This window comes from Xenopus laevis, chromosome 5L (genome assembly GCF_017654675.1).
Source record: "Xenopus laevis strain J_2021 chromosome 5L, Xenopus_laevis_v10.1, whole genome shotgun sequence".
NCBI lineage: Eukaryota > Metazoa > Chordata > Amphibia > Anura > Pipidae > Xenopus > Xenopus laevis.
Window position 1 is genome coordinate 80,581,445 of NC_054379.1, and position 124,980 is coordinate 80,706,424.

The 124,980-nt window shown below is 38.5% G+C and overlaps 1 protein-coding gene across 2 annotated transcripts; it reads left to right on the plus strand.

Annotated features, from left to right (window-relative positions):
* Nucleotides 1-30,900: 30,900 nt before the first annotated feature.
* On the plus strand, nt 30,901-121,640 carry cdk19.L (cyclin-dependent kinase 19 L homeolog). 2 transcript variants are annotated; one of them, XM_018261675.2, is made up of 13 exons: nt 30,901-31,435; nt 46,589-46,664; nt 63,480-63,590; nt 68,194-68,334; nt 82,007-82,064; nt 83,799-83,930; nt 88,318-88,461; nt 95,859-95,928; nt 96,304-96,376; nt 111,467-111,564; nt 112,290-112,368; nt 116,963-117,196; nt 120,819-121,640. In XM_018261675.2, exons 1-13 carry the CDS (start codon nt 31,308-31,310, stop codon nt 120,936-120,938), a joined length of 1,464 nt encoding a protein of 487 aa, XP_018117164.1. In that variant the 5' UTR covers nt 30,901-31,307; the 3' UTR covers nt 120,939-121,640. The 2 variants fall into 2 exon arrangements, with proteins under 2 accessions (XP_018117164.1, NP_001080723.1); NM_001087254.1 differs by having other exon boundaries at nt 31,181-31,435; nt 116,966-117,196; nt 120,819-121,421.
* Nucleotides 121,641-124,980: the final 3,340 nt, after the last annotated feature.

The following is a 124,980-nucleotide window of genomic DNA, read 5'->3' on the forward strand; positions in this document are numbered from 1 at the left end:
ACTAATGATATCTACAGAGACTAGAAATTAAAAAAATTATAGATGAGGAAGAGTACATATTTTAGTCCCAGATAATTCTTATTATTGCCTTGTCTGAGCAATGTGTAATATGTTAGATAACCTCATTAGGAATAGTGTGAAGACGAATCATGTCCCTGAAACAGTCTCAGCCATGGTAGCAGCTGAAGGAAGAGGTGCATAGGGGAGCTTGAAGCCCTTGCACCTGTTCCTGCATTTGAGAATAGCTTCCTTGTAGTCTCATTACAAAAGTAGGAGTCACCATTTGCTTTGTCAAGGCAGTCATGGGTGAAACATTCTTGGCTTGATCCCTTCCTGTCCTCTCTGTCTTTATGGCTTGGTTATACTGTCAAGGACATGTTCAGGAATCAAGTTGAAAAAGGCCTACAAGAAACTGGGCCTACTTGGCATTGGAACAGGTAACCAGTGAAATAGATTGAGGATGAAGAGGCCAAATTGAATGTAAAATCGGAAACAGATGGAATAATTAAGTGAGGGTTAGCTATCGTTAAACAGGCAGATGTCAGTTCAGGCAGCAGTCAAGCAACTGTTAAATTGAGGCAGGGTCACAACAGAAGATCAGCCAGAGATAAGTAGGATTGTTAAAGTAGGGAACGTGATATTCATGCAGAAAAAAAATAGGCAGCAGCTTTAAATATGCCCAGGAGGAGAAAGGTGTATGGACAGCGTCAGAAGAGACGCAGTGCGTATTGCATCAAATCAGTTCAGGATAGACGTGCCAATGATTGTCTACACGCGTCAACGTCAACACAAGTGCAAACTGCCACACTAAATCTGACAGGAGCATACTCACTGGTAAGATTCCTTGGAATACAGGTAGTTAATTTTATGATTAAAGTGGATCTGTCACTCACACATAAAAAGCAGTATAATAAAAGTCCTTTGCAATTTAAACATGAAAGCCAAATTTTATTTTTATTAAAACATCCATACCTGTTATAAATGGATTTAAAAATCTGACCTGGCAATCATATATTGCCTGCCCTGCCCTCTAAGCCTGAGGCATAGAGATGCGGCAGTCAATTACTTTCACTTTCCTTTCAGCACTTCCTACAGTACATATCATTGCCCTCCTCACATTCTCCCTCCCTTTTTAATTGTGTGTCCTGTGCATGGGCATAAGGTCCCCCCCTTCTGGCACTTACACAGGATTTTGGGGTGATATTAACAGTGTCCAAAATATTGCACCTGCCTATTCCAAGACTGAAGCAAACAAAATCTAACTCAGTAAGATGATATACATTCCATAGAACATGGATTCAAGCTACAAGCTACTGTATACTATTCTGGCATTCTACATAAGGGGAAACTACTAATATAATAAAAAAAACCTAAATTTTGCTTGATGAAATAAAATATAATTGTAAATGTAAAATGTAATTCTAAGTAACTTATATATACAATTTACATTAAGTCAACATATTAAATAGTGTAAAAGGTATATGTAATTATTCTTGCTATTTTTATTTGTCTGGATATTTCTGTTCTCTACAGGAAATGTTCTTACTGTTGAATCAATGTAGCAAAACTTAGCTATTCACCAGCCAAGACTCTGGATAAACTAGTGTGGTTGTAGATTTAGCTTTCACTAAAGGAAAGGAAATATTTTGTGTACATATATAACAGGTGCTACACAGAGGAGATTTATGATGAAGTGAAATATAAATAGGATTACAGTGGATATCTCAAGAATGTACACCTGTTTCGCTACTATAGTAAATCTGTGCATATATAGTAACTGTCTTTGTAACATAAACAGGTAAATGTAATTCATGGATTTCAAGCTGTACTGAACTACAACTCCCAGCAACCTAGGGCAGCAACCTTTCTGGGGCCCCATTATTAATATTAAAGGGGTTGTTTTCCTCTGACTTAAGTTTTAGTATGATGTAGACTCAGAGTGATATTCTGAGACAATTTGCAATCGGTTTTATTTATTTTTTTTGTGGTTTTTGAGTTGTTTAGGTTTTTTTATCTAGCAGCTCTCCAGTTTGCAATTTTACAAATCTGGTTGCTAGGCTTCAAATTACCCTAGCAGCTATGCATTTATTTAAATAATAGACTGAAATATGAAAGGAGGGGGTCTTATTAGACAGATGAGTGATAAAAAGTACCAGTAACAATACATTTGTAGTCTTAGATAGCATTTGTTTTTAGATGGGGTCAGTGACCCCCCATGAAAGCTGGAAATAGTCAGAAGAAAAAGACAAATAATCAAATAACTATTAAAAAAATAAATTAAAAAGTTGCTTAGAAATGGCCATTCTATAATATACTAAGGGGCAGATTTATCAAGGGCCGAATTTTGAGGGTTAAAAAACCCTCAAATTCAACCCTCTAAGTAAAATCGATATTCAGATTCGAAGGATTTTAACGCAAAAGCTTCGAACGAACGATTCAAACGATTTATTCGACCCAAAAAAACTTAAAAAAGTGCTAGGGAAGGTCCCCATAGGCTAACATTGGACTTTGGTAGGTTTAAAGTGGCAAAGAAGGAAGTTGAAGTTTTTTTTAAAGAGACAGTACTTCGATTATCGAATGGTTGAACGATTTTTACTTCGAATCGTTTGAATCATTCGAATCGATCAAAATCGATCGAATTTGACCAATTCGATGGTCGAAGTACCCAAAAAATTACTTTGAAATTCGAAAACAGACCCTAAACTGCAGGTGAAACAATCAGATTGATATAGCTTTTGTGCATCTGATGTACCTGCCAGCGATCATGACTGCACTTTTCATTTAAGGAATCTGTCTTGTTTCAGTGATGCATTGAATCATATAAGGCTACACTCCTGGACTGGACTGGACAGGGACCGTGTGCTATTTTCTTGGTCTCTGCTTCTTGACTGCAAGTGGGTCTGTGACAGGCAGGCAGTAAACAGTCCCAGGCCAGCAGCAGCATGTCTGTCACTCACACACAGAATTTGTGAAGCTACTTTTATCTACTCTATCGCTATTATGTTTTTTTCAGGGCACATACTATCAGAAGGAGATATGTCTGGTTGGTTTACTAAAATCCAAATTTATCAAATTTTTTTATTAAACCAAGCTCAACCAAACTCCCATGCATGATTTTACCTTATTTATCAATAAAATAACTCAAAAAAGTCGAGCGAAAACTCAAATCTTACAAATTTTCCAGACTTTACTCCAGAATCGCTCTATGTTTTCAGGTTATCTCTTGAAAAACCTGAATTTTTCGGATTATCGAGCTAAACCCAGCGCAGACCACGATATCTTTAAATTGGGATAGGGACATCTCCCATTGACTTTACATTACCTCTACAAGTTTGAGATGCCGGGTTTTCAGATTGTGGCTTTTTGCATCATCAGGTATAATAATCGTGAAATATTTGAGGTTTTTTTCCCCACGAAAATTTTGAGTTTTTGCCCAAAAAGCCCGACTAGAAAAATTTGAATTTTAGTAAAGTAAGCAACTTTTCATGTGGCCTTGATTGTTGACTTATTTGCAATCTTCTTCAGGGCGACTGACCCGATCTGAAAAACAAAAGCTCTGCAAGGCTACAAATGTATTGGTATTGCTACTTTTTATTCAGGCCCTCTCCTATTCATATTCCAGTCTCTTATTTCAATGAATGCATTTTCATACACAATTGGTTGCTAGGGTAATTTGGACCATAGAAACCAGATTGCTAAACTTGCAAACTGGATAGCCACTGAATAAAAAGCTAAATAACTTAAAAACTACAAATAATAAAAAATGAAAACCCGATTGCAAATTTTCTATACATCATTCCTAAAGTTATTGTAAAGGTGAACACAACCCCTTTAACATCAATAGGAGGAGGAAACCAAAAAAGAGCCCTGTTTGATTTGGGAATAAAAAGAATCTGGCTGGCTGCCCATTTTTGACTGTTAATGTGTTGCAAATGGATTCACCATATTTGAGTCCAGGTTGGGGGTGGAGTGGAATGGAACAGAAAGGCAGTGTTCAGATACACTTACTTGGCTGATAGGAAATCCAGCCACTCTTAATTCTTGGAAGTGTTGGAGCATGACTCCTGTACTATGATACATTGGGTTTAGATGGATGCAGCAAAATGTCAAGACAAACATTCCCACCTTGGTTGCCTGTGCACTAGATAGGTCCCAAAATGAGTAAGTTTCTCTCCAACTGCTTTTTATTGCAAGCACCTGCTTAATAGTACAACTGTATTTTACTAAACTGAGGGCTTCAGCACGGCCACAATGCATTTATATTGATTTATCTCCCAGACATGCTGGGGCTAGAAATGCCACCTGCTATTTTTGTCTGATTCTGACAGAATATTTTTTATACATAAAACATACATACTGTATATGTGTGCCTCCACATTTTGTTACTCAAAAAGTGTATAAGTGATAAATATTTCCTTTTGGAGATTCTGATCATACAGGGAGTAACATGGAGCTTTACAGAGCAGCGGCCACCTGTTACTGCTTGCTTTTGCCATAGGCTGAACAGTTCCCATGGTTTTCTATGGGTAGCAGTGACAGATGATTCCACAAATAAACACACTAATAGGCGGAGTGTCTGTCTCATAAACACACAACTTTTTTCTAATGTCTTTGATGCAGCAGCAGTCAAAACATTTGACTGCTTCTTACCACCTGCTTCTGCTGTAGGTAAAGTAGTTCCCATAGTTATATATTGGCAAAAGGGACGAGTTCTTCACTATAGCATTGTGGTGACAAAAGCCATGCCATTGGATTAAGAGACAATCCACATTGTGATTAAGGGACTGGTTCTTCACTATAACATTGTGGTGACAAAAGCCATGCCATTGCCATTGTGATTAAGAGACAATCCACATGTGGGTCATGCGACCATAGACATGCAGACCCAAGAAGGTATTCAACTGATCGGCCCTGGTGTTTACTCAATGCTATATCCTAGTTTTGTACTGAATAGGCATTGTTCATTAAATGCAGAGGCAGGGCAGAGGGCAGTTTCATTCACAGAGTTTGCTGCTGTTCTAGAGCTCTTAAAGTTACAGATGAAAACTATGTTTTTTGGCTTTCATTCATGCTTTTATTTTCATCCCCATCAGTAATGCCCTGTTCAGGTAAGACTCAAATTGATAATATTACACAGTATATTCATATAGTTCCAGGCCCGGATTTGTGACAAGGCCACAAAAGCCCGGCGTAGGGCATCAAGATCAACAGGATCAATCAGAACAGGAACAGTTTATTTGTAAGAGATAAATGATCCACAGGGTTACATACAGTCCAAAAGTCATATGCAGAATTGGTAATCAGAAGGCTAGGATAGTAAATCAGACAGCTGAATGTGGTCCTTGTGGATGTAGTCAAAGCAGTACAGCCTACCTCCAGGCAGAAATACCTCAAAAGTGGTCCGGATCCCACACAGTGGAGTAGTGAGGGAATACAATCTAAACCTGACACCCTATTCACTGCAGTCCCTTCACTGTAGGCAATCTTATAGCCTATGCAAGCTACTCCCTGCTGCAATCCTTGATGGACAAAGTTGCTCTTGATTTTTACCCTCACTATATTACTCTCATAGAGAGTACTATGAAAGGTTTTTATCCTGTCTCTAGCTGGCCTCATTCACAGGGTCGCTGCTCCCCGACTTATCACTATAGGTACAGGTTCCTCTAGGGCAGAATGGCTTTACTGGGCCTTGGTGTATTTCTGGAAGTTTACAGCGTACAAGAGAAGATAACAGTAGAAAGCATAAAAGGTAAATGTGAAGATATTATTCATATGTATATTTATAATTTATTACACTATAGGATTGTTGACTTGTGTCCTTTGTGTAATCTTAACTTAGCAATGCACTTGTATGTATGTTACACTTGTATGTTAGCATTTTTGCTGCTACCATCTTGTGTTGCTATACAAGCTGTAAACAGGAGGCTTTTTACTACTGTCTTGCTAAAAGAGAATCCTATACATACTGTAAATAGTGGTGGTGTCATTTTTTTATTAACACTGTAATCTTTTTTCCAGTGAAATTGTTATTAAATGTGTTTTTTACCAGCTTGGGTAAATATTTGAGTAAATACCAGCCAGGTGTTAGCCCTCCATTGATACTGCAACAATGCACTAATTTGACAAATACTTTTTATATACGGTACTGTATGCCCAGTGTTGCCTATATTAACAAAGTGACATTAAGATCTTTCTACATTGCCTCTCTTATAATCAACTCAACTATGCCTCATACTCCCAAAGTTTGTGTGGCCAAATTTTAAAATGCTGTATTTTGTGTGAAAGTTCCTCCTTCTTACCCAACTCTGAATGTTGGCTAGTCTAGTTATACACGTTGAAACATCTAGTCTGTACATGCCCTTATTCACTATGACATTATATCTGTGTCAGTAGCACTCTACTACACATGTTTGCTAAGCACAATTATAAATGATCAAAGAATGTTATTGTTTACATTATACAGCAAATCATTCACATAATTAACAATATTATGGTATCACTACAGAAATTTGCTGGCCCCTGCATTGTTTAAACCTCAAATTCAGACTGTAATCCCCTGTAATGTTCCCACATGTAATTGTTGATTTGAATCGTCATAATAATATAATCCCTGTGGGTAGTTACATATGCCTTCTTTATTAGATATTTCCTTTGCCTGGTGAGCGGGTTGTCTGGAATCTATATATGCTGTAATTGTTAATATATTAACTCAGGAACCTGCATTTGTTATAGGAGATATGTTGCACATATGAAAATGAATTCAGTGTGCGAGGGTAGGGTAAGAGAGAAGTAATTCCATTTATTGCAGGGAGCTGAACTTCATAGAACTGGATTGGGTAGTCACTTGGCACTCACTTGTTTTTGCTGATTTGCTTACAGGTGCTTCCTTCTGCTTTTGTTCCCTCTCCAACTCAATATTTGCTGCTTCATTCATTTTCTCTATCAGTAGTTCATCAGAAATGGAAGGATTGTTCAAGTATGGCTTTAAGTGAAACTTAATATTGTTACTGATCAGTCCAGTACTTACAGACTTTAGAAACTTTTTCTGTATTAGCTCAGTGCCAAATTGTTCTTCTGCCCCCGCCCCTTGGGATGCAAACAGTAGCCTATCCTTTAACTCAATAGCTCTGAACAGAAAGTCTTGAGGTGATTCTTTGCACTCCTGTGCAATATTCACCAACTGGTGATACAAATTAGAAGCACTCTCCTCCTTGTAGTGACTCTTTAAGATGATTTTCAGTTGTCCAAGGGTTAATTCGCTTTTCATTTCAAGCATGCCTCTCAGACTTAGGCCTGGACTTATGGCTTTAACTACAGCCTCTACAATTTCAGATTCAGTATAGCCTCTTTGCAGTCCAATGTCAATCTGATGTACGAGGTTGGTATAGGAAAGTTTCTCCTTCTGCCCTCTTTCATCTATCTGGCCACAAATCTTAAAGTCTTTTCTTATAGCGACTTCTGGTAACTTACTGTAAAGAGAAATTCTGGGAGCTGGATCCTGTTCTCTGTGCTCCTGGTTGCTCCCTGTACACTTTACCTTTTTGCTTAGTGCTCTTATCTCCTCTTCAATTAATCTGGTTGCTTCCTGAAAATCATTTTGCTCTTTAAATTTTCAAGCTGCTGTTTTCTGCTTGAAGATCACTATTTCTTTCACTGTGAGCTTCAGCTGGCAACTCTTTCTCTAAATCCATAATGAATTGCTTGGTTTGCTTTAGGAAGGACATTGCACTATCCTCTTCCTCTGTATCAACCACAGCATCTAGTACATTGTTAATCAGTCCCATGAAATGGCGGCAAGACTTCCCCTTTGCCATGCTCTCTTCTGTTACTTTAACAAACTGGCATGTCCTAATCAGGTTCTCTACTGCCATCCCAATTAACAATCGACTGATTTCATTTTGCAATCTTTCTAACTCCATTTTGGATTTAATTGCTGAAAGCAGCTGATGTCTCTCTTGTTGCTTAGTTTCCCTTGCAATACACACACTCTCTTGACTGTGGAATTTTACTTCTAGACTGAGTCATCTCTCTATGATGCAGCTTATTTTTCACCCAGTCCCTGTTCGGGCACCATTTTTGTTGCACATATGAAATGAATTCAGAGTGTGAGGGTAGGGTAAGAGAGAAGTAATTCCATTTATTGCAGGGAGCTGAAAGACAACAGGAACATTTTCTTAGTCCTGCACATGGGAACTGGAGCATCATGTAAAAGTTTCTAAACTAAATAAACATATATACTTCTATACAAGTAATTCAGTATACAGGTACTATAACAATACTGTTCTGGAAATACATACATCATAGCAATCCTATAAATATCATAGTGTGGCTTTTATAAAACAGTACACATTCTATCAGGCAACATAAAAGATCTATAATCAGTATAAACTACTGTGCAACATGTGCACTGATTCTGTCTGTCTGCTGTAGCTCACTGCAGGCTGTATGTGCTGGAGACAGTATAAAACTACCTTGCAGTGGTATATAAACAGTTTTCAATAGGTTTGTATAACATTAGACAAAGGATTACTACCTGAAAGACAACAGAAACATTTTCTTAGTCCTGCACATGGGAACTGGTGCATCATGTAAAAGTTCCTACCTTGGCTTTGCACAATAATTCCCTCTACAGTAGCAGAGCAGGAAGTGTTCCTGGCAAATACAGTCTTACAGGAAACAAATATGAATGTGTTATATTACACAAATTTTATTAGGTGGTGCTTAACTTTGTACCTTTTACAGATACACAGGGATCTGTATAGAATAATATATTGGGGCTTGTGATATGTTCCTCTTTATGCATTGTACTTAACAGGTGTGTCCTATGTGCTTGCTTCTATTTAAACTTTGTGTGATATATGCTCATTATTATCTTGCTTGACGAAGAGGTGGGAGATTCAAAACTTTGCATTCTATGTTTAGCATACTAAACTTACTTTTTTCTGCATCATACAGTCTAGACCTTTTTGTTTATCATATAATATATATATATTTAACCCCACACCTGGCCACAATGTATTTTATTTCACTCGGGTGAAATTATTTGAATACTGGGGTTTATATGATACGCTATGATTGAAACACTTTGTTGTATAATGTATACTGACGTTGTCAATGTTAAGAAGCTCAGACCATGCCCACCAAGTATGTCACTCAGCCCATGGCGCCATTTTGGAGAGGGTTTAAATAGGTATGTTTGTTAGGCACATCAGCTTATGCATGCTTTGTACAAACTGTAACTATAAGTGTCTTTTTTAAGAAAGTTAAAGTTCAGTTGTGCAAGATTATTTTTTTCAGGGGGTTATATATTGAGAGTGCTGGGGCTACCTTGTTTAGTATGTAAATTAAGCCTTGCCCATGTGCATCCAATAAGAAAGGTAAGGAGCGGCATTTCAGCTTGTTTCGTTTTAAAAAACTTTATATTTTGGGGAGATGTCTCTCTCCTTAAAGTGATACTGACACTAAAAAATTAATTTTAGCATATGAATATACAATTAAATGTTACCTATAGGTCATGTTGATTATTTGTTGCTGAGAGGTTTGTTTTTGTATATAATTGTTAGTTGAAGTTCCTAAGCCTGACTCTCTGACACTCTGACTTTGCCAACCTGACTGTCCCATCTCAGCCTGTTAGTTACAGTTTCTAATGCTAACGGACTCCTGCTGCACAAACATGGCAGCCCCCTCATACAGGAACATGGGGGATCAGACAGGTAATGTAAAAGCATCATGCAAATACTTTATGGCAAAGTTAGAAGTAGCTGGCAAAGCCAATATTATAACAGATGTACAAAAAAAGTTTAATTTCAGGTGTCAGTATCTCTTTAAATGCTCGCTCTCCCAACCCCCGCCCAATGGTGTCTTAGGAAGAGATCATGCTAAATAAAGAGAAAAGCAGGTATGGTCTTTCTCCCTCCAAAGATAACACTTTATTTTTTCACTTAGGATAGGACTGACGCTTGGACACTGCCTTGACAGGGTGTGTCAGTTTATGCATGCTTTGTACAAACTTTGTAACTAAAAGTATCTTTTTTTAAGAAAGGTACAGTTCAGGGGATTATATATTGAGAGTGCTGGGGCTACCTTGTTTAGTATATGTATGTATATATATATATATATATATATATATATATATATATATATATATATATATATATATATATATATATATATATACACACTGTATAAATACACAACACAATTCACCTTAATTCACCTACAATTCAGAATTAATGCCTATTTGTAATGCTGTATATGAAATTAATTTTATATGACAGGGTTTACTGCATTATCTACATTGTCCCTCCCCAATTAACTATTATTAATTATTTTAATGGCTCCAGTAGCATGGTGTAAACCTAATGCTCATCAATACTGTTTCTCAAGTTGCTGATATTTAAGAACTCTTCCAGTTCAGACCAACCCTAGGAAAGTAGAGAAATGCAGAACAGTAGAGCTGTATTTGGCCACATGCACTTATTAACATTTTCTTTTGTGTTGCAGCAGTTTTATGGTACCAGGATTAGCAAAATGGAAAATTGTTCTGAAGTGAGTATACTACGAAATCCCTGTGATCATTGCTCATGAAATATCTGGGTAAAAGCAACAGAATTATTGATTAACAGCATTCAGTTATAATTGGAGCGCTGAATGACTCACCTGCCTCAGGCTATTACACCCTAGTTACATCAGTCACTGCAGTACAGTTTATGTCTGTCTGATTCGGTGTTGTGAAGGGTTATACACAATGAATATTTATATCTACTTTGAATGTTGCACAACTTAAGTTAATCATTTTCTTTTATATATACAGACGCTTGCCACAGAATGTAATTTTAACATCAGTTTTTTCATGCAGAGATTCCATAATCCCATCAGAGCATTTTGTTTCACTAGTCCCATGGTGTTCATTCAGGCCCCAAGGGGCTAACATGTCCAGTCTATATATCTACTTGGTTTCCAATCTCAAGAGTTCAAAATTTCTTTCGCCACCCCTCCTCATTGTAGTTACATAGTCAATTATCATGTGCCAAAATTGTGGTTGAGTATAGTATGTTTGACTTTTAGAAAGTGTTTTGCAATAGGTTGATCTGCCTTCCCAGTTGCCAGAGCAGATCTGACAGCACACCCGTATATATTCATCCACTCCTGGTAAGTTGTTGAAGCTTTACCACATACGCCATACCACAGGGGCACCAAGCCATGTACACCATAAAAGAGCTTAAACATGACAGTCTATATCTAATCTTGTAATGATGAACCATGTGGGTGACAGACTACAGACCCCTGCGTCATCCTGCAACAAGTGAGACAACCAGTACATCTATAGCAGCTAAGGTTGCTCAATGCACCTAAGTGGGGGGGGGGGTTCTGGTTTGAGGTCCTTCACCATAAATAATTGACAAAGGTTATCTCATAAAGTTAGCTCATATTTGGTTTAGAAATCTCTGTGAATGGTAGCATAGTCTTATCTAACACATTCCCATGTGTTCATCAGGGCAGTCCTCATTTCTTTACTGTCTGTAGAAAAGGTGTTTTTGAAAATTAAAGGAGTATTTTTGAACTTTCAGTAAGTGTTTTTGTGTATGTCAGATGGGGCTTTTATTTATGCAGCACAATCAGGATCATAACCTTGTTCAATAAACTATTCCACCATTTCAGTCAGCTGCAACAATGCTCTGTCCTGGTTGGAGTTGTTTCTAAGAACCCAGAGGAACAGCGAACACAAGACCCCCTGAAGGTAGAAGTGGGGTGGTGTGAATATGCATGCAAAATGGTGTTCCTATCAGTAGCTTTCAGTAGCTTTGCAAAATGGGGTAATGGCTAGTCTCTTTCCCTCCTTGTATGTTTCCAAATCTAGAAAATGTAAAGAGGACTCATTGAATGCCAATGTAAACCTAACTGGAGTAGTTAGCTGGTTAAAGGGATTCTGTCATGATTTGTATGATGTCTAAAGAAAAACAAAATTATATAAAATAAAATTGTCATTGTCCTTATTTGATGTTTTGTTAACAATTGAATTGTTGCACACTATTTATTTTCTTATTTTGTAATTGACAAATATTATTACTTTGTTGCTCTTTGTTCTTTTTGTTTATTCGAAAAATGTCAATAAAAACAATTGAAAAGAAAAAGATCTCAGGTCATTTTGCGTGGCCATGTGCTTTCAGAAAGAGCCAGCACTTCACAATGGAAATACTATCAGATAAGCTATTGTTCCTCCTATTCAATGTAAGTTGCAGTGGGCCTTGGATTTTTATTATTATAATTATATCTACCAGTTATCGTATTATATTTTAATGCAAATAAAAATGTTCACTCTTGTATGAATTTCCTTTATTTTCCCTGTTAGGCTTTTGTTAGTATATGGTGGGCCTTGAGATCAGGTACTCTGGTGGGCCCCAGGTGTCTTAGTCTGACACTTCTATCAGCCAATTGGTTTAATAGTTTGGTACAATAGTACTCCCTGCTGAGGAGCACAAAAGCAATAAACTGCCCACATCAATTAAGCTTTAAACTTTTGAGTTAAACCAGGTCCATGTTACACAGCAAAGTTTTTCCAAAATTTGTCAATTGAAACCTGGCAGATCATGAACAAATATTTTTTTACAAGCCAGCTATGAATATCAACATTAATCTATTTTATAATAATTCATATTTACATGATGGTAAGGGATGTGCTGGGACTTTCTCCCAGCTAGACCCCTAAATTGTCTTCTGCATAACCCATAACCACTTCTCTCTTTAAACCATTAGTGACTTGTCACAAGGCATCACACCCATCCTACTTCTAAAGCCTTCTAAGACTTGTCTATAAGAACAACCTCTATCCGTACCTTTCCTTAAAGAAGTCAATTGGTTATATCATAGAAACAAACTATCTGTATTAAAGTCTTCTGGGATTTGTCTGCCAAGATACCTCTCTCATAGGCTTCCCCACCAAACCTCAAACTTAACAATTGTTACATACAGTACTTGCAATATGTTGTTAGTGTGAAAACAACTTGTTCTGATGCCAGCAATGTTTAGGGCTATCATGCAGTTACAACCGCACATAATAAAAACAGACTGAATATAGCACACCCAGTTTATCATTTGGCAGTTACACTAATTAGGAAGGATAAGATCAATACTATCACCTCTTTTAGTGTTTATGTGCAAGGGAATTTATTACATTACATGATTTATTGCTTTACGCAGACATCCTTCTGAAATGATAAGATTAGGCATAGTTCAGCCGGTAGTGAGTTCATAAACATACTTCTGTGCTTTAAAATACCTCAGGCAAGGTGCTAGCCACAGCCTAGACAAGTATACTGATGTAGGGCCCTATAGGGATACAGGCCCTATAGAGTTAATCTTTTCACCATTTCCTTGGGTTATTGGGTAGAATCCCTGTTACAAAATAACCTTTACAGTGATAGGCTGAGAGATTTGATGACACTTCTCTGACACACTCCTATATAGTGTGTGCAGGGAGTGGCCTCTTCCTCTTTTGCCTCTGGATGTGATTCCAGCTGGATGTGCTCAGGGGGACTGAGTGCAATAGGCCCAGAAGAAGGCATGTGTCCAAGTCGGGGACCAGGTAACCCCGTGAATGAGGAACAGATATACTAGGGCAGACTTGTCATAGTCTCTCTAGGAGAGAAAGGCAGATAGGATAGAGAGAAAGAGCAGCTGAGCTCCAACAAGGATTTGCAGTAAGGGAGTAGCTTCCCAGAGGCTCTGTGTGTTGCCTCCAGTCAGGGACCTCAGTGAAGAGGGACTGTAGGGTAGAAGCTGCTTTCCTGACAACTTCCAGGAGGGAAAGGTTGAACTGCATCTGCCTGTGTACTCTCTGTGTGAGCCTGCCTTGTTCTGTGTGAACTCTCAATATGCTGTTTTCCTCAAGCTCCCGCGTGAGTATTAAACCTGTGGTCACTTGCCTCGTGCATAGTAAATAAACCGTTCCTGATTGTTAAGAATCTCCTGGCGCCCAAGTTGTTTTTGTGTGCACAGTAGCCTGGGGGGGATGTAGTTGCACTACACCATAGAGGGAACACTTCCACTTAGCGAAGGCCCTACACTGGGTGTAAGTCGCGTGTAACCCATGCTCTAGTGTTCTAGCTGGTGAATTAACCCTGAGTGGCCCAAATAGGTGTTACACTGATGTTAAATAAAGACTGATTAAAAACTTGCTGATAAGATTTGGAATGAATGCTATATTTACTGATCTTGATACTCCTGTATCACTAAAGCACAAGTTTGTTTAGAGTTAAGAATCTAAAAAGTTATAAAAAATCTGATCTATCTGTTTGCAACAAGAGACACTGGGCCTCAGTTACAAATGACTTGGATGCATGTGCAAAATCACTTAAGGGTGCTGGTGGGAAGGCAGCTCTGACCTTATTGCCTGCCATAGGACTAGACAAAGGAAAAATGGAGCTGACCTTGACTGATGCATTAGACCTAATTGTCAATCAAAATCTGAATCTGACTCCTGTATTGAAAGACTTTTTAAAGTTTCTTATTTCCATGAGATGATGCTCATATCAAATTTCAATTTTAGCAATCATTACCCTTTAAATTTCATGCATATCACCATAATTCTTCCCACAATTAAGAATTTTCCTCAGAATACCTGCGTCATAGCGGCTGCTTGCCAAATACTGTCTGGTAGAATTCATATGAAAATTAGGGTCCATTTTGCAAATCAGATAGACCACAAGTACTTCCAAAAGAAGAAGTGCTTGCAAAATATGTAGTGAAGACACATTAAAATATTTTACACTGAACACATTGGAGGTGGGAAAATTGTGGGAAATGTTGCTGTTTCTGTTCCTTACTGTTATAGTTTGTTTTATTATGATTGTTTGTTTTTCTATATAACTTCTCAACTTAATGAAAATTACAATATCTAGGGTAGGTGTTGTGGAAACTGCAAAATAGATTGTGAAGCTAAATTGTTATTGCTAATGTAGTTCTTGCTTATCTCTATCTGTACAATTACCTCTCAAACAGAAGCCTGTTTAATGTTGTGATGGAAGCAACACTAGCACTGTAAATGACAAAATGTAGCTTTAGTTTTCAAAAACTATATGAAATGAAGACACCGTTGAACATGGGTGTGCAAGGCCCTGGGTTAGTACTCCAAGGGCCCCCACACCCCCCCTCAGGGGCCCTAAAACATGGGCTCAACCATATGTGACTCATTTTAGATTGATGGTAAAAGCAACCTGACGTCTATCACTTTTGCACTTCCCACTCTACATCACAAGGCAAATTTTACCTGCCATGTTGGTGCATCTCTTGTGCAACAGAAAAATCTGTATAAAACTGGGCATCTATCTGAATTCTGTGCCGGTGGGTACGAAACGCATAAGGTGGATCGTGTGGGGTCAGTATGTATCAAAACTTTTTAATGCAACTTTAAATAAATATATATTTTTACTAATGAAAAGCCTGGGGACACATATCTTTGGATATAACTTTGTTTATGTTGATTGCCTGTGAACAAGTCCCTTTGGTTTGATGGAGGATACACAGAAATCAGGCATGGATTCCCAACCAAATACTGACTTACCGCAAACCTAAACAGCATTGTTTACTTTAAGGGACACATTTACTTAGCTCGAGTGAAGGAATAGAATAAAAAATACTTCGAATTTCGAAGTATTTTTTTGGCTACTTCGACCATCGAATTCGACCTTCGACTACAACTTCAAATCGAACAATTCAAACTAAAAATCGTTCGACTATTCGACCATTCGATAGTCGAAGTACTGTCGCTTTAAAAAAAACTTTGACCTCCTACTTCGCCACCTAAAACCTACGGAGCATCAATGTTAGCCTATGGGGAAGGTCTCCATAGGCTTTCTAGACAATTTCTGATCAAAGGCAAACCATTCGATCGATGGATTAAAATCCTTCGAATCATTCAATTAGAAGGGTTTACTTGTTCGATCGAACGAATAGCGCTAAATCCTTCGACTTCGATATTCGAAGTCGAAGGATTTAACTTCGACGGTCGAATATCGAGGGGTTAATTAACCCTTGATATTCGACCCTAAGTAAATGTGCCCCCTAATGTACTGTGAATGTTTCTAGAGTATAAAAATAAATTGGATTCAAAAAATTGGATTCTGCTGTGTGCTCGACCAATGACTACATAAAAATGAAAAGTGGCATATGTTATATTAGTCAATAAAAACAACCTTTGTAGGGTGCAGTAAAGAGAACACCCACAGAGCTTGCAAGCAAAAGGAATGACATACATTGTGTTGATGCATGATTCACACATAGATAAACAATCCACAGCCATACTGACAGACACACCTTGTTTGTAAGTGACGCGTCTGATTTCAAGGCTTCTTGGTTTACTGACTGCAATTAAGATGCTGCGGTTTGTCGTGCAGAGGGAAGATTGTGGTGCTTCACTTCTGTGCTACAAGACAGCAGGTGCCTGGGTATCTTCATTACTACACCTTGCACCTCATCTAGAATTGCTGATTAGCTGGGAAACTCTATCTCCATGGATTATCTTTCCTGAGATCTTCTGTATTGTCCTTGTTTATTCTAACAAACATATTCTTTAAAGGAGAACTAAACCCTAAAAATGAATAGGGCTAAAAGTGCCATGTTTTATATACTGAACTTATTGCACCAGCCTAACGTTTCAGCTTCTCAATAGCAACAATGATCCTGGACTTCAAATTTGTCACAGGGGGTCACCATCTTGGAAAGTGTTTGCGACACTCACATGCTCAGTGAGCTCTGAGCAGCTGTTGAGAAGCTAAGATTAGCGATTGTCTCAAATTATCAAGCAGAAAATGAGCTTGTCCTGTCATATAAGCTGATACTACAGGGCTGATTATTAAATGCTGATGCTAGTTGCACTGATTTCTGTGCTGCTATGTAGTAATTAACCATATTAATTACTATTCATCCTTATACTGTGACATTTATATTCAATGTATACTGTATATTTTGAGTTGGTCCCTAAGCTCAGTAAGTGACAGGAGCACAGAGCATGTGCAGTGAATCAGCAGAAAAGAAGATGGGGAGCTACTGGGGCATCTTTGGAGGCACAGATCTTCCCTGCTAAAGGGTGTTGGTTGTCTGGGGCTGGTACAGAAGCCCAAAACATAATGTACAACATTTATAGACTACTTATTTAGTTTTAATGTCCTTGTCCTTTAAGTAAAGTAGAAAAATAAATAAATGGTAAGTTAAAATATTGATTTCCATAAAAAGATATTGTTTTGCCCAAACGTGCAGGTGCATTCAAATGTTTCTAAAATTAGACATAAAGGATAATAACTAAGCTTAGAGAATTTTTTTGCTTCATAAGGAAGGAATAGGCAGCTTTCACCGCAGCTCAGAAGGTAAACAACTACAATTCCCTCTATCAGCCATTTGCTATTGAAGATAACTTGCTTTACTGACTTCTCCATCCTCCACAGCACTGAACCCACTGTTATAGAGCACTATGCATTCCTTTTGGCCTGCCCCCATAGGGCTCAAAAGACTATAGCAAACACTCATAGATCCACAACCAGGCATTTGGATAAATGAAAAGTATTCATTCACAATGCCCACACAGTGTGCAAAGTTGGCCATGTTTTTGTGTTTGCCCACTGCGCAGGACATCGTACATATAGTTGGTGGGTGCTTAGGAAATTGGCATTTTGGGACATGCTCTTGGACCTCCTTAGTGCTCTTGTACCCCCAGGGGCCATGAGTGAGTCCTAAGGTGTACAAACATATTTTATGCACATATGCACTTTTGCTTTTTTTAACAATTGCTGATTGGTTGCTATTTTACACAGCATGATAAATAGTCCCATTACTCTCCCACTTGAGTAGTACTTCATAAACTCTTCAGATGTCCCACCAAAGGATTCCTTTGAGCAGTGGTGTTTGGGTGGGTACACCAATGACATTGCTTAAGATGACTACAAGTAAGCTAACCTGTTGATATAGTTTCTAACTGACTTGTATGTGGAGACCTCTAATGAGAATTTTCGCAATAAAGTTCTGATTCATTGACCAGATCTGTTATGAAACTGTAAAAAGGAGGACAGTCAAATTGGAATGTTATTGTTTGTTCATTTTAATATTCACAAAAAACACAGTTAAGACTCTTGATGGCAATACCATTTTTATAAAGGGTTGTATGCATTATACAATCGATAATCCATTATAAGTGTATATATGATCCTCTTTCCAACCAAAATATAATTACTTAATTTTTAATTAATGCAATGTTTAATTTTCATGGGAAAATGTCTTTTTCCACAATAAATGCAGTGGCATTTGTTCTCTTTAAGCAAAAATATGAGATAAGACAAATTCCAGCAAGGAAACAAATAACATGCCTGTCTCCTAAGATTACTCTCCTAGACACAATACAGCCTGAATAACCTTGATGTGTTAAATTCGACCTCCTTGATTATAAATTACTGTTATTCTGAGAGTTATAGCTTTTAATTCTTCTGAGACATATATCATATAAGTTCCAGATGCTCATCGTCCACCCACAAAGTTGCCGCTTTATCCCTTTTAAAAAATAAATGTATAAATTGTGCATGCTGCAGTAAGGCCAGTTGAGATTTGGGTTCATACTAAAAAGTCACAAAAGCATCAGTAATTAGAGCAATCATTAGGGATTGCTTGGCATTGGAGGCAGATGTTAATTTCAGAGCTCTCTTGCATCCTTGTGCTGTCTACATTGTACCTTGCACCTTACTCAGCAGTCGAGTCAACTAGCAATTTGGTGCAAGATGCAAATAAAGAGGAGCATTTATTGGCTGATTGGGTTGACACCTGTCTATATTAACTTGGACAGCCTTTACAAAAAAACTGGGCTCTCTGGGTCCAAACTGCCTGTCTGGTTTCCAAATTAGGCACTCTGCAGTCAATGAAGTGATGATCAGCCAATCACTGACATCACAGGCCCACCCACTAAATGGTACTGCTGGTCCCCTGGCATCACCTGTACTCTACCAACATTACTCACCCCCTGCCTAGACTTCCTTTCCTAATCAGACTTGGTTTTGTGTGAAGGTCAAAAAGGCCTAGGTTGGCAAGTTATTCATAGAATGAATAAGGGAGCCAACCTGTAGAATGAAACAACTGTCAAATCTGCTACCACTGCCCAGCACAGCCATCACTGCAGTTCCCTTCTTTCGTAAGTAGGGGGTGGCGGGGAAGGTTGTGTGTGAGTGGGGGGGATGCGGATGAGGGCCTGTCCTAGGTTCCCTCAGAATCTAATTCCAAACCTATGTATAGCATTTTGATGGAAGCAAATGTAAACGAATGCCCTGCTCATTGCCATAGGTGTTTCAGTATAAAAGGGGTTGTAACTAAAAAATAATAAAATGTACTGTTTTGTCCTAGTAAAGTCAAGCAAGTGTCTTACCATGTTCAATAAATGTATCCACTTAGTACCTCAGCAGATAGTGGATGTATAGGAGGGACTAGGGTGGATATGTCTTAACGATCTTTGTGTTTGGGGTTTGCAACTGCTTACCTCATATGCCATTAGCTTGTACACTTTGACATGATTTATGGAATATATAGCCAGCCAAGTGTCTATTATAAACAAGTCATTTGTTCAGTCCAGTGCATTTTTTTTTTTTTTTAAAGTTTTTCTTTATTGATTTTTATTATAACATAGATAGTAGAGATAGTTAGAATAAGGAAGAAAGAGAAGAGGTGGAGAAAGAAGAAGGGGGTGGGTTACTTACATCCTGTGATATACCAGGTTCCAATAGTACATTCAGTCCAAAATATCTACAGATCTGCTGTCTGTCTGTGGATCAATCAACCACCTGCCTCAAATTTTCCCAAACTTGGCTGGGCAGCCGCGTGCCATGTAGGTAAGTTTTTGTTTCGGAAGCGTCTCATCTATCAACTTAATCCAGGGGGGTTCAGGGGCCTTCTATGTCAAAAGAATGGCTTTCCTTGCAAAGTGAAGTAGTTGCTGCAGGCAAAGTCTGTCTCCAACTGATAAGCTGAGGTCCTCCACGTGCCCCAAAAGGCAATATTCAAGAGTTCGATTTTGGGGCAGACCTAATGAGGATCCCATGAATTGAAGAACGGCTGCCCAGAAACTCTGGATTTTAGGACACTCCCAAAATACATGCATATAATTACCTTGTTCAAAGTTGCATTTCACACAAACATCAGGATGTCCCTGATAGATCTGTGCCAGCCTATGGGGTGTTAGGTAGACTCTGTTTAAAAACTTTATATGTATATTTCTGTCTCTAGTTGAAATGTGAACATCTGGTACCTGTTCCAAGATGTCCTTCCAGGATCCCTCCTCCAAGTGGGGGAGATCCTGAGCCCATTTACGGCTAATGTGTGCAATGGGATCATGATCTTCCCTTAATAGGATGATGTAGAACCAACTAAGAGGCCTAGAAAGATACGGTCGACGCAGGTACCTTTCTAGAGTAAGCTCTTGAACTATGAGGGCTTCCCCCGAAAACTGGGCTACGTATGCATGCCTTAGTTGAAGGTATCGAAACAGAATTTGGTTGCTCAGCCCTAGTTCCTGCTTCATCTGATTGAACTGCTTAAGTTCTCCCTGCTTCACTATATCATTCAAGTATTTTACCCCTGCAGTTGCCATACGCTTACATCTGGGATAGCGTAAAAGTGTGTAAGAGTGCTGTTTCCCCACAAGGGAGTCCATTTTGACCAGCTATTTGATTTTTTGTACGCTACTGTCACAGTTCTATTGAACACCTGTGTCACTGTCTTCATAGGAGGCGTTAGGGGGTAAATTGATGGCAAACCCCTATGTAGTTGGTTAGCTAAGGCTTCAAAGGAAGAGACCAATGCTGCCTCCAGAACAGTGGCCTGATTATTTGGATTCGGATTAAGCCACCACCAGGCATACACCAGTTGACTGGCATAGAAATATAGTGTCAGATTGGGAAGGGCTAATCCCCCCTTGTTGGTTGAGGCTTGAAGCATTCGCATGGCAATTCGGGGGAGTTCCCCTGCTCAGACAAAATTTCTAATACATGTGTCCACTTCTTTGAACCATTGCTTGGTAGGCAGAATGGGTGAATTATGGAACGCATAAAGAAATCTTTAGAATATTAATGCGTCCCGGCAATGAAAGCAGAAGATTGAGCCATTGTTGGGTTTTTGTCCTCAATGACCAATGACTATTGGGGCTAAGTTTAATTCTATGTATTTACTAGGATCTTTATGGATTACCATGCCCAGGTAAGTGAAGGAGGACACCCATTGCAGCTGTGCAGAGTGCAGTTCTGGCCTATTACCCTTGTCGTCTATAGGGAATACCACTGATTTTGCCCAGTTGACCCTAAGGCCTGAGTAATTCCCAAAGTTCTTGACTTCCTTCAGAAGTTCTGTGAGTGCTTCCCTTGGGTTGGCCAGATAAATCAACATGTCATCAGCGTATAACGAAATTTTCTCCTCAAGTCTTTGTTTCTTAAGCCCTGCAATGCTCTGATTGTTACGAATTAACACCGCTAGAGGTTCAATGGCAAGGGCAAATAGTAATGGGAATAGTGGACATCCCTGCCTGGTGCCCCGCGCCAATGGGAACTCTTGTGAAAGCTCTGCATTTACCAGTATGCGGGCTTTCGGGGCGTCATATATGGCTTTTACCCAATTTATAAAAGGATTACCTAGCCCATATCGTTCTAGGAGTGCCCAGAGATAGGGCCATTCCACTGTGTCGAACGCTTTTTCGGAGTCAAGGGACACCACTACTCTTTCTCCTGAAACATCATGAGTGGTCCAGATATTATTGTAAAGTCTCCTGATATTTATATCTGTGGCCTTGGTAGGCATAAAGCTGGTCTGCTCTGGGTGTATTAAATGTTCTATCACTTGTTTAAACCTATTGGCCAAAATTTTTGCCAGTATCTTAACATCTGAGTTTAAGAGTGAAATTGGCCTGTATGATTCACACTTCTCTGGGGCTTTTCCTGCTTTGAGAATTAAGGTGATAGTAGCTAACTTTAGGCTATCTGGCAAGCCCTTCCCTTGTTGTATGGCATTAAATAGGGAACATAGCCTGGGTGCGATTATCTCTTTGTGTGCCTTGTACCATTCGATAGGGAACACATCGGGCCCGGGTGATTTCCCGTTAGGGAACCCAGCAATAGCCTCTGTTATTTCTTCCGAGGTGATTTGCTGGTTAAGGGTTTACCAATCCTAGCCAGGGAAGAGGAATGGTGTCCAGATACTGACTAAGGGTTTCGGGGGAGTTCTGTGTTTTAGGACTATATACAGTAGATTAGAGTAAAATTCCACAAATTGGGAAAGGATCTGCTTCTGATCTTGGATTTCTTGGCCCTCAGAGGTAATTAATCTTGGTATAGAAGTAAATTGTGTTGGTTCACTGGATAGGATTGCCAAAAGTTTGCCAGATTTATCTCCTTTATCATACCAAGATGCTATCCTACGTAGTTCAGTGGATTTTTCATAGGTATAAAGAAATATTCCCTGTAAGGTGGTTTTCCCGCAATATTGGGTAGTCACTCAATATGTATTGCCAATATTTATTTTAAAATTACTCATGCAGTGTTAATTTTACAGTGGGTTGTTTTACCTTCATTATACACTATAGTTTTCACTATATTTGATCTTATGTTCTTCTAACATAAATAGATGGCTCCAGGAGGTAAAACCTATGTTATGACAATGATGTATAAGGGTTTTTTTGTACTTCAGATACTGCAGCTAAGCAAAGTTAATTGTGTTGCATGGCTGCATAATGCAGATATGTGTCATATGGGATTAATATCGGGAATGCTTGTGACTTGGCATTTTCCAGTAATATAGAATATTCCATTATATGGTGCTCTGTGTGTCAAGGCACCTAATTAAATAACAAAAATAACAAACAGCATTGTTTTGCCATAAATATGGATTTGTGTTAGCTTTGTTAAAATCAGGTCCAAGTTTACAGTCTTAGTACAGAAAAACAGCCACAAAAAGTTAATCTGAAAACAACTGAACTAAAAAATGTGTTGGAAGGTGAACAACGCCTTTACAAAGCAAAATGCAGTATGCTGAAAAAAACATTTTTCCTGGGGGATAAAGTAAAATTCACGAATAATGTAGGTTCCACAAAATGTCCAGCATCAGCAAGAATTAGTCACTTCACAGTGATGAGCACACCAGTTTGTCAGGTTTGTAGGCAATAAACAGGATTGTAAATTACACAGCAGTATTGTTCAGGATGTTAAGATGATATTTTCCACAAAAGGTAAATGTACAATCATCTGCATATAAGAAGTGCTTTGCAGCAAGTATGTAGGAGACCTAAGGGCTTATTTACAAAAGTGATTGCAAAAAAGTGTGCAAAGAGGAGGATACCTAAACACTGTTCACAATGGTACTTGAGTCAGTTCTGTGTCTTTAATCCCCTTATGATTGCACTTTGTTGAATAAGGTGCAAAGTATAGTGTACATGGTCCCAAGGGAGCCCGAAAGTAACCTTAAAGTAGGTTAGATGTTTACTTTGCATGTTGTGACTACATAGCAATTGACTTGCACATAGTGAATTAAAGGAGAATTCAACCTGTAATAAAAAAAACCTCACCCACTGCCCTGGGTAGACCCCCCTCCCTCCTCCCCCCCAGCCTACCTCCCCCCCCCAGGCAAATGCCCCTCATTTTTTACTCACCCCTCCGTGAAGATTCTGGCCACGGGACTTCAAGGATGCCATCTTCTTTCTCTGGTCTTTTTTGGAAGTTTCGGCACATGCGCAGTTGCAATAAATATCCGGTCCCAAACCATTGCGCATGCGCAAAAAGTCACAAAAATTTCTGAACATTTTTCGGTAATTTCAGTGCACTTTCAGTGCATGTACACTGAACGAACACAAAATATACTCCAACTGCGCATGTGCCGAAAATGCAGTCAATACATGAAGATTACCAGAGAAGAAGAAGATGGCTGCTGTGAACTCCAAGGCCAGAATCTGCATGGAGGGGTGAGTAAAAAATTAGGGGCAGTTGCCCTGGGGAGGGGGCAGGTAGTCTGGGGGGGAGGGTTTTTTTTATTACGGGTTGAATACTCCTTTAGATGTTAATGCTGTGCCCAATGCAGAAAGCATTTCCACACTAGAAATTATGTAATTTGCATACACATAGATACCAGAAAACAACAAATGCAACTTGTGTACAGGTTACCAATGTGGATGCGAATTTGATTTGGTAAATTAAGTGCCAGTTTCTGCACACAATGCATTGTAATAAGGCTATGGGTACAAAGGCTGTTGTCAATGGTTGTTGTCAGCCTGTGTGTTTTTGTAGGCTGAGAGAAGCAGATCTGCTCAATGCCCCTATTCCATTGATTTGCTTCAGCTCCGCTGTGTGTGAAAGCAAAAATCAATAGAGATGGGGCACAGGCTGAAAAAAGTCTCTAACAACAGCCTGTGTGCCCATAGCCTTAATGTATGTAAAAGAGCAGGAAGCAAAGATTTAGCCACAAGTAGATAGCAGACTTCAAGTTAAAGACAGTTAAAGAGGCAAAGCTATTTCAGTGGTGCAGTAGTGATAAAGGTCACATATGGACAAGATAATAGACTGCAAGACTTCAGTTATACTGGAGACAAAACAGAAGCCAATGTTTGGCATGGGAGACATGGGAGAGAGACAGCATTGTTATGTTTTATTAATCAAAATCTCATAGCCGTGACATTTCCTAAAAAAAGTGATAGACAATGCATATATTGGCGTTGTTAAAACGCTATTTTTATAACAAATTACTGTATCTCCTTTATCTCTTAGCCCATGTGGCAATTTCCCACTGTACTATGCAGAAGGAGCAAGACCACTATGTAATCTTCTTCCGCTTCTTCATTCTTCAATGTTGCTCACTCAGAATTACCCTGCTTTATCAGGTAATTATAATCACTAAGAAGGGTGCCGAACATTTGGCACCCCCAGTGATTTAACTTTTACTTCTCTGCTGGCAGAGCTGAGGGGGTAACCTGTCTCTTCTGTGATCAGTGTATGCACACTACATCTGGACCATCGGCGCATGCATCAGGCCCAGGGATTCAAAATAAGCCTTGGCATTTCTAATACACAGAGGCCCAAACAGCCCTCCACAAGCCCACTAAATAGTGACTGTCCATTGCATCTTGCAACAGCCCCTCTGGCATTTGACAGGCCAGGTTTTGCTTGTATCGATTGTCAAGGGAAGCAAGCAGTCTAAGGCCTATGGCACAACTAGTTACTAGTTACAGTGTTCAGTTCAGGTTTGAGTCATGCTATATAAAAATCAAGGATCTCCTGTAACTCCTTTACTAATAAATCCAAAGGTGTTTTTCAGTAAATCCTACACAAGAACACCTGTATTCAAAATATAGGGTACTGTTGTGCTGCACTGGTAAAATTGGTGTGTTTGCTTCAGAAACTCTACTATATTTTATATAAACAAGCTGCTGTGTAGCCATGGGGGCAGCCATTCAAAGCGGAAAAAGGAGAAAAGACACAGGATACTCAGCAGACAACAGATAAGCTCTGTAGTATACAATGGGATTCTTCAGAAGTTATCTGTTATCTACTGTGTATCCTGTGACTGAATGAGTGCCCCATGGGTTGTTCATATAAACTGCAGCACAACAGTACATCATGGGGCACATTTACTTAGCTCGAGTGAAGGAATAGAATAAAAAAATACTTCGAATTTCTAAGTATTTTTTTGGCTACTTCGACCATTGAATTGGCCACTTCGACCTTTGACTACGACTTTGAATCAAACTAAAAATCTTTCGACCATTCGATAGTCGAAGTACTGTCTCTTTAAAAAAAACTTTGACCACCTACTTCGCCACCTAAAACCTACCGAGCATCAACATTAGCCTATGGGGAAGGTCCCCATAGGCTTTCCTAGCTTTTTTTGATCAAAGGAAAATCGTTCGATCGATGGATTAAAATCCTTCGAATTGTTCGTTTCGAGGGATTTAATCGTTTTTTTCCTTCGATCATATGAACGAAGGAAATTCGGTAAATCCTTCGACTTCGATATTCGAAGTCGAAGGATTTTTTCAACGGTCGAATATCGAGGGTTAATTAACCCTCGGTATTCGACCCTAAGTAAATGTGCCCCTGTATGTTCATTACTTTTAAACAATTTAATTCTTTTGGTGTTACTGTTCCTTTAATAACTGGAGCAGCTAGAGAGATAACAGCAAGGAGTAAAACACAGACTATTCTCAACATGAAATATAGTCGATAACTTTTCAAACTGAAAATAAAAATATAAATCAAAATGTTTTAGCTGACTTAAGCTGGCCATAGACTCAAAGATTTGCTCGTTTGGTGACATAGCCAAACGAGTGATTCTTTCCCTGATATGCCACTAATGGCAAGTCGGTACTTGCCGTTACGCCCGATACGCCAAGGTGCTCAGACGGGTTGGTCGGTTAAAAATCAAACCTTCCCGATCGGTATCGTGGCCAGATATCGATCAGTAAGACCCGTCGGAAGCCCCCATACACGGGCAGATAAACTGTCAAATTGGTCCAAACGACCGATATCGGCAGCTTTCTCTGCCCGTGTATGGCCACCTATACACAAAGTTTCTTTGTTTACAAAGATAGGAAACAAGAACAAACAAACAGAAAAGTAGAATGTTAAGTCTATTACTAACGATTTTAAATTAGGTTATCAGACTTTAATAATTACTTATGCAGTACTTTTGCAATTATTATCAGTGGTTATGACTGATTAATTATACAGACAAGTGCTTATGCATGTGGGGCGTGTCCAGTTTTGCAATATGTTGCCAAGTTAATAAACAAGAAAAATACAATCCCATTTAAATGGTAAGTTATTGTAGTCCATAAAATAATCACTCTTTTACAAACAGCTACTTTTTTTCATTGTGCTTGGAAATAATATTGCTGTGTTTGCATTCATGCTGGGATAGATCATATTTTCTGCTGCACCAAAACTCTCTCAGCAAATCAAATGTCAAGTGTCAGCTAGAGACCAATCTGGCCTCTTGAAAGCATGGTATCTTGGCCAAATAAACCCAGAGATCCTAGAGTTAATAGATATACTTTACATAAACATACTGCACACAGGGCTAGGAATAACAAGTATATTGAAATAATGTTTATCTGTCCAGCTATACCAATCTACATTCTACAATGGCACCAAATTTAGAGCTGGGTAAATATACAAGAATTTTCAAATTTCCTCCAGGCAATATGAAGATGTTTTTTTTTTGGGGGGAATAAATCCGACCTGCACGCACAAACACAGCCATAAATTGTTTACCAACTTTATTTAACTGATACTTTGTGCCTTACTTTCTGCAAATCCACACGCATGCTTAATACTACTCCAAAACTCAAAATTCCACCCAGGTAAGAAAGTATGCTAACTAACATGGTAGTTAGATGGAAGCTTAAGGTTGATCCACTGCTTTGAGTGACAGATATCATGCTCTAGAAGTTGGAAAATATAGATACCAACAGAGCATATATTTTCTCAACCTATTAAATAAGAGGCTGACATGCCATTTTTGACTTTTTTTTTAAATATAATTCTTTAAGTTATTGTTGGTCTAAGAAGTGTCTACACTTGGTTTGCAAGAACCAACTCAGCCTGAAAAATGTTAAGAAGAATGCATTTAGAAAATATAAGAGAGAAGGCATTCAGTGTCAATTGCAGTATAATTTGGGGTTGACTTAATAAAAAAGAAAGGGGGTCCAGGTGCTCGAGCCCCAGACCCTCAGCTCAGGGAGGCAAATAATGCAAATCAATAGATGAAGGGCTGGCACATACCGCACCACACTCCATAGATAGATGTAGTAAAAAAGTATTTATTTAAAAAACATCACAGCAAAGCCTTATTCCTTTCGTGCCTTAGGGGCACTTAATCATAGGCTGAACAAACATTAGAACATGTAGTCATATTTAAATGAAAAGGGACCAATCACAAACGTGTATTTGACTGCCAATCGAAAATGGGGGCAGTACCTGGAAATGGACCAATCAGAAACATTCTTCTAAAGGCCAATTCACAACATTGTTACAGATTAGGTTTATCCATCAATAAATTTATACAAAGACTTTCAAGTACAAAAGTTATAAAATAGAGATATATTTGCCAAAGAAGCAGTTAAATAGCATAAACATAATTTAATTTAAACTGGGTGACAAAGTTCATATATTAAATTAGTATTTAGAATAAATATGTATTTCTCATTATAATAAGAATGCATTTACCTTTAAAAAAACTATTTTAACACCAATTGAAAGTGATTATATAATATCTCTGATTTTAAGACATCACACAGAAAGAACTGCGGAGGCATAATAACAGCCTACAGTTGTATGTTAAGGTCTTCTGTATTGGTCCATGGTGTTTTTACCTCTGGAGGCATATAAGACAGACAAGGTAATGTAATGCTCATATGCTGTTGTATCAAAATGTTTTTGTGTCTGTATGAATATGTTTCAAATATAGAAAATTGAAGAGTAATTTTTCAACCCACTAGTTTATGGTGTTAAGCTGGCCAAAGATGTTCATTTTTTACTCCTAGAACGACAAACATTTGGCCTTTGTTCGTTCGTCACAATGCAAAGATCTAATACTAACCATTCAGATTGAAACTGTAGGAATTAATAACAAATCAGGCAATGTTTCAGCTATTAATTGACAGATAGCAATACTAAAGTTATGTCAGGGACATACAGTAGTAGTGACAGTCACCCATGGATAATATTGCCACCTTTTCTAAACAAAAAGGGGCGGGTTGTGACTTAAAAGGGGGCGGAGCAACACACACGATGGACAGAAAACTGAAGAAAAGGTAAGTACTGAGCGAATTGAGGGTGGGCCAAGGGCTTTTTCTTAAGGGTATTACAAATTACCGGCAACTACATTGCCGGTAAATTTGTAAGCCCGGGCCCGGCCTTGCCAGGTGTTTTACCGGGTGGCAACCCTACCCATGGATATTGTCAGATAGGTAATACATGCAAAGATATTATTGTTAGCCTTCAGAAATTTTCTAACCTGTCTGATCAACTAAGCAAGTCCAAACACAGTCCGAAAATTGTACAAAATGTTGTTTTGTATGACTAAATCGCTGCGTCTATGGCCAGCTGTAGGCTGATGTTTGAGTTTGCTGACGGGGAGTAGTCTATTTTGCATTTTGTACTAGGTCAGCAACACCCAGAGTAGTGAAACAGGGCTGGGCACTGTGGAGAAATGGCAGATGTGTTGCAGAAGAGCTTTATGACTGAATATATAGCCTTTAATATGAGAAGAATAATTGGCAAGCAATCCATATGAAGAAAGGCAAGTCCCATTCAAGGTTAAGTAAATAAAATAATCATAATGTGTGCAGAGGTCAAAAGTTTCCTCTTTTTAGGAAAGATCGTACTAGTAACGTCTATGGCCACCTTCCCTGAAGCAGGGAATGATGAACAATATTGGTATAAATGCAGGCACCGTTAAGACTTTAGCTGTAGGTACACACATACTTTGCTAAGTACAGCTGTTTCCAGCACCAAGTATTTATATTACAATGTGCTTTGTAGGCTTAGTAAAAGGTGGGCATTAACTACTTGTAGAAGGCATTTTTTACGACACACGTGCCGTTATATTGATATATATGATTTCTTGCTTTTGCATTACTGATTTAAAGACAGTTATGTCTAAATTGATGGAATATGTCCGTGTTCCCCAACCTGTTGCTCACCAACCCTTTGGATTTTGCTCCCAGTGGTCTCAAAGCAGGTGCTTATTTTTGAATTCCTGGCTTAGAGGCAAGTTTTGGTTGCATACAAAATAGGTGTACTGCCAAATAGAGCCTCCTGTAGGCTACCAGCAGGCCCAGACTGGCAATCTGTGGGTTCTGGCAACGCCCGAGGGGCTGCTGTAAGTTGCCATAGACAGTCATTATATATTGGGCTGGTGGGGGGCTGTTTGGCCTGCTGTGTTGCCTTTTGGGTCTCTGTGTACCTGAAATGCCAGGGCCTATTGAATCTCAGCCCAGACCTGGCTACCAGTCCATATAGACAGGGCTGTATTCAGGGGCGATCCTGGCCCCTCTGCCACCTGAGGCAGCAGCAGTTGCTGCCACCCCCCGTGCGCTTACCTTTTTGCGCTTGAGGGGGTCCACGAGGGCGGCAGAGAGGGCCAGAACGCTAGCACGGAGAGCCTAACTGCGCTCTCTGCACAAGAAGAGCCGAATTCCCGGTGTGAAAACTGGAAATCCAGCTCTTAAAGTACCTGGAGCAGGGGCGTAACTACAGAGGAAGCAGACCCTGCGGCTGCAGGGGGGTCCAGGAGGTACAGGGGGCCCCATGAGGCTCTCATTGATGAGCAATTTGAACATATATTGGTAAAACAGGACAAACATTGGATATGTTGGGGGCCCTAAAATTAATTTGCTGTGGGGCCCAGCAACATCTAGTTACGCCACTGGTCCTGGAGCAACATTTTTGCTGCCCCTGGTACCTGGTGAGGCGCTGCCGCCTGAGGTGAAAGCCTCAACTCGCCTCATTGGACAAAGCACCCCTGCCTGTATTTAGGTTCAATGCCACCCTAGGCATCGGACCTAAACATGCCCCTACGTTGTGCGCGACGTCACTTCTGTAGTTTTCCTCTGACCCCCCACCCCTCACCTCCGTCCGTTGCGGAGGGTGGGGAGGGTTTTAAAAAAAAAATTTAAAAAAAAATAGACACCTGAGGGCTGCCCCCAAACCCGTGCCCTAGGCACAGACCCTCAGGGGCCTATATATAAATACGGCCCTGCATATAGGGGCTACCAAACAGCCAATCACAGCTCTTATTTGACATCCCCATGGACTTTTTCATCTTTGTGTTGCTCTCTAACTCTTTTTTACATTTAAATGTGGCTTATGAGTAAAAAAAAAGGTTGGGGAACCCTGGATTATATGATTTTGGCGCGCACAGATTGACATGCATTTATTGCATCAGCAGCCACGAATCAGACGTCCTGGGATAGACTAGTCTGTGGCTCTTCCGGCTGCACCAAGAAGCCCCGCTCGGAGCCCAAACCCGGTAAGGATTGACGCCTCTCAGGCGGGCAGCTTCCACAGTTTGGCACCAGCACGGCAGAGCGGGCAGCTGCTGGAAGTGAAATTGAAAGTAAAGATAGAGGGCGCTGTTCCCGCTAAAGTACATGGCATGCGTCTATGTGCAAAGAAGAAGAAAAACAAGGAAATGGTGGAGGGAGAGCCTGGCACTTATTCTATGTAACGACCGGCAGCAAAGAGTGGGGGCGATAACCGAGCCTTGATGGGTTAAATACGCTCTCGCTGCAGCCAAAGAGGAGGAGGATGGATTACGAATTTAAGAGCAAGCTGTCCGCCGAGCGGGAGAAAGTGGAGGATCTGTTTGAATATGAAGGTTGCAAAGTGGGTCGAGGCACCTACGGGCATGTTTACAAAGCTAAGAGGAAAGATGGGTAAGAGGCAATAGAGGGAGGGGCGTGTGCGAGGGAGGTGTGTGTTAGGTCACTGTGTATACCTGTGTGTGGACCACCTAGAGCAGTGTGTGTGTGTTTGAGTGAGAGCAATAAATGCGCCCTTGTAGCTGTACACATACCTGCGCGACTCTATAATAGAATGCATGTGTCTGCTATTGTGTCTATGAGCTAATGATTGGGAGCACTGCTGTCTGTTCTAACACAACTGCATACACACGTCAGCCCCTCACATAACGAGGAAAGCCGGGCATGCTGCTTTTCTTGTCAGCTTAGCGAGTTATTGATGGGGATATTGTGCTGCTACTTATGTGCTGTTACTGGGTATTTGCAGCTCCCTCCTCCTCTGCACACGCCCGGGATGCTCAACTTGTGCTGGGGGAGGAGGGGGAGGAAATCTGAGCTACAAATGTTTATGTTGGTGTAATCCAGCCTTGTGGTCCCACCCACTCCTCTGTTCCTCCTTTTCAGTGTTTGCCATAGCAGCACCGTGTCTCAATATGTTCTCCCTCGTCTTGCAGATTACCCATTTCTTTCCCTCAGTGCTCATCTGTAATGTAAGGATACCAACCTTTACTGACGAGACAGTTACCCGCTTGGATTCCGCAGAGGGCAGCAGTAGGGCCACAAGTTGAACATCACTGGAGCCTGAGCTTTGTGTGTATGGCAAGGGCAATTACAAATAAAATGAAGTGACTGCTCAAACTTTGAGGCTTCAGTAAGAAATAAATGAATGTATTATTCCATAAACACAGAATAGCAAGACTTTTATTTAATAAAGCTCAAATAATGATTATTGATTGTTGGTACATATGTGACTTTTCTGAGATATTTGATTAATAAACGTGTTCTGTAAAACAATGGCATGGTTGTATATGTGCAACATTAGTTGGAAATCACCACCGTTTTCTGGGTTTTAGTTGCCGTCTTTTCATAATGGCAATGAAAGTTGAATTATTTATTATCAGACAAACAACACTTGGCCCATCCTGCGTGAGGATTTCTTTTTCAATCTTAGGAATAACATGAAAAAACTCAGGTTTTAGATGAAAACCCTTGTCTGACACTTTCTGCACTCCTAGTTCTGGCCCTTGAAACAATGTAGGATGTCAGTAATCCATGTGAGGCGCAGCATCTCGCAGTGCCTTGGCCACATCTTCACTGGTCTGTTGTCTGATGACTTTGATATTATTTCAATAGTCAGAACTACCAGCGGAGAGAATAGCAAGGGACAGATACTGCTTTCAGATATGAGCACAATCCTGATCAGTTTGTGATCATTAGGGCAGAGACATGTGGAGATTCAGGGAGATTTAGTTAGCCGGTGACAAATCGCCTCTTCTTTGGGCAACTTATCTCCCCAAACTGCCTTCCTGCCAGTTAGAATGTAAATCCCCGGAGGGATCTCAATCGGAACTCTTCGTTTTCCGCCTCATGAGGCAACTTTGGAAAACGAAGCTCTCTGAGTGCCATCCCACCGGCGACTTCGATTCTAGCCAGCGGGAAGGCAGTTCAGGGAGGTTAGTCGCCGAAGAAGAGGACAATTTGTCGTCGGGCGACTAATCTCCCCAAATCTCCATGTATGTCTCTGCCCTTAGAGTTTCAACTTTTGTGAGCCAATATAATTATCTAACAAAGCAGTGCCACAGTAAACAAAATTACAGTAATGACAGTAAATTCTTAGATTTAAAAAAAAAAAAAAAGTTATAAAATTCATCCAAATTCTTAATCTTATCATTAGTTCAAACAAATTAGATATCTCAGCACCATCTACCCTATAACAAACAAAGAGGAACTGGGTGTGCAAGTAATTACAAAATACAAATATTACAAAAAAAATGCCAGCTTGAGTCAAGTAACGTCTTCTGGTAAAGATTTGTATAAAACTGTATCTCCCCCAGGCAGAGGGGCTGCTATAAGATGCCATATAGAGTCATTATTTATTGGGTCTATTGGGACCTTTGTGAACTAGAAATGCTAGGCCTATATTGACTCTCAGTCCAGGTCTAAATTAGAAAAGATAATGCGGATTGGGACTTGGAAGGTTAAAATATAACTTTTATTAAATCAAGGTAAAAATAACATTCATTCTGTAGAGATTACATTGTAAATATCGCAGTCTGTTCCTTTTCCTGTCTGTGCCTGTGCACCCATCATATTGTTTCTGGAACATTATGTACAAGTCCACACTCCATTGTTTAATATACATCCTGCATTCTAGATTTCCAGCCCATGCATAAATGTCTTTGTATAATGAGTAGGCATAGATGTTTTTATGTAATTACCATTATTTTTACTGGTTATTATGCATCATCATTTGGCCCCTTGTAAATGGTCAAAGACTATAATTGGCCACACCCTACTGTCTTTCCTTTTCTCATTCCCACAAGTGATGGGTTGGAGGGGAGGATAGAGGTATCTACACCATGGACAACTGTTTGATCCCCCATTTATCAAGGCTGTAGTTAAAAAAACAAGTTTGGTGACTCTGCTATGTTCTTGTATATTTCTTGCTGGTTCTTACCTTTGCTAGTACAGGTATGGGACCTTTTATCCAGAATGCAGGAGACCTGGGGTTTTCCGGATAATGAATCTTTCTGTAAATTGGATCTTAATTCCATAAAGGAAATTTATACTCCCAAAATGAACACTTAAGCAACAGATAGTTTACATCATATTAAGTGGCATATTAAAGAATCTTACCAAACTGGTCTATATATTTAAGTAAATATTGCCCTTTTACATCTCTTGCCTTGAGCTACCATTTTGTGATGGTCTGTGTGTTGCCTCAGAGATCACCTGACCAGAAATACTACAACTCAAACTGTAACAGGAAGAAGTGTTGAAGCAAAAGACATAACTCTGTCTGTTAATTGGCTCATGTGACCTAACAAGTATGGTTTGTTGGTATGTTTGTGAGCACAGTGAATCGTACGATCCCAGGGGGCGGCCCTTATTTCTTAAAATGGCAATTTTCTATTTATGATTACCCAATGGCACATACTACTAGAAAAGTATATTATTATGAAAATGGTTTATTTACATGCAGCAGGGTTTTACATATGAGCTGTTTTATGCAATATATTTTTATAGAGACCTACATTGTTTTGGGGTATAGTTTTGCTTTAAGTCTACTAGAAAATCTTGTAAACATTTAATAAACCCAATAGGCTGGTTTTGTTTCCTGTAAAGATTAATTATATCTTATTCTGGATCATGTACAAGCCAGGTACTGTGTTATTATTACATACATTATTATTTTATTTTTATTATTAAAGAGACAAAGGAAATAATTTTAAAAAATGTGGATTATTTGGATGAAATGAGTCTATGGGAGATGGCCTTTCCATAATTCGGAGCTTTCTGGATAACTGTTTTCTGATAATGGATTTATTTTATCACCTGTTATTAGTTAAACCATTGTACTGTGTATTATGAAAATGTGTTTGGTGGCTTATCGTTTTCTGGTTACGGTATTTGTGAGTAGCACTTCCTTCCATTTGAGGATGTTTTGAAAGATTTTAGGGGCAATTGAGCCTTTCTATTTCCTTCACAGTAGGTATATGTGCTATTATTAATAAAGGGTCAACAGGGGACATTGTCCGAAGCTGCACATATGCTTTATAAGAGAAACCGAAGGAAGAATTCTCAATTTGGAGTGCTACTTCTTTGTGCTGATCTTAACTTCATGGGGATGCTGGGGTTTTCTGCTGCAATGCTATGCTTTACATTATACACCTACACACAATAGTTCTATTGCCCTTTATAATTTTATACCACACTACAAAGACACTAAATAATCAGGTATTTACTTTTTAGGCTAGGGTCATGTGTCTCACTTTTTCACCAGTAACTGGCTGTGATCATTTACCTCACACTGGTTTGGCAAGTGGTTAACCAAAAAGCATACAGGCACAGTATCAGATGATAGCTATGATATCTGTCTTCCATTAAAGGGCAACTAAAGTCTAAAATAGAATAATGTTAGAAATGCTGTATTATGTATACTAAATATAAACATGAACTTACTGCACCAGCAGCCTAATAAGACAAATGATTTATGCTTTCAAAGTTGGCGCAGGGGGCTGTCATTTTGTAACTTTGTTAGACATTTCTGCAATATCAAGACTCGCACATGCTCAGTGTGGTCTGGGCTTCAGTTGGGAGGTTAAGCTTAGGGATCGTCATAAATTATCAAAACAGCACAAGTCAAATAATATCTGCCATAGAAGCCAATACAGCAAGGCTGATTAATAATCATAATATAGAGACTGCACTGCGTCTCTGGATACAAATCTCTACAGGGAATCCAACAATGCTGCTCGAGTTCTGGGAAGTAAGGTGGGGGGGCTCCCCCTGCCATTTGAAAGTATGATTGTTTACCTGCACAGCAGTTGGGGACCATCTGACAATTCCTATCCACAGCAGTAAAAGAAGGGGGAATTGCACTGCATACAGTCAGGTTTATGATAAAAACTGTAGACATCTTTTAATTAAAGTATATTGGAGATAGATTTCTTTTTCATTAAAGAAAGTAAAAATGGGATTTTATATTTTTGCCTTTACATGCCCTTTAACTACAGTAGAACAGAACAGTTCTGGAACACCCATATAATAACCTCCCATTATGGATATGAAGATACTGCTTAAATAGGTATCAAAAGCATTTTTGATTGTCTGACAAAACACCTGCATCTGTCATTTGCATTTTTGATTGAATCTTATTCAGTGCACCACAATATTTCTGAAGATGCTTTCAGTGTTCCCTATACTGTGCACCTGAGCATGTGTTGTGTCAAAAAAAATCTGCTTTTATTCATTGTCAATCATGTGTGATAATATTTATGACATAACTTTTATAATGAGATTCAAACAGTATATTTGAACAATACAATTTGAAAAAAACTATAGTCATTGATCTCTAATATGTCTTAAGCTGGCCATAGATGCAAAGATCCGATCGTACGAATCGTGGATTCGTACGATTTTCGGACCATGTGTGGAGAGTCCCGACATTTTTCGTCCGTCGGAGATCGTTCGTTTGGTCGATCGGACAGGTTAGAAAATTTCTGTTGCCTGCCGATAATATCTCTGCGTGTATTGCCGATCGTACGATTTTCAGTGGGAGACTGTCACTAGTGTTGTCAGACATAAGTATCGTACGATTGCTGTCAGGGGCAGAACATTGGGTGATCTGTTCTTATTTGATCGGAATGGTAAAGACTTTGATCTGAGTGGTTAGTGGAGGGTCGGGAGATGGGAAAGTCCGATCGTACGTTGATTCGTACGATCAGATCTTTGCGTCTATGGCCAGCTTTAGTATGTATTTATTTATTGTAGTTTATTTGAAGAAGCAAGTGGCATTGCTCAAAAGATAGAACCCAAGGCATATACTTGAGTTTTATTTAGGTTGCAGTCATATGGGTCTATCAAAGTATATTATCAGCCACCAACTTGTTTTTCTTTTTTTTTAATCAGTATTGGCACTAACTTAATTATGTTCACAGAGAACTGCAATTCTGCTGTTTTTGAAATACAGAAACAGGGCCTGACCCAGAGGCATAATTAGAGAACTATAAGCCCTGGTGCAAATTAGAAAATGTATCTTCCCACTGTGCTACTGTAATTTATAGGCCTTCCATCATGGACCAGACCCTGTCCCTTACACAGTTACACCCCCATATACCCCAATATTTATGCCATTGTGCAGGCCAAGGCATTCTAAGCAGTGTTTTTTTGGGTTTTGATTAATGCATTTTGAAATAATTTGCTAAGCAACTTATGTAGGTCAAGTGTTAAACCCAGGTCTTGTCCTTGTTCAGCCACTGCCTGCTGCATATACTTAGTAAGATACCACATTTTGCATGATCACTTCTGGAGTTTTGTATCTAGAAATAAATCACCCCGAAACATCCTGTGATGTCATGCTACACATTTTGGCTATTGAGGTGAATTATCTGTATATGTGCAAACAGATACTTGATCCTGAAGTGTGGGGATAGTTCTGTTAGTTTTGGGCAGAATGGTCACCTCTTTTTACCCTGTTATATATCTTCATAATTTTTGTAAAGCTTTGTTTTCGTGTGAATGGTTTATATGTTTATACAAGGTAATTTAATCTTTCCTGGTTATGTCTGTTCTCATGATAAGAGCCGTATATATTTTCTTGTTTGTTTATCTGTTTCTGTATAGGTAACATAGTATCTTCTTTTGTAAGACTGAGGGCACATGGAGCATTGACTCTGCTGCTCTCAACCTGTTTTTTTTTTTCGAGCCAACACTCTGTGTGCCCTTAGCCTAAATTTACCAAAACTGATTTGTATATTATAAATTATTGTGTGAACTTGAACCTATAGGCAATATTTGCCCCAGGAATCCAGTATAATTGTGCCAGATACAAGTGTTATAAAGATTTGCAATTGCTACTTGATTGTGCCTTACTTGTTTACTGTATTTTTTTATTCCTTTTATTTGTTTGGTTGTTGAGCTTTGTTTTAAGAGGACAAAGTGAGACAATTATTTCCTGTATTTGCCTTTGGAATATTCATTTTAAAAGTTAAAAAATATGCTATCATCATTTATTACTCTACTTTTTAACCCCATCTATAACCTCCAACCTCCCTTACCACCCTTGGCTGTCACAATGCCTTCCTCCTCAAAGATAGTCCTTAGTCCCTCTCCAAACATTTTATAAAAACTTTAGGATGAGTAATATGTGCTTGAATAAGTCTGAGCTAATACTGCTAGTTTTTTCCTGGTATCCCGTCGTCCCAGTCCGACCCTGGACAAGCCAGAGGTGTTTTGGAAAAAAACACCTTGTCAACTGTTAAACATGAGGGTGGATTAATTATTTTGTGTGACAGTTGGTGGCATTGGAAACATTGTATGTGCAGAGGAAAGTATATATTTAACTTAATATAAAAAAACAAACAACAAGATGATACCTACAACAAGACGATGATGCTAAACATACCTCAAAAGTCATCATGAGCAACTTGGAAAAAAACAAGCTGAAGGTTTTGGAATGGCCCTCACAGAGGCTGTGGGTAGATATTTATAACTGTCACATTCTATTTTTAACAGAAAGAAGGAGAAACAAGTTATGTCTCGTTTGCTACTTTTAGGGGGTTATTTACTAAACTCTGAATGCAAAAATCTGACTTTTTTTTAAAAAAAAATCACAAATTTTTTAGAAATATATTAAACCCAGAGGATGGAAAAGTCAGAATATGAAAATCTGGCATCTCAGACCTGTCCAGGTTGCATATAAGTCAATGGGAGAAGTCCCAATGATTTGTTGATGTGCGCTGGGTTTTTGGCAATACCGAAAAAAATTTTTTCCTGCAAACAAAATTTTCGGGAAAGTGTATTAATAAATAAGCTTAAAAAACTTTTTTTTTTTAAAGAAAATATTGAGATAAATTCGGACTTTGATAAATAAACCCCTTAAAGTAGGTGAATATATTTAAAGGACACGGAAACCTAAAATCACTGGGGGATGCCCAGTTTTGTTAGTCGCAACATGAGAAAAAAGAAAACTAATATTTTGTCAGGGCCCAATATTCCTCTTTACCAACAAAAAATTAATGGACTAACAGTGCTATTCTGCATTTTTCTTCAGCTCCCTTGAATTACTTTTATAGACTTAGAGTTGTCTCATATGTAATATTATCTGACATATGAGAATTGTTATTATGCACATGTTCCCACCTCAAGGCCATTCTAGGAAAATTTTGAAGGTGAAGAAAAATAGTGATGCCGTCTGCTTTTTTTCAGGCATTCTTCATCTTAGTGTGGGCACAGACAGCATACATACTATTTATTTGGTGGTGTCTGTGTTTGTTGCAGATTGTGCAAATCATGTCTTGAGAATTAATGTATCTGTGCTTACTGCTTACCACTGTCTCTTGGTTGATATTAGGAACAGGAGCCCTTTTGTTAGACCATACCTTTCTGTGTTGTTATGGTTTATACTTAATTCCAAAAGCTACAGTTGCATGCATGTAGAGCGCATATATATTTTCATGCAATACAGTGCAGTATTGAACTACTAAAGGGTAGTGGTTCTCTACACTATACTGTATTTCACACCAGGCAAGGCAGCTATGTAACTAGACCATAATATTCTAGTCCAAGTACAAGCAAAATTGACATAGAGGCTATTGAAATTATACCTGATTTCATTTAGCCATAGTGCTGTTTTCAGATATCAGTACATGCTTTTAAGCAGGCCCGGACTGGCAATCTGAGGGGCTGTTATAAGGTGCCATAGAAAGTCTGTATTTAATGGGCTGGTGGGGCTTATTGGGCCTCTTTTTACCTGACTGCCAGGGCTTATTTTCACTCTCAGTCCAGACCTGCTTTTAAGTATACGGCTAATAAATTTTTATCCCAAAACCATAACTGATCCACAACTGCAGTTTATAGCAGATTCTATTGACTTTACAGCAGCCAAGTTGCTGAAAGAGCTTTGGGTGTGTTTCACTATACTGCTTCCATATGCATTATTCATTGATTTTAAGTTTGCTGTTGCAATGACCTCCACATGTGTTAGTTGCACACACCTAATTATTTTATATATATATATATATACATATATATATATATATATATATATATATATATATATATATATACATATATATATATATATATATATATATATATATATATATATATATATATATATATATATATATATATATATATATACATATATATATATATATATATATATATATATATATATATATATATATATATATATATATATATAAACAAAAGTAATTTCAATGTTGCAAGGAAGTGGGCAATATGAGGATGCACAAATCAATTTTTTTCTTGAGATATTGGAGATCATATTGAGGATGAATTATTTCACCTTTCAGGATGTTACGTTGAACCGAGATGAGATCGAACTTCGCCCCGTCATATGCCAATACCTCTGGATGACCTTTACCAGGAGCACTGTTGTGCATGGTGGAGTTACATCGATGATGTCTTTGTGTTATGACTTATATTCCTTTTCGTGGTTCCACGAACAACTCAATAGACTTCATTTGTCGATAACGTTTTCCCTGGTACATGATCAGAAAGAGATTTATTTTTCAGATGTAATGGTGTATAGGGAGGAGGGACTACAGACAAAACTATTCTCCAAGCCAACTGACCGTAATACAAATTTTACATTTTAGTAGTTTTCATCCCACTCACACGAAGGAGGCAATACCAATTAGCCAATTAACAAGAGTTCAGAGATTAGTCAGTGACCCACAGGTTAGGGACACCCAAGTACAACAAATAAATACATTTAACACAAAGGGGTTATCCCACATGGGTATTGGACAAGGCAGAAAAGAGTCTGTCCCAGAATAGAGAGAAAAAGTAAAGTCCAAGGATTACTTTTGTTACCCAATATGGCGAATCCAGCATAAAGGTCAATGACATTCTACAAAAACATTGGTATCTGCTACGTAAGGCATATCCCATGGTAGATGAGTTTGTATTGCCACCCCTTACATCTTACAGGAGAGGTAGAACTAGGACACAGACATATAAAGAAAGGATTGAGGAACACATGCCTCGGAGTCAGGAATTGTGGCATGTATTCATGTCTTAATTGTAGACAATGTTGTTTTGTGATAAAGGGGAAGTCCTTCGAACACCCAGGCACGGGGGAGGTATATCACATGAGGGGATACTACACTTGTATCCAGGGCCGCCATTAGAAATCACGGGGCCCCGTACAACAAAATTTTTGGGGCCCCCTGGGCCCCGCCCACACTGACGACCAAGCTCCGCCCCATATCCCGCCCACATCGCAGTTAAAAGACCACACAGACATCAGCGCTAAAAAAGTAACCCCCCCCCACACAAGTTGTAAAAAGCTATTGATGGTCAGGGCCCCCTTATAAAAAAAATTGGGGCCCCAAAAAAAAAAAAATTAAAATTTTTTTTTTTTAAAAAACATTGGTGGCAGGGGCCCCCTGTTAAAAAAAACTTGGGGCCCCAACAAAAAAAAATGTAAAAAAAACTAAAAAATAAACAAACATTGGTGGCAGGGGGCCCCCTTCTAAGTTAAAAACAAATTGGGGCCCCAAAAAAAAATTTGAAAAAAAATTAATTTTTTTTTGAAAAAAAAAAAAAACATTGGCGGCAGGGGCCCCCTTATAAGTTAAAAACAAATTGGGGCCCCAAAAAAAATTTGAAAAAAAATTAATTTTTTTTTGAAAAAAAAAAAAAACATTGGCGGCAGGGGCCCCCTTATAAGTTAAAAACAAATTGGGGCCCCAAAAAAAAAATTTGGAGAAAAAAAAATTTTTTTGAAAAAAAAAAAAATGGTGGCAGGGGCCCCCTTACAAGTTAAAAACAAATTGGGGCCCCAAAAAAAATTTTAAAAAAAAATAATTTTTTTTTGAAAAAAAAAAAAAACTGGTGGCAGGGGCCCCCTTACAAGTTAAAAAAATTTGGGGCCACCAAAAAGAAAATTAATTTTTTTTTAAAAAAAAAACCCCAAAAAAAAAACAATGGTGGCAAGGGGCCCCTTACGAGTTAAAAAAAAAATTGGGGCCCCAAAAACAAAAGTTTTAAAAAAAAGATTGGTGGCAGGGGCCTATAGAATATTAAAATAATACATTGGTGGCCAGGGGATTAAAAAAAAAAAAACACAAACTGGTGTTCAGTAGAATTGAACTCATGGCTTCAGTACTTCAACTTCGCCTCCTTTCGTGACTTCGGGTCTTTTCACCGCTTCAGGACTTCGGCTTCGGCTGTTTTCGTGACTTCGGGTCTTTGCGCTGCTTCAGGACTTCGGTTTCGGCTGTTTTCGTGACTTCGGGTCTTTTCGGCGCTTCGTGACTTCGGGACTTCGGCTTTTTCCGTGACTTCGGGTCTTTTCGTCGCATCGGCTTCGGCTTTTCGGCACTTCCGCATTCGGCACTGAAGAGGCAAGACGTACGGCTCGGGCGCTCGTAAGGGGGGCCCGGATCTTCAAAAAAATGCAGCGCTGCCGGGCCCCCCTTCATGCCCGGGCCCGGTACGCTTGTCCCCCCTGTCCCCCCCTGATGGCGGCCCTGCTTGTATCTCACAAAATGCGATATACGCTATAGTGTGCCCTTGTGGAAAGATCTATGTTGGGGAGACAATACAGAAGGTGAAGTCATATATCTCTTAACATAGATCTACCATTAATACAGTGAATGTGACACTACCAATCTCCAAACATTTTAAGGAGAAAGGGCATACAGCGGAACAGTTGAGATTCACGATACTGGAGACAGTGCCCCCACTAAAGAGAGGTGGGGATCGTGAGTTGAAACTTAAACAGAGAGAGGTGTGGTAAATTCACTACATCCGCATGGATTAAATAAAGATTATAACCTGTATTTATTTTTATAAAATATGAATATTTCATTGTGTCTATTGGAAAATATACGATTTGTTGTTATATACATGTTACAAATGTCTATTTATTTGTTCTATACAGCAAGTGTGGTGACGGCCCTGTACGAGGCATATGGAAAGAATCAGTAGGTCACTTCCTTTGATGGACTTTAAAACCTGTATAGACTAACTTGATTTTAGAAACCATTGTTCACATGGCTTGAGAAAGAGCCTAAACCGGCTCAAAACGTCGCTACAAAATGTGTGGTGATGTAAATGCTTTTTTTCACTATAATATAACCTTTTTTGCATACAATCGTGAGTGCTGTCCAATTTTGTATACTAAATAACGGGGCAGACCGGAAAACCTCACTGGGACCTGCACCACACATATAAAGAAAATATAGCGTGAGTGCTGTTACTGACGAATACAGGAATGTATATATATATATATATATATATATATATATATATATATATATATATATATATATATATATATATATATATATATATATGCCGCTCATCCCTTTTTATTGGTTGCACATGGGTCAGGCTTGATATACTACTACAGAAATTAACTCCAGCACTCCAGTATATAGCCCCCTGGGAAAACCTAAAAAAAGTATTTAAAAAAATATTGCCAGAAAATTATTTCCCAATGTGTCAGTGTGGCTGTGAGCCCATTAGCTAGCATGAACAAACAAACACCTTCAAATTAAGGGGATTGCTCACTTTCCAACACTTTTTTCAGTTCAGTTGTTTTCAGATAGTTTACCAGAAATAAAGACTTTTAAACATTACTTTTCTATTATTTTCTATTTCTAATATTGATGTTTAAAGTTTATATGTTTCTAAAGCAGCTCTGGGAGTGGTGGTGGGGGGGTTACCAACTCTGTGAACTGTTTAAATAATACAGATGATACATTTCTTGGGCCCTGTTGAGCAGAATCCCTGAGTTTAATTAAAGGGGTGGTCACCTTTAAATTAACTTGGTATGATGTAGAGAGTGATATTCTCAGACAATTTGCAATTGGTTTTCTTTTTTATTTGTGGCTTTTGAGTTTTTAGCTTTTTATTCAGCAGCTCTCCACTATGCAGTTTCAGCTATCTGGTTGCTAGGATCCATGTAATCTTAGCAACCATGCATTGTTTTAAATGAGAGACTGGAAAATGAAAAGGAGGGGGCTTGAATAGAAAGTTGAGTAATAAAAAGTAGCAGTAACAATATATTTGTAGCCTTTCAGAGCATTTGTTGTTTAAATGGGGTCAGTGACCCCCATATGAAAACTGGAAAGAGTCAGAAGAAAAAAAATTAAAAAAAACTATAAAAAATAAATAATTGAAAAGTTGCCTAGAATTGGCCATTCTATAACATACTAAGGGGGTAATGTAATAAAATGTGCTAAGTTTGCTCAAGAGCAGTAAACCATAGCAACCAATCAGCAGGTAGAATTTACTGGTCACCTGTTTAAAAGCAAACATCTTATTGGTTGCTATAGGTTACTGCTCCTGGGCAAACTTAGTACCTTTTATGGTATATGGGGGTAAATGTTAACATGAATGTGAACCACCCCATTAAAGGCAATTGTTATAATTGATACATTAGTTACTAATATTTCACAGATGCTCCTGAGAGATGTATCAACTAATGTAGCAAAATGTAACAGTTTAGAATCTGCCCCTGGATTACTGAGATGCCAGGCATTAACACCAGAGAGGAACATTCAATTTTAAACTTCACATTGTGGAAAACTAGTAATAATTATTCAAAAATTAACATTTTTATTGGCATCAACCTTATTGTAAATTGTACAGTGCCTCTTGTTAGGAGGCATCCATTTAACTGTTTCATAACTGTTTAGTTATAGTGTCCTATTGAAGACTTTAGTTGCCCTAGCAATTATGGTACTTTTCAACATTTCACTAATTTTGAATTTGTATGATAGTTTTATTCTTGCATTCCATTGTCACAATATGTAAAACTCAAAATTAATGGCAAGTATTTAGGAACGACAGCATGTAACAGTTTTCTGTTCAGTCATGGTTTGACAAAATATGTAGAACCTGACAACATATGACATGACTATATCTCCAGGCAGCAATTATTCAGAGCATAAATGTCAGCATCTATTTGAGAAGTGACTGCAAGTGCTTTTTTGACTCTGGGCAATGTTCTTTTTTTGTACTTAAAGGTTTCAAACGTATTGTACCTTTATGTACATGCTTTATTGTTCATGTCTGTCTTAGACATTGTTGCTTATGTGTTTACATTAAAGTAATGAATAGGAGAGGTTATTACTGTGGTTATTTTACAAATAAGTAAACAGATTTTCAGCTCAATACTCTCAAACATGTATGAACAAAGGAAAACCCTTGAGTAAATAAAGTATACAAGAGGTAATTAACTTTTGAATGAACTTTTTTATGTTATTTAATAGTTATTGAAACAATACTAGGAATAGATTTTACATTTAACTCTCTGTTGTTTGAATTTAAGACTGCTTAAACCCTTAGAAACAATATTATGCTTTACGTAAAAAAAAAAAAAAGGAGCGGCAACAAAGCCTTAGAGGCTTAGACGTATGATTTAAAAAGGAACTGAGGAATTTTTTCATAATGAAATATGTAATGTAATATACATATGTAATAAGGTCCACTAGAAGTCAATGGCAGAAGTCCTATTTGCAATTTGAAGATATTATTATTATTACATTTCCACCGGATCCTTGAAAAATTCTGATTTTTCATGCGACAATCCAAAAAAATTGTGTTTTTCCACAATTTCTTAGAGTTTTTTTATTGATAAATAAGGGCAAATTGTGCATTCTAGTTTGGTCTGACTTCATCCAGATTTTGATAAATAACCCCCAAAGTGTTTTTATAGCTATGATTTCAAATGCTTTGCTATAATTTAAGTCAAGCTAAATAATAACCTATATAATAATAAAACAGTACCTTGTACTTGATCCAAACTAAGATATACTGTAATTAATGATTTATTGGAAGCAAAGCCAGCCTGCCTATTGGGTTTATTTAATGCTGACATAATTTTCTTGTAGACAAAGTATGGAGACCCAAATTACAGAAAACAGAATTACAGAAAGATCCAGGGTTCAGAGCAGTTTTCAAATCTTGTTTTTATTCTTTTGGAATCCACAATTAAAGGATAGAGCAGCCTCCTTTTTATGAAAATCGTTGTCAAGGCAATCTTTGCATCATCCCAAAATGTATTTTTATGCACCAGAATGGGGAAACTGATGACCAAACCCATGCAAAGGCTACACCGTTATAGACAGTGAGGGGGACAGGGGCATGCGGGGAGTTCAGTTGCCTCTAGGAAGTTCATAAATAAAAGTGAAAGTAATTATTGTGCCTCAGGCATAGAGGCAGGGACAGCAAAATATGATTGACAGCTGAGATTGTAAAATGAGTTTATAACAGACATGTAAGTTTTAATAAAATAACAGAAATGTGGGTTTCATCTGAAAAGGCCTCTTTAGCAGACTACACAGCAAGGGAATATCACCACTTGCAAACTAAAAATACCTTAATGGATGTCTTATGAGGTGTGCATGTGCTTCAATTATATGTGAGTAGGAAAATGGCTTTATATTATTATTCCTATGATATAATATGCTACATGTAACTGTCATTTCTAAAACTGTAATATGATTAACAGACAGACAAGGGTCCTAGCATCTTCACAACAAGAAATATTAATACCTTATTTTTACTTTTTTTTTTATCCAGAAAGGACGAAAAAGAATATGCACTGAAGCAAATTGAAGGTACAGGAATATCCATGTCGGCTTGTAGAGAGATTGCAGTAAGTGGAACATTATTGTAATTTTTTAAAATTTAAGCATGATGTGAAAAAAGTTAAATTTATGTATATCTAATTGTGAGTAACTAGAGGTTTGTGGACTTGAGAGTTGTGGACTGTCTGAGCATAATTGCACACCTTGGGCATGGCTGTGATCAGTGACATCTTAAAAAGTGTGAACTCTCCCTGTGAAGTCACTAAATAGGCAGATCAAAACATTCCTTGGTAAACGTTTTATATGTAACACTACTTTCCAGAGTTCTCCACATAGTGTGCCAAATATACCAAATGCATAAAGGTTGCATAATAAATATATGTGAAAGAAGTCTGTTGAGCCTTGGCGCAGTCTTGGCTTCCTTGGTGGGCCATCACCCCCAGGGTCATTAATTGAACAATATTGCTCCTTCATTCTATAATTATTCAGTTCAAGACTGTGTCCGTACAGCACAGAAAACTATATCTAATTTTTACCTATATTCATTCTGGAACTTTATGGGATGATGTAGTTATCGTTTTATTACTTATTACTTGCCTCTGATACTAGCAGCTGACTAGAGCTAGTAACTGATCTAAGGTCTTTTTCATACTATTAAACATTCAAGGTCCTTGTAATCAATTTGTCATGGTATGTCAAAAAGAGAACTGGGCATGCTCAGTATCAGACAGCCAAGCCTGAGGGAGGGGCTGAGTGGGTTGAGGAGGAGGAAGAGAAGGAGAACAAATCCATAGTGATTAAGGGGATGCTGCAGCCTTTCTATTAAACTGATTACATTTTTGTGTGTGTGCGTGAGCTGGGGGTTACCTGACTGTCAACAGCACAACAGTAAAGCAGCTAGTGTCCTGTGAGTCATGGTGCAAAATATAGCAACAGGAGCTCCCTCATGTTATGTCTCACCATAGTTTCAATAACAGGTTTGATAAATACGCCCAAAAGACTAGCATTAAATTAGCAAATAAATAAACAAAGCCACAGAGCTAAGCCAAAAACGAAAATACAAGAAATGGAGTGGAAAAAAAGGCAGCAGGTACTTTGAACCATTTCAAATTTGCCAGTTTGTATGAATGCCCCCAGGCAGTTGTGAAACCTGCAAATCTGAAGATGCATTTCCATAAATGGAGATGCTGGTTTAGCCAAAATTGATGCTACACTCACTGCTGAAAAATACAGGCACATTCTTATCCATTATGCAATAGCATTTGAGAGAAAAGTAAGAAAGCCAAATTCTGCAGTGAAACTTTAGCAAGTTCTCCATGATGTTGGGACTTAAAGGAGAAGGAAAGCCCCAGGGCGCAAAACCCCTCCCCCCCTCCCGTGTATTGCCCCCCCTCCCTCCTCCCCCCTGGCCTACCCCTCCCGCTGGGCAAATGCCCCTAACTTTTTACTCACCCCTCTGCGCAGGTCCTGTCCACGGAGTTCGCAGTCGCCATCTTCTCCCACGCGCGTCTTCTTCCTGCTCTGATCGGCGTTTTCTGGCGCATGCGCAGTAGGAACAGGTACCGGTACGGCTCTACTGCGCATGCGCCGAATGTCACGAAGTGAAATCGGAAAACTTCGTGACATTCGGCGCATGCGCAGTAGAGCCGTACCGGTACCTGTTCCTACTGCGCATGCGCCAGAAAACGCCGATCAGAGCAGGAAGAAGACGCGCGTGGGAGAAGATGGCGACTGCGAACTCCGTGGACAGGACCTGCGCAGAGGGGTGAGTAAAAAGTTAGGGGCATTTGCCCAGCGGGAGGGGTAGGCCAGGGGGGAGGAGGGAGGGGGGAAATACACGGGAGGGGGGGAGGGGTTTTGCGCCCTGGGGCTTTCCTTCTCCTTTAAAAGGATTGTTCAAAAATAAAAACTGGGTAAATAGATAGGCTGTGCAAAATAAAAAATGTGTATAATATAGTTTGTTAGCCAAAAATTTAATGTATAAAGGCTGGAGTGAGTGGATGTGTAACATACTGTAACAGAACAGAACACTACCTCCTGCTTTGTAGCTCTCTTGGTTTCCACTGATTACCAGGCAGTACGTGGGGGGGGGCTAACTAACTGATGATATTTTTGGCTAACTAACTATTAGAAACATTTTTTATTTTGCACAGCCTATTTACCCAGTTTTTATGTTTACACTGAACTGTTTGTTCCTTTAAAGCTGGTCATACAGCATATGTAGGTTTCTTGAGGTGGGCACTATCAGGCTGTATCTTTTTGCCCTTGGGTTGTAGGCTGTCAAGAGGAGGATCACATCAACGTGCATAAACAGTCCTTGATATGATGTAAAAAAAAACAAACCTGACAATCAATATCTTCTCGATTTTTGGCCAAATATGCATTGGTCAGGCCCATTGGATGGCACCATACAAGGACTGTTAAGCTGTGAACTTGATATGGAAGGACTGCGTTGGCAGCATTTATCAGCCTGTGTATGGTCATGTAATTTTTTTTTCTGTTAACTACTTTTTATCAATTTTCTTGATAAATAAAAAACATTTACCCTTTACAGAATTTTCACAAAATTTTGCAGTCTTGTGTGTGTGTATATGTATCTATATATGTGTTTATAAGAATACAGACAATATAGAATCACTATAATTTTCAAATATACTTTTTTAATGAAACTGGATATCTTGTAGAAATATATACGTATTAAATGGGATATGGCACTATTTGTTAAAGGGCAAACTCAAGAATCTCTTGAGGGATAGGGCAGCTACAGTACTTGCAAATATATTTTGACTACACATAACAGCTTCATACACTGGAACAAGGTTTAGCCAGAGCAGATGGCTTTTAGGTTAGTCATAAGATGTTTGATGTTTTGGCCTGCTAGCTAAAGAATGTAGATTTTTGTGGCATTTTTATAGCAACAATAATTCCTTAGAATTTCTACTGAATTATAGTGCAAGCTTCAGGAGACAGGCAACTCTCTGTTTAACTGGCTCTGTTTACTTAACGTTATTGGAGCTGGCGTTTGCAAATGGCAGGGGTTCAACAATATTAGGACTTCTGGCAAGTGTCTCATTCATGTTCCTATATATGCCACTCACGGGTTCAGAGAGATTAGATATGCCCCATTTTACACTCAACATAACCCAGTGTGGACATTATTGAACACCTTCTCTAACATTGGTTCCTGTACTGTTTCCAACCTTACGTACGTTGGAAAATATTGTATGTGTCAGAGACAAATAACAGGAGTCTGTGTGTCTGTCCTGTGAATCAGAAGTTCACAATTAGTACAAGCCCTTGGTGGAATATTGTTTTTTTCATTATAGTATTTCAGGCTTCACCAAATAAACTGCTATAGTATGATTAAAATGATTACATTTATATGTGAATAGTCCACGTTATTTAACAAGTAATTGCTCAGCTTTTGTCATACAAGACTCCAAAATACACAATCATAGGAAAATGGCACATTGGATATTTTGACTGCTGTTGTTATCAGACTGAAAACGATGGTGGTAAAATTACAGTTTGTAAAAAGTCAGTTTACCATGATACCATCTCATAGTAATCAGTTTCTAAAAAACAAACATATACGGTAATACTTGTATTAAATAAACTCATGATGAATATACATTCTGCCTGTTACTTTAATTAAAACTGATATTGTCTTTATTTGAAATTATAAAACAGTGACAGCATTGTTTATCTTTCTGTGTAAGAACTGAATCCGCTGTGTCTAATAAGGGCACACTATGTAGATAACTGCTTTTCTCCACCCGCATTTTGTACACAGGCTGAGAAAAGCAGATCCGGTCCCATACACTCATTTGTTTAGTATCATCAACTAACTGTGGCCTGTGTGCAGTTACAATTAGTAGATTTTGGCCTGAAAATGCACATTTTTTTAGCTCAAAATCCACTCCGTTTTCACACAGGCCGACATTGCACCCATCATTGGGCTACATGAAGGAGCAGATCTGCTTTTCTCCACCTGTGCACAAAACACACAAAGAAAAGGAAATTATCCTCATAGTGTACTTTTAGCCTATAGGTAAGACAAGGTGACTAGTAAATGCAACCTGCTACAGGTGATAAGAACTGTAGCAAACTTTGCTCCTTATGTTACATAATCTCCATTATATTATATAATATCTTATGTGTAATGCACTGTGCCTTTTTTGCCCTAATCAGCTTGATTGGCTATCCCCATGGCTACACAGCTCCTTATTTATATATAATAAAAAATAATTGAATAAATAAAAAATAATAAAAAAATGTGTGTTTTTAAAGCAAACAAATTTTTTTCATCAATTCAGGGTAACAGTACATAACAGATATGGGAATGGGTGGGTGGGTCGAACAGGAGGCCCACGGAAAACCCAAAAAGCAGCTGGGGTTTTGGACACCACTTTAATCAAAAAGGGGAAAAAAGTAATTTGTGCTTCCTGTTCAATCCACACTAGGAGTGACATCACTTCTGGTTTATAGTGATTTACTAGAAAACACATAAGGCTAAGGGCACACTAGGCGATAGCGCCGCGATTTGACTCGCGGCGACTTTTCGCCGCGACTTTTAATCCGCAATCGCTGTGGAAACTTTTGCGCTGGCGTCTATGGGGAATCGCGAGCGTAAAAACACACGCGGCGATCTTTTTTCTATTGTCGCTCGAAATCGCCTCGCTAGGCGATTTCGAGCGACAATAGAAAAAAGATCGCCGCGTGTGTTTTTACGCTGGCGATTTGACGCGATTCCCCATAGACGCCAGCGCCAAAGTTTCCCCAGCGATTGCGGATTAAAATTCGCGGCGCTATCGCCTAGTGTGCCCTTAGCCTAAGTTCCTTTTATACAGGGGGTGGTCTGCTTCTATTTTTGTCCTTTGTTAATGAGTGACTGCTTTGTTCCTTTGTCAGCTTATGACAAGCACATGCCCTTTGTTTATATTGACAGCTGGTGAAAGGTGATTATTTCTGTCACTTCAGCAGCTGATGATGCCTGACTGTTCCGCATTTTGGCATTTAATGGATAATAGTGAATGGCCCTCTCTCTGATTTTGGCTGCTCATTCTGGTTTCACAGTGCAGTTTGTTAACATCTGCCATGTTAAGAGCTAGTTTTGAAAGAGTGCAACGTCAGCTGCTGTTTGTGACTAACTTTTCTGACATGTATCTGATCGATGATAGCTGTGATTTTTAGATAAAAGTTCTGGAAGATCTGTGGAGATAAAAAATGTTAATTTTAAAAATAATGTATTTAAAAAAGACCTTTATTTTATACAAATAATTGTATACTTATTTCCTGAGTGTAATGTCATTAGCTGAGAACGTGGGGACAGATGTCAATATGTACAAACGTAATAGTCCTCCAATTCAATAGAGAGGGTCAGCCCATGTGTCAACCTTGAAAATTCTGCAAATGCATTAAAATCCTGAATTGGTTGTAGTGACACATACACTAATGATTTCTTTATCCAGTTATTTGGGGAAATGTATTGCAGCTTTGATTTGTAGGCACTGGTACAATTTGTAGAAATGCCATTCTATAATGTGGAGCACCATGAGTTAAGTCTACTAAAAACAACCCTTTAAAAACCTAATAAGTTGATATTATAATTTATAGTTTTGCACAAAAAAAATGGCCATCACAATAACTATACCTTCTGCACCAGGAGGGTTCCCCTGTTGCACCCAACCATGTTGAATAATGGGCATGTGCATAATGAGCTCACCAGCTGACTTTTTATATGCATATGTTTTACATAGGGTCATTCAATGTACCCCCAACCCAACATCACTTATGTGCATGTATGTTCCCCAATATGGCCACCCAAACTGACAGTTCTATAGGCTGGCATTCCCTATTATCCAACACCACCAGTGGGGGCAACCAATGTTTCTATAATGAGTACTTTTTAGTTGGAGAGATATGTTGTTCTAGTGCACTAGATGTTAACATGTGGGGTGCTTCTGTCTGAGGCAAGTTCCTCAACTCGTCTATTTTTATATTGAGTATAGTATTGATGTGTGTGCCAGCCCGATACCCGCGGGTTTGGGCCGACCTCGCACCACCTCCAGCTCTCCCTGCCGGCCACCTTGCACTGCCGGCTTCTGACTTCTGGCTTCCTTTTTTTTATAGACTCGCCTTATCGCCCGCCCCTTTTTGTGCCGTCATCGGCGAGGTGGGTCGGCGCTGGTCTATATAAGGAACCCGGAAGGGAGGGTGTGTATAGTGAAAATGTAATTCTAAGAACCTTTCCAATATACATTAGTTACAATGTTCAGTTATTTAAAAAAATTTTGGAAATGTAATTGCTATTAAAACAGTATCTGTCTGGCTGTTTACATTTTTTGCACTCAAGCAAACTGATAATATCTGATTATCTGACTCATGTTAGATAAAACATCAGGCTATATCTTTGTATTGGTGTCAATGTGAATCACCAGTGGCAAAGTATTTGAGTCATTAAAGTGCATTATCTGACATTTTGTTGCCCTGCAAGTCCATGGGCAACAAAACAAAGTATGCCATTGCCCTTTAAAGTCTGACCCAGAAAATTGAAAGGGATAAATCAACAACTTTTGACTGCAATTATATTACATGTTAATTTAAAACAATTGAAAATGTAATATATATTGAAAAGTTGGGTGGAGGCAGGGGCCTGACTACAGAAGAAGCAGACACTTCGGCTGCAGGAGGACCAAAGAGGTATAAGGGGCCCCAAGTGGCCCTAATTATTGACCAATTTCAACATATATTGTAACAGGACACGTGCAAGCACTCAAATGTTTTGAACATATTGTGGTGTGCACAAAGAATTTTGTGTGAAAACAATGTGTACATGCGCATAAAATATTTTTTTTGCACACATAGCCAAGTAGGAATTAGAGGGAGCATTAGTTGGGGGCCCTAAAATTAATTTGCTGTTACAATAATTTTAAACAAAGCCAAATTAAACCTTTTTTCCTGTGTGCATTCTATGATTTGTGACAAACTGTTAGGTTGCTAGGTTAATTTGGTCCCTAGCAACCAAATTGCTGAAATTGCAAAAAGAGCTGCTGAATAAAAAGCTAAATAACTCAAAAACCACAAATAATAAAAAAATAATTGCCAATTGTCTCAGAATATCACTCTCTACATCATGCTTAAAGCCCTTTAACATTTCTTAATATCTGCTTCTCTTGTTAAAGTGCTAGTTTCAGTGTCCCTTTTAATATCTGTAAAAATCCCAGCTTCATGGGACATTTAGGAAGAGTGGTTTTATGCTTGACTCAGCTATTGCGGTGACCTGTATGAACAATAGAATGATCCAAGCTGAAAGAAAGGATTGAGAGAAAAGATGACAACATAGAGAGGGTTAGAAAGGTACAGAAACAAATTAAAATAAAAAAAAGTCTGGTATTATCATGTCCAAACTATTCTATTCGCATAATTGCATTATAATTGAGACAAAAACTTATTTGCTATATATTTTTATATTTCTTCTTTATTAAAAGCATTGGCATCAAACATCAGTTTTACTGGCCCAGTTGGTAAAATTCCAGCCAGGTGGCAATCCTCCCTGAAGCTGAACACCTCAATGCAGTAAAAGGAAAAATAATAACATATAAGCATTCACATCTCAGCCAAACTCGTTTATTAGGATTCCTAGGTAGGCCAGCCTCACAGTTTGGAAACATTCTTTAAATAAATTACAGCAATACCCATCAATCCAGAGAAGATGAATATCCCAAAGCAACCTGGACAAATGCAGACCAATAAAAGCTAAAAATAGACTGCAGGCTTGTTAATCTCCACAGCAAAACAAAGGAAGCAGGAATTCCTGGAAGCAGGATTGTGATGTTTTATGTTCTAAAAAATGCATATTCCTTTTATACTATATGGAGGTGAGTTTATATGTAGCAATTTTACTTTTCAAGAACATTATCTATGTTTATAATTGATAGATAGATAGATAGATAGAGATAGATAGATAGATAGATAGATAGATAGATAGATAGATAGATAGATAGATAGATAGATAGATGATAGATAGATAGATGATAGATAGATAGATAGATAGATAGATAGATAGATAGATAGATAGATAGATGATAGAGGATAGATAGATAGATAGATAGATAGATAGATAGATAGATAGATAGATAGAGGACCGAAATGCATAAATGAACGTGTGGGTTAATGATGTAATTGAAAGGAAATATCCTGGGGACTCAGGCTAAACCCTTTTCTTTTTAAAAGCTCAGTTACAGGCAGAAAAAAAACACAGAGGTGACTTACTGTGAAAAGCCATTTCTGTTGATAGGCAGTATACTTGAATTCTCTCATGTACATGGGATATTATTGGCTGAAATGATTGTTGCTGGAATTGCCTGAGATTGGAAGGGCAGGCTAGCAACAGCGAGAAGCAGCCTATTACCAGGCTTATGCTTAGGAAAATGTGTCAGTTAGATGACTTTCCATCTTAATACACATGCTGCGGATGTGGCTTGAATCCATAATGTAAAAAAGGGAAAACAGATACATTATCAGTTTAGTGATTTAATAAGTGAAGCAATAATCTGAATAATCTTAGCATGACATGGTGTATTTGCATTTCCTGAATGCATTTGCAATGGCATTATAGAGTAACACGTAGCATTGACAAAGGTTTAAAGGACAAGCAAACCCTTGTTCACCTAGGAGGGGTTTCAACAAGTTTTTTTTCCCTTGGGCCGGTGTTCTTTTTTGGGAAAAAAGAGGATTCTACAACAATGCCACACTGCCATCTTTTTTACATTTACCAAGCTTCCCTTGTAAGGCCTTTGACTTGCACCTGTTCATTAGTTAAATGTTCCAATTTTACTCTGATCTTACTAACTAACTGTGAATTTATTATCAATATAACAATGTGCTTTTCCTAAAGTGTGCAAAATGCCAGCAGTTAAACTGCAGAGTGGAAATGGCCATGGACTGATCGTTGCATTTATTTTGAGCTTATGACCAAACTGTATAAAAAATTGGTTTATTTAGTGGCTGCTAAAAAAAGTTTTTGAATCACCACTTTTGTGCCCAGAACACAATTGATTATTCTGAGTTGACATTTTGTGAACACAGTTATCAAGGCAAGCTTTAAATCATGCCAAAATGGGACAACTGATGCCCATGCACTGGCTTCATAATTAGATGTTGAAGACAGAGGGGGAATGTCAGGAGTGCAGTGATGTCTAGGAAGTGCAGAATGGAAAGTGAAAGTGATTGTCTGCCCCGACTCTATGCCTTAGGCATAGAGGCAAGGCGGACAATATATGATTGATAGCTGAGTGTTTTAAACAAGTTTATAACAGGTATGGGTGTTTTAATAAAAATAATTTGGGTTTCATGTTTAATTTGCAAAGGACTTTTATTGTACAGCTTTTTATGTAAGGGTGACAGGTCCCCTTTAAAGGAAAAGTAAAGCTTAACTAAAGAAGTAGGCTAGAAATGCTGTACATTATGTTTTTGGCTTTAGTACCAGCCCAAATCAGCCTTTAGCAGGGGAGGCCTGTGTCTCTGAAAATGCCCCAGTAGCTCCCCATCTTTTCTGCTGATTCACTGTCCATGCTCTGTGCTGTTACTGAGCTTAGTGGTTGACTCAAAATATACAGTACACATAGAATAAAAATGTCACAATATAAGGCTGCTTAGTAATTAATGCAGATAATTACTACATGGCAGCACAGAAACCAGTGCAACTAGCATGAGAATGTAATAATTAGCCCTGTAGCATATATTACAATAATAAATAAAAATAATGTTGGGAGATATTTCAGTGCTGATGTAAAGTAAGTAGGGTAAAGGTGGAAGATATGAATTTATATTGGTGGCAAAACAATACTTCTTAGTTTAATTTATGTCTTAAAGTACTGAGATCCAAATTACAGGTGGATCTCTTATCCAGAAAGCCCCAGGTCCCAAGCATTCCGGATAATAGATTCAATAACTGTATGATAACATTCTATCAATGCCCTATAATATAATGTCACCACTGTTAAAACTCACAATATAAGAAGTGATTGTTGCCTGTTGAGAGCTGTAAAGACTGACAAGCTGAAAGGTGCACTGCACCTGTGTTTCTCAGTGCATCAGTGCTATTGTTCATCATATTCTTTTGTGGAAAATTACAGCATGTTGATTAGTTGATCTCCCCACAACAACTTGCTAAATTGCTAAATGTAAACATGTATATATCACAAGCAGATACTTTGTTGTTAGAAAATAAATAATGTATCTTGTAAAAATATATTTCATAAATACTGTGGTGCTCATAAGTTTACATACCCTGACAGAATTTATGATTTCTTAACCATTTTTCAGAGAATATGAATGATAATACAAAAACTTTTCTTTTCACTTGTGGTTAGTGGTTGGCTGAAGCAATTTATTGTCAAACAACTGTGTTTCCTCCTTTTAAATCATAATCACTACACAAACTACCCAAATGACCCTGATCAAAAGTTTACATACCCCAGTTCTTAATACTGTGTATTGCCCCCTTTAACATCAATGACAGCTTGAAGTCTTTTGTGGTAGTTGTGGATGAGGCTCTTTATCTTCTCAGATGGTAAAGCTGCCCATTCTTCCTGGCAAAAAGACTCCAGTTCCCTTAAATTCTTGGGCTTTCTTGCATGAACTGCATGTTTGAGGTCTCCCCAGAGTGGCTCAATGATATTAAGGTCAGGAGACAGATGGCCACTCTAGAACCTTCACTTTATTTTGCTGTAGCCAATGACAGGTCGACTTGGCCTTATGTTTTGGATCATTGTCATGTTGGAATGTCCAAATACGTCCCATGCGCAGCTTCCGGGCTGATGAGTGCAAATTTTCCTCCAGTATTTTTTGTATTTCACCTGAAGTTATTTGTTGGTTTTTCCTTGTATCCCGAACAATTTTTCTGGCAGTTGTGGCTGAAATTTTAGTTGGTCTACCTGAACCCCTAATTTTCCACTTCTTAATTAGAGTTTGAACACTGCTGATTGGCATTCTCAATTCCTTTGATATTTTCTTAAATCCCTTAATGGGATTATGTAGGCCAGGTTTGTCCTATGCAAATCTTGCATACAATGGATTAAATAAAATGTTCTTACTGTACAGATTATAAAATAGTTAATGACCATTTTAGTATTCTGAAGACCTCTGTGTAAGGAACCCCAGAATGAAATCCAGAAATTTCACACTTCTTATAACCTGACTACAGTGATTGCTTATGACTGCATTTTTAGAAACATAGGCCAAAAATTTAATGTATAAAGGCTGGAGTGACTGGATGTCTAACAGAACAGAACACAACTTCCTGCTTTTCAGCTCTCTAAAGTCAGCGACTTTAAGGGGGGCCACATGGGACATAACTGTTCAGTGAGTTTGCAATTGATCCTTAGGGGCAAATTCACTAACCTCCAAAAATTCACCAGCGACGGCTTCGCTCACAGTGCAACACTTCGCCAGACGTAGATTCGCCAGGACAATGTTAATTCACTAAAATTCCAAGTTGCGTCCAGGGTGCGGAACGCTGGCAAAGTTGCGCTAGCGTTACTGCGACAAGCGAAGTTGTGCTAGCATTGGCTAATTTGCATACGGTGGGAAGTTAAAGTTCAATGGACGTATATGTTGCAGCAAATACATTACACTAGCCCGGGAAACCTTAATAAAATAAGAAAAAGTTGTAATATTGCCCTACACATGAGCCCAGTGTATAGATTATGTGCCATATGTTAGGAAATGTAGGGGGGGGGAGCCGGTTACCCTAAAAAATATTTACGCTATTTTTCAGCCTATCACCCTGAAAAAGGAAAAGACACTAGCGTTTTTTTGGACTAAATTTTCCACTATTTTTTGAGGAACTCCTATCTACTCTATTGCACTTCGCCTGGTCTGAGGTGGCAAAGGCAAGTCTGGCGCAAGAGGTAACGTTCAGTAAAATCCGCATCTTAGTTTCGCCAGGGCGCTAATTTACTTCATCCGAAATTGCGCTCAGGGAGGCGAAAAGTAGCGAAGTTGCACTAGCGTTAATTCGTCAAGCAAAGCGAAGTTACGCTACCGATGCCTAATTTGCGTACGGCGCCAAGTTAAAGTTGAATGGACGTATATGTAGCAACAAATACATTACACTACACAAGCCTGGGGAAAGCTTCATAAAATAAAATAGAGTTGTTAGGAAATGTAGGGGGGAAGGAGGGTGCCCCCAAAAAAATTTGCCTATCACCCTTAAAAAAGGAGTTTTTTGGGACTTAGAAAAAATGCCTGGTCTGAGGTGGCGAAGGCAAGTCTGGCGCAAGAGGAAACGTTCAGTAAAATGCGTAAGTTAGTGAATTAGCGTAGTTATGTCGTCCCTTCGCCATAGCGCAACTTCGCCTGGCGTAAGGGTATGAAGTAGCGCTAGAATAGGTCCACTTCGCTAGCGAATTTACGCCAGCGCCCGTTAGTAAATAGGCAAAGTAACGAAATTACGTCACGCTGGCAAATTTGCGCTAGCGTTAGCCGCTTCGTGCTTTAGTAAATTTGCCCCTAAGTGAGTTGCAAAGCAGGAAGTAGTGTTCTGCCTATTATGTTAGATATCCAGTCACTCCAGCCTTTATAGATGACATTTTTGACTAACTATATTGAAAAATTTTTTATTTTGCACAGCCTATCTATTTACCCAGTTTTATTTTTATACTGAACAATTCCTTTAAAGGAGAACCAACCCCTTTTTTATTAAAATCCAATACGCTACATAGACCCCCTCCCTGCTCCCCCCCAGCCTAGGTGTTACCTTGGGTAAATGCCCCTAACTCCTTACTTACCCCTCGTTGCAGATTCAGGGCATTGGAGTTCACGGACGCCATCTTCTTCTCTTCTGTAGTCTTCAGGGTCTTTTTCGTCGCATGCACAGTTGTTCGGGACCAGCAGATTGCGCCGAAGATTCCAGAGCAGAAGAAGATGGCGCCCGTTAACTCCAATGCCCTACATCTGCAACGAGGGGTAAGTAAAGAGTTAGGGGCATTTACCCAGGGTAACACCTGGGGGGGAGCACGGAAGGGGTCTATGTAGGGTAGGGGGGTAGGGAATTTTAATGAAAGGGTTGGTTCTCCTTTAAGGTCAAAAGCTGTGTTATCCTGTAAGAAACCAAAAAAAACTATTTATGGTGGCAGTTTATATATTTTATGGAATGAGTGGGATATTTTCATCGGTGTCATGCAGGAATCAAGTGCTTTTCAAAGATTTTGGTTTACATTCATATCTTGCTTTTAACAAGCACATGAAACTTGTATTGTGGGATATTAGTATGCATGTTAAAGGGGATCTATTGTGAAAATGAAAAGTTAAGCTTCATCTTGCTGAAACAAGAGACTTTCTAAATATAATCAATTAAAAATTCCGTACAAGTTATTCTTCACTCTCCCCATCTGAGCAACCTGTCCCTCTTCATTCTGTCTTCATGCAGTAGGTGGAGTCAGTTTTTGATTGAGAGTTAGGTCTAATACATCCTTTGGGGGGGGGTGCACACTTAACCCAGGTGCTCACTCTTTAAAAATAACTGGCTCTGATCGAAATCCTGTTACTCTGCATGCAGGGTGTTTGCCAGAGTCTGTTATTGTGTTACCCTTTGTTTGTGCTGGATTTGGTTATTTGAGTTATTCTGCTAAGAAAGGGAGCCACCCTAAAAGACCTAATAGACCTACCTTTCAATCAAAATCTTACCCAGACCTCAGTATGAAGAGTGACAAGTTGTGTAGAGTTAGATACTGAAGAGTAACTTGATCATTTCTTTTTATTTGATTATATATAGAAAGTGTCTTATTTCAGTGAGATGAAGCTTATATTAATGTTTCATTTTTGCCATAGATCCCCTTTAAATACCAATATTTTTTACTATGCTAGACAGGTACTTGTACTGCTAAAGTAATACGTTTTTGCTGTTCCAGTAGATTATATTCATGAATTTCACATATTCCTTGCCAAGCTCTCAGTCACTCTCACTTATTTTAGACATTGTCATAATGTCATAAGCTGCTAAACCATTATCATACTCAGGACTTCCCAGAACTGCCATTTAGGAATGTTGTGACACTTATATCCAGAATACCTAGTCTTTGCACTGACACTGACAAGTTTGACTGTCATCATCCTTCTTTCCTAGGAGGAGGAGTTCAGATTAAAGGTGACAGTTCGGCCTTAAAAGAACATAAATGTGCAGGGCTTTATATATGTATTTCCCATCTCTATGATGGCAGTATGATGGCAGTATTCACTCTGTGAGGGTAATATAGTACTGTGGGGATCAGATATTCACTTTTAGCCTTCCAATTAAGATTGAAGGATGAATGATAATAGATGTCAATCAAAGAATAGAATAGATCAAAAATATAGTTAAATCAAAGTAGCAGATTTAAAGAAGTATTCCCATCAGTTTGAATGCTATCACAGTAATTAACAGTTTCCTGACAGGAAAGTTTTTTAACAAATGTATTAATTTATTAATTAATTTATTATTTTTTAACAGATTTACGGTAAGAAAGCCTTTATTGCATTTTTTTAATATTCCAATTGGTCATAAGTACATTTTTTGTGAGCAGTACCTATTAACGGTCATAAAATGTAAATTTGCCACTTAGTGGCCAATCTGTATCAAATGTTTCAGAAATGTAATCATCTGATATTTGCAAATAAATTTCTCATCACATTGTCACATGTAAAACCATTCTTGTGCCTTCTGGCTGCATCTGTGGTTTTTCATATGATCTATGTGCCATACTTCATTACTGTGATTTTGTAAGAGATACCACATGATAGGTTCAGTTTAGAATCTTGTTGATTATAACAAGAAAATATATAATATGCCATTTTCTTTAAAAAAAATTATGATAATTTTAAAACACATAATTCAAGTATCACTTAGAGTACTGCCTATTAAGTCATGCATCTACCGGTACTTGAATTTTATGATCGCATGAAAATATGTGACCCCTTAAAGTGACAAATGTGTTGATCACCTTCTGATGCGACCATCTAAGTATAATGCCCAGATGATAAGCCAGGCTGACCAGTGACCTGTGTATTGTGTCATTGACCAGCCTTGGGATGAAACTGCAGAAATGCCCTGTACTTAACCTTTAGGCATATTTGCAGGATCAGTGCAATCTGACTATATAGGTGTATGGCCAATTTGCACTAATATGCAGCCATTGAACATTCTTTCCCTTGGCCCTTGTGTGGGCAGCATTATTTGATTTAAATACAAAAAAGCTGATCTCAGAAGCTGCTGCCTTCTGTCTGTCCCTGAGTGTGTCACGAGTTAAACTTAATCTGCACCACAGGTAGAAAAACCCTATTTAAAGAGGTGGTTCACCTTTATGTTAATATTTATTATGTAATACAATGTCCAATTCTAAGTAACTTTTCAATTGGTCTTCATTATTCATTTTCTATAATTTTTGAATTATTTGCCTTCTTCTTCTTCTGTCTCGTTCCAGCTTTCAAATGGGGGTTACTGACATCCATCTAAAAAACAAATGCTATGTAAGGCTACAAATTTATTGTTATCGCTACTTTTGATTATTCATCTTTCTATGAAGGTCCTCTTCTCAGGACCCTAGCAACCAGATTGCTGAAATTGCAAACTAGAGAGCTGCTCAATAAAAAGTTAACTCAAAAAACCAAAATAATAAATAATAGAACCAACTGCAAATTGTCTCAGAATATCACTTTCTACGTCATACTAAAAGTTAACTCAAAGGTGAACAGTCCATGTATTTTGTTTTCTCCTATCCTGATCGCAACCAATGTCCATTTAGCTTTTATTGGCCTACTAATATAGGACTAATAATGTTACAGGAGGTTTTGCTTGTGTTTGTGTAAGTGTTCCAAATGGAACACTAATTCATCTACATATTACTGTGATTTCCAGCCTTAAATTATCCAGACTCCAGCTGTTTCAGAACTCATAGCACATGTTTTAAGTTGTATATGGTCAGAGTCAACGACTGAGGTCACAAGGCACATATATATGACCACAAGCCGTCCAAAATACATGTTTTGTAATCATCATCATAATGTACTTATATGTTTTGTTTCATGTTTCTAAAACACTACTGGTTTATAAAAAGGCATTTTAAGTCACCTGGGAATTCAATAACCACAGTGAAAGATATAGACCTGCAGTCTCATGCCCTTGCATCTACAGTACACTATATGAGACAAATATAAGAACATGCAGCCCAGTTTTTTCAGGCACGTGCAGAGTTGTACTGTGCCATTGAGGATGTTAATGAAGGTGTCATTGAGATTTCTCTGTTTATACAACAATAATTCATCAAGCAAGGGAAAATCACAAAGGATGCTAGGGTGGATTATGGGAACTGAATTTTCTTACACAAACCTGGTGTGCATTTTACATCATATTAGCAGCATTCTGCAATGTTGAAAATTATTGTTAAAAATGTATACATGCATTTGCTCCTTGAATAAGGAATTAAGATATTTCTTTGGAAATAATCTTTATTGTTGACACAAGATAAGTTCTGATGTATGCAGGTATCAGGTTTCTGGAATGTGTGATGTAGCATTTCTTTTCAAACTAATACCCAAAAATAAGATCAAAAGATAAGTAAAATTTAAACTAAAAGTAATATTACTCTTAGGGCAATGACAAACGTGGTGTCTGTGTGAAATGCTGTGTCACTGCAATGTAAATAGTGTGTGTGTGGGGGCGGGGTTTAAATGTCACAATTGAGTGAAAAAACTCATTTTGAGATATATTCAGCATGATTTACATAGAAAGACACCGCATTCTAGATGTTTGTCACATGTGATATAGCACAAAATCTGTCGTTGCCCTTAATGTTCATCCTTATGCTGTGATAAAAGTCTGCCTCTTTTTGCTTTTTTTCCAGCTGTTGCGAGAGTTGAAGCACCCAAATGTGATTGCGTTACAGAAAGTGTTTCTGTCCCACAGCGATAGAAAAGTTTGGTTGCTGTTTGATTATGCAGAACACGACTTATGGGTAAGAGGTTTTTCCAAATAGAAAATGTATTTCTTCTCTTTTAATAGAGGATGTGTTTAAAACTATTTTGGGCCTTGAAGGTCCTGCTTTGTGTTTTCTAATAGCTACAATTTTATTCAGTATTTTACAGAATAAAGTATTTTGGGTTCAACTTTTTTAATATACAATCTTGATAAGCAGTTTTAGTGAAAAGGAGAATTAAGAATGAAGAGTTGTAGTTATAAACGTGTCCACTAAAACTTCAGCAGAAAAAAGGGCTGGCTTTAAATAATTGTTCCCAACCTTCCAATATGATAAATGTTAACAGCCAGCTTTATAACATGATGTTAGATCTTCAAAATAATGTGATACTCAAATGAATTTCAAGCTATGGAACAAAACAATTAAAACCTTTCATGCAACTCATGAACATAAACTAACCTTATTCTAAATAACTAGTGAATAGGTATATCAGATATTACCAGGCATTATTTATAAATAATAGTTGAATATTGTAAAAGGATTGAACCACATATCATAGCACTTAAATGGCCTTTTATGAATATGCACTTAAAAGTGAGCTAATACATTCAGCATTAAAGAGGAACACCACAAAAACTCCACAAAAACATAACTTAAGCTTTTTGAAAAGTAAACATAATTTCAAGCAATATGATATAAAATATTCAGACTTTTCATGATTTTTAATGGTTTCTGACAGTTCCCTAAGCTTAGCTGACTGCTCTTCTGCTGGTCTTTCTGACTATTTTGCTGAGCTGGCTGACTACTGTTACTTTGTATCAACAGCCAGCTGTCCTTAGCCTGCATCCTCCAAACCCCCACAATTCCCTGCATATGTAATTTAAATAAGGAACAGAACATCACATTGCAATGCATTGTGGGTTATGTAGTTCCTGCATGCTGTCTGTAACCTGTGGAGAAGTTGTTACAATCTGTAACACCAGTGTTTAAGTCCCTCCTTCCCTGCCTGGATTTCAAATGATGCAGAGGGAACTATTAAACAGCTGAATTGCAGCATAGAAAATGGCATATTCATACTTTTTGACTAACTTTGATGGGTATATTAGGGGTTTCTGTGTTATGTGGGCCTCTTTATCAAATTTTGGTTTGGAAGCCGGAGTTTTCCTGATTCACACCATATATACTTCAAGTTCCACCTGTTACCTCATCTTATTTTTAGTTTTGTAAGTACCAAGTGGCTGATCACAATTTTTTTTCTGGGAACTACAACACCATCATGTTTCTAACACTAGTATATTTTGTTATAAAAACTCACCTGCAGTAGTTTTGTTTTAGTGATATAAGAGAACGAACATCTGTAATGCACCATGGCAAATATAGAAGAAGGCTGCACTCCATTTTGGTTACCTCGTGGACAAGCAATTCTTAGTGGAGCATAGTTTTGTAAAAAAGACAGTTGCATCCAGATGTCTAGAGGTTTCCAGTCTTCTTTGGTTCAGGTTTCATTTACTTGACCAACCATTTGCTGTGAATATAATTTTGTAACCTTGAATCTGGTTTAGTTCTTGGAATATGCATTTGGAATGCAAATGAGCTTTCATCACAAATCTCACTCTCTGGGTCCCCCTAGTGGGGCCATCTGAACAGCTAGGTAAGCTATGCCACATGCTTATACATGGGGTCCAAATTAACAGAAATTGATTTGAATCAATTGTCAGGAAAACCATTTAGGTTGTAAAGAGGATCAGTGGATCAAGTAGGCATCAGATGCCCCTGTAAGATAATGTGAGATTAGAAAAACACAATCACTTTCTTTTCATTCCTGTGGGAAGCGCATTTATCAATTGGTGAACTCTAATTTTCACCCATTGATAAATGCACTTCTAAAATCACTTAGGAATTAATAAAAAGTGAGTGACTTTTTCTGTGGTAAACACTAATCTCACATTTTGCTAAATCTGCCCATTGGTGTTAATTTATGAAGAAAGTAAATTACAGGAGAGGACTGGAGAGTAATATATCTGTGTGTATCTGAACAGTATTCTTAGTGCTAATGCATGTTTCAGTGGAAGAAAACTAAATTGAATTAAGATGTATTCTACTGGGCTACACGGAATAATACTTTAGTCCATACCGCCAAAGTAGAAAAAACCTACATAGTTTGAAAATAATTTCCCTACAGAATATAATTCAGAATTTTTTGATTGCTTAATTATTTGTCCTCTTTGTTGTAAAGCCCCAAAATAAGTAACCAGCAACCAATAGCTTTCAGAAGTCATATGATGAGTTGAATAGAATATTATTATGTGTATAATTAGTGTCACTAACTAGTCATTAGTGTTATTTAAAATAAAACTGTATGCCTGTTTCTGGAAGGCCCTAAGTTAGAGGACATAAATAAACATACAGCATCATGAAGATGATGAAGTATTAAAATAAGTATGGTATGAAGTTCTGGAGAAACACCAACTTCCCCCGTCACACTGTTAAATCTATTATTAAAAAATAAAAATTAATATGTCAGAACTGTGATTCTTACTTTATATGGTCATCCAACAAAATGTAACGATCAGTTAATGAAACATTTAGAAAAGCACCAAGTGGTGGAGAGATGTGAGTTACTGTTCATCACATCACTGGGCTTTATAGCATAGTGAAGAGAAGAACGCCGTTGACAAATACAGCCTATATCAAATCATGTTCTTAGTTTGCGAAAAATCGTATGGAAGGCACAGTCTACATTGAAAAAGGTTTTGAGGTCCAATAAGATCAGGGTAGCATCATCATTCCAGAAGGGCAATGAGCCTAAACACACAGCCAAACATATATTGCAGTGATTTAAAAACAATATCCTGAATGTTTTAGAATGGCTTAGCCAAGGCTTAAAAATTGTTGTCAATGATCTTCAACCTGAGCTTTAAAGTATGTTGCCAAAAAGAAGTGGCAAAAATTGCAGGATCCAGATGTGCAAATATGGTAGAGACTTGCATCTAAAAGACAGAACTGTAACTGCAGCGAAAAAAAGTCGAACCATTGGCTGGAGAGGGGGAATACTTGTGCAACCAACAACTGCAGCTTTTTTTTCAGTGTTAAGAAAGTTGTGTATTCTAAATGGTAAAAATCCCAGTTAAATTCATTTTAATTCTAGGTTGCAAAATTTATAAAGCTCCCAATGGGTTGAATACTTAGGCACTGTACTAAATCTTTGGATCCTAGACTCCCCTTCTGTTAACAAAGTGCTGACCAAATGGCAGTGGTCTGGAGTATAAATTTGCATAATGCCTGATCCTCCTTCTTGTTGGATATTTACAGGGTCTGCTAAGCTAAATAAATATTGTTAACAGAGTGAGACATAAATAAATATATATATATGTACCTAACTTAGCTTTTTTTGAGTATATCTATGGAATGAGCTGTTTGAATACAGCCTGTTCAGAGGACCACAATGGCTAAATAGCCTTAGGTGCCTTATTACATTGTCCAGTTTGCAGGCCACATACTAACAAAATGATATATTTTTAGTTTGAAAGGTACACAACACGGGCATCATTGCATACACATGCCACAGCGTTTTGTACTGTAGTTATTGACATTTTTTTATGTGTCTAATCTGGTGAGTGCAATTTTCTATATTATCTCATTAGAAGTTTACTATTCCCCACACATGCACACATATACTAAACTGTTTAATTAACTAAACTGTATATTGTTATAACTAAGGTAAAGCACTTTATATCTTGTCGGTGTTATATAAATAAATGATGATGATATTTTCATATATCATTCATATAATGGAAATTTATTTTATAAGCTGTTTACAGGAATATATAGTGGTTCCACAGATATTGGTGGTCATTTATCAAGGATACACTTTGCTTATATTTGCTCAGAAATTCAGAAATTTGCTACAGGGCTAATTATTTCCTTACTCTTTCCAATGAATTCAAGAGTGCTAATGCAGTGAAATGAATGCACAGTTACATTTCAGATATAGTGCAAAATACAGCACAATCAAGTACAAGGGAGTCTTGTACTTCTGGCATCTAAGTACAGGGTCATTGTTAGGGTAATGAAGACCAAGCAACTAGATGTCAGCTGAAATTCCAATCCTGAGAGCTATTTAAATAAAAATGTCAATATTTAAAAACATGAAGACTAAGTTAATTGTGATATGAATTACCCCTTTTAATTATGTGTTTCTCTTCTGCCTTTCGATGCATGAATTGGAAATCCTATCTAGTTGTTGGATGACACCAAGCAACCAGGAAGGAGATCTTGAGGCTAGTTTATTATTACTATTAGTATTAAATTTGACTTCATATCATTCGATTTAGTTTCCATGCAGTCATTTGAACCACTGCTGGATTGTTGAGGAAAGGGATAAACCAACAATCAAATAATTGTAAAATCAAAATTGGGAATTGCAGACAAAATTAAAGAATATAAATAAATAGTAGCTGCAAATTATCTTAGAATAACATATAGCAATAATACTGTAGTAAAATTCAAGGAGAATATCCTCTTTAGGCTTTTGAAAGCAAAAAGCTAAACATTTGTATATGCAATATGGTATGTAATGAAAAAGACCCTTTACAGTATAACAATAATTTATAATTTGTGTAATTATGTTTGTTAATTCTAGCATATCATCAAGTTTCATCGTGCCTCAAAAGCAAATAAAAAGCCCATGCAGCTACCAAGATCAATGGTCAAGTCACTACTCTATCAGATCCTGGATGGAATCCATTACCTGCATGCAAACTGGGTGCTTCATCGAGACCTGGTAGGCACTGATAACTTTCTCTTAAGGGTTTATCAGGAATGTTAAGACTTGCAGATTTCCTGGTATTGTTGCTCAAAGGCAATCTATTATTAAAATGATATGTAAACAATTATATTCTATTGTTTCCAGAACCATAATCTGGATGAAAGCAACAGCCTGGCGTCTAGTTTTCAAACCTTTAGCCAAGTAGCACGTCTATGCTCAGTTAATTATGTGATATTTCCTGTGAACAATTTTGTATAGCTCAATGTGTCTATGTAACAAAAATCTACTTTCTATATTTTTAGTTTTAAAGAACGATTTCTGCCTTTAGAGTATTTCCATTAAAGCATTTCTTAAAGGAATTGTTCAGTATAAAACTAAAAACTGGGTAAATAAATAAAAAAATGTCAATATAGTTAGTCAAAAATGTAATCAATAAAGGATGGACTGACTGGATATCTAACATAAAAGCCAGAACACTACTTCCTGGTCTGCAGCTCTCTTGGTTTCCACTGATTGGTTATCAGGCAGTAACCAATCAGTGAGGGGGGCACATGTGTCATAACTGGTTTTAAATCTGACCTACATGCTAAGGATCAATTGCAAATTCACTGAACAGTTATGTCCCATGTGGCCCCCTTAAAGTCGCTAACTAACTCAGAGTTAGAGAGCTGAAAAGCAGGAAGTTGAAAGTTATGTTAGACATCCTCTCACTCCAGCCTTTATACATTACATTTTTGGCCAACCATCTATATTAGAAATATTTTTTATTTTGTACAGCCTGTCTATTTACCCAGCTTTTATTTTTACACTGAACTGTTCCTTTAAGTAAAGTAAGTAAGATGTGCTGATCACTGTATATATTAACTGAGGGAGTGCAATCACTTATTGGTTAATTATGTCAGCATGATGTCTTCCCTTGGGAAGGTAGCATTTTCACCTAGAAATGTCATTGTTGTAAAATACTGTATGTTGTTTAAAGGAGAATTATCTTTCTAGTATGTTGGCTTTTATTATTCATATAATTTCTTTCCGTTAAAATAAGGGTCCAATTTTCATAAGTGCAGTTGTAGGAAGATAATTAACACAAAAACAAATTATACCTATATAACGTAAGGTTTATATAATAAGGATTAAGGATGTACATGTAGCTGTGTTGAATATGGCAAACCCAAGCCCTAGGGAAGTGACTGGATTTCTGTCTAGGTGTGCTCTTCTACTTATAATAGCCACATTTGGCTTTGGACCTGGCCCTCAGCTACTCAGGTGCCTCCAAGACTTATACCACATGACACTCCCGGGGGGCAGGCAATGTATACTCTGGACAGGAGCTGGATGTATTCAGACAGGCTGGGTCAGAATCAAATAACAGAATCAAAATTGTGAAACAACTGTAGGTCAGGAACAAGCTGGGGTCAGAACCAGGAAGTCATACAAGGAACAGGAGCAGGTAGCAGGAATCAACGAACAAGCAAAATGATATTCAAAGCACCTAGGAGCACACTATCTTGACCTATAACAGGCAATGGGTCAGTGCAGAGCAGGAGCTTTATAGCCAGGCTTATGGATAACAAAGAACACCTGTGGAAGATTAATAGCAGCTGGATTAAGCCATGCCTACTAGGAAATACAGGATTACCAATAGCAGTGAACATGGACATGGAGTCTGCTCATATAGAGCAGAGGCAATGCAGACCACAATGAAAACAGCAGGTCATGGGTTCAAACCATGGTCCATGTGTTGCAGGTTGACCATAATAGTTCCTGCCCCCAGCAGGCAAAACATTTCTGCGGAGCCAAAGCTAACCTCAAAAGCTACACCAACCAACTCACTAACATTCTCTTCCTAAAGGCATAGTTCTGCTGAGATATTTTGGGAAAATTATGTGGGGTAACAAAAAAGGGTTTTGTGTGTGGTAGAGAAGCACTGGAAAAGTAATCGCCGGATTCCCAACAGAAACAAAAATATTATACAGTTTTTAAATGTATCACATCAATATGCAGTTCTATGCACTACTACACAAAATCATTATAGCAGCCAGACAGATTTGCTAGAATATGTCCAGGCTGGATTTGTGGTAACAAGAAAAAATAGGCGTAGAGCAGGATTTAAATAGCTGTCAAAATGCCCTGCTACCTAGTCCCCAGAACATACATTGTGCTGGGGATGAAAAATGGATACTCACACCAGAAATTAAACTCTTTTTTACATCATAACATTGCCTTTGAAAGCTACTTATAACTTTGCCATAAAGTATTTGCACAATGCTTTTACATTACCTGTCTGATGTCCCATGTTCCCGTATGAGGGGGCTGCCATATTTGTGCAACAGGAGTCCGTTAGCATTGGAAAATTTAACTGACAGGCTGAGATGGGACAGTCAGGTTGGCAAAACATTCAGGTTTAGGAACTTCAACTAACAATTACTTACAAAAACAAACCTCTCAGCAAAAAACAATCATGATGACCTATAGGTAACTTTTAATGTACATTCATATTTTAAAAAGTAGTTTTTTAGTGTCAGTATGACTTTAAGGCACTGGGATCAAATGTTGTAACTGCAACCATTTGGGAAAAGAGTAATTTAATATACAGTTATGGGATCATTTATTCAGAAATCTGTTATCCAGAAGTTCTGGAGAGAAATCTCTTGAGCCAATAAGCAAATATTCCAATTTTAAAAACCGATTTCCTTTTTCAATTGGTTTTCATTTTTTAGTTTGAATAGTTTTAAAATGATTGTCTTTCCAACTGTCATATTGGGTCACTGACTCTGGCAGCCAAAATATTGCTACTTGAAGCTAAAAGTTTATTGTTAGTGCCACTTTTTATTACTTTCTATTCAGGCCCTCTCCTATTCATATTCCAGTCTATTGTTTAAACCAGTGCTGTCCAACTTCTGTGGTAACGAGGGCCGAAATTTTTCTGGCCTACATGGTGGAGGGCTGATAATGGAAGCCAGTATTGACCACTCCCTGTTTTTAAACCACACTCACTTTAAACCACACCCATGTTACTACAAGAATATGTCCACTTTAATGGTGGTAGCACACCAAAAGAACAAATGGTTGGTGCTCACTGCAGGGATATCATTTATCACTCATATATGAAAAAAGTTAAGTTGTCCTAAAACCCTTAAATCCATATCCTTCTCCTCCCCTGTGGCTAACAAGGCACCCACCCCAGCACATGATTACCTTGGGGCCCCTAACAATTTTCAAATACTAAGAAACCCCCAGAACACATGCCAAACATGTTCTACAGGCAGAGCAGGTAGCATAGGAAATGCAGAGTATGGCACACACAGGGAGCATAAGGTGGACAGAGTACAGCACACACAAGGAGCATAGTACAGGCAGAGTATGGCATACAGGCAGGGCACACATAGGAGCATAGGGCAGGCAGAGTATGGAACACACAGGGAGCATTGGGCAGGCAGAGTATGGCACACACAGGGAGCATAGGGATGGAAGAGTATGGCACACACAGGGAGCATAGGGCAGGCAGAGTATGGCACACACAGGGAGCATAGGGATGGAAGAGTATGGCACACACAGGGAGCATAGGGCAGGCAGAGTATGGCACACACAGGGAGCATAGGAATGGAAGAGTATGGCAAACACAGGGAAGGCAGAACAGATCAGGAGACAGGGAAACCTACCAGGACCACTCTAAGATGTACTACATACAGTGATTGCTTCAGCAGTTTGTATGCATGTGAACAGGTGACAAATGTGGGCAGTTTCTGTCTGGGTCTGAGGTGTGAACCGTTCAGGGCTTTAGGGTGGTAACAATAGAGATGTTACAGGTTTGAACAATGCAGGGGATTACATGTGTGAACAATATAGTCTGAATTTGAGGTTTAAACAATGCAGGGGCCAGTTAATCTCGGTAGTGTTACCTTTTAAATCTTACACATGGTAAACAGGCAGACTTCCATGTGGGGGCCACACAACGGGGCTCCATGAGCCGCCAGTTGGACAGCCCTGGTTTAAACCATTGCCTGGTTGCTAGTGTATAACAGACCCTAGATAATTGCTGAAATACCAAACTAGAGAGCAACTGAACTAAGCTAGCAAATAATACCCACACTATAGTCCGCAGTGATCCCAGTGGTCTATTATACTCACAAACAGTAATTGGTTAAAAGCGCATATCAAAGAGATATTCTGTTCCTAGTTCCAATTCTCCCTTTCTCCTTCTTGGGCAATAAAAAGCAGCATGTGTAGAAGCATAAAATATCTTTTAATAAATAAACAAAATTGCACTCACAAGCATATGTTTAAAGTTCACATTAAAATCAATGAGAAGCAGCTCTGTGGCAGGTCAGTGTCTCTCTCGCGTCTCTGCAGCGTTCACTCGAGTCCACTGCGCATGTCTCCGCTTCAGAGATGGTATGCTTCCGCACTTCCTCGTCACCACTGACGCGTTTCGCCGTTTAGGCTTCCTCCAAGAGCGGTGATGTCTCCTCCAGATTGTTCCTCTTTATTGCTCATGTTTTTGAAATGTTAGAACTTTATTCATCTGGTTTAAAAAGCAGTCTCTAAAAGCGCATAAGTCCATAAAAATTCCCTAATTCGAAACGTTTATATTCACATATCTGCATATATAGGATTCAAAGTGTTTACATTCACATATCAGCATTTTCAAATTTACATATCACTATTATATTGGATCAAATTAGAAATGCCCTCAAATTAAAATCAACATTCCTTAACCCTCTCAATTCCAAACCACCTTAGACCCATTGGACACTTGTTATGTTTTTCCACTGCCTGAAAGTTTTTCTCCCATCCAGTAAGCAAGATCAATCACTCCTCAGCAGTAAAAGAAGCCCAAATTTTTAAATGGTGATTTGTAAGGATTTTCCACTGATTTAAACTGACCTCTATCACTAAGATGTTCAGAGGCTGCTGTCTGCAGTGTAGGCTTTAGAATCCCTATGATTAATGTTGTACTAAAGAGCATCATTTCATTTCCAGGATGGGAATCTGTAGCTTGAACCATAGTAACAGTTTTGTGGAAGACAGGTCCATTTTCAATATTGGATAATATTGCTTTGTTGGGAAGTCCCAGCCCCGCAGTCCCTTCACCACCTCAGACCAGGCGAAGTGCAATAGAGTAGATAGGGCTTTCTTCAAAAAAAGTTGACATTTTTTCTAAGTCCCAAAAAACACTGGCGTCTTTTCCTTTTTTAAGAGTGAAAAAGATCGTAAATTTTTTGGGGGTACCCTCCTTCCCCCCTACATTTCCTAACATATGGCACCTAAACTATACAGTGGGCACATGTATAGGGCAAAACTTTAGTTTTTAACAAAAGTTAAAATTGAATGATTTTGTTGTCTTTGAGATTATTACACCAAGAAAATAAAATGTAATTCCTGTATATTGCAGTTTATTGATAGTGATTGTGCCTTATTCTATGTTCACACTTGTATGGATATGTTAGGATTAATAGAGGAAACTGATGTTGAGCGGTTATCACATCAGTTGAAGAATGGGCACCAGACTTTTCTATTTTTCTACAACATTCAGTATTTTTTGGTCATTGTAAGGTTAAATGATTTCTTAACATCTATTGATGCAAGCTTTTAAGGCAGTAGACTGAAATGTTTGTTTGGAATGTCTCCTACCATGCCTGAGGGTTGTACTGATCAGAATAAAAGGTAAATGCACCCTATTTGTTGTTAGGAATTATATAAGTTAGAGTTATTTTTCCATTTATTTTATTAAAATAGACTAGTGGCTGTCCTTCAAATGTTTTTCAGCTGCTTGTCAGCTACATAATGTTTTTTTTTTTGCATAACTGAATGGTTAAATACAAGCTGATGTTGTTTCATAACTTGTTTTAGCAGAGGCTTATCTCTGTAGACCTCAATTCATCCGCAAATACTGTAGATATAGCATAATTTTGGTAGATTGTGTACAGTAGACATAATGGAAGCACCTATTTGGATTACTGATGTTTAAGAGGAAGTACCATTTTTGTATCATGCTTTTATTACATTTCACATTTTCACAAGATTATCCAAGATTCTGCCGCCCTATAGTGTCGTTTATACATAACAATGCACTTTCTAGCATAGATCTCAGTATTTACATAATGGGAATGCCCATCAATGCCTTCTCTTTTCTTTCTCCCTTTGCTTTTTCCTTTCCTCTTCTTTTACTTGTTAACTTGAAAAATAAATAAATAAAAACTTTAGATTATCTAAACTTGTCCAGAGGTGGAGGCTCTGTTCTATTTTCTCTCTTGGATTGCTGGATTTTCTTGTCTGGAGGTGCTGTTTGCAGCAGTGAAACCACAGAGTAAATCTTTAAAATACCATAAATGAGGCAAGCTCTTCTGATTGTGTTTTCGTAACTAGTAGTATTTTGCCTTGTAAACAGTTCAAGGAAGGCAACACACTTCTGTAATTAGGCCACGTCTAACAAAACATCATTTACATCAGTTTTTGCCCTGTTGGTGCCTACATTCTTTATTTACAATTTCACAAAATGGTAAATTAAGTCCGGAGAAATTAAGTCCGCCTGGACTGCGGAGTCAGCTTTCTCTATAGCCACTCTACTTGCACACCCACATGCTTGAGTGGGTTGGGTAATTTACAGTATGTGTTGGGACCCTCCCCCTCCAGTGCCAAGGTGTTACACTGCTTAGAGGAACCCAAACAACATGCCTTTTGCATTCTATTTGCTTATCTTGTTTGTAAGAAGGCTTGGATTATTTCAATTCATCATGGAATAGGATACGTACTGGCATCTCTACATGTGTAGCGTTGAGCCCTTTATGGTGCAGTGCAAAGTGCCAGGGTTGGACTGTGAGGCCCACCAGGCTGCTGCTTCAGGGCCCCCCACACCCCTCGAGCCTCCCTGCCCCAGCTGCAAAGACTTCTCAGGCCCCCTGCCCCAGCCACAACCCCCCTCAGACCCTGCAAAGTGTGCTCTGCTGGTTGTGCCAGTTGCGCTTTTGTTGGCATATTGGGTGCAAGGTGCATCAAAAGGGAGCCCTGTACTTAAAGGGGATATAAAGGCAAAGAAATAAAATCCCATTTTTACTTTCTTTAATGAAAAAGAAACCTATCTCCAATATACTTTAATTAAAAAATGTCTACCATTTTTATAAGAAACCCGACTGTATGCAGTGAAATTCTCCCTTCATTTACTTGCTCTGACAGCTACAGATGGGAAACTTCAGATGGTTCCCTAACTGCTCTTTAGGGGAAGGATCATACTTTCAAACAGCAGGGGGGGGGACTTCCCAGAACTAGAGCAGCTTTGTTTGTTTCCCTGTAGAACAGCCGACGACCATGTAGAGATTAATATCTGCAGCAGTCAGAGCAAGTAAATGAAGGGAGAATTTCACTTCATACAGTCAGTTTTCTTATTAAAAACTGTACAGATGTTTTAATTGAAGTATGTTGGTGATAGGTTTCTTTTTCAGTTAATAAAGTAAAAATGGTATTTTATCTTTGCCTTTACATCCTCTTTAATGTTTCCAACTCCAGACAAAGCTCATGGAGCCAGATTTAAACAGATAGACTGAGATTCTATTTGGAGCATTTTGTTTGCTGCAGCCACTGGTTCTGGAGAGTTCAAGAAAGTTTGTATTAAACAATACATAAATTATAAAACTTAATATCTGCTTCAGGCAGATATTAAGATATTATTTGACTTGTGCTGTTTTGATAATTTTGACAATTTCACAAACAATTTCACAAACAATATGGTGACCCCCTGTGGCCAACTTTGAAAGCGTAAATCATTTGTTTATTTAGGCTTCTGGTGTAGTAAGTTCATGTTTATGTTTAGTATACAAAATACATAATTTCTAGCATTATTCTATTTTAGACTTTAGTTTCCCTTTAACAACTGCTTTGAGATGGCATTATGTACAGGATTCATGACTCACCTTTTGTTAACCTTTGCACCCTATTACGGAGGGAACGTGCATTGTTTGGGGGAGAAAAGCATGGCACTTTGTCACTTTACTGTAAATGAAACCTTTAAATGTATAAATAATTATTATATTTTAAAGGGCACCTATTGCTTGAAGACAGTTTCTTACTGAGAGCTATGGGCTGACATGACCTGCACCATGGTTTTCCAATTATTTATCTTTTTGCTTAGTTCTCCAGTGTGGAATTCCAGTAGCCACCTGGTTGCTATGCACACTTGGAAGAAGCTACATTTTAAAATAAATCCATTGTTGGATCTGGATTCAAAACCAGGAAATAACCAACACGCAAATGTCTAAATTTTTTGCTTTAGTGCAAACAATTTTCTTAGCACCATACAACATATACTGTACAATATATTGGTTGCTCTTGAAAACATGTTTGTTGTTTAGAGTTATTGAATTTATTTTTGTATACAATAATAGCATACCGGTATTTTTCTATTGTGTGCATAAGAATCAGCCAAGCTTATTATAGAAAAGTTTAGTGTATTATCAGAGTGTAGTCATCTGTTTGTGAGTCAGAACAATGGTCTGTGGAAGGGAACAAGGCAGTGGGAATTATTCCCACGGGAATGCAATGTTTGGGCTCATGAACATTCTCACAAGATGTTGATACAATGTATATAATATATCAATACAGTAAATGTAACAGTTATTTTTGAAATTAAATAATGTAAACATTATATATGCAATTGTTCCAAGTAGATCAGTGATTTTTAAAGGGGTAGTTTACCTTTACGTTAAGTTTTAGTTTGTTAAAGAATGACCAATTCATAGCAACTTTTCAACTGGTCTTCATTCTTTATAATTGTTTTTTATTATTTACTTCTGACTCATTCTAACTTTCAAATGCTATTGCATTTGCATATCTACAAATTCATTGTTATTGTCACTTTAACCCTAGTGCTAAAATTCCAAACTGGAGAACTGCTGAACAAAAAGCTAAATAATTATAAAAATATATATTTTGGGGTTGACTTGCCCTTTAACCTTTTTTGGGGGTAGTCAGATAAATTCCATGAGTCTGCATCATAAATTAGTTTAGAATTTATTATTCTCATTATTGTTGTATATTGAAGATATTTTATCATGTCTAAGGGGATCATGGAGACCATCCCAAAATTTCACATAGGACCCAGAGGAATGGCTGGTCAAATTCTTCAATTCCTCTTCCATCTTAGCAGGCTTTATGGCTTTGACTGTTTTAGACTTATTAAAATTACTCCTACCCCTGTGATGTTAGCTTATGAAATGGTGCATTAGCATGAGAGCACTACTCTCTTCTGGCTTATTGAATTTGATTGTTTGGCATTAGCCAATAAACCATCGGCAGAAATATGGTAGACCTTGCAGTTCCACTTTTTAAACTGACATGCATTCACTCCAAGTCTACCCAGCTGGATGTCATCCAGTGTAAAATTTCGTTTTTCATTGATATAAAACAAAGTGGTCTGAGGAAAGACTATCCAAGTTGGGGATGTTTTCTCTGGAGAAAAGGCGCAACAAAGATGTTTCTTCATGGTGAGGGCAGTACGTTTGTGCAGTGCCCTGCCAGGTGATGTTGTGATTCTATTAATGCCTTTAAAATTGTCTTTGATGAGTTATTGAAAAGCCATTTTCACCCCCGCTTTGACCCAGATCAGACCCCAGTTTTTTTTGGGTTTCCTCATCCAAACTAGAACTTCAAATGTGTAGTGAACATTTAGTGACATCAGCACTGATGTCGTCGGATCCCCCCGGAAGCAATGCACCTAATTTGCAGAGGAGGAGCACTCAGCATTTTCTTCTGGGACTTATTAAATCTATTGGAAAGAGAACAAGTAATATAATCACATCTATGTACATCATAAAGTCATCCTCATCTGGAAATCAAAGACAAAGATAGCAAGTAAGGAAAGGACATTTATTTTGGCCTTTTAACTGAGATACACTATCTCCCTTTATCACGAATTAACAGCAAGTCAAATTATTTCTGCCATATCCTCAAATATCCGCCTCAGTATCATATTTATAAATCTTCTTTAAGTTTTTACCAATTGTGGCAGTTTGTCACCAAAGTCAATCTCCGTTCTGATTTAGACAAGAGAGAGAAGACATTTATAGGCATGTTGGAATATTAGATTTCTGCTTTACCTTATATTCTATTGATTTGTGTTTTTAGAGTGAGCTGAGAGGCCAAGAATGAAGTGCTTAGCATTTTCCTGTTTCATGGTAGTTTTCAACAAAGGCATTATTCTGCCAAGAATCTGCTGTGAGACATGCTTTTAATGATAACCTATGTTCGTGCATAAGGCCCAATTTTGTTCCCATGACGACCCAACTTCTGCAGTCTCAGGAGGTTATGAGCTGCATCCCTGTAAGAATCTCACTGTAACATGAACACTGTAGTTTTATGAAACTGCACAGTATAATATCAGATTTCAGTACTAACAATGACACAAGCCTCAGATATCAGTTTTTACATTCCTGTTCATAATTTAGTTTCTATTCCATGCAGTGTTCTTCCACAGTTTCATTGTCTATTTATATTTTCATTTTGTCAGCGGTATGTGTGATAAGGAATCGAAGCTTACAGCTATTTTAGAAACAAGTAATTTGTTAATTTTTTAAATGTAATTACATCCTCTTTACACTGCAGAAGTTTAAGCATTATTATGGATTCTCAAATAATTTATGGTAACCCCAGCAATTTCATCTCACATAAGATATTTTTCATATAATCAACACTAACCACATTCATGCACAAGCACCAAAGCCTCTTATTACGCTAGATCTCAGGATGTGGTGTTGAACCCCTAGGTGGGGACAAAGTATATCATAGGTGGTCTAAACTACAGATAAGGAGGTGGAGGAGTATTTGCTGTCTTGGTTATTTAAAGTCAGGGTCATCTCTAATGTTCTTGTGAACAAAGGTTGGTCTCCCTACATGTTGTACTATATATATTCTCCAGGTTACAAACTCAAAAAGTCTGAAAGCCTATATCTTTTTAATTAAGGTGGCGATACAATTGAAGAGCTGCTTGTCTGGCAAGGACTGATCCCTAGGGCCCCAGGATCAGATCACAGCAAGGGAAATACAGGCTGTCAGAGCAAGGATGACTATCAATGAACCAATGCGTTCCTCACTTCAACAGGGTTTTTAAACCTGTGGGAGCTATATCTGCCAGATTTTCAGACAGATATTGGTTGGAGTCTGTTGGAGGGTCTCATACTTGGGCGACTAAGCTGCCGACTCCTTCTGTTGACAGCTTTTATCAGCCGTGTATGACCACCTTAAAGGAGAAGGAAAGGCATATTTAATTGGGGGTGCCAAAAATTAGGCACCCCCAAGTGACTATATATATCTTATGTCACACCCTGGGCCAGTCCTCCAGGAGAAATCTGCACCAGTCTGGGGGTTCTTCCAGTGAGCACCATGGAACAATCTGCTTCTTTCTTCAAATTTCGCAGGGCAGACGCATGCGCAGTAGAACGAAATAGCCAAATTCTTCACTAAAGTTCGGCTTTCGCGCTACTGTAAATGTGAGGTAAGAATATACAATCACTTGGGGGTGCCTAACTTTTGAAATTTAATACTGAATTTTGAAATTTAACATGAGCTAAGCCATTTTTACATTCCTAAGTCCACTCATGCTTTGTGATTTGTGCTCTGATAATTTTGAAGCTGGCCATACACGATGAGATCCGCTCATCTGGTGACATCCCCCAAACTAACGGATCTTTCCCCGATATGCCCACCAACGACAGGGCTATATCAGGGTAATCCGAACATTCGGCCCTAGGGTATCGATCGGGAAGATCCATGGAAGCCCCATACACGGGCAGTTAAGCTGCTGAATTGGTCTAAAGGAGCGATATTGGCAGCTTTATCTGCCCGTGTATGGCCACCTTTAGTTTCTCTTCACTGCAGCACTGCAAGTTGGATTGATTTCAAACCCTCCTTACAGCAGCTGATATCATGCAGTGAAAATCATGGTTATCCTATTAACTGAGCAATGCACAGGTAAGATGAGAGCTCCCTCTAATGCCTCTCTTGAAGGATTCAGCATTTTAAACAGATAGAAGCTCCATGTTTCTATACTGGTACCACTGTTCTTCTGTTGGATACACCACCTCAAATTGTAGCAGGGAAAGCACCAAAACTGGACATTCTTTCTTATATTCACGCTAAGAATGTGGAGTATGTAGTTGTACTTTAGAAATCATGGGTGACAGTATGCCAGAAAATACAGTGCCATAACCCTAATGGAAACATTGCTAGAACAGACTGAAAATAATATGCGTCTTGGGAACCACCTGTACTTGGTGTGCCAGGAAAAATATAATGTATCATGCTGAAATAAATATATTAATATTTTAAATTAAATGCGCTGCTATATTTCGTTGTATGGTAATAGTCCCAGGAGCAGTACCTGGGTAAGAGAAGAGAAAGAGACCCGAAGGAGTAAATAATGGTATAGCGACTTCCAAGAACAATGCCTTCTTTACATTCTAAATACATTAAACAGTAAGGGGCAGACTGTACTGATAACACAAATTCATGAAAAACTGTGTAAGGCAGAGGAACTTTAACCCATATTACAATCAGAAGCAATTAGTCCTGACACCCTCTTACCCATCCTTCAATGCTAGAGTATCTTTAGCATTCTGCAGGATTAGCTCAGATATAATCTGCATTCCTGAAAATGCTTTTATGTGCCACGTAGAGGTAGATGTGAGGATATCATCCAGCAGGACAAATAGTAGAGGCTAGGCTATATGTAGAACCTGGAGATGAGAATTGAATAACAGATGCTATTTCTGCAAACACAGGATCATGTATAATGAACAGCAATTGCTATCCAAACACCATTATTAAAACCTTGCAAAGAGTATTATTTATAAACATTAATTAGTTTGTAAATAACATTTTAATGGTGGAATGAGTTTTTTTTGCAAGGCACATTGTGTAAAATTGCAGTAAAACCTGCACCATAAAAATCAAGTGGGTGTCATTTATAAACACTGGGCAAATTTGCATCTGGGCAGTAACGCATGGAAACCAATCAGATGATTGCTTTTTGTGCTCAACCAGCAGCTGGCTGAAAATGCAGCTGCTTGGTTTCTATGGGTTACTAAACATCATTTCGCTTTCTAATATATAATATAGATAAAATATGCAAACAGAGCCAATAAATCCATAGAACCCTTTAAAAAAAAAAAAAAAAAAAAAATATATATATATATATCCAGTCTGTTTTTTTTAAACTGTTCCAGTCTGAATGCTATAGATCACGACCGAATTGGCTATATATTAAAGTAAATAATGCTGTTTTAGACTTATTCCACTTCTTTCTTTTTATTTAAGACTTATAGGTCTGATTATATATTGGACATATGCCGATGCAGACAATATATATTTTTTGTATTTGTCATTTTTATTTATTATTACAGGCATGGGATTTGTGTGAATTACATTTTCATTTATAACAGAAACTCCTCTTGTGGATTTGGTATTCTTTTGCTGTGACAATGTTCTATGCCAGTATTCTTACTCTTTTTTTTTTCAAGGAGCAGGTTTTATTTTTCCTTAAAATTGTCAGTGGGTCTACTTTGCAGCTCCCATGTTTGTGTATCTCTCCACCAAATTCAGTAAAACTTTAAACACTGTTATAAAAGTAAAATAAACATTGCCATTATGTAAAAGAGGGCTATAAAGAGATTTTATTAAGCACATCTTGTGTTTTTTGCAGAAACCAGCAAACATCCTGGTAATGGGGGAAGGTCCTGAGAGAGGAAGAGTCAAAATAGGTAAATAACTCGTAAATATATCAGGATTCTAAAACTCTTCTAACTGGAAAACAGATTCTTTAAACCCACGTCTTTTTATTTAAACCAAACCCTAATATTTAGAATAAAAAGTTAATGTAAAACAATAAATATAAATGTTACATAACTATTAAATGGGTATATAAATTTAGAGTTTTGTTTTTGCAGAAAACATAAAAATTCTGGGTTCACCCATTCTTTCAATAGCTATATGTTCCTCTAGGGAAAGTGACAATCCACATACATTTTTTGACATGGGGGAGTGTAATAAAAGCAACAGTTTTTCTATAGCAACCAATAAGATGTTTTCTTTTAATCAGGTCGGTGTCCAGTAAACAATACCTGCTGACTGGTTGCTATAGGTCAACCTGTAACAGAGTTTGCACCTTTCTCCTACATAATCTACTAAATTAATTTTACGAATAATGGAATGAATGTAACTCTTTGTGATTGTCACTTACTCTAGAAGTGTGAAGCCAAGCAGGTTTTGGGTATATATCAGTGTATACACAGGGGTGCTGCTACCATGTTGAGCAACTTGTCTCAGGCAGCATCACTTAACAAGTTACCAGGGTCAGTGGAGTGCTGAATTTCCATTTTTTTAAACTGGATAATTGGATTGCCCCTGTGTATACAGTGTGATCATGGAAGCCTTCTGCATGGCCTCTTAAAGAAATACAATAGGTGTCCTTAGGCCTTGCATATGTAGGTTCCTACTGGAATACTTATAAGTATAATTGAGCCTTTCAAAAATAATGGAAATTAAAACATTTGTATTCCTGTGATGGCAGCCTTTAACATGTGCTCCTTCATTCTGAGTTCCATGCAAAACTTTGACAATACGAGTACCATTGACCTATGGGTCAATGGTACCAGTGTCCTTTTTCTTGTTCTGTCACTGGCTAATTCCTTCAAACTTAGTTTAAACAATTGATCCCCTGCCTTTTCTAGATTGTTTTTTTTTTTAAAATAGTGAACAAGCAATATCGTTTTAATAAAGTTTTACCTTTTAAAAATACCCTGGAATTATTTGCTTTGATTCTATGTCCTTTAAAAAAAACTTTTTAATGTTTACAATTGTCCCTTTAATTTAATTGAATTTAATACGTGTGCCAGTTTCTAATCCATGTGCCTGTTTTTTCAGATTTTCATTACTTTCATTTATATCAGGTCAATTTACATACAATTTACATACAAGTCTTCCAGGATCCCTATGTCATTTTCTGCTTAGAAAATGAAGCAATTGCTAAATAAAGTTATTTTCTAACCTATCTGATAATTGTATATGCCAGTATGCTTTAAAGAGCATCAGTATAGTACACGAGTAGTAGCTGCTTCTGCTCCAGAAAAGTCAACAATAACCGTAACAGTGTTTTGAATGTTGCGTTTAATTTATAGTTATAAAAGTGTAGTAAAGATTTGCTGACCATAAAAAAAATGCTTTCAATATTTTCTTGAAAAAGCATTATATGTGGATAAGCATTTCTTAAATCCAAAACGTACATATAGAAAAGGGCTCTGACATTTATTTGGCAGAAATATATATATATATAGGTTGGGAAAAGTTCATATACTTGATGTTTTCTTTTCTTTCAGAAATACTAATGGCATTCAAATTCTTTTTTTCTAGCTCCCATGGACTTCTTCCAGTAGCAGTACTCTCCTGCAGTCTGTTTCATTTCTTAGCACTAAAACACTTGACATTTTCTCTTGCAGCTGACATGGGGTTTGCCAGGCTGTTCAATTCTCCTCTGAAACCACTAGCAGATCTTGATCCAGTAGTGGTCACATTTTGGTACAGAGCTCCAGAGTTGTTGCTTGGAGCAAGACATTACACGAAGGCCATAGGTAAGTGTTTTTTTAGTTGATTTGTAAGGATGCTTAGCATTTTTGAAAGATGATTACAGGTGTAAAAAATGTTAGAATAAGACTTAAGTGTTTACTTCAATAGTGTCTTTCTGTATTTGTCGAGGCACTCGTATGACTCATAATGACTTTCATATTGGGCAGTACACCACCTTCAAAACTAGACGTATACAAAATGTAACACATATTTAATTAGTAATCTACTGCAAACTGCACTGATTTCTAAGCAGCCACATGGTATGTTTCAGGACCTATGAGTCACATTACATGCCATGTTTATGTCATATGTGTTTTAAAGGGGCAAGGTAACAAGCCTAAACAAAGTACATAGTACAATTAATGATCAAGCATTTTCTGAACTAAGATATTATTCTTCAGTAGACATGGAAAGAATACTGTGTGGCGTATTTAAAACTCCATATAATTTTTTTATCTTTTCACTTCAATAGTTACATAGTTAAATTGGGTTGAAAAATGAAAGTCCATCAAGTTCAACCCTCCAAACGAAAACCCAGCAAACATACACACACCCCTCCCTACTTTTAATTAAATTCTATATACCCATACCTATACTAACTATAGAGCTTAGTATCACAATAGCCTTTGATATTATGTCTGTCCAAAAAATCATCCAAGGCATTCTTAAAGTCATTAACTGAATCAGCCATCACAACATCACCCGGCAGTGCATTCCACAACCTCCCTGTCCTGACTGTGAAGAACCCCCTACGTTGCTTCAAATGAAAGTTCTTTTCTTCTAGTCTAAAGGGGTGGCCTCTGGTACGGTGATCCACTTTATGGGTAAAAAGGTCCCCTGCTATCCTATATAATAAAGTTGAAGTGTCTCTGCGTCCAGTCCCTGTGTCTGTGGGATTGCGCTACTGCGCATGTGCCCCACGGACCGTCTCTGGCGAATTTTTTTCCTATATAATAAAGTTGAAGTGTCTCTGCGTCCAGTCCCTGTGTCCGTGGGATTGCGCTACTGCGCATGTGCCTCACGGACCGTCTCTGGCGAATTTTTTTTAGACTAGAACAATTCTGTTTTTATAAATGTTTGACTACATATGTTCTAGCGCCCGTTAATTTAACGGGCTTAATGTCTAGTTTGTCTATAATGTCCTCTAATGTACTTGTAAAGTGTAATCATGTCCCCTCGCAAGCACCTTTTTTCCAGAGAAAACACCCCAACCTTTAAGTCTTCCGTCCCTCTAACCAATTTAGTTGCACGTCTCTGCACTCTCTCCAGCTCATTTATATCCCTCTTAAGGACTGGAGTCCAAAACTGCACTGCATACTCCAGATGAGGCCTCACCACTATAAAGAGGCATAATTATGTTTTCATCCCTTGAGTTAATGCCCTTTTTTATGCAAGACAGAACTTAATTTGCTTTAGTAGCCACAGAATGACTTTGCCCAGAATTAGACAACGTGTTATCTACAAAGACCCCAAGATCCTTCTCATTTAAGGAAACTCCCAACACACTGCCATTAGTGTATAACTTGCATAACAATGACACCTACAAGTTGACCTCTATTAGTTCATCCTAGAAAGCAAGGTATAAAGGAGTTTACAAGATATTTTAGTTAGGTATTGGAAATTGTAATGGTAGTTACTGAAAAATATCATAGTAGAAGTTAGGCAAATGCTGTATCTGTTGTTTTAGGATGTTAACGAAATGGATGGCAGTGAGAGTTGACTGATTCTGGTAATTCTATAGAGATACAGGGATAGGGTTATTGACTTTAACCCAACACTTTGTTATATAAAGCCAGGCTTATTGATGCTATGTCTGTGCAGTAAATAATTGTATATTGGAAACCAGTTGTAACAACTAAATGCTTTGCAGCTTATGTAATTAGTGTAAATGTATTTGCTGTATTGCTAATATAGAATTGATTATTTTTTTTACATCTTTTGCCTTGGAATAAAAGAGGCAATGCCTTGTTACAGTTAGAACTTTTGTCCCTAAAGCCTGATGAAGGGATAGTTTTCCCTCCTAAAACATTGTTCTGACCACTAGGTTGCTGCCTGTGACACTAATATATTAGGCTTGTAGACTCTGTGTCTGATGCCTGGTTATGCAGGGAAATATAATTCTCATTCAGAGACTCCAGTATCAGAACCAGCATGCAGTTATACAATCCCAGGGCTGTCATCACAAGTAATGGAGCCCTGTAACAGTTGTCTCAGCCCCCATCCCTCAGGGGTCTCAACTAATTAGCTTACTGCCTGCAAAGACTCCCTGGGAAGTGGACCTCCTCAGCTAAATAAAATTGGGCTCCAATTTATAGCACATTGTATAAATAGGGAGTGTCCAATCCACACCTATTATGCTGAGACAATCCCTCCATCTGTCCCCAAAACTATTCTTTTTGGGACCTGCAAAACAGTACCATTCTGCCTCTCGAGGCCCCTAGCAGGGCCAGGTCCCTGACAGGACTCCTGTCTGTTCCCCCAGATGGCAACCCTGTGCAAGGCATTTTTATCACCTCTACTTGGACAACGATAAAGCCCTATGATATCACAGAAATGCTTTTTACATTTGTTAACGTTTACACTTTACCATAAAGGTAGCCAGTGAAGCCCTTCAGTGTGTAGCAGGGATTCCTAACTTTTGGACTGGGACAAAAAAAAATGGCTCCCCAACTGTTTAAGACGGTCTCCATGATCCCTTTCATAATGTGAAATTTCCTTCTTCCAACAATAAAAAAATATTAATTAAACCAAGTTGCATAACTGGTTCCTTAAAGGGGAACTCCATAAAAGCATTACTTAAGCTTTTTCAAAAGTAAACATAATTTCAAGCAACTTTGCAATATACATCAATTAAAAAATATGCAGACTTTTCATGATTTTTAATGATTTCTGACAGTTCCCTGAGCATAGCGCCCTGCTCTTCTGCTGATCTGTCTGACTACTTTGCTGAGCTGGCTAACTACTGTTACTTTGTATCAACAGCCAGCTGTCCTCAGCCTGCATCCTCCAAACCCCACAATTCCCTGCACACATGATTTCAATAAGGAACAGAACATCAGAGTACAATGCATTGTGGGTTATGTAGTCACTGCATGCTGTCTGTAACCTGTGGAGAAGTTGTTACAATTTGTAACATCAGTGTTTAGTCCCTCCTTCCCTGCCAGGATTTCAAATGATACTGGAAGAGAAAAACTGTTTAAGAGCTGAATTTCAGCATAGAAAATGGCATGTATTCATACTTTTTTAAGAAATAGATAACGGCGATGGATATATTAGGGGTTTCTATGTTATGTGGGCCAACAAAATTTTGATTTGGAAGCCGGAGTTCACTTTTAATGACTTTTTGGGTTATAAAGCTGATTCAGTTTAATTTGAGTATCATTAGAAAATGAGCACTGGTCTCTTTCTCTGAGCAAAGGGGAAGATTTTGCACATTTCTCAACTTGCCTCATGACAGGAGTGCCCCTGATTCCTGTTATTGAACTATCACTAATCTCTAAAGAATTGAATTAGGGAAACCACAAATATTGGCTGATGATAAAGATGTTATTGGACCTGTAATGCTATGACAGACACAGGTGTTTCCTTTTGGAAACACAAGGCTATATTGTGAAATGCAAACACATTGTGGTTTATGTTTCCTATGTTTAAGAAAAAGGAAGAATAAGAGAAGGTTATCCTCCAAATAACTGTCATATATTTCAATTTCCTTGCCACTTAATTTCCTGGCTAGAATGGCAAAAACATTTCCACTACAGGTTACTTATCCTGTCATTGGTTATAGCTGGTATCCCTCTTCAACCTATTGTCTTTCATATATGCTCTACTCAGATTATAACATGACAGATACTGCACGGTCACATCACAATATCTATAGATAAAATACTAGTGCAGTACAGCTCATATAAATTCAAAATATAGTACACAATACATGTAATAATAGGTGTAGCTTTTCTTCCATTAACCTATCAAGAGGCAGCAATTACATGTCTGCTGTTTGAAGGCAATTTTCTTTAGAGGAGTGCTTAGTCATCAGTTTTCTAAATTTAGCCATATTCATTGACCCCTCCCAAACTGCATAATCTTAACAATACCAATTCTGACTGTAAAAACACTCTGCATTTGCTAAGGGTATGCTGCCTAGAGTCAGATGCTCACTCTTCGAAACCAAAGCTCCCTTCTTCTTTCCCACACAATGTTATTCAGAGATACTGGGCTTGGTGCTCTTTTACCACTACATATTTGTGCCATAAAATAAGAATATACTGTGCTTTTCATTTCAACCTGCCGTTTGTGGAATGCAGTTTATCCCCATGTATATTGTTCAAAATTATTCTAATTTATAGTTACAGGGCTCCAAACAGTGCATAAACCATCATTTTTTTTTGACAGATATCTGGGCTATCGGTTGTATTTTTGCTGAACTATTGACTTCTGAACCCATTTTTCATTGTCGTCAAGAAGATATTAAAACAAGCAACCCGTTCCATCATGACCAACTTGATCGTATCTTCAGTGTAATGGGATTTCCAGCAGGTACGCTTCCCTTTACTTATCACTTATCATAAGATACAGAGCTGTCTTTTTTTTAACATATCTTTTTTTATTTCGTGAATAAAATGTGAACAGTACAATTTTGTCATTGCGTCATTTTTCACATTTCGTGTTACATATGTAATATACATTGAAAGATATTTCAACAATATGAACTTACGAAAGCATAAGGTGAGTATTACAACTTCACTTAAACAACAGAAAAAGACAAAGAATATAAACCAAGAACAATAATAAAATAATAAAAAAATAAAGTAAAAAAAAAAAAAAAAAAAAAAAGGAAGAGTAGGGAAACCTGCATAGTTAAATAAGTCAGAGTAGGCAATAGTGTGACTACAAAGAGAATAAACGGGTGTCTCTCGAATTGCTAAGTTTTCCATTACTGGGAAACCGCTGTGTTGTGACAAGTTGTATTCTCAATTACTCTGGAAAAGTAGAATTACTCGTGGGGAGAAATTGAGTTAAGGAAACCAACGCAAAAAGACAGAGGATTTCTTAAAGTTCTCCCAAGGTTGCCATATATCGTCAAAGAGTTCTTTTTTGTTATCTGCAATGGCTGTTAATAAATGCATTTCCTGAATATAGTTGAGTCTAGAAATGAATTGAGTGATTGAAAGCGTAGGGGAAACCCAGTTAAGTGCAACAACCCAGCGCGCCGCTGCCCATATCTGAAATAGCAAAGCATTGGTAACTTTATTAAAATCTGGATTAGGGTGATTCAGTAAAAGATGTTCGGGAGTTCGTGTAATAGGGGAATCAGTTAAGTCACATGCAATTTGGACCACCTTATTCCAAAATTGCTCTACTATTGGGCAGGACCACCACGAATGTTTATAATCACCTAGTGCTCCACATCCTCTAAAGCACATAGGGGAAGAGGAAGGAGAAAAATTGTGTTTACGTTTTGGTGTGTAATACCATCTTGAAATTACTTTGTAAGCCATTTCCCGTATGGCAACATTGGGAGAAAATTTATGAGAGAATTCCATTGCTTTGGACCAATCTTCTGTAGTCCATAGTAGGTTGAAATCCCTGTCCCAGGCTTTCATATACGTAGGTAAAGAGGAAGGTGGAGCCTCAATTAATATGGAGTATATAGTGGAAATATTACCTTTAGCTCGTAGGGCATTTTTACAGAGATTTTCAAATAAGGAGCCTGTTAATGTAGGTTTCTTTTGTAATTGTGAGAAATAAAAGTGAGAAAGTTGAGAATAACGTAAAAACTCTCGTGGATGGATTGTTAGTGACTCTTTTAATGAGTTCCAAGTTCTAAACCCGTGCAGGGATAATAGATCATATAATTTATTGAAGTTTTGAGAGGCCCACCATTGAAAATCGCTATGAACCATCCCTGGGGGAAATCTGGATTTCCTACCAGAGCTTGCATGTAGCTATTAGTAGTCACTGGTAACAATCTTGGTTTAAGCAATTTCCAAAGTTGCATATGAAATTTAACAATGGGGTTGGTAATAGGGTATTTTTGTATATTGTTCGTAGTTAACCACAATAGTGCTCTAACTTGCAAGGGATAAATTGAATCATTCTCAAATTCTACCCATCTGAGCATTCCTGAGTCATTATGCCACTGTATTATTTGTGCAATTCTAGCTGCCCAGTAATAATTCCTTATGTAGGGGACCTTAAGACCGCCTTGCAGTCGTGAGCGATATAACACATTTCTATTAATTCTATGGTATTTATGTTGCCATACAAATTGCCATATTTGTTTCTGTAGCAACATAAGATCCTGGGACTTTACGGCAATAGGGAGGGCTCTAAATAAATATAGTATCTTAGGGAGGACAATCATGCGCACTGCTGTTATGCGTCCAAACCATGAGATGTGCAAAGCATTCCAGTCTATTAAGAAACGTTGTAATTTTTTGTACATTGTAGGGAAATTAAGGGAATATAACGTTTGATATGTTTTCGTGATTTTAACCCAAGATAGTCAACCGTAGTAGTTCGCCAGTGAAATGGAAAGTTCAGCTCCAATAATTTCAGGTGAGGTTTTGAAATATTAATCGGTAGGGCTTCTGTTTTTGAAACATTAACCCGGAGGCCTGAGATCTTGGCAAAAGTATCTAAGAGTGAGAATAAGTTAGGGAGACTCGTCAGGGGTTTGGTTAAAGTTAAACATAGGTCATCCGCATAAAGATTCAACTTGTGGGGCTGATTATTTTTGATATATCCGGTAATGTTTACATCATTGCGGATAAGATGGGCTAATGGTTCCATTGCTAAAGCAAAAAGTAAAGGGGATAAAGGACACCCCTGGCGAGTCCCCCTGTGAATTGGTACTTGTAAAGTTTGATGATTTAAAATTTAATATATGCTATAGGGTGTTGATATAGTACTCGAAGAGCCTCCAAAAAGGGACCAGAAATGTTAAATTTAGGGAGAATATGGAAAAGATATGGCCAAGTCACGCTATCAAAAGCTTTTTGTATATCTAACATCAATACTAATAATTGAGAATGGGAAGTATTCGCATCTGCTATTATGTTGATTAACTTACGAATGCTATCAGTTGTTTGTCGGCCAGGAATAAAGCCTGTCTGATCTGGGTGTATCAAACTTGGTAAATATTTGTTTAGACGTGTGGCTAATATTTTGGAAAACAACTTAATATCTACATTAATCACTGATATAGGACGGTAGTTCTGGACTGATGAATGGTCTTTCCCAGGTTTAGGAATCAATGAAAGATTGGCATGTACCATTTCTGGAGGAATGGAATGCCCTTGGAGCATATCATTAAACAATACAATTAAGTGTGGTAAAAGGAGAGTTTTGAATGATTTGTAATACCGAGCCGAAAAACCATCTGGGCCTGGGCTAGACGAGTTTTTTAAAGATTTCAAGGACTCTTCAATTTCCAAGGCAGTGATAGGGGAGTTCAAGGTAGACTGTTCTTCCATTGTAAGTTTAGGGAGGGTTACATCTGAGAATAATACCTCTTTATTAATTGTGTGGTCGGGGATGGGTATCTCATATAATTTGGTGTAGAATTTCTGAAAGACTTTTATTATTTCTAGGGGGTTATGAACCACCTCTCCAGTGTCTGACTGGATAGAATGAATAGGCTTGAAACCTTTTTCAAGTTTAAGTTTTTTGGCCAGAAGTTTGTCAGGTTTATCTTTAATTTGGAACAGTTTTTGCTGAAACCATTTAAGTTGTTTAGCAGCTTTACCGTGTGTTAGTGTATTTAACTGGTGTCTTGCTTCTGATAGCTGTAAATGAATTGCAGAGGATGGATTTTGTTTATGCAAGGCGTCCAGTTGCTGTATTGTGGATTCTAATGTGGATATCTGATCAGCAACCATTTTTTTATTCTGGGTAGCTAATCTTATTATTTCCCCCCGTATGGTACATTTATGTGCTGCCCATAGTGTGCCCATTGATAATTCTTCATCAAGATTCTCTTTCCAATAATTCTCAATAGATTGTGATATCTGATCTCGTATCATGGAATTAGCCAACAGAGAGTCATTTAGACGCCAAGAGGGTCTGCCTGGTAAAGTAGAGGGTAGCCTAATCGAAATGGTTATAGAAGCGTGATCCGACCAAAATATTGGGTCTATTTCTGCTGCAGTTAGTTGAGGTAAGTAACCTTGAGATAGGAAAATGTAATCGATTCGTGAATAGGAGTGATGTACAGGAGAATAAAAGGTATAGTCTGTTTGATCTGGGTGAAGGTGTCTCCAGGTATCAATTAACGAATCCTCAATCAACATTCGTTTCAAGAATTTTGGGGAGGCCGCTGATGTAGTGGCAAGTAGTCCTTTACGATCTATAGTGGGGTTCATTACTAAGTTAAAGTCACCCAGTAAGACTATCATCCCTTTGGCGTGCTGTTGTAACAGCTTGAAAACTTTGGAGTAAAATGTCAATAAGCCAGAGAAAGGCGCATATACATTAACTATCGTGATGTCAAAGCCAAGTACTGTCCCTTGTAATAATATATATCTACTCTCTGGGTCTATTATAGACTTATAGGGTATGAATGCTAAATGAGACCGAAAAGCAATGGCAACACCTCTCTTTTTTTCAGCATAAGATGTTGCATAAATTTGAGAATAAGATTTGTGTAAATAGGGAGAAGGTCCCGAGTGCTGCCAGTGCGTTTCTTGGAGTCCTATTATGTCAGCTTTATGGCGCAAATAGTATTGAGCTGCCATTTTTCGCTTTGTAGGGGAATTAAGGCCTTTTACATTATGCGAAAGGATAGTTATAGCCATCTTAAACACCAGTTATACAGGCTTATGTAAACAATCGTAACAATCATAGTGAAAATTACCCAAATATCATTAATGCTTAAGCAGTGTTTGAGACAAACTTCAAAGTCAACATGAAAAGGCAAAATCTCAGTGTCACAGTATACATAATGTTCGGGGAAACCCGGTAAAAACTTACAAACTGCAGTATGAGTTATTAGCTTTATCGCCAATAGCTGGTCAGCCATATGCCCATTATAACCATATGAGTGTAAGGTGTAAATTAGGCCATGCTTGAACCAATCATTGAAGTCAATCGTAGTATGTATAGCTTCAAGATCTCTAGGAACAGGTTGCTGAACAGTAAGCAAAAAAGGCTTAAGAAGTGCAGCTAAAACTATTAGCCAAATCGGGAATACATGTACAGTTATTGTCTCATAGAAATTGTCTCTGAGCGTCGGTTTCATTGTAACAGCAATAAAAACAAAAATAAAAAATATCAAATTGTCAAAAAAAGAAAAAAAAGGGGAAAGAAGAAAAACAAGAAAAAAAAAGAAAAATCGTGGTAAAAGTATCAACAGTGCCTGAGGATACCTGATCCTCAAGTAGACCATAGACCTCGCTGTGTGGCTTCGCTGCAGCGATCCATGGTCGTGTAGGGGGGAGAAAAAAGCCAGCCAACCGGTATATGTTAACAAAGATAGAACTTCCAGTAAGGTGAACCAATATTCACATTCCGAGATTAACATGTAGTGGGCCACACAGTGCTAGTAAAGCGAGGTGGATAACTATGTATTCCTGGGTTGGTTTCAAATAAGCCGTTTCTGGGGATTGCTGCGACTGTTGTCGTCGAGAAGCATAAGCGAGAGATGAGCCAGTTCAGGAATTTCTCAGCTTTTTCGTTTCCCAAATAGGATGTAGTGTTGGAGGAAAATTTTTCTTCACAGGAGAAGAAAGTTCTGTATCAGCGAGACCAAGCCGAGTCAATAGCGATGGCCCTTCAACAGGATCAGTTATTGAAAATAGCGATCCGTTTTTCAATACGGTAAGGCGAAAAGGGAATCCCCATCTATATTTGAGCCCTGATTGTTGCAGTAGCAGGGTAATAGGACGAAGCTCGCGGCGTTTCTGCAATGTAGACGGTGCTACATCTGGGAATAAATGGAGCGTCTCCCCTTCCAGTTCTACAGCTGGGTGTTTTCTAGCAGAAGCAAGCAAATCCTCCTTTGTTTCAAAGTAATGAAGTCTGGCGATAACATCTCGTGGGGGTTCGCCTTGTTGTGGTTTAGGGCGAAGGGCCCTGTGCACCCTGTCGATGATAAGTAAATCTGGGCTATATTCTGGTAGCAGTTTGGAGAACAGTAGGTCAAAACTTTGTGCAGGTCTGTAGCAGATTCAGGTACATTCCTAATGCGAACGTTATTACGCCTTGATCTGTTGTCTAGGTCTTCTATGTGAAGATTAAGCGCTGTAACATTACGTTGTAAGGAGTGTACTTGCTCCTGAAGTGCGTCATGGGCCTGCACCATCGTGTCATGCTTTCCTTCTAGTGTGTCAATACGTGAACCCAATGCAGTAATTTCCTTGGTAAGATCAGTAACTGCTGACTTGAGCTCAGTATGAAACGTGGCTGATAATTTGGTAAATAAAGATTCCAAACCTGTGTCCAGGTCCTGTTTTTTCAGGCATAAGGCATGAGAAGTGGCCGTTTTCTGTTCCGGACTACTAGAAGGGGAGCCAGCGCCATCTTGGTTTTTATCTGGGCCAGGCGCTTGGCGTTTGAAAAAATCTCTCTGTGACCCACGTTGCTTAGCACTGGTCATGTTGCTATCTGTAGGGTCCTCTGGGGTCGCTGAAGATTTGTGGCGATGTTTGAAAAACAGGAGGCCCCGCAATTCACCGTGGTATGGCTTCGCTACACGGAGCGCTCAGATAGTGCGACCGATCAGCATGGCGGTTAGCTCCGCCCCCCAGAGCTGTCTTTAAAGACATTAGTACATATATTAACTCAGCAGACTCTCTTCCAGTTTAATCGAACTATTAGATGGGTCTCTGATGGATATCTGAAGGCCTGACACAGTTCCAGCATGTGGCACCATTGATCTGCCCCCACTGTTTGGATGACAGTTGCATTCCCATGCATCTATATGATAAGACATAGGGGCTGGATGTAAAAAGTGATTTCCATATGACAAGTTAAATGTATTTTTTTTACTAACTGAATAGAATTGCACAAGATCTAATGTGAAATAAAAGGACATGATTCAATTTGAGGAGAAAAAACTTTTCTCCGAATTCAGTTCTAGTTTTTATGTGTAAAAGTTTGATACACTTTCTCTTATATTGCATCTTGTTCTATGAGAAAAACTGGAATTGCTGAAAAAGCTTTTTTTTGTCAAATTGCATCTGGCCCAATGTTTCTCCACAAAAAATTTGTGAAGCCTGTTGCATATTGACAAAAGGACCTTGATTTTCCAGAACTGCTGTGAACATTAAGTTTGATAAAAAAAAAACATTAGCATTGTTATCTAATAACAACCTTACATGCCAAATTTTCAGTGAGTAGAGCAGGGGTCCCCAACCTTTTTTACCCATGAGCCACATTCAAATGTAAACAGAGCTGGGGAGCAACACAAGCATGAAATATGTTCTTGGGGGTACCAAATATGGCTGTGAATGGCTATTTGTTAGTCCCTATGTGGATTAGCAGCCTACAGGAGACTCTGTTTGGCAGTACACCTGATTTTTATGCAAATTGCCTCCAAGCCAAGATTTTAAAAATAAGCACCCGCTTTAGGGCTACTGGGAGCAACATCCAAAGGGTTGTTGCTCCCGAGCCACTGGTCAGGGAACCAATGGAGTAGAGTGACTATAGAGGAAACTGACCCCATGACCCTGGTTCCTTCCCCAACTGCAGGGTCTGTTTCCTCTATAGTTACATCACTGGTAATACACCATTGTTCTACAGAAGTGTTGCTTATGTCACTGGTTTAATTTACATGAAACTTGCTGTACAAAGACAGTAGCGTAAAAAGTGAAATAAGACTAGGGATGTTGGCTTCTTGCCTTTGGAAGATATAAATAATTCTGTGCTATTGGTCGCTTTGACATTTTTACTATGTACTGATATTTTATCCATTGATCTTTTTTATTGCCTCTTAGATAAAGACTGGGAAGATATCAGAAAGATGCCAGAATATCCCACACTTCAAAAAGATTTCAGAAGAACAACGTAAGCACAAAATATTGTGCTGCATGGATGGTAAACGGGTGGTCAGATCGCGGGGACTGCATCAACGAACAGATGCAGTTCACAATCTAATAGGATTTTTAGTCTTGTCCAAACGACGATATCGCTCGGGAAAGTCCGTCGGAGGGCCCCATATACAGACTCGGTCTGTCGGCAGCTTTTATTGGCTGGTGTATGGCCACCTTAAGAGTTTAGTGAGTGAGTGTGTGTGGTGGGGAATAACAAGTTGCTAATCAGATCCATGGTTACAGGGGTCCAGATTTAAATTTTTCCTGGAAGGACATACAATTATGACCATGTCTAAAAATCAGATTTTGGATCAAATATATGCATGTCAATTTTTTTTATATTTTACAGGTATGCAAACAGCAGTCTAATTAAATACATGGAAAAACATAAAGTGAAGCCTGACAGCAAAGTCTTTCTCTTGGTAAGTTCATATAAGACGACGCCTTTCCCGTGTTTGATACTTTAAAGTGGATTATGATACTTTAGGAAGGTTATGAGTTATTAACACCTTAATGATACTCGCATAATATTTATTAACTAGTATCTTATGCTATCAACCAAATGTTGTAGTTGTGCCCCTTTTTTTGTGCTTTACACCTTGGCAAAGGTGGCAACCCAGTCTATATGTGTCACTGTATTTAAGTATACAGCGCTTATACAAACTATACAGGTATTTTTAGGGATTCTATAACAGTTCTATGTAAGCTCAATAACTCTAACACTTATAGATCCTAATGATGTAAGACATACCTCCTGCATGGACAACTGTAGATGGTGACTCATTTAATGGGAATTTTAAGCAGGCCAAACACTAATGTATGTATGTATATACTATAAGTATAAAACACATTACTATTAAGTTATATCAGTCAACCCTCCCCAGCAAGTGCACCTAATATAATGCATTTAATATGGGCACTGAGGGTTTACTTATTTTTTGATGTTTTGTTTAAGGGAAAATTGGCACCAACATAATAAAAATAAAAGGGAGACTTTAACCCTTTAAGTGCCAGCAGAATTTCACATTTTGGTTACGCGAAATGCCAGCCGTTTTTGAAACATTTTGTGCTCTCTCACTTTAGGGGCATTTTCTGAGGGGAAACCTATAGTTTACCTAGGAAAACTATACATTGTTTTTTTCGGTAGAAACTGAGCTTTCTAAATCTGTTTCATGTATTTCCACCTGTGCAATAAAATTTATAGTGCTAAATACCAAAAAAAAATGAAAAATTACCATTTTTCATCGTATATCAATTTATACCAGAAAAATATTTCATTTTACAGATGAAAATCCAACTGATTTGGAAAGCCTTATGTTCTCGAACGTGCCAATACCAGATATGTATAGTTTTAGGAGATTAGGATTTCTGTACAGCAAAAACTCCGGCAGTATATTACCGAATTTTGAAGCACTAAGGCAGAAAACGGCATGCTTTAGATTCCAAGGCAAAAAATCCTGAAACCGTAGGTTTATCCAGAAAACCATACATTTTTGAAAAGTACACATTCTGCCGATTACAAAATGGGTAACTATGTCTCTCTACTCCAACTACCAAACATAAAAGCTTGTCTGAACATAGCGTTTTTCAACAAAAAATTCAAAATTCTGAAAAATCATTTCAAAGGTTTTATTTTGCTGCTCCGCATATCCCAAAATATATTAGTACCAAGAAAAAGCACCTGAAATATGATTGCCAGGGGTCCACTGAACAATTTGATACCCATTATGCATAGGTTTACCAAAGTATCTGGCATTTAGAGACACCAATATGTAGTTAGCACATCCAAATTGTTCAGGACTTTACTTCAGCTACTGAGAAATCAACACATTGACTGCATTTTTTGTGGGGTAAAAACACAGAAATATATGTTTACCCCCCAAATCCATATATTTTTGGAAAGTACACATTCTACTGAATCTAAAATGGGTACCCATGCCTTTCTGCTCCAAACTACTGAGTCGCAAGGCTTTCCACAATTGTCGGTTTTGGTGAAATATCTGAAAATTTCCTCAAAGCTTCAACTTCCCAGCACCATATCGCCCATGTATCATTACGTACTAAGAAAAAGCACCTTAAATATGATTGCCAGGGTTCCTCTGAACATTTTGGTGTCATTGTTCATAAGTTTACCAAAGTATCTGGCATTTAGAGGCCCAAAATGAAGTTAGCGCATACAAGCAGTCCCGTGGGTAACTTCAGCTAATGAAAGATCAACACATTGACTGCATTTTTGTGGGGTAAAAACACAGAAATATATGTTTACCCCCAAAAACCCATATATTTTTGGAAAGTACACATTCTACCGAATCTAAAATGGGTACCCATGCCTTTCTGCTCCAAACTACTGGAGTCGCAAGGCTTTCCCACAATTGTCGGTTTTGGTGAGATATCTGAAATGCCTCAAAGCTTCAACTTCCCAGCACCATATCACCCAAGTGTCATTACGTACTAAGAAAAAGCACCTAAATATGATTGCCAGGTTCCTCTGAACATTTTGGTGGCCATTGTTCATAAGTTTACCAAGTATCTGGCATTTAGAGGCCCCAAAATGAAGTTAGCGCATACAAACAGTCCCGTGGGTAACTTCAGCTAATGAAAGATCAACAAATTGACTGCATTTTTGTGGGGTAAAAAACACAGAAATATATGTTTACCCCCAAAACCCATATATTTTGGAAAGTACACATTCTATCGAATCTAAAATGGGTACCCATGCCTTTCTGCTCCAAACTACTGAGTCGCAAGGCTTTCCCACAATTGTCGGTTTTGGTGAAATATCTGAAAATTGCCTCAAAGCTTCAACTTCCAGCACCATATCACCCATGTGTCATTACGTATAAGAAAAAGCACCCTAAATATGATTGCCAGGGTTCCTCTGAACATTTTGGTGGCCATTGTTCATAAGTTTACCAAAGTATCTGGCATTTAGAGGCCCAAAATGATGTTAGCGCATACAAACAGTCCGTGGGTAACTTCAGCTAATGAAAAATCAACACACAGGAGAAAGCTCTCTGTTTAGTGCTGAATTAAGCATTGAAATTCCTGTTTGAGACAGGATTTTTTGTTATCACTTGGTGTGTGAATGTGTTGTCCACTTGTGGGTGAAATTTGGGAAGTTTTGAGTTGATTTTCTTTACTAAAAATCGATTTTCTTTGACCCTGAAGGTGAGTGATTCCTAGCCCAGTTCCCTTCACTTGCTCTGGGCTACAAACTCACTGTTAGACCCCTACCCTCCCCCGCACCTGGGTGTCAGTTTCATTTGCATTTTTCTGTTGTTTCAGCACAAATTGTTTAATTTTTGTACAGATTGAGTGGGTATTTTGATTTTGCACTCAGTTCTGTGAGGAGAGAAAGCTAAAGGGAGAAGGATTTAATATAAGTATAAATATAAAATCTTTTCCAGCAGCAGCAGTGCAGCTCCCAGGCACCTGCTCACATTAACCCTCTCCCTGCCACAGCTTCTCAACTTAAAACTTTTTTGTTAATCAATAGTATAAAGCTTTCTTTTTGTGTGGTGTTGTGTAAAATAATGGAGGAATAAAAAGGAAAGTTATAAAAAAAACATCTCTTGGTTCTAAAGCAAAAGGACCAGAAAAACCCAGATGTAGCTCTGCAAGGAAACACCAGTCAGAGCCATGTCAAAAAGCCCCATTGCCTCTACTTCTGCTGCTGCAGCCAATGTGACCCCTGCTAAAACATTTGCACACGCGGTAGCTACTGGCAGCAACCCAAGCCAAGTCACTGCTGGGTAGAGAAGCTTACAAGGAAGCATGGGGTCAGATGCCTAATGTCAAGCACTCATGCATAGAGGCTTATATAAAGGCTGCAGCTGAAGTGGTGGGCCACTCTGCAGTAGTGGCAGCAAGTAAAATGTATGGGAAAGCCATAATCTTTGCCCGTACGCTAACTGCAGTGCATGCTCTGGTACAGAGGGTATCACAGTGGAGGGAGTTATGTCCCTGTAGAACCCCTGGAAGGATTGGGCACAAGGTGGTTTTATCTAATGTGCCCCCTTCCTGCAAGACCACTTATTGTACCCCACCAGCAAGCCTTGGGGAGTTAAAATCAAATATGTCTAGAATTCCCCTGGGATGTAAGGAGAGCAGACTGAGCACGTCCTTTCCTTTAAAAGGCAGGTTGCAACTACTTTTACCTCGGGGCAAGACACTATTGAGGGGTCTTTCGGGTTCCATTTGAAGGGTGCTGTATAAAAATTTTTACAGCACAGAGGAAGTGAGGTGCTTCCTTTGCAAGAACCTGGGGCACACTCGCCAGAGTTGCCCAAAGGGCAAATAAGACCACAGCCCCTGTTCCTGCTCCCAGTGCCTCAAATAAAACATCTTATCCTGCTGGGACTATTTCAGCAGGGTCCTCAAAGGGGATATCTCCTTCACTAAAGAACCTCAAGGTGGCTGTTACACAACCCACCTCTACAACATCAAACCTCCCCTTCTTCACTGAAGAACATCTAAGGCTGCAGCATGTCTTACAATTGCGGCAAAAGAGAAGGGGAAAAACATGTCAAAGCTTCCCCAGGGTCACAGTTGTTCCTACCACAAAAAAGTGTACCCCTGTTATGGCACCCCTGAAGGTGTGGGGGTACCCATGATTGCAACACCTGTTGGGGTTGGGGCAGATAGTGGCCTTTCCTCTTCAGATGCCAAGAAAAAAGAGGAAATTTAAATCAAACTGGCTGGTACCTGAGGAATGGCATCAGTGGTTAATGATGGGGCACCCCCATCCAAGGGTAAAAAGGGCAGCAAAACTTCTGCTCCTCATGTGGTGACATTGTCTGGCCCAACTGTTGGTCACGATCAACCGGTGTCAGACCATGCACTCTTGCCTCCAGACCAGGTGGGAATAATGAGGTTAATGGTCTGCATGGCCTTGAACATGGCAGTGTTGGTTTCCCCACAGAGTCAGGGGTGCAGTATCTGCCTCAAAATCATTTGGAAGATCTTCCCTTGGCGTGTAAAGAGACACCTAATGAGACTCCTGCAGATGGGCAGTCAGTGTTCCTGAAGTGCTGAGATTTGGGAACTGCAACCAGCCTAAGTTTTTAGTGCCTCAAGGTATTTCACTCCAGGTGGGGAGAATATTGGGCTAACCCCCATACAGGACACTGCAGATAAAACTGCTGGAAGGATGGTGAGGGTGGAGTTGTAAATACGGAGGAGGGTAGCCAGACAACCTCTACTGTTCATGCTAAAATCTCTGCTCCCTTGTCTTCAACTGACCCAAATGTTATTGCCATCCAGAAAGCACAGGAGGTAGTGGAGAGGGCAGAGGCTAACCATCGAGCCTCCAAAGCTCTACCTGTTGCTGGGAGCTAATTAGTTCTGTTGCTCCTGTGTCAAACACTTCCAAATGTGTTTCAAGTGAAGTTGAGGAACACCTGAGCCATTGCGGGGTCTCCAGAAAAGTGATTCTGATACTTTCCTGTAACAACTTGTGGAGAGATTCTCAAAGCTCTAGTGGAGAGGGAGATTATCAATCCCTTAGCCAGGAAGAGCTCATGGATGAGGGAACATTGAAAGAGGTTGACATAGGAGTGGCAAATCCTTCTACCCCAATCATCCCTGCTGAGGAACTCAAAAAGTTTCTTGAGAGCACCCTTGGTGTTAAATTAGAGAAGAAGATGCACATGGCTCTGGAGAATGGCATGATTTGCCTTTAGTTATCAATTCTGTGAGACAATACATTAAGGACATAAAAGAGGCCAAGAACTATGGAACAGCGGAATATCTCCGTATAATGAAGTTTCACAAAAAATGTTTGTCTCATCAGACCTTGATGAAGGTTAAAGCACTTCCTAAGACTCAGTAATGGCCTTGAGTATAAGCACACTTAATACTAATGGCTGTCGGAATCCTTTCCGAATGTTTCAGGTACTCTCCTTTCTTCGTCAAGGAGGTACTCTGTGAGTTTCCTCCAAAGACCCACACCACTCCAGAGCTTGAAGCAAGCTGGAATCTGGATGGAAGGAAGGTCTTTTTAATCACCTCACTTGGACATCATGCGGGTGGTGACCCTTTTCTCAGATTCCTTCCAGCCAGAGGTCCTGAGTGCTACCTCTGTCATCCCTGGCCGTCTATTGCATCTTCGGGTCCGGGAGTCAGGTAAACATATAATCTAATGAATGTGTATGCTCCTACTACCAGACCAGAGAGGCACGGTTCTTTGAAAGTTTGTCAGCCTACATGGAGACAATTGACTCTGATGAAGCCTTGATTATAGGGGTGATTTTAATTACACCCTTGATGCTCGAGATGCAATGTACCCAAGAAAAGAGACTCGTCTGAGTCCGTTTTGCGAAAACTAATTGCTCATTTCTCCTTGGTTGATGTCTGGAGAGAACAGAACCCAGAGACTGTTGCCTTTACCTATGTCAGGGTGAGAGATGTCATGTTTCTCAATCCCGGATTGATAGGATATATATATCGAGCCATCTCATGTCACGAGCCCAGTCGAGCACCATTAGATTGGCACCATTCTCAGACCACAATTGTGTATCCCTGAGAATGTCAATCGCACCATCTCTGCCAAAAGCTGCTTACTGGCACTTTAACAACAGTTTATTAGAAATGAGGTTTTGCAAAGTCAGTCCGGGATACGTGGAGAGGCTGGAGGCTCTTCAGGATGAATTTGCCACATTGAACCAGTGGTGGGATGTAGGCAAGGTTCACCTAAAGCTCTTGTGTCAAGAGTATACCAAAAGTGTGAGTGGCAGCGCAATGCAGAGATTGAGGCACTGAATGGGGAGGTGCTTGATCTTGAGCAAAGGCTATCAGGCTCTGAAGACCAAGCCCTTCAGTGTGAATATCTAGAAAGGAAAGAAGCGCTGCGTAACATGAACAACGACAGGCTCGTGGTGCCTTTGTGCGAAGCCGGATGCAGTTACTATGTGATATGGATCGTGGTTCGCGATTCTTCTATGCTCTGGAGAAGAAGAAGGGGAACCGAAAAACAAATCACATGCCTTTTTGCGGAGGATGGAACCCCCCTTGAGGATCCAGAGGCTATCCGGGACAGAGCCCGGTCCTTCTATCAAAACCTTTTTTCTCCAGATCCCATCTCTCCAGATGCCTGTGAGGAGCTATGGGATGGGCTTCCAGTGGTCAGTGAGAGGAGAAAAGAGAGGTTGAAACACCAATCACTCTAGATGAACTCTCTCAAGCACTCCGTTTAATGCCCCACAATAAATCTCCTGGGCTTGACAGACTGACCAATAGAGTTCTTCCAGTCTTCTGGATACTCTGGGCCCTGATTTCCATAGGGTCCTAACTGAGGCCTTCAAGAAAGGTGAGTTGCCACTTTCGTGTCGCCGAGCAGTGTATCACTACTTCCTAAGAAGGGGGATCTCCGTCTTATTTAAGAACTGGAGACCAGTCTCACTGCTTAGCACAGACTATAAGATCGTGGCCAAAGCTATCTCACTTAGGCTCAAATCTGTGCTGGCAGAGGTGATTCATCCCTGACCAGTCCCTATACAGTCCCGGTCGGACAATTTTTGATAATGTCTTTTTAATCCGAGACTTACTACATTTGCGAGAAGGACTGGTCTATCTCTTGCTTTTCTCTCTCTGGATCAAGAGAAGGCATTTGACAGGGTGGATCACCAATATCTTATAGGCACTCTGCAAGCCTATAGCTTTGGCCCACAGTTTGTGGGGCTACCTGAAAACAATGTATGCCTCTGCAGAGTGTTTAGTTAAAATCAACTGGGTCTCTGACTGCACCTCTGGCCTTTGGACGAGGAGTTCGGCAAGGATGCCCCTTGTCGGGACAATTGTACTCGCTGGCCATTGAGCCCTTCCTGTGTCTCTTAAGGAAAAGGCTCACGGGACTGGTGCTCAAAGAACCCGACATGAGGGTGGTTCTCTCAGCCTACGCTGATGATGTAATTCTTGTGGCCCAGGACCTAGTTGATCTTGAGCGGGCACAAGAGTGTCAAGAAGTCTACGCTGCTGCCCTCATCTGCCCGGATCAACTGGTCCAAGAGCTCAGGCCTTCTGGAGGGTTCTCTAAAGGTAGATTTCCTGCCTCCTGCTTTTCGTGACATCTCGTGGGAGAGTAAAATCATTAAATATTTAGGGCGTCTACCTATCAGCTGAGGAGTATCCTGTCTCACAGAATTTCATTGAACTTGAGGAGTGTGTTCTAACGCGCCTTGGAAAGTGGAAGGGTTTTGCTAAAGTACTTTCTATGAGGGGGAGAGCTTTGGGTGATTAATCAGCTGGTGGCCTCTCAGATCTGGTACCGGCTGATATGTCTTAGCCCAACTCAAGAATTCATTGCTAAGATCCAGAGAAGGTTACTGGACTTTCTCTGGATAGGGAAAGCATTGGGTTTCTGCAGGTGTCTCAAGCCTCCCATTGAAAGAGGGAGGGCAGGGAGTCGTGTGTATACGTTCTCAAGTGCACACCTTCCGTCTCCAGCAAATACAGAGATACTTGTATGCAGATCCTTCTCCACAGTGGTGTACTCTAGCATCGAGTTTTTATCGCCAGGTACGAAATATGGGATATGACCGGCAATTGTTTATAATTGAACCTGAGGGTTTCCTAAGAAACCTTTCAACCCTGCCGGCTTACTACCAAGACACGCTAAAGACCTGGAGCATGGTATCCGTGTTAAGGCAAGGAGCCATTGAAGGGGAAGACATTCTAAATGAGCCCCTACTTTACAATCCATCTTTTAAGACTAGGATGTTAGAATCCATCAGCATCCGACGTCGCCTTTGCCAGGCTCGGTTAACCAGAGTTGGAGATCTCCTGGATTTTGAGAAATCAGATTGGGTGGACTCTCAAGCAGTTATGCAACGCATGGGATTCCTCACCACTAGGGTTCCACACCGTCTTCTCAAGGAAATCAAGGACACAATCTCTCCTGATTCTCACACCTTCATTGATGGGGTTTTACATGCTGGAGAGCCACGTCCACCTTGGAACTCCTCACCTCCAGACATAATAATAGCACCTAAAACCCGTCAATCCCCCCAAGCACCTCCTTCCCCCAACTTGAGCCAGTTGGAGAATTTTCCATTGACACGCTTTCATGATATAACAAGAAAGCTGTTGTACTCTCTAATGCTTCACACTGTACACTTCCTTGCCCTCATCTCCCGATATGATACCATCTGGAGACGTGTGCTTAATGAGGGTGAAAGACCTCAGTGGCGAGCTCTTTATTCCAGTTTGGTGCCTAGACCAACTGGAGACTTGAGTTGGAAAGTGCTGCATGGTGGCATTGAGCACGGGAGAGTATTTAGCTCGTTTTACAGACTCCCCAGCTGCTTGTCCATTCTGTGGCAAAGGAGAGTCTGTGTTTCATGCTTATTTTACTTGTGCCAGACTGCAACCTCTATTGGCTCTTTTGAGGAAGCTTTACCTGCAGTTTCTGGTTACACTTTTCCCCTCATGTTTATATTTTTGGACACCCAGTATCCCGGGACAATAAAGAGAAAGACCTTCTCTCCAACTTGCTCCTGGCTTTAGCTAAATTAGTCATCCATAAATCTAGAAAGCAATGTTTGGAAGGTGGGAATCCTCTGCCAGCAGAGGTCTTGTTCCGAGTGCTGGTGCGTTCCCGCATCCGAGCAGAGTACACCCAAGCAGTGTTTACTGGTCGGTTGAAAGAATTTGCTGACCAGTGGGCAATAGATGGGGTACTTTGCTCAGTATCCCCAGACCTGGTTTCTGTTCAGACAATTCTCACACTTCATATTTAAGTGCACTTTAATTTAAGTGACAGTTGTATTTTAATCAGTTAATTATCTCCTTTGAGATGTGATTAACTTTGGTGAGCAATCACTCACCTGCAATTTGAATAATATATCAGCTAATGAAAAATCAACACATTGACTGCATTTTGTGGGGTAAAAACACAGAAATATATGTTTACCCCCCAAAACCCATATATTTTTGGAAAGTACACATTCTACAGAATCTAAAATGGGTACCCATGCCTTTCTGCTCCAAACTACTGAGTCGCAAGGCTTTCCCACAATTGTCGGTTTTGGTGAAATATCTGAAAATTGCCTCAAAGCTTCAACTTCTCAGCACCATATCACCCATGTATCGTTATGCACCAAGAAAAAGCACCCTAAATATGATTTCCAGGTTCCTCCGAACAGTTTGGTGGCCATTGTTCATAGGTTTACCAAAGTATCTGGCATTTAGAGGCCCCAAAATGAAGTTAGCGCATACAAACAGTCCCGTGGGTAACTTCAGCTAATGAAAAATCAACACATTGACTGCATTTTTGTGGGGTAAAAACACAGAAATATATGTTTACCCCCCAAACCCATACATTTTTGGAAAGTACACATTCTACAGAATCTAAAATGGGTACCCATGCCTTATTGCTCCAAACTACTGAGTCGCAAGGCTTTCCCAAAGTTGTTGGTTTTGGTGAAATATCTGAAAATTGCTTCAAAGCTTCAACTTCCCAGCACCATATCACCCATGTGTCATTACGTACTAAGAAAAAGCACCCTAAATATGATTGCCAGGGTTCCTCTGAACATTTTGGTGGCCATTGTTCATAAGTTTACCAAAGTATCTGGCATTTAGAGGCCCCAAAATGAAGTTAGCGCATACAAACAGTCCCGTGGGTAACTTCAGCTAATGAAAGATCAACAAATTGACTGCATTTTTGTGGGGTAAAAAACAGAAATATATGTTTACCCCCCAAAACCCATATATTTTTGGAAAGTACACATTCTACAGAATCTAAAATGGGTACCCATGCCTTTCTGCTCCAAACTACTGAGTCGCAAGGCTTTCCCACAATTGTCGGTTTTGGTGAGATATCTGAAAATTGCCTCAAAGCTTCAACTTCCCAGCACCATATCACCCAAGTGTCATTACGTACTAAGAAAAAGCACCCTAAATATGATTGCCAGGGTTCCTCTGAACATTTTGGTGGCCATTGTTCATAAGTTTACCAAAGTATCTGGCATTTAGAGGCCCCAAAATGAAGTTAGCGCATACAAACAGTCCCGTGGGTAAACTTCAGCTAATGAAAGATCAACAAATTGACTGCATTTTTGTGGGGTAAAAAACAGAAATATATGTTTACCCCCCAAAACCCATATATTTTTGGAAAGTACACATTCTACAGAATCTAAAATGGGTACCCATGCCTTTCTGCTCCAAACTACTGAGTCGCAAGGCTTTCCCACAATTGTCGGTTTTGGTGAAATATCTGAAAATTTCCTCAAAGCTTCAACTTCTCAGCACCATATCACCCATGTATCGTTATGCACCAAGAAAAAAGCACCCTAAATATGATTGCCAGGGTTCCTCCGAACAGTTTGGTGGCCATTGTTCATAGGTTTACCAAAGTATCTGGCATTTAGAGGCCCCAAAATGAAGTTAGCGCATACAAACAGTCCCGTGGGTAACTTCAGCTAATGAAAAATCAACACATTGACTGCATTTTTGTGGGGTAAAAACACAGAAATATATGTTTACCCCCCAAACCCATACATTTTTGGGAAAGTACACATTCTACAGAATCTAAAATGGGTACCCATGCCTTATTGCTCCAAACTACTGAGTCGCAAGGCTTTCCCAAAGTTGTCGGTTTTGGTGAAATATCTGGAAATTGCCTCAAAGCTTCAACTTTCCAGCATCGTATTGTCCATGTATCATTACCAGCATAAAGCATCCTAAATATAAACATATGGGTCTACTAAACAGTTTGATACCCAATGTGCATAGATATACCAAACTATGTGGCGCACAGAGACCCCCAAATGACAATATGTATAGACATTTTCACGGCTGACGCGCTGGCTGCTGCAATATAACCACCCGGTGTGTGTATTATGCGACATTAGACCACCTAACAGTACAGAGACCCCAGAAAACCATATATTTTCAGAAAGTACACATTCTGACGAATCCAATATGGGTAAATAAGTGTTTCTACTGCAAACTGCCAAACTGCAAAGCAATGCTGAACATAACGGTTTTTTATCAAATTTCTGAAAATCGTCACAAAGCTTGAATTCTACCCCATTACATGCCACACATTTCGTAACGTATCAGCATAAAACATCCTAAATATGAACGCCAGGGGTCTACTGAACACTTTGATGCCCAGTATGCATAGATATACCAAACTATGTGGCGTACAGAGACCCCCAAATGACAATAGTGTATATACATTTTCACGGCTGACGCGCTGGCTGCTGCAATATAAGCACCTGGTGTGTGTATTATGCAACATTAGACCCCCCTAACAGTACAGAGACCCCAGAAAACCATATATTTCAGAAAGTACACATTCTGACGAATCTGATATGGGTAAATAAGTGTTTCTACTGCAAACTGCCAAACTGCAAAGCAATGCCTGAACATAACGGTTTTTATCAAATTTCTGAAAATCGTCACAAAGCTTGAATTCTACCCCATTATATGCCACACATTTCGTAACGTATCAGCATAAAACATCCTAAATATGAACGCCAGGGGTCTACTGAACACTTTGATGCCCAGTAGGCATAGATATACCAAACTATGTGGCGTACAGAGACCCCCAAATGACAATAGTGTATATACATTTTCACGGCTGACGCGCTGGCTGCTGCAATATAAGCACCTGGTGTGTGTATTATGCAACATTAGACCCCCCTAACAGTACAGAGACCCCAGAAAACCATATATTTTCAGAAAGTACACATTCTGACGAATCCAATATGGGTAAATAAGTGTTTCTACTGCAAACTGCCAAACTGCAAAGCAATGCTGAACATAACGGTTTTTATCAAATTTCTGAAAATCGTCACAAAGCTTGAATTTTACCCCATTATATGCCCCACATTTCGTAACTTATCAGCATAAAACATCCTAAATATGAACGCCAGGGGTCTACTGAACACTTTGATGCCCAATATGCATAGATATACCAAACTATGTGGCGTACAGAGACCCCCAAATGACAATAGTGTATATACATTTTCACGGCTGACGCGCTGGCTGCTTCAATTTGAGCACCTGGTGTGTGTATTATGCGACATTAGACCCCCTAACAGTACAGAGACCCCAGAAAACCATATATTTTCAGAAAGTACACATTCTGACGAATACAATATGGGTAAATAAATGTTTCTACTGTAAACTGCCAAACTGCAAAGCAATGCTGAACATAACGGTTTTTATGAAATTTCTGAAAATCGTCACAAAGCTTGAATTTTACCCCATTATATGCCCCACATTTCGTAACGTATCAGCATAAAACATCCTAAATATGAACGCCAGGGGTCTACTGAACACTTTGATGCCCAATATGCATAGATATACCAAACTATGTGGCGCACAGAGACCCCCAAATGGATATATAGTAAATAAAATTTACAAGGCAAAACAAAATAAGGCAGTAAAGAGTGAAATGCAAAAAAATCCAATAAAACCACAAAAATCAATGTTTTTTTTCCAGACTAGTGTTATCGGCCGTCAGAATCACAGTTTGAATATTTTAGCTGGGCCAAACAGGTTATACGGCTAGAAACAAGTGAACACAACATACGCAGAGCTGAAAATGCAATAAAATGGCTAAAAATTCAATAAAATGGCTAAAAATACACCAAAATACCCAAAATTGCAATATAATCACCAAAATAACATAAAAAAGATATTGCACAGTACGGTTAGCGAATACGCTATTCGTAATGGCAATAAAACATTTTTTTCAGCCAAAAAAAGAAACGATGCGATAAGAAAAGAAAAAAAAAAGCCACAATGCCATGTATGTGCGTGTGTACAAATGGTAAATTACATGTTATGTGCGCGTGTGTGCGTGTGCACATGTGTGTAAGTGCAGTGAGTGTAAGTGACCCCCCCAATCCCCAAAAATGTATGTGTAAGTGTGTGTAAGTGTGAATCTAAGTGTGTATTACTGTAATAAGTGTGTGTTGGTGTGTTTGTGTGTGTAATTGTTGCACTAACCTGAAAAAATCGCTGGAGACTGTTGCAGGCGATCTGGAAGGGCCTCAGGAAGAGATCTGCGACGTCCTCTGTGTGCCTGTGCTGTGGGGGCGGAGATATCCAGCGCGGTGTAGGCTGCAGCAGCAGGACACGTAAATTACACGTGCCTGCTGCTGTTTTTGGGCCCCTGGGCGATCGCGCCCCAGGGGCCACTCGATCCCCTGCTCTGCTCGTTGCCTAGGGGCAGGGGATCGATGCGGAACGGAGCGAGCGGCTCTAACAGCCGCTCCTCCGCTCCAGAACCCGGAAGTGCTGCAGAACGTAGAATCTACGTTCTGTGGCATTTCAAGTTACTTTTCCACAGAACGTAGATTCTACGTTCTGTGGCACTTAAAGGGTTAAAAACTTTTATAAAATACAATGGATGTGTAAAGACAGTATGTATTTGTCTTGATGCTATAATCTGTGTACTCTTTCTGTAAACACAGTATATTTCAATGTGGGAGGCATTCCACCTCTTTGGGTAAGGGGAGATTTGGGGAGATTTTGTCGCATGATGACAAACCGCCTTTTCTTCGGCCAACTAATCTCCCCGGGATGGCACTCGGAGTGCTTCCTCGTGAGGCAACTTCAGGCAATTTTGGAAAACTAATCGTTCCGAGTGCCATCCAGCCAGTGATTTAGATTCTAGCCGGCGGGAAGGCTATCTTAGCGTGTGCCCTTACCCTAACCAACACTATTTAGTCCAGTGTTTATAATCGCTAGAGGTACTGTTAAAATAAAATTATATACAGGGTACATTTGGTTAGGCATAATGGGATATTACCCTATAAATTACCCCAATTATATATAAATATATATATTTGTATTAATTAGTTTTTTAAATATAAGCACTATTGTAGACAAGGACATTTCAATTGTATTAGTAGCTCAGGAGGCAGCAACAAATCCCTATAGTCCACAACCTGTCAATGTGCAACCTGTCCCCATTAAGTCAGTTAATATTTAAGTTAACCTAACTAAATATTGACTAAACACTTAGGGGGTTATTTACTAAAACTCATATTTATCTAATATTTTTATTAAACCAAGCTTCCCAACCATGATTTTAACTTATTTATTAATATAATAACTGAAAAATATGGTGCAGGAAAAGACTCTATAAACTCTAGCAAAAAAACTCAAATTGTACAAATGTTTCAGATTCGACGCCCGAGTTGCTTGATTTTTTTAGGTTATCTCCCGCAAACCCAGAATTTTTTGGATTGTCAGACAAAACCCAGCGCAGATACTGATGTCTTAAAATTGTTAAAGGATATCTACCATTGACTTCTACTTGACCTTAACAGGTTTGAGATGGGTGATTTTAGTATTTGGACTTTTTGCAGCTTCGGGTGTAATACATCTTGAAAAATTCTAGATTTTTTTTCCTGTAAAAATTCAAGTTTTTGCCCAAAAAAACCTCGACCAGTAAATAACCCCCTAAATAAAATATACTACAAGGTTGAACTGTAGGATATCTGATATAGGAAAGTTATTCATAGGAATCATCTAATCTATTTGGTTTTACTTAGCTTCAGAAGCTTCTGACTATGGATCCTACCAAAAGAATCACTTCAGACCAGGCATTACAGGATCTCTATTTCCAAGAAGACCCTTTACCCACATCTGAGTATGTATATGATCTGTAAAAGCACATTTCCTAATACTTTCTTTATTGTTTGCCAAATTCTTTCCCAGGTTTTTTTCTTCTTAAAAAGATTTACTAAATGCAAAGCCAGCATTGCTAAGTATACAAATTATTTGGAGTACAGTATTTAAACTAGTTTAGTATAGCATTAACTATTGATATTGCAGATTAGTTATATGCACGGCATCCATTCTTTGCTTTTCAAATTCTATTTGATCGTGAGATGTACCATATCAACAATTATGGGCAGATTTATCAAAGGCTGAAGTGAAAATTTGAATTAAAAAAATTTGAATTTCGAGCTAATTTGTTCTTTGACTAGGGAATAGTCCAAATTTGATTTGAATTTGAAATCTATCATGCTCTTTAAAAATAGACCTAGAGCATTCGCCATCCAAAATCTGCCGAAATGCTGTTTTAGCCTATGGGGGACCTACTAGAGCCTATTTGGAGTCAATTGGTGGACTTTGAAAAATCAAAGTTTTTTGGGGGGAAAAACGACTTTGATTCGAAAACGAACCTATTTGGCCAAAAAAAACCTTTGATTTAATTTTGGTTGGTCTTTATGAATTCGAATTTCAAAGTTTTTGAGATTCGAAATTTTGGGATTCAGCTCAGTCTCAGGATTTAAGATAATTTAGAAATAAATAAAAACATATGTTTCATACTTGCTGTTCATTTTGTATTTATTGACTGCATTGCATTAGTGTTTTCGCAGGGTGCCAGATTCCATATCCAAAACGAGAATTTTTAAATGAAGATGAACCAGAAGAAAAAGCTGAGAAGGTATATATCTGTGGTCCTGTCGACTTTATTTCTGTTGTCCTGTCTCCTATACTGTTTACTTGGAAATATGTTCTACGGAACACTGGGGAATCTCGAAGAAAAAAAACATTTTCTTAAATTGAAAATTAATTAAAAATTCATCAGCGCTTTCCAAATGTTTTTGGATCACCTAGAAAGTGAGTCCATTTAGACTGTGTGCTAGTTGTTTGTGTAGTCTTAGAAAGACTCTCCAGTACTTCAGTGCAGTTCTGTTATCTTCTATAATACTCCTCAAAAATAGGATTTTAAGCTTGGAAAACTGTAGCCCACCTGTTTTAGCTTTGCTACACCTTCCTATCCTGTGATGTCTTACTAGATATGTTAGAAGTTGTACAAGCATTGGTCTGCTGATCCCCAGGGTAGGGGCAGTTTAACATGGAGGCTGCTTTGCAGATACAGGATGTCAAGTTAATTAACAGAGTTTTAACAGGCTTGCTTTCACTAGCAGAATATTGATTGTTTTTAAGTGGTTCCAAGAATAGCTTACTAATTAACACAGGATGAACGGAGTATCTATATATCTTTCCCGTTTGGGCACTGCAGATATAAACATGTATTTTAACTGAATGCGTTTGTGACGGAAACATATGATATGTGGCTGATCATGAGGAAAGTAAAGTAATAATCTGTTGGAAGTGTAAATAACATGGATATTCACACCATTGCTAAGTATATATTTTATAAACATAATGCCCCCCTCCCTCAATATCTGGCCTGCTAGGCCTGAGCATATGTGGTGTTTCACAGCCCTGGAAAGAAAATGTGCTTTGATCTGTTATATTATGGTAATGCTTAGATAAGATAGATATTTTATGGAGCTGTTCAGTAGTTCTTTCTCTGTAATTAGTGTATTACTTTAAATTGAGAATTGTTAACAGCACTTGTGTGTATTTTACGTTACTGTTTTTTTGAGGGTATCTTTCGTAAATATATAAACACAGCACTCAGGAATTGTGGATGAGCAATCCTGATCTAATACAGTAGGTTTGCATTCTATAAGCTGTAATGTATAAATATTTTAGAGTGAAGGCAGTCCTGCTTACTCAGCAGAAAAGGGGTTTCAAGTACATTTATATGTGAAAGCATCAACATAATAATCTGATGATGAATAAAGGTCATTTTTAAATAGCATTATTCTCTTGAAGGTTAGTCTGGGATTACATTTTTCTCCTGCTACCACAGTCCACTAAACCCTTGGATTTACTAATGCGTTTACTATTTCTTTTTCCTGATTGTTGACATGGAGATAAAATTACAAGCCATAATTCTAATGATCATTTTAAATTCACACTACACAGCAGAAAAATTGCATTATAGATCACTTACAGGTATCAATATGTATCACAGAGGCTCAAATGTGTGATTTATTAAGAAGGCCTGCCTGTTTATGTTAACTCTTCCACTTTCCATACAAATGTTGGTGGATTTCATCATGCATTAATTATCAGAATAGTTTTAACAGAAGTCAATAGTAGTTCACTAAATTTACATTTTGGCAAATGCTATATATTGAGTGCTGCAGTTTGTGATATAAAGACTAGGACAAAATAAAGATTGCCTCTTAACAGTGTTTTCATTAATTTGGGGGGGGGGGCGATATAAAATTGTTCATGCCTTTCAGCACAGGCAATCTTTAAAAGAAACCTGCATGAGTTTACTTATCATGCAGGATTTTGTGCCAAAAAAACATTGTCATTCTTCATAATTTTACGAAGAAAGGAAGAAGGGGCAAGGGAAGGGTAGGTACAGCAGCAGTGATATCAACACATTAATTTGTACATTATACAGCATTGTATTTGTCAAGGCATATAGTATCATCATGGTAATGCTAACATATGCGTTTCTAACCAGACACCCCATATTCTCTCAAATTTATTGGGTTGGCCCCTGGCCTCATATGTTAATTTAATTAACGGGAGCATCTTATTCACATACCCAATCCAATTTGCTCTTTTAGGAGTGTGGGGGGCCATACAGTGTATAATTAGTAGTTTCTTGGCATAGAAGAGTAAGGTTCAGGTTAATATACTGGTACTGCTGGCCGGAACTATATCGTCAACTAATGGGGGTAGTGACAAGGCCTCTACTATGTACGTGGTGACTTTCATCCAGTATCTGGATATAATCGGGCATGACCATACCATATGCCAATAAATTCAGTCTACCACCCCACACCTTTTGCATGTAGGGAGGGGTAATCTCACTATTCTGTGGAGCCTATTAGGAGTGAGGTATACCCTCATTAGAAATTTATATTGTATTAGCCTGTCTCTTGAGCTTATCAAGAATTGGTAGAGTCTGCCCGTTGCCTCTTCCCACTGGTCTTCACTCAGGCTGGGCATGTCCACCTGCCATTGTCTATAAGCTGACTGAAATGGCGAAGCAGAGGGGGACAGGAGGAGTGAATATAAGTGGGAGACCATTTTAGTGGTGTCTTCCTTTCTTAGTTGTGCCAGGACCTTTGGTTCTGCCATTTCTAGCTCCTCTGGCCCTTAATTGGAGGTAACGATACATGGGTAAATTGGGAGTTGCAATCTTATCCCTCAATGTTACCATGTCTATAAACCTCGCATTTACTGTAATGTCTCCAAAATATTTAATGATTTTCGAGGTCCAATAGCCCATGGCCTCTGATTTGTAAAACTGCTGCAAGTGGGAGTTCCTCCATAGGGGTAGCATTGGGGTAAGCATTGGAGCTTTGACTTTAGTTAGCTTCACAATGTCCACCCAGGCTGTATATGGGGCTTTCATACAGAGAGGCAATGCTGGGTAGTCCATGGGCTTTCTGTACACAAAATTCCTTAGGGTCTCCAGTGATCCTACTAGCCTGGCTTGTAATATGACATTAGGATTGTCTAAATCCTGAGTTAACCACCAATTAATATAGCTAAATTGGGCAGTGATGTAGTAGAGATTAAAATTGGGTAGGCTCAGACCTCCCTTGGTGTAGGAGGGCCATCAGCCTAGTGGAGGAGATTCTAGCTCCTTTGTTATTCCACAAAAAGGGCGTTATCATTGCTTGAATGGAGTTACATGTTTGTTTGGGTATTGGGGTCGGCGATTTGTGGAACAGGTACAAGTATTTTGGTAGGAATACCATCTTTAGTATGTTTATTCTGCCCCACAGCGTTAACGGGAGGGGCCCCCAGGCCTGCATGGAATTAGACAGCTGTTGGTTGATTGGGACTATGTTCAGTGGTATAAACTGTTCAGGGTCGAGATCGATATTAATCCCAAGTATTTAAAGCGTGTGACCCACTTCAGGCGGGGGTCTGCTGTTTGTTGCGGATCAAGGATGGGTTCTAAAGGAAATATTACCGACTTAGACCAGTTTATGCAAAGGCCGCTATACATTGTAAAATGGGAAAAGATAGTTAGCACCTCTGCTAAGGAGTGGCCCGGGTCCACCAGATAAAGGAGGATATCGTCTACATACAGGGATATCCTCTCTTCCACTGGGACATATTTCAAGCCTGAAAATATCAGATTTGGTGATAGGTGGATTTTCGTGGCCAGGTGGTATTTCAGGAGCATCATCGTGTTCAGAATTGCCTCTGCCTCTTTGTGACCATTGCTATTTTTCATTGTAAATAAAGGCTACAGAACTGGAAAGTAATCAGCACTTCATCAGAATTTCATATGCGTGCTTAACTTAGATATCATCAAAATGATACAACTAATAACTATATAGGTACTTCTCTGTATCAATGTCTGATTGTAGACTGTTGTCTTGCTTATGTACCTGGCAATAATTATTTTAAAAGATTTGCTTTACCAGTATTACATGCACAGAGGCATGCCTTATCAGTATAATATTAGTTGTCTTTTTTAGCATTCACCTTCCTTATTCTACATGAGCAGCATCCTGGCAGTGGTGCAAGTATGGTTCCTATTCTATATATGTATAGGAATGGAGATGGGCCATTGATATCATAGGACAAAAGGTCAACTGAAATATATCTTTGTGGCTATTCCGGCTTTCATGGAATTCAGTACATCAATACTTACCTGTCAATAAATAGCTGAAACAGGACAATGTCTCTACTACAAAAATGAACGTGGTCTGAACGTTATAGGTCTATATATTCAATTAGTGTAAGAAAAAAAATCTATTTGTACCACTGCATTCTGCATCCTATTGACCTGGGGAGAAAAGTAATGATTGAATGAAGACAAAAGAATTGCTTGTGTGTGCCTCGGGTTAAGATTTAACTCCTTAACTACCTAGCAAAGTTACTTACAATTGGACTGCAAAACAAATACAAAATATAGAGGGTTTGCTACTTAACCTTTATTACCCTTTTATTTGTCAAACAAAACATATTTCACCTAGCATCAAGACCTTTTCTCTGTAAAGTACATAAGGCGCTCTGCCTATAGCTTCAAAAGCATCATAATCAGTTCACTGATATTTCATTCTGGGTAAAATCACCAAAGCCCTCAAAGAATGTCTAAATATATCTGTAAGCTTAATATTTAATAGAGGGGGGAATGGTCTGTCCTTTACTATTCTGTATTCAAATCTAATTGTAATACATTCCATCTTTACAATCAGCAGACACAGAATCAGCACCAACAACAAACGGCAACTCAGCAGCAGACTACAGTTCAGCAGCAGGTGCAGCAACAAAACAGCAGCCAGACAAATGGTACAGGAGGAACAGCTGGAGCCACACTCCAGCACAGTCAAGACTCCAGTCTTAACCAGGGACCTCAGAATAAGAAGCCTCGCATGGGGCCTTCAGCCAATAACTCTAGTGGACCCTCTCTGATGCCTTCAGATTATCAGGTGCAGAAGTGTTATGATATCAGTATGGGCAAATATTGCTGCTGGATGAGGCAAATTTACATTTCAATGTATGTGATTTCAAGGGAATATGGTGCACTGCATAATAATTTGCCACAATCTTTATATATAGTGAATAAAGTACCCCCTATTGTAAAATATAAGGATATTATAAGTTACAGAGGAGTTCCGGAGGCCGAGTGCTTTTATACAGGTCATGGAATTATCCTTATATATTGCAACAGAGGGTACTTTATTTATTAAAATACACACGTTTCAGTGAGTCATGTGACAGAACTGACATCACTAAGCGCCTATTATAGCCGATGACATCACTAAGTGGCGTTTATATAGTGAATAAAGTACCCCCTCTTGTAAAATATAAGGATATTATAAGTTACCGAGGAGTTTCATGACCATATAAAAACACGAGGCCGAAGGCCGAGTGCTTTTATACTGGTCATGGAACTCCGAGGTAACTTCTGAAGGGGAACTATTATTTGCCTCTTGAATCACTTATTGCTTGCATTTCTATGTAACCTTGCATACACCCATTTACTGTAAAGCACTGTGGATTATGGTGGTGCATTAGCACATTGTTGGCAATAGTTCTGAAGGGGAACTATTACTACAGTTGTCGGTCTCTCATTCTGTAGCAAATGTAGCGTTTTCAAAGAAAAACAGCATATCCACTTCTTGAGAAAAACAACTAGTGTATGGGATTAAACCTTTTGCCCAACTTTACTGTCGCTTGATATCTAAATTGCTGGTATTTTGTATTTTGTATCACTTTGAGTCGTAGGGTTTATGTTATATGGCAGGAATATTCCCAGTTCAGGTGGGTGATTCATCCCTTCCAGGTAATACTAAACCTGTCAGCAAGTTCACCTGAACCAATAATAGCTACAAACGAAACATAATCAGGTTTCCTTAAATAGCACAGTAAGGCTTCCACGCTCGGTATTGAATTGCAATACGAGTAGTGTAGAGCAAGTGCCATTTTATTAGGAGAATAGTAACAATCTAACACACCAGTACAGGCAGAAAAAATCAAGGCTATGGCATTCATTTGAAGTAGAACAACATTACTAGCAGACTAAATTAATGGCATGCAAGTAAGCCTGAATAAGGGAGCACCACCCCTAAATCAAATGGGGTGGTGCAACTTTAAGGGTTAATCTTTTTCTCTTTTGTGCTACTAAATTAATGGCACTTTAGAAGATTACAAATATTTTAATTTTACTTTAAATTCAAATCAGTTGCAGGTTCCATCCATCAGTTGGACCATCCATCACCAAATCGGTGAAATGGAACTCTAGGGTAGGAAACATACTGCTGAAACATAAGGCCTACAACAGTTTGTCAAATCCACCTAAAAAAGTTATATTCTTTCTGGATGATGGTCCTGTGGACAGATGAGATGAAAGTAGAGATTTTTAGTACAGTGCCACATATAAAATTCAGATCATGCTTATGACAAGACAATACCTTAAAGCACCCAGGAATGATGGAAGACAAAACTCTGGACAGTCCTAAAGTGAAGTAATGAGTCCATATCTAAAGTCCACTAAAGAAAACAGATTGAGAGAATCTACAGAAGCTTTTATTTAAATAAAATCAGTACGGTATTTAAATTTAAAACACCAGTTACAAAATTACACATTTGTGGCTCAAAATTGTCAGATTCTGTGACCACAATAAAATGTTGTGCTTTTTTCTTCTCTGTTTATTACTTGCTACATGTGTATAAGAAATGGAAGACTAATTGAATGTATGCTTGCCTATGATTTCTTTTGTACACCTGGATTTATAATGCTTTCTGCATTGTTTTCTTGTTCCCAATAAGCATGAACTTAAAGGGGTTGTTCACATTTTTAAATTCAGTTGTTTTCAGATTGTTTACCAGAACAGTTGCTTTCAATGTTTTATTTTTGGCAATTTTTCGAAAATTCAAGTTTAATGTTCCTGTTGTTTCAGTCTTGCAGCTCAGGAAATCAGGTGCAGAGTCTGAACTGTTACAATTGCTACATTAGTTGATACATTTCTCAGCAACATCTGTAGACTAAAATAATGATGTGCGGGTCAGGAAAAACTCAACCTGCACCCAAACCCACAAAATCTTTACCTGCATCCAACTCTAACCAACAAAATCTTCCCCTGCATCTGACCCTAATCCGCAAAATGTTACCATTGTAGGATCCCCACTCAACCAGTACCCACACCTTCTCGCTCTGTACTCTACTTCTGTGCGTGCCTCTGGTTCCAATTCAGGAAAAGAGGCACCGCTCGCACACCCTGGCCTTCTGTAATGGATGCCTGGTGCACGGTGATGGAGGGATCGGCACCCTCCAAATCAGACAACTCCAAAAATATTGGCACTCAAAGGCGTGCTTGACAAGGGGTACAATCCCGAAATGTTGCATTATCTGCAAATAAACATGCAAGGGTTTGTCCCTGCTTGCACAAACCTTAAAGTAACAGTGAATCTTTTTGGAGTTCCCTCTGGTTCCAAGACAGGCAATCTTCAGGAGTAGGGGAGGAGTGTATTTCCCCAGTCAGGCCCGCACTAAACCCCAACCCACAATTGGTTGGCAGGTCACCACGGGTTTCGGGTCAACCCAGACATAACTACAATATAGGCAACTATCGTATCAATTATAACAGATTCCTTTAATGAAACTCAGGGATTGTGCTCAGCAGGGCCAAAGATAAGAAGTGTATCAACTAATGTATCAATTTAGAACAGTTACAGAGTGGGTTACCCCCGTCCCAGAGCTGATTCAGAAAGAAATACGAAGGTGAAAAATACACTTTAAACTTCAATATTAGGAAAATAGATTGTGGAAAGTGATTATATAGATTAGGAAAGTGATTGAAAAAAGTATTTTTGGTAAACTATCTGAAAATAACTGAACCAGAAAAAGTGTTGAAAGGTAAACCACTCCTTGACTAAAGGTCAGTGATATAGATGTGATTATCTTTTGGGATTGACATGAAGGACATAAAGAAAGTATTCCAATCTTAATTTTCTGTGACTGAATTAATGAACAACCCCACAGGGAGTGTGACACCGACATCTTAATATTTCTCTGTGTAATCCACTGTGTCTCAGTGGAAACGACATACTTATATATCAAGGCTAGCTTCTTTTAGCATTCCATATTGCCTATGCTAAAAACAATATTTAAAATTTCATATGAACATATCTCAGTTTATGATCTGATTTTGTTTCAGGTGAATTGATTTGGGGTTTGCAATTAAAGCTGCACAGTTGTGCTTTGTGTTTAGTGTTTAAGAAACACTTAAACATTGCTAAGTATTTCCTATAAAATAATCAGTGCCAGGCCAATGGGTAAGGACCCCCAAGACAAGCCCCCACCTTTGCCACCTCCCAACCCACTCGTCACCCCCCCATTCCTCTCCTGCTTGCTGATGTCTTACTATGCTAATGCACAGGGTAGGGTTACTGAAGACAGAAGCGGTATGTGCTTAGAACCTAGCACCCCCCACTGTTGCACCCTAGGCATACTTCTTCTGCCTACCCCTAATTCCAGCCATGAGAACAATTTTGCTATCAACATAAAACTACATATAGTATAATATGTTCATTTCTTTTTTCATTAAGCACTCCTCTTCACGTATGGGTTACCAAAGCAATGTTCAGGGATCTTCTCAGCCCCAGAATGCCATGGGCTACTCTACAACATCTCAGCAGAGCTCACAGTACCAGTCCCACAGGTACTAGAAGGAAAACCACCAAAAGGAAACTAAGTACATCAGAGGCTCCGGCTAGTTGATGAACTATTGCATAGCCATCCTCAAATGTTTGGTGAACCTCGACCTTGGCTGATCTTCTCTGAAGCCTGAGTTAACGTCAGTCACAATAAGTTAGAATATGTGATTGAAAGCCAGCACTTACCTGTTTGATTTTTTTTATGATTTTATTTTGTGCAGCTTTTCCTGGCAGTAATAATGACAGTGGTTTATTTATCTTGATAAGGCTACTCAGTGGGAGTTCATATTGTAGAGAAAAAGAGGTAGTTCTGTATAGTTTTTTATCGTTAAAAACAAGACAAGAAAACATAAATGCACCTTTTTAAGCACTGCGTTCTGTTCACAGAGCATTGCAGTTTTGCTAACAGATGTCAAGAACAGGAAACTTTACTGTTCCAAATTTCCTATCCTTCTTTTTTTTTAACAGGATTCTAAAAAAATATATATATAAAAATGGGAAAAAAGTTTGTGCCTGTACCAGAGACACTCTGGTTTAAATGCAGGACTTAACTCAGGAGTGGTTGAAGTAGATTAAATTGTAGTGTTCTTGTATAACTCACCAGTAACCCATTTATACAGCAGAGTTACAGTAAGTGTACATTAATTGTGTCCTTTGGAGCTGATGGAAACCCAACAATAAAATTTGCATCACTCATTGTGTAAATAGGAATCAGCTGCTGCCTGGTTTGCAGTATAATGCTTAATTGTATAAAAGAACAAACCAAAACATATCTGCAATATTTTTATGCACCTCATAAATTCTGTTATGGTATGTGTGAAGAATATTTACTGAAGAATAACTGCAGTAGATGATAGTCATTTTAAAACAAGATGTAGGATTAAAAGGTTAGTGTGTAACATGAACCCAAGCTTCACCGCATTGATTCTCCTTGTTTTAGGCACAGTTCTGCCCTTCTATCCCCCCAAATATTCAAAAGTGCTTAACTGCAGACTACAGAGTATAGTTGGTGGGGATTAGAGATTGTGTCTGTGTCAAAAACAGAAACAGAAAAATGATGTCTATATTAAGATTAAGGATATATATATATATATATATATAAATAGATTTCGTATTGTTAAAGTTTGCCCTTTTATATTAAAGCATCTTAGGTATATATTTATCTAAGGATGAAATCTGTTGCAATTCACTAATTTCTCTATTGACTTGTATTGGATTTTGGGGGCATATTTATTAAGAGTCAAAGCAGAAATGTGACCATTTATAATTCATAAGTGTAGTAGTAAACAGAATTGCACATTAATCCACAAACTGCCTGCATCCCTTGAACTTTTCCATAGGGGTGGGCCATGGGAATGTGCAGCCTGTTATGGTGCCTACAGAGCAAAGTTAAAGCTAAATGGCACATTAGGCCCCATAACTATGCCAGCGACTACATCAATTTAGCAAAAACATTTGCGCCAGTTTATAGTTGGTGCAAATAATCTGGAAAAGAATCATGCATCATGGGTAAAAAAACATGGCAATTGGCAACATTTTTTTTGCACTTTGGAGTCTCGTAGTAAACAAAGCCTTTTTTCTTTAGTATTACTGTTCTTTTAAACAAAGCTTTTTGTGATTTGTCATTTGGTTATGTACAGTATCATTGTAACATCCATGAAAGCATTTTTTACAGGAATAAACCACAAGGAACAATAGCAGATCAATCTTACCTAAAAGAGCATGTCATATCGTTAACTTATACCTATGTAAAGGGTTGTAAGTCTTTTTCAAATAATTTTTTTGAAAAGCTAAAAAAAATACCATTGCATTTCTTAATTTCAAGGCTGTCTCAAGGGTCAGGTGATTTGGTATAAGGAATCACTTATAATCAGTTTTATTATTGTAGCCAATCGTGCATTTAAAATGTAGGAAACAGCAGTGTATAAAAAAGTTTGTGTACTAGTTTAAATCCTTGATGAATTCTATGTAGCCAGTCACCCTGTTAGTTAGGTCAGTAAAGGGCAAGTTGACCTTTAATAAACAAACTTTAGTATGCTGTAGATAGACCCATTGTAAGAATGCTGTCACTATTTTTTTTAATATTTTTTTAAATTATTTCCCTTTAAACTGTGCCTTTCTCAGATCTGCAGTTTAAAGGGGAGCTAAAGCCTCTAATATACAGCCCCTTATGTTGTAGCCTAATCTAATTTTCTCATACCCTTCTCACTGTTCTCATAGACATTTAATTGCTTATAGAAGGCCTACGTAAAGAAAGCCTAGGTGAATGTCACAGCTCCCACCTAAGTCTGATTGTTGTGCATGTGCAGTAGAAGTGGGTGTTTCCAGTGTATGTGCACAAATACCAGAGAGTATATGAAACTACACATGCAAATGTATGACTAACTTCCTAAACAACTGCATAGTTCCTGGGTAAGTAAACAGTATCATTCAGATAGCAATTAAAACTGTAATGTAAGTAACAACAAAATTGGAGAATAGATGGATGTCTGAAAATATATTGTTTACATCATGTTAAAACACTATTTTAACATGAAGCACTTAATTAAGGAGTTAAATTAACACATACACATGAAAGGATGTACTTCAACATTTTTTGTAGTGGTTACTAGAAGAACCATGTAAGCATTTTAAAATGGAATACTATTAATTTGTTAACTAATATAGAATACATATTGGGCCAGAGTCAATTTAATAATAAAAACATGATGGTTTATGTTGATTATGAAAGTGCAGTATATACGTACCATTGTGTTGTTTTCACAGATCTTTTAGCTGGCTAGGGATAAGTGATAACATTTGAATATTTCACTGCTTTCTTAACCTTAAAGACAATTAAACAAGTGAAAAAATCAAATACAAGTCTGAAAATCACATTGCCTTTGATTCAGGAAGATTTTTCCCTACAGGAAAGATTTTAACAACCTGCCACATTTATGTAAACAGATCAGTATGTCAATTTGTCAGAATGTCTACCATTTCTCTGAGCAGTCGAACACCATTCTGGTCTATGGGATGTTAAAGTGGCAGAGGTGAGCTCTAACACCCTGCTCAACAATCACTGAATTAAAATTAATGCAGTGAGTGCTTGATAATTCCTTCCAGAGTGGAAAAGAATCAGAATCTGTAAGGATGGTAAGAATAACTAAAGCAAGCCAATATAAATTACTGTCCATGTGAAATAGCCACATAAACAGTAATTGTTTCCCTTTAACATTCTCTAAAAAAAATAAAGGGAGAAATAAAGTTTCACCATAAGCCAATGCATTTATATTTCATTCTGTATAGAAACCTTAAGACACAGTGTATTTGTGAAGTTAGGGGGCCTATTTATTAACATGTCTATTTTTTTCCCAAATCAATTTTTTTCTCTAAAACTGTGTGGGTTTTTCTCTAAAACTCCAAAAAATTTGAGACTTATAATGTGTAAAAACCACAAAAAACTCTAATATAAAAATTTGCTTAGTAAAAGCAGTAGAAGTCCAATAAAAGTCAATGGGAGCTGAGCTGATCCTATCAGACCATTTTTTAGCCATTCAGACTTTCAGAGGTTTTTAGATTTCTTTTTCACAGCTTTCGCAGTATTCGTATTTTTTGCATATCGTTAATGCTTTTTATCTTTGGATCTGTTAGTAAATTAGAAGATATTCATGATTTTAGAGAGAGTTTAATCATAGTTTTAAAAAACGTGAAAAACACTAAGGGGGTTATTTACTAACTCGATTTTTTCTGGTCTGGCTTTTTGTGGCAAAAACTCAAATTTTTAATGGAAAAAAAAACACCTTGAAAAAACAATAAAATCTAGCGATTTTTTTCAGGTCATTGTTCATAAACCCTGATTTTTTCCAGTTATTTTAAAGATAAATAAGACAAAATCAAAAATGGGCATTTTGTTGAGCTTTTTTAATTAAAAATATTAGATAAAATCAGATATTCGTAAATAACCCCCTAAAATTCGAATGTTGATAAATGGGCCTCTTGAAGCAGCATTCTTCCATGAATTCTGGTAGCACACAGGACATACTTTCCTGGAAAGCACATAAATTTAAGGAAT

What these genes read in the sequence shown, in the direction of transcription:
- cdk19.L (XM_018261675.2), top strand. Translation starts at nt 31,308, where the DNA reads ATGGATTACGAATTTAAGAGCAAGCTGTCCGCCGAGCGGGAGAAAGTG. An exon ending in AAAGATTTCAGAAGAACAAC is followed by an intron (nt 95,929 to 96,303) that starts GTAAGCACAAAA and finishes TATATTTTACAG; the next exon opens with GTATGCAAACAGCAGTCTAA. An exon ending in ACAGCAAAGTCTTTCTCTTG is followed by an intron (nt 96,377 to 111,466) that starts GTAAGTTCATAT and finishes GGTTTTACTTAG; the next exon opens with CTTCAGAAGCTTCTGACTAT.